A 144,179-nucleotide genomic window follows, 5' to 3' on the forward strand; every position below is an offset into this window, starting at 1 on the left:
TGTAATGTTGTGATTGAGGGTGGATGCAAAAATCCAGTTGTTTTGGCTTGGATTGGGAGGTGAGGTGATGCAGTGCTCGATGGCGTGGAAGAGGTGAATTGGCTGTTAACAACCTACTTGGGAATGAACAGAACAGTTTGTTGTTTAAAACTATTCACGAAGACTCTATCAGGTCTTATCTCGCGGTGATATTGCACACACTCTTCTTCTTCTGAAGTGGATTACCAATCTCAGCAACTTGGTAACAGGGACTGTACACACTAGTATAGGTGCGTAAACGCCAAGCGGGCGTAATTTATCACGTCCGCGAGGATAATTATATGAGATATGGAGCAGCAATATTGGTCTGTGATTGAGTGTGCAAGAATCCAGCTGTTTCAGCTTAGATTGGGAGGTGATGCAGTGGCCGATAGCGCAGAATAGGTGAAATTGGCTGTAAAGAACAGACTTGGAAAGAAATTGCACGGTTATTTTTGACCCCGACGACCCGATTACTCTAGCCATAGATGCAGCCAATCAATTCGCGAGAACAAACACTTCAGACCCCGATACCGACCCTCTAAGACCTCTAAGAGTACACATATATGCGTCATCATCACCAATTTAAGAGCCACGCTCTTGTCGATGTAGCATTTTCCATGCTACTTTTTAGGGACAAATAGAGCAGTGGTTTCTCACTTGCCTTCCGCCCCGCAGTACTCTATCTGTGTGATGTCGCCCAGAATAGTCTATTACATTATGCATACTAAGATCACACTTATTTCCCGTTGGGGTAGGCAGACTCCACGGAGTTCCACTTACTACGATCCTGACCCACCACTTTCGCTAAATACAAGAGTACACATTAAAAAAACATACCTAGTTTACTGAATAACCTTGAGCCCCTGTCGTCGATTTTTCGCATGACCAGACGGGTCAGATTGGGAGTCTATTTACTGTGGCACATTGAATTATTCAACGCTAACCAACAGTCTGTCCAGTGACTTTAAAATAAGTAATTTAGCAATTCAATTAGTTGAGAGTTTTGTACGAAAAATCCTCAGCGTTTAATTCGTTGTTGGGTTACTTCTGCTTTGACGTCGTTTGTGCTAAACAGGGACACTTAAGTATGGCTTGTTGTCGTATACGATCCTCACGACATTATTTACTCTAGCCACAGCCGGCTAATCAGCTCGCGACAACAAACACTTCAGGACCCCGATACCGGCCCTAACGGCGTGGTCGTGTATTTCCCTCATTCAGCGCGTAAAAATCCCACTAGGATCGATTATACTTCTTTCAAATATAATCCTCTTACACGACGCCCTGAGCCGAGGTTCGCACCCAACTGGACACCCTCAGGCCTGTTGTGTCAAATTTAGTACTGGGTGTTATCTCTCAGCGCTCCGCACTTGTCCGGTCAAGTAATTGAATTTAGAGAAGTAGTTGTTACTATTATTTCTGACATGGGAAGCCTTTTTATTTGTCAAGATAAAAAGTTTTTTGTAATTGCAGGTTAATCAAGAACAACTACTGTTAATACGATGCTCTCTCTGCTCTCTGCTCTCTGCCCATCCCATTAGGGATAACGAGCATGAGTTTCGGCACGTATGTATGTATAAAGCTAACTATAATTTAAATGACCTTGAAGGTTGATACCCTTCTCTCATAGTAATTTATCTGCAAAAACAGCTCCTAGCATCAGGAAGGGGTAGAATTTGATTAGGGTTCGCCACAGACTATCCACAATAGATACTGAATAGGTACCAAAAAATAGTTAAGTAAAGAACGCATTACATAACCTACACATTTGAACTACAAATCACCGTTTTACACTTTGAAAAATAAACAGATAATTTAGTTCTTTCTGTTGAAGAGGGAGCAATATACTGCAATACACAATACTTTGTTGCGCAAATATACGACACAGGAACACATTTTTTTACATGAATTAAGACTAACATGTCTATTGCAAGGTTTTTTTTGAAGAAAATCACATCAAAAAGGCGCTTACGTTGTTTTCACTATAAAGCCACTATGTCAGATACGACTACAGACAAAACCGTTAAAATGTATTTACACAAGAGTATTTTTGAGATTCTTTTTTGATTAGATTTTTTTTTATTTTGGGTTTCTTTTTGAGATTTTTTGAGTCGATATAATGTGAATAAAAATTGGATTGAAATTTTTGAACATGACGCTGTATCTATAGGAACTGATCTGTGGAATCAACTAGAGCATCATTAGCATGTAACATTTTCAGTTAACGTAGTGTAAAAAACTTTATAATATTGTCATCCTGTCACAACCAGCACTCTAAAGGCTTCGGCACATCAAAAGCAGGAGCAGGGCGGTTAAAAAGGCCACATTGAGCCAATTCATACAAATAAGGGTACCGTTTTTCCTTTTAAAGTTCGGAACCCTAAAAAGCAAATATTGCTATTTGATATTTATTGATGTCGCGCACTTACTTTTATACGCGCAAGTGTCAAATTGCAATATTGCTTTTTAGATAAATTGTTTCGTGTGGCCTTTTAGAACCCTAGGTCAGATGCAGCGCGGGGCAGTCAAATGCGAGTCCGCGTTACAATCGCGTCCAGGCGGGTTTGCATGACAACCGCGCCGCGCGCGGCGCGAATTATATTGAGCGCTTCGACCAATAGCCGTTTGACGTCCATCTACGTAGATAGCATTCGTATCGTTTATTGATGCAATTTCTCGATATAATTTGCGCCGCCGCGGTTGTCATGCAGACCCGGCTGTTGTCATATTTAATGAGGACAAAAACTATAAACTCAAATGTAGGCGGCAGCACTGTTGAGTGACGAAACTTAACGTTGTTTTACGAAGGGTTTTAAGGTTTATATTTGACGTGTATACATACTTACTGACAGCAAATTTTCAGCCAATTTTATATGAAAATCAAGAAAAAAGTTCAGCCAATTTGATATGAAGATCTAGGATGTGATAAGTGATGAGCCCATCGCCAGTCTATCATGGACCGAGTTCCTTTGTCGGTTTTAACGACATGGCCGGCGCACCGAGACGGGCCGACGCGCTCAGTACAGCATAGAAGCTTTTCTGTTCTAGAAAAAATAAAAAAAAAATGCTCACAAATGTCTCTTTATTCACTTTCACTTTCCTTGCACCGACTGTAATTGGAATACCATTGTATTTAAGTCTATAAATTATGTAATACAAACTGGATTTAAAAAAAAATATCAGGAAAACGTGAAACAGTAGGACTAGCCCTGTGCTGGGAGGTTTTCTGGCCACGTCTTTCCCTCATCGTTACAGATTCCGATGTGGTAGTAGTTTTATAGCTAGTTACATAATATGTAACTTATTTCTTTTTTCACGTTCAAAAAGCGCTAACTTTGTAAGCCAATTTTGAAAAATATTTTTTTTTTTTGCTAAAATGTGTGGAAAATAAAACACACCGTTGATTTTGTCTTTATTTGAAATATTAGAACTTAATCTAAGATACTTTTAACATTCAACAGCTACCGCTCTTACATTTAACTTCGAAGACAGAGTTTGGACAGCGATTCGTTGGCTCCATTTACTTTATATTTTTTGTAGTGTTATAAATTCTCCATGACTTTAAAACATCTCTTGAAGTTAGATCAAGTTATCTATACTTATAATAAATCTGTAGAGAGGTCAATTCTGTACATTAAATATTTTTTCAAAATAACTATCAGGGGGTGATAAGTGGTCGATACTGATGCCAAAAATGCAATCAGTAAAATTTTTGTCTGTCTGTCTGTCTGTCTGTCTGTCTGTCTGTCTGTCTGTCTGTCTGTCTGTATGTTCCTTATAGAAACAAAAACTACTAGACGGATTTTAATGAAACTTGGTACAATTATTCTTCACACTCCTGGACAGGTTATAGTATACCTTTCATCACGCTACAATCAATAGGAGCAGAGTAGTGAAGGGAAATTCTTTTGTATGAAAAATCTAAACCACTCAAGTTAGACGTTTGAAATTTGGCATGCAGGTACCTTAGATACCGTAGAGGTGCACTAAGAAAGGAATTTCCGAAATTCCTACGGGAACGGGAATTAGCGGGAAAATCCTTTTGTATGAAAAATCTAAACCACTCAAGTTAGACGTTTGAAATTTGGCACGCAGGTACCTTAGATACCGTAGAGGTACACTAAGAAAGGAATTCCCGAAATTCTCACGGGAACGGGAATGCGGGAAAATCCTTTTGTATGAAAAATCTAAACCACTCAAGTTAGACGTTTGAAATTTGGCATGCAGATACCTTAGGTACCGTAGAGGTGCACTAAGAAAGGAATTCCCGAAATTCCCACGAGAACGGGAATTAGCGGGAAAATCCTTTTGTATGAAAAATCTAAACCACTCAAGTTAGACGTTTGAAATTTGTCATGCAGGTACCTTAGGTACCGTAAAGGTGCATTAAGAAAGGAATTCCCGAAATTTCCACGAGAACGGGAATTAGCGGGAAAATCCTTTTGTATGAAAAATCTAAACCATTCAAGTTAGATGTTTGAAATTTGTCATGCAGGTACCTTAGATACCGTAGAGGTGTACTAAGAAAGGAATTCCCGAAATTCTCACGGGAACGGGAATTAGCGGGAAAATCCTTTTGTATGAAAAATCTAAACCACTCAAGTTAGACGTTTGAAATTTGGCATGCAGGTACCATAGGTACCGTAGAGGTGCACTAAGAAAGGAATTCCCAAAATTCTCACGGGAACGGGAATTAGCGGGAAAATCCTTTTGTATGAAAAATCTAAACCATTCAAGTTAGATGTTTGAAATTTGTCATGCAGGTACCTTAGATACCGTAGAGGTGTACTAAGAAAGGAATTTCAATTCCCACGGGAACGGGAATTAGCGGGAAAATCCTTTTGTATGAAAAATCTAAACCACTCAAGCTAGACGTTTGAAATTTGGCATGCAGGTACCTTAGATACCGTAGAGGTGTACTAAGAAAGGAATTTCAATTCCCACGGGAACGGGAATTAGCGGGAAAATCCTTTTGTATGAAAAATCTAAACCACTCAAGCTAGACGTTTGAAATTTGGCATGCAGGTACCATAGGTACCGTAGAGGTGCACTAAGAAAGGAATTCCCAAATTTCTCACGGGAACGGGAATTAGCGGGAAAATCCTTTTGTATGAAAAATCTAAACCACTCAAGTTAGACGTTTGAAATTTGGCATGCAGGTACTTTAGTAAACTTAAAGCTTAGTTGCAACAGGATATTACAAAATTCCCACGGGAACGGTAGTTAGCGGGAAAAAACATTTGTATGAAAAAATCGAAACCGCGTAAGATAGAAGATGTTTTCAATTCAATTAAATTAAATTATTTATTGCATTCCATGTAGTACAATGGGGTGTTACATAGGCATAGGAACTAAAACATGGACCCTGTAGGGCACAGCAACGTTGAAGGGAAGAGAGGAAGTGTGTATTAAAATGAAAACTCAATGAACAATCAATTAAAAAAAATCAATTCAATCAATTGATTCAATCTAGCATGCATGCATACCTTAGTAAATATAAAGTTTATTTTTGGCTGTATTTTGAAAAATGGGAGTTATTGGGAAAAAAATTGTACTTATGAAAAAATCTAAACTGCATAAGTATGCACTCCCACACACACAAAGATCTCTCTCTTATATAACACGCCACGCGGACGAAGTCGCGGGCAAAAGCTAGTGAACAAATAATCTGTTATATCTACTAGTATGGAAATATTAAAACAGTCTTAGCTATTCATGACTGTAATTGTCCCTATCGTCGTCGGGTTCCGACTAAGAACTGGGGGGTTAAAAAGGCCATTTCGAAGCAATTCATCTAAAAAACCAATATTGCAAAGTAATTGCGCAATGCAAACAAATGACAAATAGCAATCAATATTGCTGTGTTGGATGAATTGTTTTAATGTGGCCGTTTTAACCCGCGTTTTCATAAAACATTTTTAAACGTGATGTTTTATAAACTACCTACTCCCTTTTACGAAATAGGCAGAAAATCAGAAAGTATTTAATATTTCCATTGTCAAGATAGTATCACCTTAACACAAAAAATTACCTTTTTCAATAGACTACAACACGCTTTAGCCTTTAGCAGTCTTGGCACCCGATACACGGCGATATAAATTCGCCCCCAACTCGTGTGGCGTCACCTTTGTCTATGGAGTTTATCGCTATGGAGCCACGCAGCCAAGAAACGTGTTTGAACCAACACAACAAGCCAAAGTTTGCACATCGATAACAGTCAATAACCACATGTTGTATATAGACAGTCAAATACAACAGTAAAGACGTGTTGCTTTCTAGCAGAATTATAATAATCATTATTTATATTTTATGAAAGCGGAATATCCCTCACTGATTAATCACAAAATCTCAGAAACTACAAATGCTAGGAGTGCCAAATTTTGCATAGTGGTTTCTTTTAGCACGTAAGTGCTCACTAAGTCGGGAATTTGAGAAATTCAACCCCCAAAGGGTTAAAGAAGGGATTCAAAGTTTGTATGAACTTTTTTTTAAAGCAAGAATCATGATGCGGGTGAAGTCGTCGGTAGTCTAGTATTATATATTAATGACTTTACTAAACATGCACAGTTTTGTGATGTAGTTTACTGTAGATTTGGCGCGGATGGAATTCAGCACCTGGGATGTAATTTAGCTTATCGGTAACGGCTCTCCTGGCGCACTGATATAATGCTTGGATCTGTAACGTAAGGTCGTATACAGAAAGAAAGCTGGAAACTTATAAGCGCTTACCGGCGCTTGACAGCGCTGGTCCGTTCTACACAAAGGAGAGCAGGTTTGTCGCAATTGTTTATTAATTTTTCAATGGCAGCGCCCAGCGCTGACCAGCGCGCGAGTTGAAGCTTGTCGGCACCGTTCAGTGCTTATCGGCGCGCATTCATATATTTTCCTGCGCGGGTCACCAGCGCTTGAAAGCGCTGGTAAGAGCTTATAAGTTTCCAGCTTTCTTTCTGCATACGGACTTACATTACAGGCAAATGCTCGCGGTGAGGGAGCACCTTAATACTTAATTAAACAGTGTAATTTCTACTAGAAAGCACACAAGAGTTAATTATACATTATAATGAAGAATATGATTACGACCTACAAGTTACATTAAATCTAACACAGCCATATTTTATGTAATGAAAACTCTTACGTTAATTACTAATTTAAATGGAAGTTCGCGTCTTATTGTTTGAGCTCTGTTCTTGTCAATTTAGGTATACATCCATTATTGTTAGTATCAAACGTAGACATTACGATTAATAAGTATTTATTTTTTTCGTTTAGATCTTCTGAAATCACCTGTCAAATGGGATCAATCAATACATAATAATATTTTAAAACGTTACTATGGTTAAAATTAATCAAAAAGGTGTTACTTAAAAAAAATCTACACCGTGTGCGTTGTTCGAATTTTAATTTCATGTTTAATTAGAAAAAAGGTATAGATAGATAAGTTAATAAAAAAGTCTAAACTAGCCAGCACAGCACCGCTATACAGAGTGCGATAAGTGCGAGAGAAAGAGAAGATACTATTCGTCACACGAAAGAGCGAAACAACACGCTTCTAAATACGAAATGCTTAAAAAGTTGGCACTCAGCGGGATTGTGCTTAGCTAGCAAAGTGGTACTAGAAATTCGAAAACGGATTTCTGAAAACGGGACCAAATAGTTTTTTCTCGATCTTACACACTAAGTTACACTAAAATACAAAATCACAGCCATATTTTGGCTATAATGTGACCAACACTAAACACTAAACTATTTGGCTCATATATCTACCTACATCAAAAGCTGATTTAGCTAATGCAACTTCAAACCTGTTGATATTGTAATAAATAAGATTTATTGAATCTTAACACTAAAGTCTCGGCTATAACACGGTTTTGTGACGTAATCGCAAGAATTATTGATATAATGCAGCTACAAAATATTAAGATAACAAATATTCGACTTGAAATACCACAGACCGAACCTATTCATTCTATTGTTAAACCAGACCAAAATTCTTAAACATCATACGCTCTATATGCTAGCATAAAGTAACAAAACAAAAACAAACCTTCTCTATTCTGTGCCAGTGTTTATAATTCTATATAAAACTGATAATTCTGACAGCGTGTACGGAACTTCTTCTATCGTGTGGGTTGTAAAGTGGAGTACTAACCTCGTCAACCCTGGTGTCAGGGTTACTATTGAGCCGCCAACGGCCCCTGACATGGCTCATGTAACGACTACTTACTTCAATCAGTAAGTAGTAACCGGGAGCAAGGGCTTAATGTGCCTTCCGACGGATAATCTTACTTCCGGACAATCAGGTGATCAGCCTGTAATGTCCTAACCAAACTAGGGACCACAAAGTAATTTTTGTGATATGTCCCCACCGAGAATCGAACCCAGGACCTCCGGATCGTGAGCCCAACGCTCAACCACTGGACCACGCAGCATGTACGGTGCGGAAGCATTTTGATTCACAATTTGAACACATGAAGTAAGTAAATAATTGTTGATAAGTATTAAAGTTATGTTGAAACCAATTTACAATATTTCATCCTTGCTGTAAATGAGAACCTATATAATTTTACACTCCAGTGTCAATGTCTTTACATATTATTGGTAAAGTGAATTATCCATTTTCATTGTATTCTTACCAAAATAAACCTGATATTTTACATCTAGATTCCCGTTAATTAACTGCAGCAACTTTCGACATTTCGACAATATTTAATCAATCAGACATTAAATAAATACAGGTTTAATGCAAACGAATTTTAATTATACGATCAAATTCAATTTTAAATAATTTGCCTATGAAATATAATTGGCAGTTTTACGATAATTTTGACACTTGTTAATTGGGTCAGCCTTAAAAAAATTCATTCCGTTGCTTCCGTTACATGGAACAGACAATTTATTCTCATATCTCAATATATCCTCATATAACCCCCTTTACCTGTATAGGGCTGGTTTTCCTTCGCGGATTGGAGACAGGCAGTCGCTTCTGTAAAAATCCGGACCTGTCATATCTTCAGGTTAGGTAAGCGGATCCCGTGAAAACGATGTACATAATAATCTTGTTTTAGTTTTACGCGGTTATTACCATAATTAAAACACATAACAACGCGTTCTTACCGCGTTTAAATCAGGGATATGACTGTCATCCCGTTCTAAAACTTCATATGCTCAAAACATGTTTATTAAACGTGCTTGTAAATTGTACAACATGAATAAGAAACTTCAAAATGTTGATATATTTTGTAACTCTTTAAACTCAGTAAAAAAAGCCTTCAAGGCCATATAATGCTTTAGGATAGTCTGTACTTGTTTATTTAGTCTATATTACGTTTCTTTTTTATTGTCTTTTTGAATGTTTTTTTTTATTATTATTAATTCTCTTTAAAGGGATGATTCCAACTAATTACAACGATTACTTACGTCAAGATATTCAGTAATCTGCATCTTTAATGTTTATCTTTGACCTTGGAATCATCCATATTGTTTGTTCTTTAATCTTTTGTTATTGAATGTTTATTATTTTTTATTAAAGTAAACTACCCTAGATAAATTAAAATGGAAGTAGTAAGTAATTTAAGTTACAGGCCACATTGTTGTTAATTATAATTAATTAAGGAAACTATAGGTCTAAACTAATTACCATAATGTAATACTTTCATGTAAATGACCGTTTGTTTCTTAATATACATAAAAAAATAAAAATCCGTGATCATGGCACTTGCAACAGTGTCGAAATATCGGGAGTCTCATATCCCTGATTTAAACGCGGTAAGAACCCGTAATTATGTGTTTTAATTATGATGTACATATCCCCAAATATGTATAGTAAAAAACTACTGCAAAATGTATGCTGCCATTCAATCTTAGATCTTTCCTTGGAACAAACAATAAGAAGAAGAGAAGACAATATGAGAAGACAATAAGAATATAAATATAAGATTTGTCCATAGTTTTCACATTGAGAAAATGAATCAAATATCACGATTCGCAAAAAATCGATCGTTGTAAATATCAATATACAGTTATTTTCAATTACCATTTCAAGCACAATTCAGGACTGATCTCCCCATTCAGCTGTTTTCTTCTAATAAAAAAACATTCGAAAAATCTTTCATCCTTGGTGTTACATTATTGCTTATCCATCAGACCATGCCTTACTTTCAAACTTTAGGAATCCCCACTGTCTACAGGCAGGAACTGTTGCTGAGCCACCGAAGACAAAATCATGTCGATAGGTTTAGTGTCGTCATAAAGTGATGGTGCTTCGCAGAGGATGGCGAAAGTGCCAACGATGGAAGCGATGGTGAAGATCCAGAGGAAGAGTCGATCCAGCACCATTGCAACGAAGCCCCAATCTTGATCCTCCTGTTTGAAAAGAAAAAGGGAAATGTTCAGAAGTGACTATCAAAACAACACATAATATAATGTTACCGTAGGGATAGATATGTAAACGGCAACTCTCCGCTCCCCACCAGGGGCTGAGCTAGGTTTACCTCACCCCCTTCGGTCTTACTTTAGTCTTCAATAGCATGAGCGTCAGACGTCACACACACAGATGCGCGTGTACGATAACGTCAAGGATTTTTGTATGAAGTGTTTAGGGTGTGCTGTGGCATTGATTAAACCGACGCGTTACTTACTAGTTTATACTTATACATAAAATGCCTTTTTCCTATTGGGGTAGGCAGAGACCACCAGACCAGAGGTCACAGGTTGCTTTTTCATACAAGTTCCAAAGTAATTACGTTTTGACTTTTGTATAAAGTAACTGATTTAACTAATTGGAAACTAGCATATTCAATTCCAATACCACGTAAAACTTTTCTTACAATACAATACAAAAATTCTTTTCTTTTTTTAAAATTATGGATAACAACATAACAGCAAGCTTTATTCATCATCAAACTTTAAGGTTGTTGTTAGCAATTCGTAATATTTGTCTCATTAAGAGTGCTAAATTGTTAATCAAAATTAGAAGACAATATTTATTCTGCTGGCTTTGCACCTTGGCACGTGAGTAAATATAAGCAAACTCTCAAGTAAAAGTTAATAATATATACATATTTGGATGTGCAAATTAAGCCTTTTCATTTGAAACCCAACTCAATACAATTGACTTTTTTTACTTACGGTATAATTTGTCAAAAAAATAATTTGACATGGTTTCAAAGTGTATACATATTAGTACGCGTCACGGCGTCCGTAGTCCAGTGGTTTGAGCGTTGGGCTTACGATCCGTTCAACTCCCGGTGGGGACATATCAAAAAAGTCTCTTTATGATATCTAGTTTGGTTAGGGCATTAAAGTAAGATGATCCGTGCATCGGAAGGCACGTTAAGCTGTTATTTCTTACTGATGTAAGTAAGTAGTCGTTACGTGAGCCGTACCAGGGCCCTTTGGCGGCTGAATAGTAACCATGACACCAGGGTTGATGGGGTTGGTAATCCACCTTAAAACCCACACGATAGAAGAAGAACCGTACACGCTGTCAGAATTATTAGTTTTATTTAGAATTATAATCAATGGCCCCGATTCCTGCATACACCTCCTAATTTTTACTTTAAGTTGTCCTGTCATTTTCTTATCCGCCGAAAAGGAAAAGGACGGATGATTGACAGCTTTTAATTTTAGGAAGAACGAGTAAATGAATAAATAACCCTGGCGAATTAAATGACCGTACACCATGATATTAAATTCCGAAGTCCGATGTTAATTCGATGTTGAAATTATAAATCAGTATATCGGTTTTTATAATTTAACATAATCAGCGAATGTATGGAAATTACCTGCTTAACTGGATTCAGTAATTAAATAAAGTAACGGCAGCGGTTAGTTGATTGAGCGGTCATGATTACGCTTTTCCGAATTGTGGTATATCTATGATGTTTTTCTGTCATGTCAGATGTCAATCGAATTTTGTTTCTGTATCTCAATAAAGACAGGGAGGAGTGGAAGAAGGGAAGAGAAGCCTTTGCCCTGCAGTGTGGCATTGAGGGCTATTAATAATAATGATCTCAATAAAAATGCAAGATTTCAACTACTCTAAAAACAATGTTTGAGCGTTAGAGACCCGGAGGTCCCGGGCTCGAGTCCCGGTGGGGAATATCACAAAATTACTCTGTGATTTCTGCTTTGATTACGACGTTACAGGCTGATCACCTGATAGTCCGAAAGTAAGATGATCCGTCTTCGGATAGCACGTTAAGCCGTTGGTCTCGGTTACTATTTACTGATGTAAGTTAGTAATCGTTACATGAGTCATGTCAGGGGCCTTTGGCGGCTAACCCTGACACCAGGCTTGATGGGGCTGGTATTCCACCTCACAACCCACACAATAAGAAGAAAAGCTCACGACTATATCCCAATGGGTTGGTCTAAAGTACAACTCATTGAGCTTGAAAATGCGCAAGTTTTAAAGTGTTACACTTTTTACTTACAGCATTAAACTCATCCTGTCTCTGCATGTGGTGTTGAATGAACATGACGTTATGGATCGCCTTCTCCAGCTCGAAGGGATACTTCTTGCGAGGAGCCACGTCGCTGAGAGAGTCATCAAGCCCAGACATGACTGATGGGAGGCCGTTGTAGCCAGCTCCTAAGCTGCCCAAAGCTCCTACCAGACCGCTAAATCTGTTGAAGGAGAACCGGATTGGAGATTCATACACGCAGATACAATGGTGCTAGTGTTAAAAATAGATGTCACAACCTTAGCCTATTTTTAGTTTGGTAGCTCTTAACAGCCTCCGTGGTGTAGTGGCTAGCGCTTTTGGCTCACGATTTGGAAGTCCGGGTTGGTTTCCCGATGGGGACATTGTAGAAACCACATTGTGAGTCTGTCCTTTGTTGGTAAGAACATTGCAGGCATGAATTTCCTAATTGTCCGAAAAAGTAAGATGATTCCTTGCATCGGAGAGTACGTTAAGCCGTTGGTCCCGGCTATTAGCCATTAAAAACACCTTCATCAGCCCGCAGTGGAGCAGCGTGGTGGAGTGTGCTCCGTACTCCTCCAGTTGAAGGAAGCTTGTGCCCAGCAGTGGGACGTATATAGGCTATTTATGTTTATATATAAGATGGTGGTTGCCCGAATCGGCACTATTATGATTATGACACAAACTCACTCCCGAGATATCAAGTGATGGGTAGAACTACAAAGTATTAGAAGAAAACTTGCGTGCCTTGCAGCCACCTTAAGACGCAATACTTTTGCCGACGTTTATGACCTTAGAATGATAATCAGTTTAACGCCTTCTAAAGATCATATTTCTTCTAAAAGTAAGTTCTTAGTAAGTTGTAGATGGTTCGTCAGGAAGCTAAACACGAAAATGAAGTGAAATTGTCTGACAGAGTAGCTTTTTTCTTCTCTTTACCGTACCGAAATCGTCTTTGTAGTCTTTACAGTACGGGCTACTTACCGATTAGTAGCAGTAGTCGAATGCAGTCCGTTACACCCTCCAGGCAAATGATGACGTAAAGAATCAGGGCTCGAAGCATTCGAATTGGTCTGCTCAGCGGCCGCCAACGCATCTTTAAACTTATTCTTGTTCTTCATGCTTCTTCCTGCGATCTTCTGCGCCGCCAAGTCCCTCAGCAAATCCTTCGGAACTCTCATCAGCAACAATTTCGGTAGTTTCGTTATAAAAAACTTCCTCACCCAAGGCGCCATCTTATGCGTACTAGGTTTTCGATAGTGCACGTTTAATATTATGATGGTTATAACTACAGACAGTCCCACAAGTAACATGGTAAATAATAGGTATTTCCCCAAAAGGGGTAATGCTAAGGACGTCGAGGGTATGATTTCAGAAATGAGTAAGAAGAACATGGTCTGTGACAGCAAGATTGAAATGCTCAAAGCAATCTTTTCCCCAGAATCAGCTGGGAGATAAAACACAAGGACTGAGAGATATGATATTCCGACGCAGGGGACGATAAGGTTCACTGTGTAGAACAACGTCTTTCTTCTCAGCGTTATGTTGAAGAAAATGTCTGAAACAAAGGAATACCGTTATAGAAAAAGTGTTAGGGAATTATTGTTTTTAAAAGTATCTAGTGAGACTTTACGATTTTGTTCTTGAACTTAGTGGTTGGCGGTTATTTAAATACTCAACATAGTAATTAAGTTTGATATTTTCGATTACTGTACGTACGGTAGAGGTAGGAGTTCCTTTTTTGAGGATTTATTAGGTGCTAGATAGTCTTAAAGTCTCACTAGTAGGTCAATTCTCATTTTTTATCATTCCAATATTAAAAAGAAAGATATTCTTATAAGATCCTGTGGCTTGTAAGAATCCATTAGTTCCTTTTCTAACTTCTACAATGTCCTTAGGCAGTGAAAGTACTTTTTGTTACAGAAAATTCGGTAACAATAGGCCGACCAAAAATAAAGGGAAGGTACTTTAGTAAAAGAGCCTACACGTGTAAATTAACGATACAACTAATTCATTAGTCCTAAGACACTGCCACTAACTTTTAAAATAAACCGTACATTGTTGTTGTTAGACAAATTAGTTGCCTTTTGAAAAATAACGATAAGACAAGTTTATTTAAAAAAATCTGTGTATCCATGCCGAAAAAAAATAATTAAGAAGTAAACTGTCACTGTCAGTCACATAACCTAAAAACCTTCAAGCTTCAAGTAGTAAACAAAGTCGGCGTATTAATTTACATTAAGTTTAATCTACCTTCTTTAATTTTGATAAAGATAAAATTTATTTCTGCCATTAATTTTGTTATTATGTATTAAATATAGTTTTATTTTGAAAATTTAAGTGTAGTGCTTAAAATTAAATAAGTACGAGTGATTTTACTTATTTTGCAACGGCAAAATGCTTGTGTTGTGTACAATATGCAGTGAAGTGTTGAACCAAGCAGATGTTATCCATGTAACCAAATGTGGACATCTATTTCACGAGAATTGCCTGTCTACATGGACAGCAAGGTAAAAGGCGACTTAAATAAATACACAATACAACATAAACAACCTGTATAATGTGCCCACAAAAACGTACAGTTATGAGCAATAAGTATCATGTTACCGCTTTAGAACCCTGTTGCACTAACATATTTCACATTTAGTATGACTTAGGAATTCAGTCTGTCAAAAAAGTTAATGTGACATGATACCAAAGTGGCTTGTGACCGTATAGACATCCCCTCTATCAAATGGAGTGGTAAATAGTTTTGAATAATATATATGCTATTAAAAGTGTAAAACAAGTTGTCTAAGGATCCAAGGTGCCCTATTTTCCATATAAATTTTTCATATTGGATATATAATCTTCCAGTTGAGCTCTTACATTCTGCACCCTTTCAGATCAAACACATGTCCGCAATGCAGGGACAAAGTAACACCAAAGTCGGTATTCCGTGTTTATCCAGCATCTTCAAACCAACCTATTTCTGGGGACGAAAGTATAGCAAATCTTCAGAGCAAGCTGGATTCTACTATATTACAAGTTCGACAACAAACCATCCAGTTAAAATCAAAGGAACAACAAATAACAGAATTGACGAATAAAGTAAAGGAGAATGAGTAAGTACCTATTTTTATTGCATAGTAAGTTGTTTTAGTGTTTGTTTGTATGTTGTTGATATAAGAAGAAGAATATTGCGTAGTAATTTTCTACCTGCATTGTTCTTGTGAACCTTAGAAACAAGTTTTTATCATTGAGATTTTTTATTCTTCTGTTGTTTCGTAGTCAAATAATGTATGCGTATTTTCTATTTCTTTTATTTATCTTGCTATTGATGTACACACCTATCTTACACTTATCTCTTTTCCGATCTGCTGGAAGAGATTTCTACTAGATACAAGCTGAACTGTTTCTCTGTGTTGTATTAGTTTAATTGTCTGTACATCCTGTTCTGTGTACAATAAAATAAATAAATAAGGTTACATAAAGTTTCATCATCATCAATTTAAGAGCCACACTCTTGTCGGTGTAGCATTAATGCTACTTTTTTAGGGAAAAATAGGGCAGTGGTTTCCCTCTTGCCTTCCGCCCCGCAGTACTCTGTCTGACGCAAGTGGGATGGCGCCCAAAGTAGTCTATTACAAAGCCATACTAGGCCTCCTGTCCTCCACCTCCGAATAGTACTGACACAATGTAAAAACACAGCATACTGACATAAAGTTTAAGAATATTATAAATCGAACTAGAGGCATGTTTATTATGTACACAACATTCATTGTTATGTGGGTGTTATTTGAATACTCATCTCTTTTATATTTATAGGCACTTTATCAGGCTAATTTTTAATACTTTATCAATGTTTTTTTTTTCAGAGAATCTCATAAGAAAGTCCAAAACCAGTTACTTAACAGCTATGCTGTTGTAGACGCACTTAAGGGCAAATTGGAGTATTTTAAGGCTGAAAATAAGGAAGTACAAAAGTTAAAAGAAGAAAATGAAATGTTTAAAAAGAATTTACAGCTGTTGCAAGGGTTGGTACAATAATATAATTTGTAGACTATACTTTTAGGGTTTGTTATTGATAAACAGTAATTGACAGGTTTTATCTTTTATACCTAAAAAGTGGACTAGATTCATATGGACATTTGCTTTGTTATTATTATTGAAGACAACTTAGTTGGAATAGCTAAGATTCAATAACATCTCTTTGGTGCTTGTAGGTATAAAGGCATAAAGGCATTCTTCCTTTGACCATTTTATCTCTCTTATGTACTCTTAATTCATCCCACAATAAAGCTTGCTGTTGGACTTGTAATATTATAACTGTATTTTAGAAAGTATTAAGATTTTTTTATGCAGTTATCAATCTTAATGATCACTTGAGAATGAAGAATTAATTACCTACCTTACGTAGGAAAGATTCCATGGTACAGAAAATAATAGGTTGGTTATTACTTTTTAATTGATTTACTATTGTCAATTGTACTTGATATGATTAGGTAATGTTGTTGGTGAAATTATTCGATGATCAAATTTTATAATAACTTTGCTTTTTGTTTTAATTAGTTTGCAGAAGGTATACAACAGCACAGTGGAAGAGGTTGACAATATGCTGGAAGGATACACTGATGTACGAACAGTAGCCACTTTTGCTGTGGCATTGAAAAAGTAAATCATTTAAATATATATACGAGACACACACACGCACACGCACACGCACACACGCACACACACACACACACACACACATACAAATTACATTTGATTTTATTTATTATGTGGTTCGCCCCTTATTACATGGGACTTAAACATGGCGAGGAAAGGGTCTATTGTATCTTGTATGAACTATACACCCACAGTATACACCTCTGCCTTGCCGCTAAGGCGACACAGGCATGATGCTATGTTATGGTATGTACCTAATGTGTGATTGAAAATGATAATATTTTTTGTATACTTCTTATTGGAATTGTCTGTGGTATAGATAGCGTTCATAGCGTTGGGCTCACGATCCGGACGTCCCGGGTTCAAGTCCCGGTGGGGACACATCACGAAAATCACTTTGTGATCCCTAGTTTGGTTATAGGACATTACAGGCTGATCACTTGATTGTCCGAAAGAAAGATGATCCGTGCTTCGGAAGGCACGTTAAGCCGTTAGTCCCGGTTACTACTTACTGATGTAAGTAAGTACATGTGTAGTCGTTACATGAGCCATGTCAGAAGCCTTTGGCGGCTGAATAGTAACCCTGACACCAGGGTTGATGGGGTTGGTAATCCAGCTCACAACCCACACGATAGAAGAAGCGTTCTTACATTATTTTTTTTAATCTCTATTTCTTTTTTTCAAATAAACTTTCAAAAGGCTTTGTATGCTTTATATGTTCCAGAGCGCTGTATGAAACAGAATCAAAGAAGACTGACCTCCAAAACAGGTTACAGACAGCCAAGCAAGAAATCTCACATGAGAAAAAAAGGAATGTGGAACTACAAGCAAAGTGTTTGTAAGTGATATCTCATCATCACCAATTTACGAGCCACGCTCTTGCCGGTGCAGCATCTTCCATTCCAGTCTATCAAAGGCGTTGGCTTATAGGGAAGTCAAGGAGTTGTCCTTGACTTCCCTATAAGACACGACGTTAACCTTTTCTTTAATCTGTTCCATATAAGCTCTTCTTGGTCTTCCCCTTCCTCTCTTTCCTTCTAGTTTTCCTTCTGTGATGTTTTTAATAAATTCGTCGTGTCTTATTACGTGTCCAATCATCTTGCATCTTCTGTTCTCAATCATTCTTAGCATTTAAGTGATATCTACATAAACATACATAAATAGCCTATATACGTCCCACTGCTGGGCACAGGCCTCCTCTCAATCAACCGGAGAGGGTATGGAGCATACTCCACCACGCTGCTCCACTGCGGGTTGGTGGAGGTGTTTTTACGGCTAATAGCCGGGACCAACGGCTTAACGTGCCCTCCGAAGCACGGAGTGATATCTATACAAGTAAAATATAATATTTTGCCCATATCCCACTCAAAATGGGGTATATTACGCACAATTTCTACTTTACTCACTACATCCACTCTTTCTTTTTACCCGACTGCGGCGAAGCAAAAAGGGGGGTTATGTTTATGACCTATATGATTTATATTATATATTCGACCCTTTCCTTTTCCGCGTTTAAGAAAATTACAGATATAACTTAATATAAAATTAAAAGTAAAAAGTATACTGGAATCAGCACCATTATAATACTGTGCACCTCTGCCTAACCCTTCGGGTATACAGGTGTGAAGCTATATTGCGGTTGTTATGAAAAATAGGCAGAACTGACACTCGGTGCATTTGCCATGTACCTAGTTAAGAGTACATACATACATACATAAACTCACGCCTATTTCCCACCGGGGTAAGCAGAGACTATAGAATTCCATTTGCTTCGATCCTGACACACTTCTCTTGCTTCCTCCACATTCATCAATCGCTTCATACACGCACGCCGGTTCAGAGTAGATCGTATTGAACCTTTTCTAAGGACATCTCCAATTTGGTCATCGTAAGTCCTTCTCGGTCTTCAGTTAAGAGTCTTTTATAATTATTTATTTTTGGTGCAATAAAGTTTTGTATTTGGTGCACGCACATACATACATACGCATAAGCTCTAAAATCTTCATAATCATCAATTTAAGAGTCACGCTCTTGCCGGTGCAGCATTTTCCATGCTACTTTTTTAGGGAAAAATACCTCCCCGTCTTGCCTTCCGCCCCGAAGTACTCTGTCTGACGCGAGTGGGATGGCGCCCAGAGTAGTCTATTACAAAGCCATTGTACATTGTAACGGCCTCCGTGGTCCAGTGGTTGAGCGTTGAGCTCACGATCCGGAGGTCCTGGGTTCGATTCCCGGTGGGGACATATCACAAAAATTACCTTGTGGTCCCTAGTTTGGTTAGGACGTTACAGACTGATCACCTGATTGTCCGAAAGTAAGACGATCCGTGCTTCGGAAGGCACGTTAAGCCGTTGGTCCCGGTTACTACTTACTGATTTAAGTACGTAGTCGTTATATGAGTCAAGTCAGGGGCCTTTGGCGGCTCAATAGTAACCCTGACACCAGGGTTGATGAGGTTGGTAATTCACCTCACAACCCACACGATAGAAGAATAAGAAGACATTGTAATAGTACTGACAGTTACTGCTGCCCTCTGTCAGGTTCCAGGTTAAAGTCCCTGTGACTTGCCCCTTCCGTCCTGCATTGCCGTACCGATGGCTCCCATCTTCGCCATAAGCTTTAATCTTAAACCTTCGATTTTTTTTCAGACAACTAGAAACGGAGATAAGGGATAGGAAAGAATGTGAAGTAGTAATAGAACCACGAGCGTCTACATCAACAGATTGTGGAATGGACGAAGAAATATTCCACCACAGAATAAAAGATGTTGATAAAAGCTTAGTAAGTATCATTTCATTTTATATTATAACTTTTTTTGCTTAGAAATTAAGCGAAAGTTGTGTGTCAGAATCGTAGTAAGAGATCTCTGCCTACCTCAACGGGAAATAGGCTTGATATTATGTGTGTATTGTGTATGTTATGACTCGAGGCCTTTGAAATGTGGTGTTGGAGGAGGATGGAAAGAATAAGTTGGACAGAGAGGGTTACAAATGAGGAAGTGCTAGTAAGAGTAAAGGAAAAGAGACAAATACTGAGAATTATTGAGGACAGAAGAGGCAAGATGATTGGACACCTAATAAGACACGACAAATTTATTAAAAACATCATAGAAGGAAAGCTAGAAGGAAAGAGAGGAAGGGGAAGACCAAGAAGAGCTTACATGGAACAGATTAAAGAAAAGGTTAACGTCGTGTCTTATAGGGAAGTCAAGGAATTGGCCTTTGATAGACTGGAATGGAAAATGCTATACCGACAAGAGCGTGGCTCTTAAATTGATGATGATGATTATGTATGTATGTATGTAGAAATTAAAACCGCCTAAAGCGTATGTGTTTATGTGTTAAGGGGGTGAGGTAAATCTAGCTCGGCGCCCGATACGAATTGGAGCGGGGCGCGGAGTTACCGTTCTATACGTAGTTATTCTTTATTCTATGGTAACGTGGTCCAGTTTGCTTCATATACCCTAGTATAGATAAGCCCGTCCCCAGTAATAGGCCATACCTATATAGGCTGTATATTACCCCGATACCGACCAAGTCCGCGTGGTCGACGACTTCCCACGTTCAGAACTTATCGCTATCGGCTCACTAAGGTCGATTAATTATTTCAAATATAATCCTTTTAGACGGCGTCCTGACCCGACGTTCACGCCCAACTAGACGCTCTCAGGCCTGTTGTGTTAAATTTTGTACCAAAAGTATTAATCCTATTTTATTTTTCAGAACACCATGGTGAAAAATATTGAACATGCAGATTCTCCATATTTGAATTTAAAACAGAGCAATCTAGCATTGGCTACGTTACGAATGAAGGTAGATATTATAGTGTTTAATGTGTGGAAGTAAGGAATGAGGACCTTCGGACACCGTTGGTCCCGTTATCACTTACTGTACCTACACCGCCAGGAATCCGCCAGAATTAGCATTATTGTCTCACTGCTGAGCAAAGGCCTCACACTTAATGATAAAATATTTCCTTCTTTCAGCCGTCAGAATACGCCATGTTGAAAACAGCAAAACACGACCCGAAGATGAGTCAGAGATCAAACGGCGGCTTAGGCATTATAATCCCTCCGGAAAAGCCAAAGATGGAGACAAAATCAATATTAGATATTTCATATGACGGTCTGGGAGGACATTCGAAATTAGACTCTTTTCCTGTGTCTATAGGAGACTGGAAAAGTAAGAGTATACCGAAATTAACACATAAACACAAATTAAAACGACCCAATCCAACTGGGAATCACAATATTGGAGAAATGTTTAAGAAAGCTCGTAACACATAATGAAAAGTAAGTAGGTAATCTAATATGCAATTTACCGATTATTTAAATTATATTCTCATCAAAAAATCGAAGCACTTCTGAATTTTTGTTATTCAAAACACGAGTGTAATTTAATTTAAAATTAGAATTTGGAACATCAACATTGAGAAAATAAAAACCCTTACTTACTTATAATATTATAAAAAAAACTGTAAATTTAATTATTTAATCCTAAAATTCGTATTATTTTTCTTTCGAAAGAAATTATTTTTCTTTTTCATGAGAAATAATTATGATATAAACTCAACAAAAATATAGTCATTTTCATAATATGACATAATATTATTATGTCACATTATGTCGTCATTATATTATATTTATGAACTACCCACCTCAAATCTATACCTACTAAGACACGCAGAGCGTAATATATCTACTATTTTGTAAATCGATCTCAGTATTATAATGTAATGTACTTCTGTGTGTATTTATATTTCACTTTGCATGGTAAAGGAACTGTAGAAATGTATTGCTGTAAATTTTTTTTCGTTGTAAGTATTGAAATATTGTAAAGCATCCACAAATAATTATAATCATAATTAAACCACATGATAACGGGTTCTTACCGCGTTTAAAGTAGGGATGTGAGACTCCCGATATTTCGACACTGTTGCAAGTGCCATGATCACGGGATGGCGGGATGGGATGAATATATAATCTACTTTAAACGCGATAAGAACCCGTTTTTATGTGTTTAAAATAATTATAAGTTGAACTCACTGGTCTAAGCTGGGTCTTAGGTCATTGCAAATAAGAGTCATCTTATGATAAGTATCAATTCGAAAAAGAACGAAGTAATTTTATGTTACTATTAAATAAATTATTAATCAGCTCAAGCGTTTTATTACATATACACGTATAGCCATACCTACGAACATAATAACATAATATTTTTATACAGGTATTACATACAGGGTATTGTGACATTCGTAACGAAAACTTTGAGGGATGATTCAGATCATGATTCTGAGTTGACATCAAGTGGAATTTAACGTTGCAAAAATATGGAACTGAAAATAATTTTAAAAACACTAAAATTTAAACCACTTGATATCAACTCAGAATTATGGTCAGAATCATTCCCCTCAGTATTCGTTACGATATCACCTGTATGGCCATACCTGCTTATGCTTAAATGTTTGTAGTGATTGCTTCCGTGGTCCAGTGGTTGAGCGATGGTCTCACGATCCGGAGGTCTCGGGTTCGAATCCCGGTGAGGGCATACCACATTTTTTTTTATATGTCTAATTATTGTTTATATTGGAAGTTTCACGGCGCATTGGCGCTTCTGCACTGTAAAGTCGTGAAATGTAAATAATGAATAAATAAATAAAAATCACTCTGTGATCCCTTGTTTGGTTAACACCTTGCAGGGTGACCACCCGACAGTTCGAAAGTGACATGCTCCGTGCTTCGGAGGGCACGTTAAACAGGCAGTCCTGGCCTTTAAGTACTATTTACTTTAATTACTATGTTGTTACATGAGCCACGTCAGGCGTCTTTCGCGGCTCAATAGTAACCCTAACATCAGGGTTGTTGATAGATAGTCATCGAGCTCAAAACCCTCAGGAAAGAAGAAAAATACTTACCTTCGTAAGTACCTACCTATTCTGTCATTGTGGTTTTATCTAGATGAAGTAATGTTCTGTCGGACAAATTGTTACTCGCATACCTTACTGGGCTATTAGGGCAGGGTATGCCACCGAACTGTAACACTTATATGAGAATGGATTCTATTACTCTCTTAGCAGGATAAGATACCTAATCGTTTATTTGCGAGAATACATGATATAAATTAGATATTAGTAACATGGTCCAGTACGGCTTACAAGCAAGCATGCAAATGTAATTTTTTAAAATCTTTAGCGTCTAAGTAATATTATTAATACATTTTATGTCATTACTAACTTGAGGAGCTCGGTGGCGCAGCGGTAAACGCGCTCGGTCTGCGATATTCGCAAAGGCCGGTCATAGGATGGGTGACCACAAAAAAAAGTTTTCATCTCGAGCTCCTCCGTGCTTCGGAAGGCACGTTAAACCGTTGGTCCTGGCTGCATTAGCAGTCGTTAATAACCATCAATCCGCACTGGGCCCGCGTGGTGGTTTAAGGCCCGATCTCCCTATCCATCCATAGGGAAGGCCCGTGCCCCAGCAGTGGGGACGTTAATGGGCTGATGATGATGATGACATTACTAACATTAATAAAAGTTAAAAATTACAATTTCTAATAATTACGGTCAATCAGTCAATATTTTAAATGTCATGAATTTACATTTTTCCATTGCATGTATTCCTTAATGCTATAGGAAGAAAAGTTATAAGTAATATTTTTTCCTCTAGGCATAGAACAGTAGGTACATAGTTATGTCATAGAATAAGGAATAATAATAAATAAATAATACTACGTATAGAACGGCAACTCTCCGCTCCCCACCAGCGTTTGAGTTTTACCTCACCCCCTCTTAGACATAGTCTAGACTTGAATCGTATGGCGTCAGACGTCACACACACAGACGCGCATGTAAGTAAGAGGTTGTTTGTATGAAGTATCCGGGGTGTGGTTATATACCTATAGAACGGTAACTCCGCTCCGTACCAATGGGTTTCGGGCGCCGATCTAACCCCTCAGAGCACTGACTTGGTCCTCTGGTCTTACTTAAATCTAAACCCTCACGTGCGCGCGCGGCCTGTATAGGTTAATACAGTTTGGCTCACCCATGCCCCATGTCTTGAATGAAAGAACCGACTTTTTGCATTGTGTTGATCGTGTTAAGTCCGCAAAAAGTGAAGGGGAGAGTATGAAGTATGGAGTGACCCGGGTTGCGTAATTAGGAATGCTAGTTCACCGTTCACCATCTGGCTCGTAAAGGAGTAGGGTTTACGGGCGTTTTTTGATCGGAAATCCTACTTCAGTTCATCTTGACCGGCGGGAAGGTGTTGAAATAGCATTTCTAATTGCGCGTCCGGCGTTGTGCTGTAGGTACTTAGACAAAACAGTCGGGTCATTTTTCTCGATTTCTAAGATCAATAATAAAAATAATATAATAATAGGTAAAACAAACCTTAATAAACAGAATGAAACAGTCTTAACTTTTTATGCAAGAATTATAAACGTAATATCGTCACTGGAAAGGCAAAATTACGTAAGCGCCAAAAGGCCATTTCGAGAAAAAGCCGTTTAAAGTTTCATTTTTTCGTTTTTTTATCATAACTTTTTACCCAATTATCCAATTTAGATGATGTCAAGGTAAGGTTACATTGTTTTTTAATTTTCTATGTCCAGCAATACATATTATAACTGTTGGATTGCTATTTTAGGATATAGTGGCGCTTACGTAAAAATGACTTCAGTTTACAGTAAAGCAAATTTACTTAACCGCCATCTGGTTAAAATATTATTTGGAAGCAAAATTACTTACAGCTCTTAAGACAATGCATACGAGAACGACAATATTTCTTTAAATATAATAATACTGTAATGTTAGCGGAGTAAAAGTTACTGTAACGACTTTTACACATCTGCTCTCATTATGTAAAAATTGCCTAAAAAGTGATCGATTGATTATGTCAGTTCACCAAAAATTCTTTAAAGTAAGTTTTTGTAATATCTTACATGGGTAAAAAGACGTAAGAGACAAATAATTATTCTTAATACCTCCTTAAACTACTTATTACTTCAATTGATTTATAAAAATGGCTATTAAAATACTGAAGTGCCAGAAATAAAGTTTCATAAAATATAAATAATAGCGTACAACCCGTTATCTGTTTGTAAAAGTTTCTTTTTAACACTTTCAAAGACAGAACGTACGTTCCGATTCCAAGGTGCCATACTACCTATTATGAACCACCAATGACCCATGGTCTCTGTCCGTGAAAGGGTTAAACGGTTTTATTTAGCTAAACCCGTACGGTATATTTGTATCAAAATTAGATATTGCAATTTAAGTACCTTCCTGTTGTCAGATTGATCTGAAATTTGGTACGCACCTTTAATTCCGATGTCAATACAATATAATAAAATCAATAACATTTTATATCTAAGATGGCAGCCGGTACATAATGGGGGATTACATATTTTTCCAAACCCCCTCAATATGGGTATCAAATGAAATAGCTACACAAGTAGAATACTGTGATTATGTCAAAATTTAAAATCCAAGATGGCCGCCGTTCCAAAATAGCGGACTAGGTACATATTTTTCCACAACCCCCTCAATATGGGTATCAAAGATAGGACTACACTAGTAGAATACTGTCATTATGTCAAAATTTCAAATCCAAGATGGACGATATTACAAAATGACTGAAAGAAGGATGTTGCCCTTAATTTTGTCATTGTCATCCACCGTCCATAATATGCAGGGCAGCACAGTGGATCGCTGGGTGGGGTCGCTCCGCGAAGCCTGTGAAATCCCCAGGAGGCTTCTGAGCTTCTGGAAGGAGATAGGTTGGCTTACGTAGTCAACAATTACACGCATAATGGGCCACCTTAGAGTCTAAATGCGGAAAACAGAGCCCACTAACATAACATAACATATATATTTGGGCTCAAAATTGTTTGAATTAGGACAAGCATACGTGGCTCTAAGTCGAGTCAAGTCTCTGGAAGGGTCAAGTCTTTTTAATTCCTCAATAATTCCCCTTATTGTTTTTAAGAGTATTTACCACGAAGTTTAATACACTTTTCCATTCGCTCGAACCAGGTGTTATTTAACATTATTCCACTCCAAAGTAGAAGTGTTCAAAATGGCTGACTTGAAAGCGTTGGCCGCTTCTTCACCGCACTGGAACCTTTGACCGCGAAGAGTTTCTTTTTTAATTTTAGGAAATGTAAAGAAATCATTGGAGCTTAGGTCAGGACTGTATGGAGGATGGTCAAGAATTTCTACGTTTTCCTGCTTCAAATAATCGTTTGACGAGCGGTGTGTGAGCTTGCGTTGTCATGGTGCAGCATCCTGCACTCCTGCGCATCATCATGCGTCGCTTTGGGTTAGATTTTCGAAGTTCGGCGATGACTTGTGGTATACCAATCTGCATTAACCGTCCTACGATCTTCAAGTGCAATTGTCGCAACATGACCGATTTTCTCCACGAAGGTAGCCACCATCTTCTCTGAAGTGCTTCGAGAGCGAACAACTTTGACTCGTTTTGGAAGACCCAAACTGTGGATTGTTGTTTGGAATCAGGATAATAGCATAAATCCAAGATTCATCACCACTGATGATGTCGTACACGTGATTTGACTCTCCTCGGTTGAACCTCTGAAGAGTTTTCTTACACCATCTGACGCGGGCTACCTTATGATCGTCAGAAAATGCGGGATGCAACGGCAAACTAGTTTTCTCACACCAAGTGCCTCATTCAATATCGTTTAAATGGTTGTCCCTGAAATGCCTAATAACGCCTCTATTCTCGGTATGTCACATGACGATTTTTGAGGATTAGTTATCTCACAGCAACGATATTATCTTCAGTGAATGCGGATGTCCACGCTCGAATTCTAAATACCACCGTTCGATGGCTCGCAGACATGGCACTTCATCGTGGAATAGAGATTTTAACTGTTTGAAACACTGAAGTCGCAGTAGGCCTCTTCGAAAGTTATAGAAAATTTTTCTTTGTAAGATTCATTTTCGGACGTGACCTGACAGATTCAAACCAACGCTGTGACTAAACAATTGCATTAATCATAATGCTTTCAATTGTTTTGATATTCGAAATTCCAACAAATTTGAATTTTGAGTTCTCAATTCAAAATTGGCGCTAAATATGCAAACGACAGAACTTAAAAAGTATAACAAAGTCGCTTTTTCTGTCCCTATATCCCTATGTACGCTTAAATATTTAAAATTACGCAACGGATTTTGATGCAATTTTCTTTAGTAGATAGAGTGATTCAAGAGGAAAGTTTATAGGTATGTATAATAACATCCAATAAATAGTGTAGAAATACTGTTATTTTTGAGGATTTTAATGTGATGTCGTAAATAATTTCATTTTTCCTCAGCATTGCATCCGAGCGAAGCCGGGTCGCTAATAAATTATAAAATCAATTCTAAAATAGTTTTACTTTTAGATCTATTGTTAAAAAATAACTTCCTGGGAAACTTACTGCTAGCCCACAAACTTGCTTAATAACAGCATAAAAATGCGAAGCCGAATTTACGTACACGCCTTACTTATTCTAAATACTGTAAGTCAAAATTACTTATACGCCATTCACTGCATAAACATGCTAAGACATTTTTTTCTTATACGCCTTACTTATTTTAAAAGCTGTAAATAAAAATGACTTATACATAGTCTATTTTTTATTTTCAGTAGTCCAAAATTACTAATAAAATTATACTTTTCAAACTATAGAATGCCAAATTTACTTAAAGTTAATATGTAGTTATTATATAGGACCACAATATTACTTATACACCAGTCACGAAAAAAACACCAAAATCTTGTCGTTTAAGAAACTGGAATTGAAAAAAGTCAACTATTTTCAAATTTACGTAAGCGCCAAAAAAGTGCTCGTATCGCAATGCTACCCAGACAGATCGACGCAGAATGAAACGCTGATTCCGAATATATAAAAAACCCAAAATACCTATTTTGGCGCTTACGTAATTTTGCCTTTCCAGTGACGATATATTGTATCACGGTCGCTTGTATGTTGAAGAAGAATGTGCCAGAAACAGGGTGGTACAATTGGAATTCCGCGGTCTCTGCCTATCTCAATGGGAAACAGGGATAATGTTACATAAACAAAACAGCCTATATACGTCCCACTGCTGGGCACGGGCCTCCCCTTAATCAACCGGAGGGGGTAAGGAGCATACTCCACCACGCATAATCTTATGTATAGATAAACTAGTATAACACTTCGGTGTAATCGCGGCCACGGCAACATTACAGATAAATTACGGCTGCGTTCAGGAGGCATCTACCGCACTTGAGGTTCCAGTGTGAAGTGTGTGAAGTACCGACAATTTTGGCTCGAGCACTAATGCCAGCGATACGTGCAAATACTTCACGCGACAAATATAACGTGAACCCTCCCATTAGTTTACTTTCTTCACTTCACCTGTATATACAGGGCGTTAGTGACGCTGTAACGAAATATTTTACAATATTTTTTTCCCGACTGTTTTGTCTATAATACCACAGATCATATAATACTAACGTACAGATGCCTCACGTCATACAACGAAACTGTGCCGTTCTAACTCGGGCAATTCTTCGGGCTATTTTTAGTTCTAATAAATGACCACTAGATGCCGCTAAAACGCCCCTTTTTTAGCGGCATCTAGTGGTCATTTATTGATGGGATCGAACGAATCGAGCGACATCTAGTGAAATTTCAGCTTACTGAGTGCAAGTTATTGCAAGCACAATATATTTACTTAGAGTTAGAGTAAAATTAAGATAATAGATGGCGCAAACGGATTTTTTTTCTCAACGTTGACATGTTAGTATTATAATCTGTGACAATGATCTGTGACATTGTCAAGGTGACAGTTGTTAGTTGACATACGATTATATCAGATATCTGATGTTTGGTGGGCAAAGAATACAAGGTCTTTGTTTGGTGGGGTTTATTGATTACGTCTTCATTTTGTATTGGCAAAAATATATCTCCAACTCCTGTAAGTATCTAATTAGTTACTAAAACTGGAAGATAATTAAAAACATAGCTAAGGTCCTACCTAGAACGCAATCGTCCCTTATCATCCCGGGCGTGTCGTAAACCCGACTGAGGAGAACCTTTATGAAAGACAAGTCTTTTCTAGCATGATGAAACATTACATTGGACCACCGGTTAAGCACCTGAGGACTTTGTATAAAGTGCTTCCAAATTGGTCTCTGCTTACTCGTGGCTCTGCCCAGCCTAATCGGGATTACAGGCGTGAGTATAAGTATGTATGTAGTAGATACTTTTTTGTGTAGCTGTCACCTATCTATGGTACAAATCATAATATACTGTTTGTTGAAAAAAAGTTAAATAAGTCTAGTTAGGCAGTGAGCGTGTTGTGAATTTAAGCCTGTAATTTATTTCAGATCTCTAAAGACGATGATAACCATTATGAAGAATGACATGCAAAGGCTATTTGAACCACATATCAACAATTTTCTGACCATGACCAAGTGATGAATATGATACAAGTCTACCTCATGAAAGCCACACTACTTTTCAAAGAAAAATATTTTCTTTGGAGTTGTAGGTATTATAGTGAAAACTTAATCCTGACTTCTGTTCTGCATAAATGAGAATCGCACTATGCCAGGTATGTATGCTTAAATTATTATCCCATTAACCCATTTCTTTGAGCCCGAATATCTAAATGTTCAATAAAGTAGATAAATTTCAAACTCATCGGATTACATGCGTAATAGGTCATCCATGTGTCTGGCTCCTTCTCAGGGCGGACAGAGCAGTTTTGGCACACAAGTTTTGTCATACATTGCAATATACCTACTATTATTATATAGTCACTATTACTCTAATATAAAATAGGTCATAATGGTAGACTTGTTTGCATCTCAAACGATGAACCCGGTTCAAACCCTGGTACCGGACTTGCATTAATTTAATTTAAACAGTTCACATCTAGCACACTTGGCCTGACCATTATAGGTAGCGATACAGCCTATCGTTAGCCTAACGGAAAGCTCGTGAGGTGCGTGTGCTTAGTTCATCTTGTGATGAATGTTACTTTGACTACCTCAATGAGATGCAAGATCTTGCTTATGTTATGTTATTATATTATCTGTGATACATAGATAAACTAATGCCTATAATACCTAATGGGTGGTAGAAATGTTTTGTTCTGAATATCATTGCCGATCAAAATTAATGTGCTCTTTTAATAACTATTATATTTTCATTTGTAGGTAACATAATATAGCGAGTACCCTGGTTGAGTCAAGATAATATAAAATAAGTGGAAAGATAATGTGGCCCAAGTAGTAAAGGAAAGGATGTGCAAACAGCCGAATGTGAATCTGGCAATAATGTGCCTGTTTAAATGAGTTTTAGTTGAGTACCAAATAGTTACCTAGGTTTTCCTGGGAAAAACACTGATCCAGCTTTTCTGATTCAACTGAGTTTGTGTATGGTTTTGAATAAATAACTAAACAATAGAAATGTGTCTTTTTTATTTTACTATCCCCTTTCCATTACATAGATAGATATCATTTAAAGTAACTATAAATAATTAATTGTTCATTACAATTTATATAAAAGTAGTATTAGTATATTATAATTAAGATACCTACTTGATTATTAAAATTAACAAATTTAATGAAGTTGGATTTTTTTTTTAATGACTAGAATGAAAATACAATAAATATTCAATTAAACTACTTCTTTAATTCAAAAGGTATTACATTTTGTTATTGTTAGATACAATACTAATTTCTTTTTTAACACTTTGCATTTTGGCGTGTCTTCAGTAATTGACAACCGTCTTCTCTTCGGCGTGTTGCACTGGTATGCTACTGCTGGCGGCTCCACGAGCTCTTCAAGTTCGCAGTCGCGAAGCCGTTTATTTTTGTACACCTTTTTCGGTGTCAGTACTTTAAAAGTACCTGATGAACCTAAAACGAAAAATAGTATGTATTAAATAATGTCGTGAATCTTATCTTCTTATCGTGGGTGGAATACCAGCCTCATCAACCCTAGTGTCAGGGTTATGATTGAGTCGCCAAAGGCCCCAAAAGATGAATGTAAAGCAAAGTTGTTGGAGATAACAATACCTAACATAAAGGAAGAAAAGGGCAATTATAACATTCATTAAAGTAGGTAGGTAACTAACGTATTAACGTAGCCATTTTATAAATATTAAAATGTGTATGATAAGTGATTCCTAAAAGATAGACATAGGTAGGTACTTATAAAAAACCACAATACATTGTTTTGTTATATCTCAAAACCATTAGGCAGCTTTTTCGATGAAAGCTCCCACTAGTCTTTATTTTTTTCGGACATAGATTGAACATCAGCGCTCAAAAAGTGGGACGCAAAGTTACTGTTAATATAGCGACGTGACAGTATTTCTCCGCGGTGCGCGATTAGGCGCCGAACTGGCAACATGTGAAGTGCGTGGTAAAAAGTTGCAAATATAGAAGCTCAAAGAAAAAAATATGTAACACTTCTTGTAAGTCATGACATTGGTGCTAATTCCTGTAAACACATCTAACTTTATTTTAAGTTATATCTGTCATTATTATTTTTTTCTTTTGAGATAGCCGCCAACAAACAGACGAGCGAATGGCGTGGGAGCTTTGTTTTATAATATTATTATAATGACAGATAGAATAAAAAAATAATAATGACAGATCTCTCAATGCGTCTTATCGGGGCTTCGGGGGATGCTAGGGCTGGTAGTTATTTCTGTCAGAGAATTAGCCTGGCGATTCAGAGGGGTAATGCTGCCAGCCTGTTGGGCACCTTGGCTCGATGTGACGCATTGGAGGAGGTGTTTTATTTATAGGGTGTGTTTGTTTTGTTTTTGTTTGAATAAATTGATTTTAATTATAATGACAGATATAACTTAAAATAAAATAAATAAAAATAATGATTAGATTACTGACGTGTTAAAGGCAACCAGACGAGATATAGAATGTAAACAAAGTTTCAGAGGTTCAAAACATTTATATTTGAATAAATTATCATAAAGTTCGAATTTTAATCGCTGTCGTCTGTACTAGACAAAGATGATTCGTCCGAAGAGTCCGAGTCAGCTGTGTTTATGATAAAACTATCTATCGTATTATCAATCATGTTGTCAATACTGTGTTTAAATCAACAACTACTCATAATACCAGCAAAAATCAAAAATAAAAGTAACAGAAACGGAATAATAAGAACAAAAATCTAAGTAGGTAAATACGGGGACGAAAAAATATGTATCACTTCGAACGCAATCCAAACAGAAATGAACATGTTCATAAAATGGCGGTCCAAATGTTGACAGCTGCAGTACCGACTGCTTTCCTGTACCTACCACGAAACACAACGACAGCTGTCGTTGACCAACTGACGCCATAACTGCGCGTACGAGTGATAAGGACAGAGATGATAATCCCTGGTTATCGCAATGTAACTCAGTAATGGTCCGTTTGTTTACCTTTTTGTATCTCGTCTGGTTGGCCTTACTTTACGTACCTATATGATTTTAGGTAGCTACGCTGCGGTATAGGTTTTGCGTGAAAGAGCCACAAACATAGTAGGTACCTACCTACTTAAGTAAGTGGAATGATAAGGCTTTATTACCTACATTAACTCGATTCATCTGCCACACACGATGCGTCAGGTCATCGTGTGTACCAATGTAACCTACCTACCTATAAAATGTATGACGAAATCGTGGGTCGCCCACCAATGAACTGTTTATTATAACACTGCCCGATCCTGATGCCCGAGCCCGCGATCTCGACGCATCGCGTTTGGGTAGTTTAATAACCGCTATAATATATACCTATAAGCCCTGTAAGCGCGGTGCACTGTTTTGTACAAGATTGTAAACAACTACGTCTCAATTCCGTGTGTCGAGCAACTATAGACTTTATGTCATTATAAAGATAAGATCCATTCTAGCTTGTTGCGTTGCGCGAGGTCACGTGTTATTACGATTGTAGGTAAGTAGGTAGGCAGGTACCTACCTACTGCCTGAGTCGCGCAAACGCAAATGATAGGTACGTACGATGCGATGCGATGCGTAGTAGGTACCTAGGTATGTAGGTAAATCTGCCTGTATGTTTGTTACCCCTTCAGGCTTAAACAACTGGTTACGTTATGGTAGGTTACATTACCTACCCATCTACGACAATCGCCGTCTGCGTAAAGTTGAAAGCGAAAAGCTACTTTTCTACCTATAGCTACCTAACTTACCTAGGTAGATACTTACCTATTAAGGTATTATAAACTGCTTATATACGTCCCACTGCTGGGCACAGGCCTCCCCTCAATCAACCGGAGGGGGTATGGAGCATATTCCACCACGTTGCTCCACTGCGGGTTGGTGGAGGTGTTTTTACGGCTAATAGCCGGGACCAACGGCTTAACGTGCCTTCCGAAGCACGGAATCATCTTACTTTTTCGAACAATCACACCTGATTACTTGAATCACCATTCAAGCCTGAAAAGTCCTTACCAAACAAAGGACAGTCTCACAAAGTGATTTCGACAATGTCCCCATCGGGAATCGAACCCGGACCTCCAGATCTTGAGCCTATCGCTCTAACCACTAGACCATGGAGGCTGTCAATTTGTCATTAAGGTATTAAGTAGGTATTATAGATAGTAGGTAGGTATCTTGGTATAGGTACAATAAAGTAATATTTTACGTCTTTAATTATTTTAAACCCTACAATTTATGTTAATACGGCTTTATTATAGTTTAGTTAGTGAAAATGGTTCGGAATCGAGACGTCTATAGGCACCTATCGAACCTATCTATCATCACAGCCCGGACACTTCATACAAACAACCTATCCCCTACTTTAAACATTTAACTAGGTAGGTAGGTACCTACATTAACTTGTCTACATCTAAGTAGTAGGTAAGTTGTAATTAGCTAGGTACCTAACATTTCAAAAAAACTCAAGGTCGGTAGGTATCATTCATGTAGGTAATAACTCACTATCACTATACTAAAACCCAATATTATGTAGATATTCAAGCAATAGGTAGGTACCTAACCTACAATAAAAATTTGATTGTATTTGTATTAATTCAGTGGTAGGTAAGTACCTACCTACCCAATTGTAGGTAATAACTTGACAAATTAATTGTGCTTACCTGGTGAGGAAGTGCTTGAGCGATTTTGAACGTCTTGAGTCTGATATGGTTCTGGAACTGCACTTCTCTGGAGTCTTTTTCTATGACCAGTCTCATTTCGTACATACTTGATATTGAAATGGTCAATGCATAAATACCTTGACCGCAAAATTTCTGCAGGCAAGTGGGCAATGTTCATATTACCTACAAGAAAAGAATATAATTTTCAATAAAACATAAATAGCCTATAGATGTTCCACTGCTGGATCGTCTCTACCCTCTACCCTCAAATAACAGGAGGTAATCGTTTTGGTGGTAGCCCGGACCAACTATATAATTTCTGAAGCAAAGCTTACTCTTACTTTTTCGGACAATTAAGTGACTTAGTCCGCAATGTCATAACTAAACAAAGATTAATGGTTGGATCATGGTAGTGGTTCCCTGGAAGAAATTGCTTAAACAGGCCTCCCATGTGTACTGTAGTAGGTATGTTGCATAAATTTTTGTATGTTCTAACTGTTTGTGATCATTAAAAATATTTGATTTGTGATGAATAATCTCACAAAGTAATTTTGATAATATCAGAAACAGTACCCGGACCTCCAGATCATAAGCCTAATGTTCTAATCAATAATACACAGAGGCAGAATCTACTAAAACAGCAACTTTTGACATGTCTTATTAAGTTCTTGTAGGTACCTACCTATACATAATGTATGTATAGATTGTTACCTGCTGGTATATATAGGTGTGAGCGAGACCAAGATACTAGGTATACCTCATTTGGGTTCCTGGCTTCTGTACACAGTCCCGATGTGTGAAATTGGTACAAAACTGTAGGTTTGGTAGATAGTAGTTTATCTTAGGTATCTATTAAGACTGTATAAGAAGAAATAAATAAATGTTTTATTTTTATTTATTTTCATCTTAAATTAAAAGTAAATGTGTAAGTAGATATCTGGGGGGCCAAAATGGCTACATCAAAGCAATTCATCTAAGAAAGCAATATTGCTATTTGACATTTGTTTGCATCGCACACTTACTTTTATATGCACAAATGTGAAACTGCAATATTGCTTTCTTAGATGAATTGCTTCGATGTGGCTATTTTAACCGCCCTGGTCTATAAAATGTTCAATAAAACAGTCCAAAATTCAGCAATAATTATGTACTTGATTGACTTTTTTTAACTTTTGTCCCTTTTATTCCACAGTTCACTTGGAAATATAAATCCATCGCATACAGTATTGGTATTTAGTAGGTACTTTACAAGTTTTTGACTATTCCAGTGCTTTAGTAGTTATAGCAATTGGTTCAGAATCTGGAGGCCCTGAGTTCCCAGTAAGAATATGTTAAAAATCACTAATTATGATTTTCAAGTTTGATTAGTATATCTATATGCCATGCTAAATTACCCAATTGTACAAAAGTTAATTTAATAATTCCAAATTGACATTGAGCACAATACCTAATTATATTATGTTCTTCAGACAGAAAAAACTGTTCTACTACTCTAAACTGTTGATCTCAGCTTGAGTTTAAGTATTACATTAATTATGGTAAACTAAATGATAAATGGTGACAAATGATAAACCGATTAGGTACCAAAATAATAGTCTAGCAAGTAGGGGGAGTGGCAATAACTTTCCCACCATGTTAATTAGGTATTTCTTTTTATTTTATTCCAGTTTTGATTGTCATTGATTCTATCAAATTGTTTGTTTGATAACTTTTTGCAGTTTAATATTAAAAATAAATAAAAGTAAACATTTAACTACTTACCGCAATTCTCAAGCCATACTTTTAGGCGGTTGACGTCATCCCACGGAAAACGGAACATTGACTTCTGTTCCGAAGAATTTGTACAATTATAATAAGAACAAATTGTGTGCAGACATTTTTTATAACCACTGTTCCTGTGCCGCTACGTGAAAGCAGGTTTCATGAAGCCAAATCAAAGTCCGATTTCAGTCCAGGGTTAGTTTGTAAACCACAATACACAAAACGTAGAAGGCGCGTTCGACTCGTAATTCAAACGAAAACAAACATTTTCAAACATAGGTAGGTTACTAACCTACCTACGTTATTTGAAAGTTGCGTTTTTTTTTTGTTCTCAAATTTAGTTTTAAATGATATTTATACAGGTTATATTTTTTTTTTAAATTTGATATTGTATCTCCCATAATTTATGAGAATTACAACTAAACATTTAATTAATTCAATAAAATGTATTTTGCAAATAAACACAATCTTTTAAAAACGCAATATTTTATTATCTGTGGCAAAGCTAGATCGATGTTGCAATAATTAACGATAGATGGCGCAACTTTAAGCGAGCTTCTTATACATAATTATAGATGGCGTTAATAAAAACGAGAACGTTCAACCCCTCAACAAGCTCCATACTCGACGTAGTTCCGACGTAAATCCGCTAGAGTAACCACTAAATTTAAAAATATAAAAATCTCCATTAAATGCCAATATCTTTGATTAACTTTTGGTTGGAGTATAACTTTTAAATTATAAAACATAATTTTAGTGCCTATTTATCGATTATTGGCTTTTAAAGAAACTTTAATTACAAATCGGTACTATTAGCGTCATCTATTGAAATTTTTTTGAACAATGTTTCCTAATGTTCGCGATGAGAACCCATGATAATACCTACAGCACAACGTCGGCCGCTTAATTCGAAATGCCTTCATTGATACACATTTCTATCTTTAGTTAAAAAAATAGGGCGCCTCATCTCAAAATTGTCAAGCTCAATTTAAATTGGTGTGCAATGTCGTAAATGCTAACTTTTTTAGAATAGACCTTATTTAACTCAGGTGAGAATTATGTAAAACTAGCTTGTTTTAATTTGCGTTTGAATTTCAAAACAACATAAGTAATAACTCACGCCTGTGTCCCTAAAGGGGGTGGGTAGAAACACAATTGACTGAAAGACAGCAGAAAACATGCCACTTATAATATTCATTCTTCTTTTTTATTTTGCCGTAACTTATTGTACATTTGCCGCATATGGTGTTAACTGCTTTGCAAATGAGGAGCGCTGAGGACTTTCATCCGGTGATATTCGTTCCAAAATAGATATAAATTACATAAATATGATGAATCGTGAAGCAACAGGTTACCAAAGGCCATCGCACAAATGCCTTATAGTGAATACCATGTAAGCGTATTTGAAAAATAACAATCGGAAATGTTGTTTTTAATTCAGATAAAATTTATCTAATTTTTTACCCGGATTGAAATTAGGTAACTGAAAGTAATCCCCCCTGAATGCAATTTTCTAAAAAGGCCCTTTAGTGGTTTTTACTTTAAGGCGACTTCTTCCGGATTACCGACGTGGAATACCAACCCCATCAACCCTGGCAGGGTTACTATTGAGTCGCCAAAGGCCCCTGACATAGCTCTTGTAACGACTACTTACTTACATCAGTAAGTAGTAACCGGGACCAACAACGAAGCACGGATCATCTTACTTTCGGACAATCAAATGATCAGCCTGTAATGTCCTAAGCAAACTAGGGATCACAAAGTGATTTTTGTGATATGTCCCCACCGGGATTCGAACCCGGGACCTCCGGATCGTGAGCCCAACGCTCAAACCACTGGACCACAGAGGCCGCAAATACGACAATATCTCGTTATATAAGTAGGTAAACTTTATACCTAAATATCAAGAAAACGATGTAGCATGAATTGAATCCATCATCCCCAAACTATATCCCGAAAACTAGTTAAACAAAGTTTGAGAAACTATTGAAGGACTTCTAGCAGTCCTGATTGATCACATCTAACAAGGAAAACCACTCGAATTAACATTAGTACAAGTGCGGAGTCATTACAAACACCAATAGACCTGCTAAGTTTCTCTTATTAGTAGAAATTGTCATTCCCTTCGCACTTGAACGACTTCAGTTGCAAAACTTGTCAAATTACTATTGGCTATAGGTAGAGTAGGCAAGTTATCTTACGGGACTAACTGGTGCTAATTCCTGTAAACATCATCTAATTCTATTTTAAGTTATATCTGTCATTTTCTTATCCGCCGAAAACGAAAGGGATGGGTAATCGACAAGCATAAAATTTATGGAACACACGTCAATTTTAAGCACAAATCTAAAACAACCGTCTAAAAATTTTGCATTCTTCCTAAAATTATGAGCTGTCAGTCATCCGTCCCTTTCCTTTTCGGGGAATAAGAAAACGATAGGTATAACTTAAAGTAAAATTAGGGAGGTGTCTGCAGGAATCGGGGCCTGTACCTAAGTACGTACGTAATAGAGATTCATTTAAGTTATAAGAGGCCTTAGCGATGTTTGGAAATGATTGCAACTAAAAAGTAAGTAAGTAATTGGTTACTTCACAGTTTTAACTTCTTCCTATCGTGTGAGAGGTGAATGAGCAACCTCATCAACCCTGGTATCAGGATTATTATTGAGTCGCCAAAGGCCCCTGACGTGACTCAAGTAATGACTACGTACTTAAATCAGTAGTAGTATTACAGTTTTAACAATAAAATATGTTGGATATGGTAGTTCAGAATTTAATTAGGTATAATTAGTTTTTTTTTCCCTAAAATCCAATTTTTTATCTGTTTATTACAAGATCCGAAACACGGGCGGCCATGATTGAGCTTCGTTAGTCGTCACATAATATATCACAAACAAAAACTATCTACCAGGTTTCAAATTATAATGTTTGACAGGTTCTTTGTTTATTGAATTGTGACGTCACTGGGAAAAATTACACGTGGCCTAATTGTCATTGGTACTTGAGAGCGTGCCTATAACATTATTTTCTAAATAAGTACATCACAATAAAATTACAATTGACACGATTTTACACGCACGCCAACCCTATCTTAATTATCACCCTTTGACCAACAACTCGAAACGGCACACCTATTTAAACAAAAACACATCACTGCTATAAAAGGATAAAAACCATAAACATATTACATTAACAAAAAGTTGGAAACCTCGGGAGGCCCGTAGAGTGAAATGAAAGGGGTGCTACATAAAAGGCATCATTATAAACTCAAAATGTGTTTATCTAAACGTGAAATATACGTCCGTTTTTGTAACGACGCGTACGCGTACGTTATACGACGCAAAATTAAGTACGACCCAAAATGTGTCCAGAAAGCTGAAAACGTTCGGCTTTTGTTAAAGCAATTTCGTACGTGATTCGCATTCTTGCGTATTTATCGTGTTCACTTTTCAAATTTTTGCTTTCTGCGCAATTTGTCTTCTGCGTAATTATCGCTGGTTTAACATGTTCCTATCACGTTGGTCTAGCAGAAAGTTGGTTGATCTTGCTATGGATGTACGGTCACGAGCAGTAATATGTATTATACACTTTGGTACCATATCACATTAACTTTTTTGACAAGTTGAACTGTAAGTCCCACTAAATGTCAAATATGTTAGTGCGACAGAGTGCTAAAGTGGGTACGTTATATTGCTCATGAATACCCCAATTATTAGGATATAGTTGTGAGCTAAACTTAAGTTAACATGTTCCAGATACAAACAGGAGCCACCTTCGTCTACTTCAAGTTCCCAATAGCTCCATCGGAGACGATATGAAGGCTTTGGTAAGTACACCAAAAGCAGTTTGATCTGCTCATGGTATAAGAAGACCAGGTATGCTCAAGCCTATGACAAGCCGCCTTAGCTAGCTCATAATGACGGAAGTGTTACCATTAAATTGGTATCTCCAACATTCCAAGGACGTACATTTTATTACTGATTGATTTACTGACTAATGTAATAATTACTTTTATTTTATTTAATGTTTTATTATTATATAAGCTGTTGGTGTACCTTTTTTATCAATAAGATAAAATATGTAAAAAGTCATTAAAACTGTACTTAAATCTTTTACAAAAAGTTCAAAATTTCCTTGTAAAGTAAATTAACAACATTATCGTAATCTAAACAATTTGATGTATACGGATTTACAACACGGATCGACGCTTTTTTAGAAAAACTCCTTGGCGAATGTGAGTTTCTTTGTTTATAGGATGTCAATGATGAAACTGTATAAAAGTGCGTCACACCAAAAGCAGGCGCAGCGCACGCAAAACAAATGAAAGTAAAACAAAAGACGGCAAGGAAACATGTTCGATTGTTGTGGAACAGTTTGTACCAAAATCGTTTCTTGTTTCGCATTTTTTGATTTAACAAAGATGAATGTAAATATCGCTTGAAATATTCTGTGCAAAGCAAATTCAATCAAAGTTTGAAACACTCAGACAACAGGATTCTCTTGTTGTAAAGTTTGATTAAGTAATATGTATTCTATAACTTGGTGACGAGTTTGAGAATGGATGAACAGTTTTTGTTATTTGAGAAAGTAGATCTTCTTCTTATCGTGTAGTGTAACACTTTATAACTTGCGCACTTTCAAGCTCGATGAGCTGTACCACCCCATTGGGATATAGTCGTGAGCTCTTCTTCTTATTGTGTGGGTTGTGAGATGGAATACCAACCTCATCAACCCTGGTGTCAGGGTTATGATTGAGCCGCCAAAGGCCCCTAACATTAACATTCTGTATAACTAATAAGTGGGCCTACGTTGCCTAATTATGGTAAATACAAATAAAAAACAAATAAATAAATAAATAAATTACTCATGTAACGATTACTCGCTTACATCAGTAAATAGTAACCGGGACCAACAGTTTAACGTGCCTTCCGAAGCACGGATCGTCTTAGAAAGTAGATATGCATTGGGGATTTAGGTATAGTTGCTTTTTCAATTTTAGATGTTAATTATTGTCTGATTAAAAGTGTAAGTAAGTTATGAGTCTATATGTCTTGTACGCTAATCCGCATTACATAAAATCCGCCTTGTATTAATTAATATAGGTAAGCAGGTACATAAAACCGTCGTCTTGCAGTAAAAACCAAGTAAGCGTTTTTTTGAGGAATCGCCTTCTGATGTGCTTTTCTTCAACTAAACGTCGATCTCTTCCGAGTAAAAATTGAGACCACATTTTTTCACCTGGCTTGAAAGTAACTTGTCTATGGCGAGGTTCTGTTAACATTTACATCCAAATGTGATTTTTCTTTCTTTATTTTGGGAAAACAGAAGGATAGAGAGGAAGGGGAAGATCAAGAAGAGCAATTTGTTCCATGTAAACAAATTAAAGAGAAGGCCAACGTCGTTTCTTATAAGGAAGTCAAACTATTGACCTTTGATAGACAAGATTGGAGAATGCTACAGTGACAAGAGCGTGGCTCTTCAATTGATGATGATGATTTTTAAAAAGGCGCATACTTACATAGTATTCATAGTATTCTACAGACATAGGTATAAGTAGTTAGAGGAGAAATAATACATAACGTGTCTTAAGATAAACACTCGCAATCAGGCATTCCATCCTCGCACTCTGACATTCTCTGTTCGTAACCCAAAACAAGCGTTTAACCTGTTAAGTTGGCAGTAAAACTCTTACTTAGCATAGATAAGCGCTCTGCGGTGTAATTTATAACCCAGAGATTACCGTACTGTGATTCGGAAGGATTGTTTCGAAAAAGTACTTGAAGGTGATTTTGGAGTAATGTTTATTGCGTACGTTTATTTGATTTTATGGGTTGTAATTTTGCGGTTTGCTTGGATGGTTCTAAGAAGAGATTTTTTTAAGGGAGATAGGTAAACTTTTGGCCACAATCTCACCTTGTTCAGGCTAACGTGAATGCCTCAATGAAACACCGATGGCAACACCGACCTTCCGGTATCGACGGCGGTCTACTTCTACTTTTGTCTATGGATTAACAAGATAGGTATTTACCCACACATGTTTATTGGCATCGGTCAGGCCGGAAAATGCAGTCGACTCGCTCCGGTCTAAGTAATCGCATATACCCGGGTGCCTTACTAATGTGATACAGGTGGCCCTACCGCTAAGTTTTGCTCTTCCTGTTCACCCTAGATCACAAGCTTCTGGTCGCACAGCTAGCCTTGATCAATATCTGGCACCCGCCGGACAGGGTACCTTTGGTCCCCCGAGAACCTCCACCTTCTATGGCAACACAATTTGTACCTATTGGAGGTAGGTTGTAAACGTAAATTTCTGTAGGAACAGATCAAATCTCCCTGAGAACCCAAAAAAACCCACACACCCACAACAGAGATGTTATTGATTGTTGTTTTTCGGAATAGGTGATTACGTTAATATAAATATTTTTACATCAAAGTGGATCCTAGAAAAAGGCCGGAAAAACGCTAAATAGAAGGTTTTTTTTATAAATGTGTAAACTTACCTGGATAAGGCTCTTGACAGCAAGGGTAGTACCTCTCGTGTCTCTCCGCTGGTACCCCAAGGATGTCCCACTCCACCGATGGGTAGTACTCTCGAAGGTCAATGCCCACTTCGACCATGTCGTCTTTCTTCTGGTTTATGTGTTTCAAGTCAATCTGCGATAAAGGGCATTGAGTTAAAACATATTACCGTTTTTTGTAATTGGACACAGACATAAATAACAATAACTAAGCGACCAGGATGAGATAATTTTATAAAAAAAATGTCTGACTGGATGGGATTTAAACCCGCAGCCCTTTTCAAGACAGGACGAGCATCTTAACCATTACACCACTGAGTCCTCGTGCTGGCCATGCAAAATGTTCGATTTACATCGTCATGATTAGAGATCAAAAGACAACGTACAAAGGTGAGGTTCGTTTAGTTAATAACTCTTACCTAATGGCACCTTTAATTAGTCGCGTTGCTGCAGCACGGCTGTCGCGCGACATCCACGCGACTAATTTGATGGCGCCCTTAGGCATACTTGATTTCATTAGGATTATAAAAACCGAAGGTAAAATACGATTCCGACGACCCGATTACTCTAGCCATAGAAGCGGCCAATCAGCTCGCGACAACAAATACTTCAGAACCCCGATACCGACCCCGTCGGCGTGGTCGACGGTTTCCCTCATTCAGCGACGATTTCCCATTGGGGTCGAATAATTCTTTTCAATATTTTACTCTCAGACGACACTCTTAGCCGAGGTTCTCGCCCAACTGGGCACCCTCAGGCCTGTTGTCTTAAATTTTGTACCAGGTAAGAGCCCTCAGCGCTCCCCATTTGTCCGGCCAAGTAGTTAATGGCATCTGCGGCAAATCTACAATAAGTCACGTCAAAAAAAGAATTGTAAAATCCTATGTCATAGTGGACTTTAACGGCTTGTATCTCTGCCCATTCCATTCGATTATTGGCGTGATCCTTAGTACGCTTACGAAAACACTCTTAACGTAGTCGTCTTACGACCGTTGGGTAATGACGTCTTCACCGCAAGTCATCGCCTAAAACTGTCTATAAAAAAAAAACAAAAAAAAAAAAGAAAACCCGTTAGAAATCATTCTTACTAACATCCTGGGTCCAAGTTACCCGTAATATATATTTTTTATAAGCGCACTTACCTGGTCACCATCATAGCTCCAAGACCCGAACTTCAAGAAGCAAGTCTGCTGGTCAAACGGGAAGTAGCGCACGTCGATCTCACAGGAAGACTTGAAGATGGCAGGTGGAGTCCACAGCACCTTGCCAGTATGATGCAGTACGGCTTTTGTCATTGTCGTTACTACGTACTCTCCATCCGCGCTGAGGAAGGAAGAGTGGATTAAATTCTGTTTGCAGAATTGCTGAAAAGAAGGAAATAGCATACAGACACGGGACAGAGTTTATATAGCTATTTTGTTCATAGCTGTGTAAGCCAACCTAATTGTATGGCTACCTGTACGGTCACGAGTAAGTACTAATATGTATACACTTTGAAACCATGTCGCATTAACTTTTTTGACAAATTAAACCGTAAGTCTCATTACATGTCAAATATGATAGTACGACAGCGTTCTAAAGTGAGTACATGATATTGCTCATGACTGTACACTCGTTTAGGGTGTAAGTGACATCGTAACGAATATTGAGGGGAATGATTTAGCGCCTTATTCTGAGTCAATATCAAGAGGAATTTTCCATCACAAAAGTATAAAATCGAAAATAAAAAAGAAAAAATATTATGGTCAATGAAGGATGCCGCTGGGGTTGATTAGCAACCTCACAACCCACTCGATAGAAAAAGAGGGAGGGAAAAATAAGGATTACTTACAAAATTTGCCATCATTATTTAGAGTCAGTCCTATTAACCTTAACATATTCATACCCTACTCTATATGCATCCGCCCGTCGCCGTCTATACTCTATATGCTCTATATTATCCTATCTTACTGTTGAAGGACAAAATAATATTTAAGCAAATCTTAAACTGTAGTACGAAAACGCGACAACGGCAATGACCCTAGAGTGTATTCAGCCATAACATGCAGCCGCATATAACGTTAGCCACGCTGACGCAGCTCCAAACCGCTCCAGTGCCTCCAATACTGATCTTCCCGTTTATGACAGCCACCATAAACCCGTCAAAAGACAACTCATACGAGAAGGGACGGACGTACGGTCTGCAGGTCGTGTGGTGCGAGTCACAGGCTTATGCTTGGATGACGAGTTTTATTCAGAGGCCAAATCGTGTACCTCTTGTTTCCATATTCATCTCCCTAGCTTTCTTTTGACGTGAATTATTGTTGATTTGCCGCAAATGGCATTAAATGGTACAATATTTAAGACAACAGGCCTGAGGGTGCCCAGTTGTTGGATGCGCGAACCTTGGCTCTGGCTTGGCTTGGTTTCTAGTTTCCGGTTTCAAGAACACCCCGCCAGATCTGTTTAAGTACCTACTTATACATAGACTGAACTGTTTCTAATATAGATATAGGCATTTTGGGGTTTGTGGACACTTTCAATTAAACCATAACATAGGTGAAGTGAGAGTGTCCAGGGTGAGCCCCTGGTCCACTCGTCTCGTCAATCGTGTGGGTTAAGAGGTAGATTACCAACCTCAGCAACCCTGACGTCAGGGTTATTATTGAGCCGCCAAAGTCCCCTGACATGGCTCGTGTAACGTCCTCGTTCTTACATCAGTAAGTAGTAACCGGGACCAACGGCTTAACATGCCCTCCGAAGGACGGATCACCTTACTTTAGACAATCAGGTGATCAGCCTGTAATGTCCTTACCAAACTAGGGATCAGAAGGTAATTTTTGTGATATGTCCCCACAGGGACCCACTCAACCCGGCCCGCTGTTTAAACATGACACAGACCAAGTACAGGCTCGACACAGCGTAAGATTAGTCGCACGTGCGTCGCCCTCTCATTCTACAGCAATGATTAATCGCCAGCCGGCCTGTTTTGACACGCCATGATGTATCATTCCCGAACGCTTTCTTGTCGATATTCGACGCAATCAATTAACTTTTGCGATATGATGCCTATACATCGCGTAACTAAATATCAGAGGCCACGTGAATATCGGCACAATTTTGCGTCGAATTTTTGCGGGTTTTTTGAGTAGGGTTAGTGGGAGTTAAAGCGTTCAATCTTGCTAAGTCTACAAGATGGAAAGTATGATATTTTTGGAAGGATACAATATACTTACTTACTTACGGGGGAATAGGTAGATATTAGTGTCACACCTGTATATCCGAAGAGCTAAGCAGGCAGTAAGTATATATATACCCACTCCTAGCCAGTACTGTTTAAACATAGAATAAAGAATAATACGTATAGAACGACAACTCTCCGCTTCCCACTAGAGTCTGAGCTTGGTTTACCTCACCCCCCCTCGAACACAGTTTAGACTTAAATTGTATGGCGTCAGACGTCATACACACAGATGCGCATGTACGATAACGTCTATGTGTGGTGTCTGTGTAAAACGAGGTTGTATGAAGTGTCCGGGGTGTGGTTTGAGTTTAGACTATTGCCGTTAACTAGGCAGAAATACTGAAAACCACGTGATATTAATCATACATGAATTCAAACTCATAAAGGCAAATGCTAGGAGAGCCTTATAGAGTATATAAGTCTACAGAAGAAAAGAAGAAGAAATGGAGTAGAGTCCTGGCCGTTTGAATCTATGACACTACGAATCTAAATGTTCGAATGAATTCTAGATCTTCACGAAAGTAATAATATAAGTTTAGCATCCAGTCAAATAACGATTGGGGTGAAATTACAGACTCACCTCACGCTCCTAACTCCTAACGTATCTATCCTAGATCAACAACTTAAGAAGTCAAGACGGATGAAACCTCATAAGGGGGAAGGTTACCAGCCCATCTACAATATACCTAAATATAAACAGCCCATAGACATACATACATTAGACTCACGCTTATTTCCCATCAGGGTAAGCAGAGAAAAGTCTCTGGAATTCCATTTGCTTCGATTCTGACACACTTCTCTTGCTTCCTCCACATTCATTCATTCATTTATTCATCAATCGTTTCATACACGCACGCCGGTCAGCTCACATCTCCAACTTGGTCAATCTAGTCAGCCCATATAATTGGTGAGGAATTCTTATCTTATCTTATTTAGCCTATTTGATCCCACTGCTGGGCAAAGGCCTCCCCTTGTTTTTTTCCACTCCTCTCGACTTTGCGCGATCTCCGGCCAATCCCTCCGATAAGCATTGAGGTCGTCACACCATCTTTTACGCGGTATTCTTCGATTTCTATGCCCGCCCTGAGGTATCCAGTGAGTAACGACCCGTGCCCATCGCTCCGGATGCATCCGACGAACGTGTCCGGCCCAGTCCCACTTCAGTTTGGCGGACTTTTTCCCTACATCAGTGATACCCGTTTTGGAGCGCAGTGTAGTGTTTCGCACACGCCCAAGGTTTAATGAAAAATAAACTATTATATAACTAGCTTTTGCCCGCGACTTCGTCCGCGTGGCGTGTTATATAAGAGAGAGATCTTTGTGTGTGTGGGAGTGCATATCAAATTTCAAGCATCTAACTTATGCAGTTTAGATATTTTCATACAATTTTTTTCCCAATAACTCCCATTTTTCAAAATACAGCCAAAAATAAACTTTATATTTACTAAGGTATGCATGCATGCTAGATTGAATCAATTGATTGAATTGATTTTTTTTTAATTGATTGTTCATTGAGTTTTAATTTTAATACACACTTCCTCTCTTCCCTTCAACGTTGCTGCAATGTGCCCTACAGGGTCCATGTTTTAGTTCCTATGCCTATGTAACACCCCATTGTACTACATGGAATGCAATAAATAATTTAATTGAATTGAATTGAAAACATCTATCTTACGCGGTTTCGATTTTTTCATACAAATGTTTTTTTTCCCGCTAACTCCCGTTTCCGTGGGAATTTTGCAATATCCTGTTGCAACTAAGGTTTAAGTTAACTAAGGTACCTGCATGCCAAATTTCAAGCGTCTAACTTAAGCGGTTTAGATTTTTCATACAAAAGGATTTTCCCGCTAATTTCCGTTCCCGTGGGAATTCCGGGAATTCCTTTCTTAGTGCACCTCTACGGTACCTAAGCTATGTCCCTTCCAAATTTCAAATGCCTACATTTAGCCGTTCAGGCTATGCGTTGATATGTCAGTCACTGAGTCAGTCAGTTTCTCCTTTTATTTAGATTTGATTTTTTCATACAAATGTTTTTTCCCGCTAACTACTTTATAACGGAATTTTGTAATATCCTGTTGCAACTAAGCTTTAAGTTTACTAAAGTACCTGCATGCCAAATTTCAAACGTCTAACTTGAGTGGTTTAGATTTTTCATACAAAAGGATTTTCCCGCTAATTCCCGTTTTTCGGGAATTTCGGGAATTCCTTTCTTAGTACACCTCTACGGTGTCTAAGGTACCTGCGTGCCAAATTTTAAACATCTTACTTGAATGGTTTAGATTTTTCATACAAAAGGATTTTCCCGTTAATTCCAGTTCCCGTGGGAATTTCGGGAATTCCTTTCTTAGTGCACCTCCACGGTACCTAAGGTACCTGCATGACAAATTTCAAACGTCTAACTTGAGTGGCTTAGATTTTTCATACAAAAGGATTTTCCCGCTAATTCCCGTTCTCGTGAGAATTTCGGGAATTCCTTTCTTAGTGCACCTCCACGGTACCTAAGGTATCTGCATGCTAAATTTCAAACGTCTAACTTGAGTGGTTTAGATTTTTCATACAAAAGGTATTTCCCGCTAATTCCCGTTCCCGTGAGAATTTTGGGAATTCCTTTCTTAGTGCACCTCTACGGTATCTAAGGTACCTGCATGCCAAATTTCAAACGTCTAACTTGAGTGGTTTAGATTTTTCATACAAAAGGATTTTCCCGCTAATTCCCGTTCCCGTGGGAATTTCGGGAATTCCTTTCTTAGTACACCTCTACGGTATCTAAGGTACCTGCATGACAAATTTCAAACATCTAACTTGAATGGTTTAGATTTTTCATACAAAAGGATTTTTCCGCTAATTCCCGTTCCCGTGGGAATTTCGGGAATTCCTTTCTTAGTGCACCTCTACGGTATCTAACGTACCTGCATGCCAAATTTCAAACGTCTAACTTGAGTGGTTTAGATTTTTCATACAAAAGGATTTCCCTTCACTACTCTGCTCCTATTGATTGTAGCGTGATGAAAAGTATACTATAACCTGCCCAGGAGTGTGAAGAATAATTGTACCAAGTTTCATTAAAATCCGTCCAGTAGTTTTTGTTTCTATAAGGAACATACAGACAGACAGACAGACAGACAGACAGACAGACAGACAGACAGACAGACAAAAATTTAACTGATTGCATTTTTGGCATCAGTATCGATCACTTATCACCCCCTGATAGTTATTTTGAAAAAATATTTAATGTACAGAATTGACCTCTCTACAGATTTATTATAAGTATAGATATGGGTTTCCTCACGATGTTTTCCTTCACCGTTGAGCACGTGATAATTATTTATGATCCAAACATGAATTCGAAAACTCATTCGACAATCATTGGTTTAGGCCTGTGCTAGATTTGAAACTGCGACCTCAAAGTGACAGGCAAGCGTTCTACAAACTGGGCTCTAGGCTATCACCGCACGGGCTGGAAATAAATTTAATAGTAGGTAATGTCTAGCCATAGAGTGAATTTTAGGTCAAGGCTATCCCTGAAAATTCCTAGAAGCTAATGTTTCTACATCGGTAATGTATAGTGTATTATACATATAGGGTTTCCTTTGTTCTACGTAGCTTGTGGACGGCAAGGCATCTCAAGGGAACTGTAAATTGCGCCGGGATGAAAAATAGCCCATATCTACGTGGGGTAATACAAAGTATAATAAAGAAAAGGTTAACAAAGTTTGCTGTGAAATTGACGAAAGGAAAATATTGAGAAAATTTTATTTAGTTTGAGTAAGGAACGCACAAGATTTGATAAGCAGCTTTTACAAGAAGACTTTTAACGTGCCATATACTTAATAAAAAATAAAAACAAAATCGCTATTTAAAATTACAGATTAAGTGAATTAAATTCATGTATATTATTGGGGTTATGACATGCAGGTACTCGATTTTACATAATACCAGGCGATATTTATTGAATATATGAGGTAGCACTATGGGTCTCGTGAGGAGGCTCGGTGTCGCTCAGCGGGCAATGGAGAGAGCTATGCTCGGTATTTCCCTGCTCGATCGAATCAGAAATGAGGAGATCCGCAGGAGAACTAAAGTCACCGATATAGCTCGGAGAATTGCAAAGCTGAAGTGGCCGTGGGCAGTAACATAGCGAGGAGAACCGATGGCCGATGGGGCGGAAAGGTTCTAGAATGGCGACCACGTGTCGGACGACGCTCAGTGGGTAGGCCCGCTACAAGGTGGACCGACGATCTGGTGAAGGTCGCGGGAAGCCGCTGGATGCGGGCAGCGCAGGACCGATCGTCGTGGAGATCCTTGGGGGACGCCTATGCCCAGCAGTGGGCGTCATACGGCTGATGATGATGATGAGGTAGAGGTGTGGGTACTTTGTACCCAGTAGTATGTTCCTCTCAGCCCCCTAGCATTATCACGTTTTTCACAGGGTCCGCTTACCATTCAGTTTAGGTATAACCTGAAGATTTGACAGGTCCGGTTTTTTACAGAAGCGAATGCCTGGCTGACCTTCCAACCAGCGAAAACCAACCCAATAAAGGTTAGGTCACATACCTCCGAAAATGCATTTCTCGGGAATATGGGTTTCCTTCACCGCTGAGAACGTGAAAATCATATTATCCAAACATGAATTCGAAAACAAATTCGACAATTATTGGTTTAGGCCTGTGCTGGATTCGAACCCGCGACCTGAAAGTGAGAGGCAAGCGTTCTACCAACTGTGCTACCACGTCTTTTGGAGTACATCTACCTCTGACTGTCCCAATTGGGATATAGTCATGAGCTTATGTTACAAAATACAAATTGATTTATTTGTGAAACACAGGTAGAGTAGGTTGTTATACATATACATTATTTTTTTACATTATTAAAGATATAAATTTATTATTAATAATTGTCACAATAATATAAAAGTTAAAGTATAAAAGATTAAGTCAGTTCATTTCAGGACAAAAAATTCGTCAACTGAATAGATGGTGTTGTTTACCAGAAACGTAAATAGTTCCTTTTTAAATGTCAAATCACATGTTATGTCTCTAATTGATTTTGGAACCTGATTATAAATTCTAGGAGCCATGGAGAGAACGCCTTTTCTGTACAGTGCTGTTTTTGTTTTTGTTATGTGTTTTCATCTTCAAACTTCCCTTGTTTATGTTCTGTCCATTGATATGCAAACGACTCCTAAAACACTAAATATCTCCTCCATCATTTACTGCACATCAATAATGTTTTGATACATGCTTCCACACAAGTTGCCTCTGTGATGTATGTTGCGTCTTACACTATTGAACGGAGACTTATGAGGTCTCGTGTATCATGTCTCGGATGCGGATATTGCCTAACTACTGAGTCCAACGAGCATCCGTCTAGTGAACCGAGGCAGGAACCAAGCACTCGAGACTAGATTCGACTTAGGCTGGGATCACAATACGTAATAGTACAACGGGATTGAAATCGTGCAGTGTGCTTGTTGTATTGCAGCTGCACAATGAATTGAATAAACCATTTATTGCACACACAAACACAGAAATGGTATAAGGAAATACTAAAAGTACACTCACACCCAAATTCTCACACACACCCATACTCATCCGTACACACACACACATCCGTACACACACACACACACACACACACACACACGCGCGCGCGCACACGCGCACGCGCGCACAATGTGTTTCATGCCTGTCGATTACCCGTCTCTTTCCTTTTCGGCATGTATCCGATTTAAATAAACAAAATAAAAAATAATAACCCTGACCAGGAATGGTGAGATCAGACATCGACTTTGAAACCCAAACGAAAAAAGTGGGCCGTATACAAGATGTTTAACTAAATTGCCAATGTTCATTATTTAGAACTGCACATGTAACATCATCATCTCCCTAACATCATCCCGTTTTTCACAGGGTCCGCTTACCTAACCTGAAGATTTGACAGGTCTGTTTTTTTACAGAAGCCAGCCAGCCAGCTAGAAGGGATAACCAGCCCAATACAAGTTAGGTCACATACCTCCGAAAATGCATTTCTCTGGAATATCGGTTTCCTTACGATGTTTTCCATCACTGCTGAGCATGATAATCTTTTATGATCCGAATTTGGAATTCTAAAACAAATTAGACAATCATTGGTTTAGGCCTGTGCTGGATCAACTGCACATGTAACGATAGAGTAATTTACGGGACACCATGTTGTGTCAAGCACATAAACGCAAGGAATAAAGACACTTTGGGCCTCTGCCAAAATGGCCGGTCCTGAACACTCGCGAAATCTGGTGTTAGGATTGACTATGATGATGTAAGGAGATTACTGTAACTACAGGGGGTCGAGCTCATATACCTAAGCTACTGACAGTAAATAATTTTCACCTTGAATAACGATGTTGGTTATATCCTCCTGCGGCCCAAATTTCTGGATAACTAATACTGAAAGAATTTATTTTGGATTTAATAAGGATTTTGGGTAGTCCCATCCTCACTCACTGGATGTACATGCATGTGACATCCAATGAAAATTATATACTAACTTAGATATAATCTTCTATTACTAACAAAATATGGATAAATATCTGAAATAAATATTTCATTCATTCATTCATTCATTCATTTTCATTCTTAAGACCAAAACACAATAAAAACAGCTTCTCTCTATTACACCAGAGTGGGTATGGAACATACTCCCATGATGCTCCATTGCTGGTTGGCGGAATTTTTTGGGCTGCCTGCAATGTCCTGGCCAAACTAGGGACAGTCTCACAAAGTGTTTTTTTATATGTGTCCCGGGAATCGAACCCAAGTTCTCCTCGTGGCCTCAACCACAGACACAAGCCCTAAAATTCCAAAAATAGAATCGAAGTTTTCTCTGCATAGATACAATTATTTTTAGCAAATTCACTTTCCTAGTGCTGACTTGGCTCAGTTATATAACGTGAAAGGATCAAAGGTCCTTTGTAGTAAGAATTTCACTATCTCTCAAGCAACTTGTGGAAAATTAAATTGTTATGGTACTCACTACGTTTTGGTGATAAAATCATATTTTTTTAGTAATAAGTGACGTTACTTGAAAGGGAATGATTAATTATTAGTAAGTAATAAGATTTTAAAGTATTTTTTGGTGCGCTAGGCGTACAGTCATGAGCAATATAATGTACCCACTTTAGAACTCTGTCGCACTAACATATTCGACATTTAGTGCGACTTATGACGTTTATTTATAATATATATTATGACGTTTATTTAATTATCGCACTCACATCACATGCACCATAGCTACACACTGCTTTCACTATTCACTTATAGATCCTTCTTTTAGTGTAATATTTCTTTCTTTTATTGATTGTTTCTGCTTTCCATGTTCCATGTGTGTCTAAGTCGTTTATTCGTTTAGTCGTTTAGTCGCATCCTGGCTGTAATAGCTGATAGGTGGGACAGCAGCTTTACGTATAAAGCACTGGACCCATCAGCATTTAAGCGTGTGCCATTATGGTGTTTTATAGCTTTTAAGTATTTTTTTCTTGTATTTTAGGTTAGTACATATGGATGTAAATTTGTCCGAAATAAAGTATATTTTTTTTTTATTATTAATGCTCGTGACCGTACACGCCGCGATCAACATGAAGTTTTAAAGAACGACCAGTAAAGCTAACATGCGCAACGTTACAAAATTTTATCACGGTCATTTTATCGGATCTGACGATATAATTATGTCGTTTTGTCGATTGGTGCTAATATGTGAACCCAAATAAGTATATGTCGTTTTGTCCATATACGAACAAAATCACGTGACACCTGTAGAACCAACCTCACTTCACATTCGCCAATATTAAGGATCTGTGACAAGTACAACTTATTAAAAAATAAAGGATATTAGACATTTTCCATGATTCCATTCACACACTGAAAGCTAACGTTTCGGACCCACGATACCCCTGGCGATGGCGGTGGTATTGTGGGTCTTTTAAAATCAAACGATACCCTTGAAATATCTTTCAAATTCTATACTTTTTGATTTAAGCACTAGATGTACGAATAGGTAATTTAAGTGAAATTATAGTCGTAAATAGGTTATTTTTTATTATTTTAGTGTAAAAGTTACAAAAGAATGTCATTCAGAGAAAAAGTCCGCTGACTGGAGGTTTCATTGCAGCTTGATTGTAGCTGAAGTAAGGATGTCAGAAGTATTTTTTTTTGTTTTGATGAACAGAATAAATACAGATCTAAAAGTTAATACCATTTTATACTTCATCAGACTTAACTTTGGTAAATATCCCGCTAGCTGGAGGTCGGTTAGAAAACTTTGTATTTCCGTTTTTTCAACGGAACAAATTCTGTTTTCAGCATAATTCAGTAGAACAAATCCAGATCTAATTCTCTGCATCACTCTTATGTCTCCCAAACAGGAGATCCCGCTGAGTGTAGACACATCCGCTCAATGACCTGAACGACCAAGGCTGAAATCCTACTGTAACCAATCTAACTTTCTACAATTACACGAAATCCCAAGTACCTAGCTTCTAAACAATATTTTACCATCAAAACTAAGTCCCGTAATGCAGACTGGGTAGTAATTATCGTACAGCCAGAATAAGTTTGGGGATTTAACAATGCAATTTGGTTATACCAACGTTGTACGAAGCAACTTCGCCTAATGTTCACGTACTAATTAATTTGGTCATTACACCGCTCGATATTAGATATACCGTGGTATAATGTATTGTTTATTACATTAACCAGTGTAAGCATAAATGGTGGTTTGCTGTATCTCAAGATATAGGTCCCCTAGAGACAGGGTTACCTTCTGCTTTTAAATAGCCACCTTCAAAAATATATAAACTGTCAATGTTATTGTCAATTATATGTAAATTGTTGTGTGTGGAAATAAAAAAAAATATTTATTTATTATTTATTCTTCAGGACCCCAATCTTCCAAATTGAGCACCTTTAACAACGTTAGAAAGTAGCAGCTACATTGTATGAGAATGACAAATTTTCCTTCAAATCTGTCTGTCTTGCAATCTTTGAGGGCTAATTACTTAGTTTTTTGCCTATATTAAGGGTACTTTTTTTTAATGTTTCTAAAAGCCTATGAAATGGAGCAGTTTTTAGAAATACTTTCAGGGTCCATGACAATCTCATGTGTTTATTATTCTTCGGCGAAGTTTTAACAACTGTAACAATTTTGGTCGAATTCTCACTTTGACTTCCGATAACTTTTTTTTTATCTTTGATTTCACTTTGATTTATATTTGATTGAGCGGTACACAGACTTAGGCATAGTTGTGAAATAAAATAAATTAATTATTACGAAAGGGATAGCGACAAAATGATTATTTCTGAAGTAAGGTAGAAAATCTAGAAAAAGGTACAAAATGGGTCATATCTCCTAAACCGTAAATAATTGCTGAACATACATGGGGGTGTTTCTGGTAGCTAATGAGCCCCTCTTTCTAATTTTTCATTTTGAACCTGAACTTCTGGGCCACCCTGTATATTAGACTGTGATGTATATTATTATGTAATAATTTTGTAAGTGTATAATAATTTTGTTACCTTTAACTTGTTTAATTCATTATTAACTATGTTACTTACTAATATTGTTATCATGAAGCTGCTGTCACCTCTTACGTTGCTGTGCCCTTGCAGGGCGTCACATGTACCTAATACCATGTATGTAACACCTAACTGCTTGTGACTTTGCAATGAATAAATGAATATGAATATGAATAAAACAAACTTATCGATTTCGATAATTTTATCAAGGTGCGCATGTTAGCCCCGGAGAACAGCATAGAAGCAGCATATACTTACTTGTTATAAAGAACAATGTCAGGAAGCCAGATGTGTTCAGAAGGGACATAGAGTTCCTTTTGACCCCCGTACTCCAGTGGGTCCCATTTGAATTTGTGGTCTTCCCATTCCTGAGAAAATAGAGTGTCCATTAGTTATAGAGGTCGGAGGACATGTTCCTCTTTTTTGTCTTTCATATGGGTTGTTGTATTCGGAAGGGACATAGAGTTCTTTTTGATCCCCGTACTCCAGTGGGTCTCATTTGAATTTGTGGTCTTCCCATTCCTGAGGAAATAGAGTGTCCATTAGTTATAGAGGTCGGAGGACATGTTCCTCTTTTTTGTCTTTCATATGGGTTGTTGTATTCGGAAGGGACATAGAGTTCTTTTTGATCCCCGTACTCCAGTGGGTCTCCCATTCCTGAGGAAATAGAGAGTCCATTAGTTACAGAGGTCAGACACAAAGACTTCTCTTTCTTCTCTCGTGTAGGTTATGAGATCAATGACTGATCTCATCAGACTTTTTCAATATTCTGGTATTGCACCGACAAAGGCCCAACGCCCAAGTAGCAACCGATTGTCTTAAAAGAGAATTGTAGATATCTTGAAGGCAAGTAGACTAAATCAAACCCTTGTCTTGGATAAGTCTTATAGGTCTCCAAGATATCCCTCAAGATATCTTGAAGATACAGTTTAGTAAAAGTGGGCACATACTTTAACTCTTATACAAGACAGACTTAAGACAACGCTAAGTCAGACTTAAACCCTACTTTAGACAATGTTCTTGCATATTCTAAACTTAGAATTCTTGTAGTATCACTTAATACCAAGAATGTATACTTGAAGATATCTACAATACTTAGTTAAGACTATAGGATTGAATTGCACTGAGTCAATTGTAACTTAACGAAGTAAAACTTCAGGTCATACTAAAACGATTTTTACTTCACGGGTCTTTATTTTAGAATATAATGGCGAACATTTATATTAACACAAGAAATGAAGTCTGTAAGAAAATGGCGTCTAAAATATTTGTTAAGTTGTTTTAACAAAAGGTTATTCTGCCGTTTCACATACAGGAAATTATAAACGCATGATTGTTTCTCGTGTAAAATCGATAGAAAGTGTTAAAAAACAGAAGGGCCTTTAATATACCAGAAAAATAATAATAAAATTTGGATTGATTATTCAGCAAATAAAATAAATGGTGACATATAGTATAGAGAAATTCATTTTCTATTAATATGTGACAGCTGAACGCAGTAATTGTTACTACAACAGAAATATATATTAATTTACTTCAGTTTTTGACGATAATATTGTCAAAAAAATATTACATGTTTTCTTCCTGTAAGTGCAAAATGGCGTTAAGTAATTTTTTTCTAAATGAAGTAAGACTTTAGAAACAATTGATTTCGTAAGAATCAGTTTAGAAAAGTAAAGTCAAGTTGCACTTCATCAAGTACTAGTTAAGATAAATTTTACTTCAATTGTCTAGGAGTATACCAACTTAAGACAAAAAGTATTTAGTGAATTCCTACTTAAAACTCTTATATCTAAAGTGATCCTCTATTTTGATTTAGTAAAGTAATGTCGTAAAATCATGTTTGTTTATTCTGTGCCAGAATCATCTATGTAACAAGTAACAATTAAAATCGAACAAGCTTAAAACCTATGGAAAGTATGTTTGTTTGAGAGGTAAGTTTTTCGACTCGTGGAAGATAAAAAATATTGTTATGCTGAGTTCTTACTTGGATAGGAATGTGATTTACTCAATTATTTAATATTTATCACAATTGGAACTAACAAACATAAACTCAATTTGCTAATGAGTCTCCGCGCATACATTCTCATAGGTACCTACATGGTTCGCTGACGCAAAGTAGGTACGATCACCGCGCTTCTAATTGCCAATGGAAACAATGTGATTATTGTAAAAATTAACGAGTATCCGTTGAATATTGTATATACGAAGAACCCTTGCAATTTGATTAACGTCGTGTGTGTGCGCGGTAGTTTCTAATCCCACCTAAAACATTATTGTTAAAAAAGGCGGCCAAATTCCCAATGTCTTTATCAAGCTAAAAAAATAAAGGAATCGAATCTAATGCCCAATTTAAATGCATTTAACCATACACAAAACTTAAAATAGATATGTTTTGTTTATGATTGTGTATAAAGCTTAGTTAAAAATAGGTACATTTTTAAAATTATTAAAAGAAAGAATGAAAGAAGAAAGAAAAGTATCTAGACACGCGGTAGCATGTCAAGCCAAGTTCAAGAAATAGAACTGGCGAGCCGCACCGTGTGTATTATTACACGAACCATTTGGAGCCACTTTTGACCTCCTCATAAATCAAAAACTATTTCACATAAACGTATCAAATTTGGCTCATATATTGAGACTTGTGAGATACATATAAGTGTTCTAAATTTCATAAGCTTATCTCAAACCATAATCCTCATTTTTATCATTGACTGACTGACTGACTCATTTTTATCAAAACTCTAACCCAGTTCCGGATGACCTAGAGAGTTAAAATTTGGTATGCAGATAGGTAATTAGATGAAAATAAAGGAAAAAATAAAAAAAACTGGCAACTTTTTAATAATTAGATTCTATCATGAACGCTTAACATAAATACCTAATTAGTGCCTGTACCTAACTATAGATGTAAGAATCAGTAAGTAATCAAAACTCATGACAGCCGGTCTTTTTGTGGTAGGTATGTAGATTAACTTAACATAACATACAATCACGCCTATATAGGGGTAGGCAGAGCACTAAGTGATCATAAAACTACTTGATGCCACATTCGACAAGTACTTTAAGGGTAGGTAAGCAAGTTGGAACATGTGATTAGCGGTGATAGGTTGTCAGCTTTTCGCCCACGATACAACACAACTCTCATCCATTTTACTGGCATATTATTTTTTTTTAACTTAACGTGAACCTTAAACGAGTTTAATAGGTATTTAAAATGTTTTATACCTATAAAGTCGACTTTTAGAGTTTTGAATTTGTCCTTTTACAAGGACCCACGCGTTACGAAGATATGTACTTACCTACAATAAGACAGACCTTAGGCTACAATATATTATCTTATGTTATAAGAAGATATGATATGTTATACTGTTACTTATAAATACATTTCAGGACTAAATAACAATAGTATTCAATAGTATTGTTAATTAAATCAAGTAGTTACTATTGTTATATTGCTTATTGTTACTTGAAGTCTTATGTACTGCTTAAACTATTTTTGCATGGTTTGTAAGTGTTTATTTTGCAAAATAAATGATTTGATTTGACTGACCATTGAACTTGGCACCCATTTAGATCTCACTTCTTTTGTCGTTGAAGTCAACAACCAAAGCATTGCATAATATTGAGCTTGGCTCTCATTTCACATTTATGTTTTTGATTGGATTTATTTATTATTAGACTAATAGGTACCTAATTTTATATTTGAACTTAGCAGGTTTTAATATAAAACTCGATTTTTCATGGTGTAATGTTGCCGTGCGCTTAGACTAGGTTAGACTAGCTTAGTCATTTTTGAGAAGATTTGTGCGAGACGTAGGTACCTGGGCTGCCACACGCTGGATCGGATTTGAAAAACAGGAACTTACTTACGTTTTTTTTGCCAAAATTAAATGATTGTGTTATACCAATCGATATAAAAAAAATTATGGCAATGAAGAAGATATCGCCTCGCTAACAAAAACAGTGGGATGTGCATTATCACAGGTTAATTTTCTGTATTTAATATTCTGCCTTCGAAAACCACCAGATCCTTTTATTATTTGGACTTCATCCATCTTTCTGCTTGCTTCTATTTCGATTTTATCGTCCATTGAATAGACTTTTCTTATGTTTTACTTATTGTAGTCAAAAACGAATAAAACAGTCTTGTATAGGAGCAACAAATAATAAAAATTGCCTTAAGTATATCTAGGCAATCAATTTTTACTTTACAAGACTAAACTGATACTTCACTAAATCAATTTAGTGTTAAGTGAGCCTTTAAATAATCTGAGTAAAGTAAAATAATACTTGTAGACTTAACAGTAGGCTGAGATAAGACTAAATAGTTTTGTGAATACTTAACTTGGTTTTGTGTATTCTAAATTATCTAAAGTAGGATTTGTTGAAAACTATATAGTATTAAAGAAGAAAATGAATTTATGAAGTCCTAATAAGTCCTATTTGATTTGGATAAATCTCACTTTAGCTAAAGTTTAGACATATATGACTTAATCACAATTCTTGATTGCTACTTGGGCGACTTGGCACTTAAAAATAAATAGTAGCTGGACCTAGACTGGACCCGGACTGGAGTGCTTAACGTACCCTCCTAAGCACAGATTCATCATGTTTTTTTCAGAAAAAGAGGTGATTTCAACTGGCCATGTTTTAACCAAACCAGGGACAGTCTCCCAAAGTGTGTTTTGTTAGACGAGTACCCACCGGAATTCGACACTATAAGAAGACCGGAATTCGAACCCAGGACCTCCGAATCGTGAGCCGCTCAACCACTGGACCACGGAGGCCGTTCACATATTCATAAGGATTTACAAATTATTTAAAGATAACTATAACATTACAAAGTAGCATAGAGAATGTTACACCGACAAGAGTGTGATGAACTATAATATGATCACTTCGACACTGGCAGAATGGTCGTACTCCTAAGCAACCCATTGCCATAACTTAAGAAAAAGAAAAAAAAAATACTATAACATTAGCTTTGGTACTTACATGTTCCAGCCATACGTTTGTGGTTAGAATCTGATCCTTTAGATTCTGAAACAAAAGTAAAAACAAATAAAATATCTGTTTAATAATAATCTTTTGTCTTTCTTAAAGAGTTTGAAATTACGAGGAGTCAAATTAAAGAGGAGGAGGAGTTAAATAAGTAAAGTAGGGTAGTAGTAGTTAGTTAAGTTTTTGTTGAGGAGTTAAATTGGGAATAAGTGCCTCAAAACTGTGATTATGTAATTATTTTTAACTATAAGTACCTACATGTGGGTCTAATCGTATCCTATCCTCCAAGTAAAAGACGCAAAGAGGCTTCAAGTCTTCGGTCAATCGATTGGCTATACTTGGCTCTGATCCAAGGTTCCAACCAACCCGGATCATCAAAACATTCAAAATAGTGTTGCCCGAAAAACGACTGTTTATCGATTAATAAACGTCGATTTTCTAAGTCGCTATATACTCTAAATATGCCTTACGATACTATCGATTGGATCGATGCGGAAAATTTTACAATTACCTATATGGATTATAATCGATTAAATGCTTAAAGAAGTCAGCCCATTATGCAACGACAGTAAAGGTACTAAAATAAGGTCAAGGGACCAAAACGTTGATATAATGGATTATTATCGCAATATATCGGTTTAATAATATGTAACAATTATTAGATAAATTTCCGAATATTTATTTTTAAGTTTATTTTTATAAAAAAACATAAATAAAGATAAAAAAAAAACACAATACAATTTGTCAAATCATCAGAAACATGTCACTATTATTAGATTATAATCGATAATAATGAATGTATATAATAATTGTAGAATTTTCAACATCGATAGTATCCATATAATCGATAGTATCGATATCTAGATTATTTTAGGGCTCCATAATCGATTATTCGCCAACACTAATTCAAAACGAATGTGCTATACAGAATGGTGACAGTAGGCACGTACCGACATCAAAACCCCACAACGACCCATCCAGTCTTCCCTGATTCATTTATATAGGATTATAAGGTTTTATAGTGTGATTATTGAAGCCTTTTTCTTTTCGATTGGGGATGGAAGTGAAAAGTTTCGGTCGTGACTTGAGGGGAATGTTCTGAGGTTCTCTATGGCATCTTTTTTTCTAAGGAGTTTTATCTTAAGGAAAGATAATGTGACTACAAATTAACTCTTACAATGTAAATTCATTGTCTTCTGTGTAGGCCCAACATTACAATTTTGTATAGCGGCTAGGTAGTACTTGTGTTCAGCAGAGGGTCATGTATAGGTTGTAGTCGATAGTATTCTTTTTTTTTATTAGCGGGCGTGAGTATGTGTATGTACGGTCACGAGCATTAATATGTATACACTTTGGTACCATGTCACATTAACTTTTTTGACAAATTGAACTGTAAGTCCCACTAAATGTCAAATATGTTAGTGCGACAGAGTCCTAAAGTGGGTACATGTAATACTATAAAATCCCAACAACGTAACAATTTTGTCTCAACAGAATCTTCATCAGAATTCTGAAGCAGAATTCATGTTGAAAATGCATTCCTTGTTACGCCAAGAGTGACGTCACGACGTCATACATGATTCGTGTCACAATATCAACCCAACGAGTTGTCGAATATTCAACAGACATTCCCGTTGATTGAGATTACTTATGAGACCATATACTCGAAGCTCGTGCATTTTGATTCATATTTATGCAATGATTAAGTCTTAACTGGTTCGTACACTTGAACGATGATATTTGATTGGTTATTATCGTAAAAAGAGAGTTTGTATTCAAGAAATATTTGTTGGTGTCTATTTATTTTAAGTAAAGCCAAGTAGCTCTACCACTTTCTTGTATGTACAGGGTTGGGTTGGGGGCTTTTAAGCTACTGTAAAATGAAACCAATAAAAACCGGCCAAGGGCGATTCTTACGTATCACGGATTACGTATTTAATGGAGGCTATTAAATATTAATTTAATTATTTATTTTTAAAAGCAATATAATAACAAAATATTGGTGACAGATGTACGGACGTACAGCGGAGTCTTAATAGGGCCCTGTTTTATACCCTTTGGTTACGGAACCACGTGTAAATCACGCGATTACGCATTAAAAGAATGAGTTATACATAAAAATATAATATCGTCTCCCTAGCGTTAACCCGAATATTTGACAGTTCCGGCTTTTTACAGACGCGACTGCCTGTCTGACTTTCAAACCCGCGAAGGAACTTAAGTACTTAAATACATCCAACCAGCGTGGTGGTTCACGCCGCGACTTGTGCCGAGTGAGGCCCTTTTATCTCAGGATGTCCACCACCACCTTATGATCATTTCGACGAACATCCGTTTTGCTTTTTTTGTAATTCTAATCTAATCTAGCTTACAAGATCCCACTGCTGGGCAAAGACCTCCCCTTCCTCTTTTCATTTTTTGCGGTCCTCCGGCAAGTCCCTCCGGCAAGCGTTCAAGTCGTCACGCCATCACATTCGAGGTCTACCACCACGCCTGTAACGTCATGAGGCACCCAATGCGTGACGATCCGTGCCCACCTCTCAGGGTGCATGCGACAAACATGTCCGGCCCAATCCTTTTAAGCTTTTGTACTTAATTGTTTTGTGAAAATTTTAAATGATATTATTGTCTTCTTTTTGTGTGTGGCGTTCTTATATAATAAACTATTTTATTCTTTTTTAAATATAAATATTCAATTATTATTCCTTTAAGCTAATTCTTTTCCCTGGTATACATACCGAATCGCTGAACACTGAAACCAATGAAGTTCCCAACTGCTTCGACTGGCAGAATGTTCAGAACGACACGAAATAGCCAACGATGCAACCGCATTGCAATTAAAATATCCTAACACTGAACCCGATTTGAGTTTATTATAATAGTCTATAACTTCCTAAGGTTTTACAAAATTCAATTGATGTTACAAGAACAGAGGATAATCTAGTCAAATGCTACGGATACTTTTTACGAAACGTCGTCAACGTGGTCTACCTTCGTACTTTTTGTAATGTAATTCTTAATTAAAACACGTAAATCAGTCAAAAAGAACAATAAGATTCTATTTCTAGATTAGCATTGTATAATTTGTCTCTGACTTAATTAAATACTCAATTTTATAATATAACATAGCATCACACCTGTACGCCTGCAGGGTTAGGCAGAGCTGTATAGTATGTACGCCTATTCCTTGCCCACATCTCGTACACTCCTGCTATGTAAATAGAATAGAATAAGGAATAATACTACGTATAGAACGGTAACTCTCCGCTCCCCACCAGCGTCGGAGCTAGGTTTACCTCACCTCCCCCTCGAACACAGTTTAGACTTGAATCGTATGGCGTCAGACGTCACACACACAGATGCGTGTGTACGATAACGTCAATGTGTGGTGTCAGTGCATATCGAGGTTATTTGTATGATGTGTCTGGGGTGTGGTTTAAGTCTAAGTAACTGATGAGCCTATAGCCCATTTAAAAACTACTTAAAATTATCGACAAAGCTGTTTTTTAGCCTAAAACAAAAGAAAACCAATACATTAATTCAGTTATTCTAAACACACGTACCATCTAACTCCGCGCCAACTTTAAACCAGATTTTACTTCCCATTAACTGCGGTCCCGTCACAAAATCGTCACAAAACTAACACTTGAGAGGTTTAAAAATGGCACTGAACCCGGCGTTTTATGAACGCATAACGCTAACGTAAACGACTGAGCACTTCGTAATTGAAATGAAATAGACATTTACAACTTTCAGGTCTTTTAATTGCTGCAGCTAAACGTACCACGTCGTTTACAACATTTCGAGCGTTTGCAGTTTCAGTCAGTAGAATTTACAACATTTTTACAACTCGATGATATGACTCTCGTTTGTATAGCACTGGTTTATGTACCCCAGTTTGAATTTACGTTTAATTGGATAGAAAGTTGGGTTCATATAAAATTGACATGGATTTTAGAATTTGAATTTATTAACGACTGGTGTAGATTTTTGTGCTGTATGTACATAATGATCTTTGCGACAGTCTAAGGTCACACTGAAGAAATTAATCTAGAAAAGCAATTCGACATTTGCGCATATATAAATTACAAATGTCGCAATGTAGATAAATGTCAATTAGTAATAATGCTTTTTAACCCTTTCACGGGCAGAAACCATGGAACATTGATGGTTCATAATAGGTAGTACGACACCTTGGAATTAGAACGTCATTAGACGTTCTGTCCTTGAAAGTGTTAAGATGAATTACTTCATTGACTGGGTCAAAGACAAAAATAAATCAAAAATTCTTTTGCATCCGTATTACAAGTCGGTCAGCCTTAACCGCGCGCGATTTGAGTCTTTGAAAGTCAGAGAATCGCTTCCGATAATTCTTTGTTTTTATTTTACTCATACCACCTTACAAATAAAAAAATAAACCAGGGATGAACGTGGGTTTAAGTATTTGATAGCCAAGCAAAATTGAATCCAATTTTTATACAATTCGACTGAACTTCAACCCACGTTCATCCCTGGTTTATTTTTTATTTGTAAGGTATTCAATGTTTTGTCTATAATAAAGTGATTCTGCATTGAATTAAAAACTTGCTTTTTTAAAAAAAGACTGATACCAGCCGCCCCCTAACAGTACGAAACTTTGTCTTAATACATCCCCAATTTGGTCAATGTACGTCCTTCAAAGTCTTCCTCTTTTTCTAGATCTTGGATAAAAAGTAATAAACAAAACAAATTCTTTAAACGGCTTTTTCTCGAAATAGCCTTTTGGTGTTTACATAATTTTGCCTTTCTAGTAACGATATCAAAATTGACTGCAAGTTGATTATTAGATTACGGGCTTGAGTTTATGCAAGACACTAATCTAGAACATTCTATCAGACGATGCATGGCATATTACGTGCTGTATTCGTGTTAATTGTATATTAAGTCGCCCTACTGCCTTCTCTGTAGCTATTCGACCGAGATGGCCAGCGTGAATAGGTATTCACTAGATAAGCGTGTTCCGTTGTGGACCAGTAAGCCCCTTGCCTTCAGGTGAGATTGTCGGTAAGCTGTAATCCAAAACTGAATACATACGCCCCCGCCCTATTGTTAGGTAGAAATTCCTCCACCGTTAACTAAAAAATGATTAGGGCCTTTATATAAAAACGCCGGCCTATTGCGAGTCAGCCTGGCGTACTGAAAGTCCCGTACCCAGAAAAGTACACAATTGCGTATAGTACGCGACTTACTGACTATCGAGTAGTGCCCTCGACCCGGAGGTATCTGGTTCCGTTCCCGGTGGGGACGTGTCTAACATGTCATTCAGATTTTACCTTTACAATACAACAATACAATAAAAACACACTTTATTGCACCAAAATAAAAAGAAATAATTACAAAAAGACTCTTTACTAAGTACATGGCAAATGGCGGCCTTATCACTTAAAGCGATTACCTTTAAAGTTTTAAAACAATAATTAAACAGAAACTTTGTAAAGAAGGTTAAGTAAGGTTAATGAATATTTAGAAGATATGAATGCATGGCAGTTAAATAACTAAATTGTATAACAATATTTTATGTTTTTTTTTTAAAGTACGTCTAGGGCCCTGTGCCTTAGTTTTTCTTGCAGCTTCTTTTCACCGGCTATACAGCTGGTTGTGAGAAGCTGCATTAGTTTTAGACGGGTGAGACGTCCGTAATGTAAAAATTACGATTCAAAGTGTAACTATAAATTTAAATTAAAAAATAATAAAGATTGTTTTGAATTTGAATTTAAAAAATCACTTTGTGAGACCGAAAAACATTAATATTAGTGTATGTCTAGCTATATCTCTCTCCCTAGCGTTATACCGTGTTCACGGGATCCGCTTACCTAACCTGACAGTTTGACAGGTCCGGTTTTTTAATAATATACCTAAAGTTTTAAAAGATAATATTTTACCGCTAAATTGAACATTCGTACCTATATTCCAATCAGCATCCATTGAGCGTAGGCTAGCTAAATTAATTGTGGTCAATCAACAGGCATTGTATTGAATATAAACAAACATGGCGTGAAATGGTGCCGAAAATATTTAACGAAATAAAATTGTTAAGAGAGGATCCTAAATTAAGTGTAGGAATGTTAAAGTCAAGGCTAAGGGACACACTGCTTAGCGGAGAACTTCTCTAATTTAGTACCTAACGTTCTTGTTGGGTTATGTTCGAACTATGTAGAACGGCATCTAAGCTGAGCGATGGGTTTCTTGGACCTTATATATTGTAAGTTAAGTACCTTGTTTTATTATTTATCTAGGTGAGTAGAAATTTATGTTTATTAGATAAGCGCATCTCGCCATCAAACGTAACAGTTTGGCGGGTTAATATTGTAAGAAATAAAATTGTTCTTACCAATTTAACAATAAAAAAAAAAGAACGCTTGCCTCTCACTTTGAGGCCGCAGGTTCGAATCCAGCACAGGCCTAAACCAATGATTGTCGAATTTGTTGTCGAATTCATGTTTGGATCATAAATGATTGCGTGTTCAGCGGTGAAAGAAAATATCGTGAGGAAACCCATATTATATAATAGTTTATTTGTCATTAATTCCTCACTGTGTGCGAAACACTACACTGCGCTCCAAAACAGGTATCACTGATGTAGGGAAAAAGTCCGCCAAACTGAAGTGGGACTGGGCCGGACACGTTTGTCGGATGCATCCGGAGCTATGGGCACGGGTCGTTACTCACTGGATATGGGTTTACTGTTAAATTTTAATATTTACTGTGTAAGTTATCTTATTTATACTATTTCAAGTTTTGTAACTGTGAGTTTTATCTATCAATTTACTTCAGCACGCCTGTAGCTATTAGGTTAATTTTTGTATTTCTCTTTGTAAGTAAATTGTAGTTCTTTTGCAAAGTAAATTCTTTGAAGATTATTATTTAATTTTTTTTTGACGTTACTTTTTGAAGCAAATTGAGTTCTATAGCATCTGCTTACCCCGGTACTACTAACCCCGGTTACTACTTACTGATATAAGTATGTAGTCGTTACAGGAGCCATGTCAAAGGTCTTTGGCGGCTCAGTAATAACCCTGACAGGTTGATGAGGTTGGTATTCCACCTCACAACCCACATGATAAGAAGAAGAAGCTTACCCCGGTGGGAAAAAGACGTGAGTATAATGTATATAAGTATTTAAAATCAAGTCTACAAAGTACTTATATAAAAATGTCTGTGTAAACACGCAGTTCTTTAAAACTAAACTGCTTCCGTCAAAAATACCCGTATGCTCTTATTAAACCATAAATAACATAACATAAATTGCTGTATACGTTCCATTGCTAGGCAAAGGCCTTCCCTCATTCAACCGGAGAGGGCATACTCCACCTCGCTGCTCCAGTGCGGTTTGGTGGAGGAGTTTGACGGCTAATAGCCGGGACCAAACGGCTTAACGTGCCTTCGGACGGAAACAGCTTACTTTTTCGGCCAATCAGGTGATTCAAGCATAGTCTTTAACAAAGAACAGTCTAACAAAGTGATTTCGACAATGTCCTCATCGGAAATCGAACCTGCTCCAGATCAGACTGACAGCCTCCGTGGTTAGAGCGTTGGGCTTTAGGGACAATAAATGTGAAATAGGCCGAATGCGTGGAGTAAACAGGACAGTTACAAAAGGGGTTGCTTCCGGTTGCGCACAAATATTTTAGTAGATAATGTGTCGTTATGGAGTTTATAAGGCGGCAACAGCCTCCGTGGTCTAGTGGTTAAACTATTGGGCTCGCGATCTGGAGTTCCATGTTCGATTCCCGATAGGGACACCGTCGAAAATCACTTTGTGAGATTGTCTTTTGTTTGACTAGGACTTTGTTAGGCTGTATCACCTGCTTGTAAGATAAAAGAGAACCCACACAATAGAAGAACTAAGGGCTACTTACTGAATAAAACTGTTTGTAGATGGGATTGATCAGACATCAGAATCATTTCTTAAACGTAATTATCATAGATAAATCTACGAATATACGTCATTTCGCAAAGTTTTATAGCTGAGGAGAAGAAATGACAAGAAACTACAACATCAGTACATTTTTTAAATACATTTCAAGTTTTCGATAACTAGAGGAACGCATTTAATCATTTAGGTAATCATTAATCTTATAACAAGCGTTTTACATAAAGTAAGATTCACATGAGCTTTAATTTTATTTTCTTTAAAATGTATACATAACCCCAAAAAATATGGATTTAATTTACTTATGATCTCTGGTTCTGCTGAGGCGAGTTGCATGAAAGACTTAAACCTCGTTGTTTCCGTTTAAACCACTATTCGCACGTCAATTTGTCTTGGAAACAGCACTCTGAACGTGGCCGTGTGTCTCAGTGGGGGTTACCTGTAGGTGACCCCCTAGGTGACTACCATAGGTGGAGGGTGAAACAAAGGGTGAGAGAGGTAAATAAATGTAAAATGTAATCGTCTACGAGTGCCGTAACTCCTGTGGCTTACGAACGTCGTGGTTTTTATTTATTAGCTCGCTTTTAGATTTAATTGCTAGACCGCCACTTAATGACCCTAGCTCTTTTTAGTCCGACAGACATCTGTCCTTTTAAAGGCGATCAAGCGAGCGAGATCTGTTTGTAAATTTATTTAAAAAGAGAACCAGAATTTGTATTTAGAACAAACATGACTGGCGAGAATGATGAATATATTACTGTAAGGTTTTATTTATTTTTATAATAATTGTGGGAAATTATTAACCTTTTTACTGGCAACACTAATCGGTAGAGGGAGAACTTGGCAGGGTGCAAGCGCTCGGAAGACAGTCTTGTCTGGACGATCGAAGTGATCGGACGTAAAAGATTCAGTTGGTGTTGTAAACAGTTTATATTAGTTACTAATTGGAGGATAAATAATTTATACAAGTGTACATTGTGGTTTATTTATTTATTTATTTATTTATTTATTTTTGTGTTTGCTTTACTAAGATATCCTATAGTATGTATAGTACCTCTCCGCGTGTGTCTACCTCTTCAGCGATGCAGTTGTGAGCCTGCTACTGTTACTATAACTCTTTTTGTTTTTGGCGTGACTTATTGTAGATTTGCCGCAGATGGCATTAACTACTTGGCCGGACAAATGGGGAGCGCTGAGAGCTTTCACCCAGTACAAAATTTAAGACAACAGGCCTGAGAGTGCCCAGTTGGACGCGAACCTCAGCTCTGGGCGTCGTATCGGCTCAGGGCGTCGTGCTGTAAATCTATGCTAGTCTAGCAGCGAATAAAAAACTACAATACGTTCAGCAGTTCACCTACCCGGTCGGTCTTAAAAACCTAAAGAGGGATTAAGTGATTTCTAACATGATGGATCATTATTATGGATGATGGCTTGATCATCTGACCACTTGTTCTGCTTAGTCCATTATTTTGTTGATGGCGAGACCATGGTTGCTGTACCGCGGTGTCCTAGAAAGATAGAGCTCTGCGCTACCATGGTGTCCTAGACAGATAGAGTGATTACGGGCGAGACTTTATTCAGAACTTACCTTTGAACAATATAAAGACAGTGATTAAACAGAAACTTTGTAAAGAAGGTTATTATAAGGTTAGTGATTTAGAAGATATGAATTCGTGGAAACTGATATTAGGCAGCCAAATTACTAAATTGTATACCAATTTTCTCAGCCTCCGTGGTCTAGTGGTTAGAGCGTTAGGCTCACGATCTGGAGGTCCGGTTCGATTCCCGATGGGGACATTGTCGAAATCACTTTGTAAGACTGTCCTTTGTTTGGTAAGGACTTTTCAGGCTTGAATCACCTGATTGTCCGAAAAAGTAAGATGATTCCGTGCTTCGGAGGGCACGTTAAGCCGTTTGTCCCGGCTATTAGCCGAAAAAACACCTCCACCAACCCGCAGTGGAGCAGCGTGGTGGAGTATGCTCTATACCCCCTCCGGTTGATTGAGGGGAGGCCTGTGCCCAGCAGTGGGACGTATATAGGCAGTTTATTATATACCAATTTTCTATGCTTTTTTAAAGAACAAAGAGGTTTTTTTTGCAATTTCTTTTCCTCGGCGATAAAGGTTGTGGGAAGCTGCAGTAGTTTTAGGCGGATGAGACGTTCGTTATGTAAAAAATGACGATTCAAAGTGTAACTATGTTACCTATTGAATAAAGATATTTTTTGAATTTTAATTTGAATACGTAATGTGTACCTATAGAGAAGTTCCAAGTAGGTTAAGAATTTCAGATAGATCAACTTGCAAATTTTCCGTTTCTTACTTTGATTAGTCTGGAGTAGATACTCGATACTTTAATCTACTTTACAAATAGGCCCGATTTGAATGGATAGAATTGCTTTTCTGATAGACTGTGCCAAGATTAGTTAGGAAATTTCAGGATGAATTCACATTTATAATAATTTAAAAACTAATTTCAAAATATATTTGAATTTGGAAATAGAACGTCACCATCGCCGGCAATTGTTTTTAACCTGGCACGCGATTTGCCAATGTCTTGGAGTGAAGAGTACAACAAAATAAGCTATGCTCAATCCTATGAAAAGCCGCCGTTGCTAGCCGTTTGATGACGTAAGTGTTACATGAGTGTTACCATTAAATTGGTATCTTCAACATTCCAAGGACTTAAATTTTATTATTGAAAATTAAGAGAATTATTTATTAACGTACTTATTTACTATCACTTGTCACATATAAAAAAATCACTAAAACTGTAAGTAACTCTCTACTAAAAGTTCAAAATTGGCTTGCTAAGTAAATTAAAAACATTCGTCGTGGGTAATGTATTTTTGACAAAATGTCAACACAGAGCTTGAACCTTGAAATGTTAGCTGTCACTTTTGAGCATACCTTGGTTTATTATACTACGGCTGTCACTTTTGAGCATACCTTGTTTTTTATACCATGGCTGTCACTTTTGAGCATACCTTGTTTTTTATACCATGGCTGTCACTTTTTAGCATACCTTGTTTTTTATACCATGGCTGTCATATTTGGGCATACCTTGTTTTTTATACCATGGCTGTCACTTTTGAGCATACCTTGTTTTTTATACCATGGCTGTCACTTTTTAGCATACCTTGTTTTTTATACCATGGCTGTCATATTTGGGCATACCTTGTTTTTTATACCACAGTTGTTACTTTTGAGCGTACCTTGTTTTGTTGTACCATGGTATGATGACTCCGTGTTGGCTTACTTGTTGAAGTAAGTAAGTGCACAGCTGTTACATACGCCATATCAAAAGCCTTTGTATGCTGAATAATTGTGTTGGTGCGATCAGTCACCTTTAACTCATGAAGAAACATGAAGATGTTTTTTTATAAAGAAAATCTCGCTACCCGCTTACAGTGAGCTAAGAGTTTAATGACCTCAGTTCTTTGTCTGTAGTCGGATGGACGACTAAGTATTGCGTAATAAAGACTGGATACACCGTAAAACGAAACGAAACGGCCTTAAATTCTATTAATTTGGACTTATTTATGGAAATTGAGTATTATAGAGCGCTATAAATGTAACTCGTAATTAAGTTTACTTTTTATCGTAAAATTATTTGTGACCTTTCGAGGGATTTACTTTTAATAGTGAATTTGTTTTTTGCCCGACTGTCAAAGGAGGGTAATGTTTTTTGAGTGTGTCTACGTATGTCTGTTTCTTTGTGGCTTTCTGTGGCCTAAACGGTTTGATGAATTTTGATGTATGAGGTATTGTTATTATGTTAGGTATTGTTACATTCTCTTTGATCGTGGGAGTGACATAGGTAGGATACATTTCTATCATTAATTTAAGAGCCACTCTCTTGTCAGTGTAGCATTCTCTCAACCCCTTCAAAGAGGGGGTGAAATTTTATATGGGACTTTTCGCAGTTTTCAATTGGTACATTAGGGGAACCGTGTTACGCCGAATTTGGCAGCCATGGGCACAGGCTTGTAAGGGTTATAAAATCAGCACTTTTGTCAAGTATCAACTAGATTTCCGGAGTCTTGGCTCGACGCTACAACGTTCGTTAGCCGGTCAAACACAAATAAACCTAGTCTGATTAACGTCTCCCTAAAGCCAATAGCGTCGAGGGAATCTGGATAGCGAGAATTTGCTACACACTCCGTAGGGATTCAAAACTTATTATAATAAATTCTTTATTACAATACATTAGTTTAAGTTATTTAAAATTCACTCCCGCTCTTTATACTTACTTTATTTTCTGTAAATATTTTTTTTTATTTTAATTTTTTTATTCATTTATTACTATTAGCTAAAAACATCATCATTACAGGTTTCACTTAACCTAATGCGATAATGGTAGCGATATTAGAAAGAAAGAACGACATCAAAAACAATCACAACAACAAAAAACAATCACAATCTTACTTGCGACATAGTAGTTCAAAGGCTACTCTCTGCAACTCAGTCAATGAGCATGTGAACAGATCTAGATTATGTCATCATCAATTTAAGAGCCACGCTCTTGTCGGTGTAGCATTTTCCATTCCAGTCTATCAAAGGCCAATTCCTTGACTTCCCTATAAGACACGACGTTAACCTTTTCTTTAATCTGTTCCATATAAGCTCTTCTTGGTCTTCCCCTTCCTCTCTTTCCTTCTAGCTTTCCTTCTATGATGTTTTTAATGAATTCGTCGTGTCTTATTAGGTGTCCAATCATCTTGCCTCTTCTGTCCTCAATAATTCTCAGTATTTGTCTCTTTTCCCTTACTCTTACTAGCACTTCCTCATTTGTAACCCTTTCTGTCCAACTTATTCTTTCCATCCTCCTCCAACACCACATTTCAAAGGCCTCGAGTCTCTCTCTCCTAGATTATGTAATTAAAAATAAATTTACCATGAGGGACTTTCCATGTTACGTTCACCAAAAACAATGTAGGTAGATGGCGTTGTACAGTTTTAACGTGATAATTACCTATTTTCTCATTACTCTGTTACATAATCATTCCTAAATACAATGTAATGACAGAAGCATGAATAAAAATAATTGTTGCTTGATTTTTGGAGCACATTATGTATAGAATTATGTTGCTGCCTATATTGCTTGTCTTTATTTTGATCAGAATAATAATGTAACTGAGAAATGGTACATACATACATAAACTCACGCCTATTTCCCACCGGGGTAAACAGAGACTATAGAATTAAATTTGCTTCGATCCTGACACACTTCTCTTGCTTCCTCCACATTCATCAATCGCTTCATACACGCACGCCGGTTCAGAGTAGATCGTATTAAACCTTTTCTAAGGACATCTCCAATTTGGTCATCGTAAGTCCTTCTCGGTCTTCCTCTGCCAGCCCTACCATCAACTTTTTTTGAGAAATGGTCATCATTTATAATCTAAAAACAAAGCTAAAAGATGCATATGATGTTGTTGTTTTTTTTTTGTCTGTGGCGTCCTTTCATAATAAACTATTTCTATTCTATTCTATTCTACTCTACTCTACTCTACTCTACTCTACTCTACTCTACTCTACTCTATTCTATTCTATTCTATTCATATTAATGTTATCCATGAAATCAGAGAATTAAACAAAGGAAAATTTGTACAGCGCCATCTGTATTGTTTTTGAGAAACGTAGCCTGGAAAGTCGCTCATTTCTTAAAATCATAACCGTCCAAAGATAAAGATTTTTAATGTGTATAGATTTAGGTAAAGTTACCCAGACCTACGGGGTATAACGTAGAACCCTTGCCCAGGGATACGAGTGAAGAACTCAACGGTTGCAGAGGCGAAGATGGGAGTCATCGGTACGGCAATGCAGGACGGAAGGGGCAAGTCACAGGCACTGTAACCTGGAACCTGACAGAGGGCAGCAGTAACTGTCAGTACTATACAGAGGTGGAGGACAGGAGTCCTAGTATAGCTTTGTAATAAGACTACTCTGGGCGTCATCCCACTTGCGTCAGACAGAGTACTGCGGGGCGGAAGGCAAAAGGGAAACCACTGCCCTATTTTTCCCTAAAAAAGTAGCATGAAAAATGCTGCACCGACAAGAGCGTGGCTCTTAAATTGATGATGATGATAAATAAAATGGAGGGCTATGTGAATGGAAAATAACATATCTCGCTCTAGCATAATAACGGTTTTGAGTGACAGAAAAGGATAGAGGCAGAGAAAAGGGCGCAGTGCTGACGTCAAATGTAGTTCAATCCTTAGGCTATATCCTATAATACTTCACTTTTAAAAATGGCTGCATTGTTTAGAAACGATGATTCTGCCAACGTCAAGGTATCGAAGAAAAATACAGTAAAAATATATATATAAAAAATTGTCGGTTTAAATTATATTGAAGATTGTTCGGTGGGAATCCTATAATACTATCACTTACCTACGCTTTGGAACGTGTTATGCCCGAGGTGAATGTAGGTACACCTACAATTCAGACACAATTGATATTTGTATATATTTTAATAAAAATGTGATCTTTGTATTCAGGACGCTACCTAAACCGGCTTTCAACATTAGGTTTTTTGTCGGTATTTTTGTACATCTTTTTGTTGCCAATGTGCCTGTCGCATCCTAAAGTAATAAAATGTTTATGTTACCTACTGGATAAAGATACAATTACAAAAATACTTTATTGCATACAGTATTATTGCACATAACATACAAAACAAGTTTTACACACATGGACGAAAGAGACAGTACAATCTGGTGGCCTTACTTCTGAGCAGCAAAAGAAACAAAGAAAGAAACATTTATTACTTCCGGACACCGACAGACAGGTACATTACATTCAACACAAGACAGAAACCACACGGAAATCAATAAGTACACAGAAAAACAAAATCCAAAACAAAAAGAAAAACAAACGAAAATCATAAAAACAATAATAATAAAAGTAAGCATCCTAAATGCAACGTACTGACGGCCCGATAATCTGCGGTGGAGTCCGGAATAAAAGGACCTCGCTCAGCATAACTCGCGGCGTGGGCTAATTTCTTCCAGGCAAGCAGTAAAGATATTTTTGATTATTGATTTTTGTCATTCTATCTCAGATAGTACAGTGGCATATCAAAAAAGTTTTATTTCTGATTTTATTATCACTAATTTAAGAGTCACGCTCTTGTCTGAGAAGTATTCTCCATTCTACTCTTTAGGGCAAATATGGCAGTGGTTTCTCTCTTGCCGAAAAACTATAAGTGTAAGTGTAATATTTATAATTAGACCTTTTTTTTATTCCTGTTACATGGAATGTACAAAGCTAGTGAGGAGTCGGAACTCCTTGAACAGGGAACATGGGGTTTTAAAAGCCACTGCCTGTCTGACCTTCCAACCCGCGAAGGGAAATCCAGTCCAATACAGGTTAGGTCACATACCTCCGAAAATGCATTTCTCGGAAATGTGCGTTTTCTTACGATGTTTTTCTTCACCGCTGAGAACGTGATAATCATTTATGATCCAAACATGAATTCGAAAACAAATTCGTCAATCACTGGTTTAGGCCTGCGCTGGATTCGAACCTGCTACCTCAAAGTGAGTGAGTGAAGCTAAAGTTGAATGACGATGAGAATTAGACCTACTGTTGGTTCTGTGAAGTTTTTGTTTGCATTCAAGCCTACACAAGTTTATTTAAACATAAGGAATTATCTTTACGTTCTTAAATCCAATAACCCTCAAAATTAACATACGAATATGAATATTAATATACCCAGTTGGTCCTATTTACGTGTGCAAATCCGAAGTGAATATACGTTTAAAATACTTGTAGAGTTAAATCCTTGTTCAAATGTTTGGCCGAGGTACTTGGAAGGCTTATAGCGGTTCCGAAGTATCGGATGTCCTTATAATCCTACACTTCGTGACAAGATAAGGCAGGAAGTTGTCGTGAAAATTTTAATCTATAGTTGAGATATGAGAATTTGTCGGATAAAAACTTTTCTAGAAGGTAAGTGCAAATACAATGCACTCTTTCGTCTTCTTCCCGCGCGTGGATCAGACCTCATCAAGCTTTGTGTCAGGGTTAGAAGGTCCTGACATGGTACATGTAACGACTACATACTTAAAGTAAATAGTAGCCGCGACCGACTGCTTAACGTACCTTCTGAGGCACGGTTCTTCTTACTTTCTAAAAAATCATGTGATCAGTCTGCAATGTCTCAATGTAACTAGAGATCTCAAAAATATTTTTGTGATATACGACCCTAACGGGATTTGTACCCATTTTTCTCTCTTCTCTCACACGTGTGTACACACACACTACACTCTGATGATTAGGTACCTTGATAACCAAACCTGGGGGTTTTATTAATGGTTCGGACAATAAATAAGATACAAAAACAATTAACAAACAAAAAAAATTACCTACTTTTATTCCGGTAAATAATTACTATTAAAATTAAGTACTACTACATAAACTAATACTTGCTTCTTATGGGAAATCTTAAAAAAATATTTTGCACAAAACACAGTAACAATATTTGTAAAATATCATTATATTACAATCCCGTAGTACTGCTACGAATCGCGTAGTCGCGTAGTCTCGATGTTTATTATGAACATTAAACACAAATCAATGACTGAATTTCTACAAAAATAACGCTTATTATTATAAAAATACGTAATGAATATAGAAGTACTTACCAAGTCAATCAGTTGAGAAAGTCTCAAGCCAAGTTTGACCAGCACGGTGTTATTGTTTTTGTCAACAGGTCGGATCAGTCTATTATAATTACTCAGTAAATCATCGTACAGTCTCTTAGCGTCCGGATTACCCATGCAAACCCCACAAACGGCGAGAAACACAAACAATAATACACGGGACATTTTGTTTTGGCACAAAAAGAATCGTCTTCACACAGTTCCAATCAGAAAGTGAGGTTAGGATATATTTTCTTAAAAACCTGGCCTACACAAAGAACTAAATTTCAAAATAATGAAACATAAATTAACATTCGATTTTCGAATTCAAGAATTTAAAAAGTATTCGTAGGAAATTATTTTTCTAAATATAGAATTTTGACAACTACGCCCGCTAGCTGTAGCGATTGTGGCGCCTCTACTGGCGGGAAAATGTCGTAAAGATGTCGGCATTGCGCCGACTCCGAATGGAATATTATTTGTGGAAGCAATAAAATATTCGTGTCATTGCCAAGTAATTGTATAGACGCTCCATTGATGTTTGTTTTGAAGAATCTCTGGAAATTATTTTCCATAATCTTACATATTTAGCGATAAAAGTTTCCCTAATATCTTTCTTTATTAGTATTATTATCGTAACGTTTCAGAAGTCCCTTGCTTTATTTTTTTTTATAAATTGCTCCAAGCAAGCAGTGCTTCAAAATGAACGTAATTCTTTATTTTTTCTCACCACAGACTATAAAATAATGTCGGCGAATTTTTTTTCAGACAGAATACATTATTTACATGCCGGCATCGGATCGATGCATAGTACGCCTGCGTGGTCCCATTCATGGGATGTTGCGTACATTTGGTACGAGTAAAGTTGCAGATAATAGGTGGCGCTAGGGTCGCCTCAGGCAATTAATTTAACTTGTTTGTTCTGGATGTGGGTTTACTTGTCCACTGGAAATTACTGTAGCCTCGCAGACTTGGAATTCGAAATTGTGTACACTGAAAGATTACTTGTTGAGGAATTGTTTCGTCGACTTTGTCGGGAAATTTAATTAATTTGACACTATTTTAAGAATCAAATTGCTAACTTAGAATACATAAATTATTTATTGACTGTGAGAGGGGATGGATTATATTTAGACTATTAGTTTATACATAATATCCTTAGGAAAGGTTCAGCACGATTTACTCTGAACCGGCATGCGTGTTTGAAATTATTGATAAATAAATGTGGAGGAGTGTGTCAGGATTGAAGCAAATAGAATTCCATAGTCTCTGCTTACCCCGCTGGGAAATAGGCGTGACCATATTACATATAGTGGTAGGCAGAGACTTCTTATGATCCTGACACGCTACTTGTACTTTTTATACTTTCATTATTATTTAAACCTTTATAAACTACATTTTCACTGGTTTAGACTGCCGTAACAGATAGTCTAAGATCCCACTATACCACCATAAAACGACCTTCACGGAGCCGGTTAATGGGTGAAAAATATTTTCAACTCTGGACTGAAATTTTTTAAGCAACCCACTTGCAATATTGAATATAAAATACAGTCATAGTCACAGTACAAGTTTTGTCTCATATTTTCTTTTTAAAGAAAAAAAAAAAAAAGTTTTTTTTTTAAATATGACCATTTCAAGAAATGATCGAGCACATCATGAAATGATCAATTCTAAGATCTGGCCACGACAAATACATAATAGTGATAGTCAAGAGAAGAGACTGGAAATAACAAGAGAAGTATGTCAGGATCGAATGAAAAGACTAGATTAGTTAGGACGTTACATGACAGGCTCAAAATTACCTGATTGTTCCTAAAAATAAAACGATTCTGTGCATTGAAGGGCTCGGTCAATGCTCGGCAATAAGGGTTTTGTTCCGGCTACTATAAGTATGTTGAACAGCCTCCGTGGTCTAGTGGTTAGAGCGTTAGGCTCACGATCTGGAAGACCGGGTTCGATTCCCGATGGAGACATTGTCGAAATCACTGAGACTGCCCTTTGTTTAGTAAGGACTTTACAGGCTTGAGTCACCTGATTGTGTGAAAAAATAAGATGATTCCGTGCTTCGGAGGGCACGTTAACCCGCAGTAGAGCAGCGTGTTGGAGTATGCTCCATACCCCCTCCGGTTGATTGAGGCCAGGCCTGTGCCTAGCAGTGGGACGTATATAGGCTGTGTATGTATGTACCTACTATAAGTATGTAGTCGTTACATGAGCCATGTCTGAGGCCTTTAGCGGCTCATTGATAACCCGGAGGGTTGATGAGGTCTAAAGAAGAAAAAATATAACAACAACAGGATGCAAAAAATACAGCTATCTCAACTAAAGACTTGCGTATTTTATCTTTTTGTTACATACGGCGTATTTTGGTGCAAATGCGAAAAGTCTCACGCAGATTAGTGGATCCTTTTACCTTTATTTGTGTAAAATATAGTAAGTACCTATAGTATAGGAGTATTATTCCTTAACGGCCTCCGTGGTCCAGTGTTTGAGCGTTAGACTCACGATCCGGAGGTCCAGGGTTCGAATCGGAATCGGACGATGGGGACATATCACAAAAATCACTTTGTGATCCCAAGTTTGGTTAGGACATTACAGGCTGATCACCTGATTGTCCAAAAAGTAACATGATTCGTGATTCGGAAGGCACGATATGCCGTTGGTCACGGTTACCACTTGCTGATGTAAGTAAGTAGTCGTTACATGAGTCATGTCAGGGGCTTTTGGCGGCTCAATTATAACCCTGACACCAGGGTTATTGGTTTTTGAATTTTTGAATGATTTGGTACGTATATTGCGTAATAAATACATTAGAATCATTTATGCAACGTTATTACCATGGATAAACTTGTTGAAGGTCAATTTAAATCGATTGTGTTTTTCTTAAATCATCTTGAATCACGTGGGCACAAAGTTTTTTTTTGTTATTATTACTTGTTGTTGTCTTAGTTCTGTGCAATAAAGTATATTTGATTTGATTTAATTTTGATTTGATTTGTAACAATTTCAGAGATGTCAATGTTGTGTATTGTTAATCATAAATTATAATTTGCACAGTCTATTGTTTTACAATACAATACAATACAAATACACTTTATTGCACCAAAATAAAAAGAAATAATTACAAAAAGTCTCTTAACTAAGTACAGTTTTTATCGTATTCACATACAAAAACTCACGCCTATTTCTCACCGGGGTAAAATAGAGTAGTGGTTTCTCTCTTGCCGTACTCGTGACGTGAATGGGTTGGCGCCCAGAGTAGTCTATTTCAAAGCCGTACTAGAACTCCTGTCCGCCGCCTCTGAATAGTACTGACAGTTACTGCTGCCCTCTGTCAGGTTCCAGGTTGCACTCCCTGTAACTTGCCCCTTCCGTCCTGCATTGCCGTACCGATGCGATGGCGACCACCTCCGTTTTTGCAACCGTTGAAGCCTTCAGCCGTATCCCTGGGCATCACTTCGGCCTACTGAAGTAAAAGGCGGCCATCCCCGCGGCAAGGACACGCCGAACAGGAATTGCACCAGTGGAGGACAGAGAAGATGACTCAGTCCCCCCCGGGGCCGAGTTAATGGTGTTGTATGAAACCAAAACCAAAGGTATAAAGGTGAGGTTGCATATCCTAAATGACACAATTGTTTTTGCATAGCAACACTTGTAATGAGATTTTAGAACTTTGGTATGCTTACAATATTGTGTAATATTGTGCAGAAGTACATTTTCAATACAATTACGGAAATACATTGTTTTAAGTTTACGGGGTTATTATCATAATTAAAGCACATAATAACGGGTTCTTACCGCGTTTAAATGGGTTTAAATTATGGATCTACCTACTCCACTCCAATTTCATCAGTCATCCCGTGATCATGGCAACAGTGTCGAAATATCGGGAGTCTCATATCCCCATTTAAACGCGGTGAGAACCCGTTATTATGTGCTTTAATTACGGAAATAGTCTTGTCCCAATAAGGGGTTTAGCAGCTTCCTAGCTTGACCTTACCATATTATATCGATAAGTGAAGTCACTATCCCATAAAAAATCGATTAAACATGACAAAGATAACGATCCGGAACCCAACGAAGCAGTCAGCCTCAAAATTAGAAATTTTATAGTTCATAGCCACAGATCGTTTCAGATATACTTTAACGGGAATCGTATTCAATGTTTTTATAATACATTATATTATAATTATATCCGTCCTGGGGGAGACGTGGTAGCCCAGTTGGTAGAACGCTTGCCTCTAACTTTGAAGTTGTTGGTTCGAATCCAGCACAGGCCTAAACCAGTGTTTGTCGAATTTGTTTTCGAATTCATGTTTTATTCGCTCTCAGTCTCACAAAGAAGCGACTATTAATATTTGTATGTGACTAATATTTGAAAAGATCTATGCTCTCGCAAACATAGTTACTTTCAGTTCACGACTTGGGTCGTTTGTACCCGATCAAAGGACCAAAAGGTTTGACGGTAATGTGAACATAAAAAGCTGGGGTTTCCGAACGTAAACGCGTAAGTTTTCACATTTTTCAAATGCGGAATAGGATATTACGTTCCAATCTTATCGAGTGTTGATAGACTTTTTGTGAATGTTGATTATGTTCTTATATTACGTTGTTATTGTTAGTTATAAATAGATTTTTATTTTTATTCAAGTGCACTAATTCCAAAACACCCCATCTAATTTTATTTTAAGTTATACCTGTCATTTTCTTATTCGCCAAAAACAAAAGAGACGAGTAATCGACAGGCATAAAATTTATGGAACACACGTCCATTTAAGGCAGAAAATGCAACCTTCTCAAAATTTTACAATGGCTAGTTAAGAAACAAGAATTAAGTTGACAGCACACGTCAAACGGGTTGCATGTCAGCGAGATGTCTATCTGATTCACCCGAGTTATCCCTATACTTTGTGATTCCTAGTTTGGTTAAGACATTACAGGCTGATCACCTGATTGTCCAAAAAGTGATATGATCCTGGCTTCCCAAGGCACGTTAAGCCTTTGGTCCTGGTTACTACTTACTGATGTAAGAAAGTAGTCGTTACATGAGCCATGTCAGGGACCTTTGGCGGCTCAGTAATAACCCTGACACCAGGTTTGATGAGGTTGGTAATCCACTTCACAACCAACACGATAGAAGAAGAGAAGAAACCCGGGTTAATTCATTCATTGGTTTACGCCCGTGGTTGGATCCGAACCTGTGAGTTTCCAGCTGGTCTACCACGGCTCCATATTATATATTACGTGTCTAAAATGAAAGTAACTTTTCCTTCACGTTAATGTCCCATACCGCTTCCAATTAAAGTAGAAACTGAAACTCACGAATAAAACGACAAAACTTTCCATGCGGCTGTACGCTCCGTGAAAAAAAAAGGAAATATAAGTACCCTAATAAAATACGAACAAAACCCCTCAAAAGTGAAGTTTCGAGGTACCCGCATTTGCACAGTGAGACTTGGCCGTGTCTTTAATTATCGCTTATTTGCTTGTTGGAAGGTTGAAATGAAACATTTTAAAGGATTGGAATGGATTTTTGTCGTTTGATTTTAAATCAATATTATTTAACTACCAGACTGAGTAAAAAGCGAAGAAAACTTAACCAGATTTTGGCGTGTGCGCCAAAATCTGGTTAAGTTTTCTTCCTGAACTGAACTGTGTGCAGTTCATTATGCAAACAAAGACTCGCTCTAGGGACGGATGGTGGCAACAACACTCATTTCTCTACATTTGCTAAATAAACTTCTGCCACTAGTAAGCCTTAGTGCAAGAGCTAAAACCTAAAAGTCACAATTTAGGTTTATATTTAGTTTTAAAGAATGGAGACAGAAAACATTTTATTCAAACATTAACGCCGTACACCGGGCTCTTCATACAATACACCTCGTTTTACACAGACACTACACATTGACGTTATCGTGCGCGCGCAAATGTGTGTGTGATGTCTGACGCCCATACGAGTGAAGACTAAACGACGACGACAACGGGGGTGAGGTAAACTTAGCTCAGACGCTGGTGGGGAGCGGAGAGTTGCTGTTCTATACGTCTATCGACAACGTTACGGCTCACCACGTATCACGTTGGTCTAAAAGAAAGCTCGGTGAGGTGTGGGTACTTCATCTTTCGATGGATGTACTTCTGGATGTACTTCCGAAATGAGTACGAACGGATATATTCGTTAGCTGCTGTTTTTTTTCGACGTGGCCTATTGTAGGTTAGCCTCAGATGGCATTATTTACTTGGCCGGACAAATGTGGAGCGCTAAAGGCTCTCACCCGGTACAAAAAATTAAGGCTGAGAGTGCATAGTTGGGCGGGAACTTCGGCTCAGTGCATCGTCTGAAGGATTGTATTTGAAATAGTTAATCGACCCTATATCACACCCCGGACACTTCATACAAAACACCTCGTTTTATACAGACACTACACATCATACGCGCGCATATGTTGAACGGGAGGTGAGGTAAACTTAGTTCAGCCGCTGGTGGGGAGTGGAGAGTTGCCGTTCTATACCCGATTGTTTAAAAGTAAGATGATCCGTGCTTCGGAAGTCATGTTAAGCCGTTGGTCCCGGTTACTACTTACTAATGTAAGTATGTAGTTACATGATCCATGTCAGGGCCTTTGACTCAATAATAACCCTGAGACCAGGGTTGATGAGGTTGGTGCGAGTAATTAACCTCACAACCCACACGATAGAAGAAGACCAAGTATTTATGTAGGAAAGTGAGACTACTATGGAAGGATAATGAATGGGAATTTGATTGTTTATGGTATGAAAGGAGGATGGAGTTTAAAAAGTAAGAAAGGCGTCGATGGTGCGATGTCGGTCGGGTTAGAGGATTTTGTTAAAATATAAGGAGTAAAGATATTTAAAATATCCCGTGTTATTTCTATATCCCACATTGATAATTATATTATATTAATTTATTATTAATAATTATTTAAATTAATTATATTAATTTATTATTATTAATAATATTATATTATTTTATTATTATTGCTTTTGTGTTTATAGGGTCTGTATTTACTCGCTCGTCTTCGAGCAAAAATAGTTATCAGTAACAATGAGACGTTTCACAAGTCGGAAACATAAGGAAAAACTATAATGTTGCTATTTATCATTCCAGACGTGCCATGGAAGTCCACTTCCTTAAATATATAGGGAGCATAGCAGCATATCATTTCTCAACATTTGCTCCAACTAGTACGAGAGTCGAGCAATAAATTCTACTTTTTGCACGTCAAAAAATAACTTTACTAGGTATTCTTTTAGGGCATACGTTGGCTTGGCAGTCTTTTCGTGTTATTTTTGTTGTAAATTTGCTTTCAAATAAGTACTTGTATATAAAATTCTAAATATTTGAATTTCAAATATTTTAAATTTGATTCCATTTCAATGAAGGACTTTCCAGGCTACATTTCTTCAAAAATATAACCACATAATTTGTTCCTTGCTATACCTAAGGTACCTATCTAGAGATATCTAATTATATATAAAAGAAGAAACTGTCTGACTGACATATCAACGCACAGTCTAAACGGCTAAACGTAGGCACTTGAAATTTGGAAGGGACGTAGCTTAGGTACCGTAGAGGTGCACTAAGAAAGGAATTCCTTGAATTCCCACGGGAACGGCAATTAGCGGGAAAATCCATTTGTATGAAAAATCTAAACCGCTTAAGTTAGACGCTTGGAATTTGGCATGCAGGTACCTTAGTTAACTTGAAGCTTAGTTGCAACAGGATATTGCAAAATTCCCAGGGAAACGGAAAATAGCGGGAAGAAACATTTGTATGAAAAAATCTAAACTGCATAAGTTAGATGCTTGAAATTTGATATGCACTCCCACACACACAAAGATCTGTCTTTTATAACACGCCACGCGGACGAAGTCGCGGGCAAAAGCTAGTGTAAGTATGTATATGATTCCACTTTCTAAGTTTATTTTAAATTATAGCTGTCATTTTCTTATCGACCGAAAACGAAAGCGACGGATGATTAACAGTTGTTAATTTTAAAATGAATGAGTGAATTAATGAATAGCCCGGGCGAATCAAATAGGCATCTCGCTGTCTGTATCTATTCCGTTTGACGCGCTATCAACTTAATTTGGTCGGGTTATAAGGCAATGTAAAATGTTGAGAAGGTTGTTTAAATTTCTGCATAAAATTGACGCGTGTTCAACAAACATGCCTGATTCCCAGTCCCTTTCATTTTCTGCGGATAAGAAAATGACAGGTATAACATACAATAAAATAAGATGGTAAGTACAGTCATGAGCAATATAATGTACCCACTTAAGGACTCTGTCGCACTAACATATTTGACATTTAGTGAGCCTTACAGTTCAATTTGTGAAAAAAAAGGTAATATGATATGGTACCAATGTGTATAGATATTAATGCTCGTGACCGTACTGGAATTAGCACTAACGCCTGACTATTTAATCGCAGAACAAATTAAACTAAAGAGAAAATTACAACTCATTTACGAACTCCCTTTATGGCTACTCATTTACCAACTTTCCCACCACTTGAAGCCATCATAAAATTTAATCACACACTAAACAAATCCGATTACGACCGTATCTTATGAGGAAGACAAAATGGCGTGCAAATGGGGTCTTTACAGGTGTGAAGCACTTCTCCTGGGAAGTTCAAAAGGTTACCTACATTTATACATAATATAAACAGTTTATACACGTCCCACTGCTGGACACATGCCTCCCCTCAAGAGAGGGAGTATGGAGCATGCTCCACCAAGCTTCTCCACTGCGAGTTACGGCTAACCAGGACCAACGGCTTAACCTGCCACTTTTTCTTTTTCAGACAATCAGGTGATTCAAGACTGCAATGCCCTTATCAAACAAAGGACAGTCTTACAAAGTAATTTCGACAATGTCCCCATCGGAAATCAAACCCGGAACTCCAGATAGTGACTCTAACGTTCTAACCACTAGATATTCTCTACATTGACATTATGAGTCAATTTTATCTAAAAAGGCAATGTTGCTATTTGTCATAGCGCACTTTTATAAGCGCAGAGTTTAATGTCAAATAGCAATATTGCTTTACATGTGTGAAGTACTTCACCTGTATAGTTAAAAAGGCTACATTAATACATAACATAAAAAGCTTATACACGTCCCACTGCTGGACACACGCCTCCCCTCAAGGGAGAGAGTATGGAGCATGCTCCACCACGCTGCTCCACTGCGAGTTGCAGCTAAAAGCCAGGACCAACGGCTTAACATGCCCTCTTTCATTTTCGGACGATCAGGTGATTCAAGCCTGCAATGCCCTTATCAAACAAAGGACAGTCTCACAAAGTAATTTCGACAATGTCCCCATCGGAAATCAAACCCGGAACTCCAGATAGTGACTCTAACGTACTAACCACTAGATATTCTCTACATTGACATTATGAGTCAATTTTATCTAAAAAGGCAATGTTGCTATTTGTCACAGCGCACTTACTTTTATAAGCGCAGATTTCAATGTCAAATAGCAATATTGCTTTTTAGATGAATTGCTTCAATGTAGCCTTTTTAACAACCCTGTTTTCCTACTAGTCGTTTTCTGTAAATAAATAAACTAAAATCGTAAACCTGACTCCTGGACCACATACGATATTCTTGTTCTGTATACATAATTCAAAATGTACGTAGGGGCATGCTAGCCGCAATGCAGACGGCACTAGGTAAGTACTTACTTGGTGTTTGTACTAGGTTTTTACGTAACCTAGGACTTACGATTACATTCCTAGTGTGGCAAATATCCTATGCAAAATGATGAACTATGTATTTGGGGCAGATACCCACGAGGCTGTCAAATGGTCAAGTTTTGGGCTCACGATCTGGAGGTCCTGTGTTTTCCTGTAAGGATACGTCTAACAAAAAACTCACTTTATGAGACTGTCCGTAGTCTGATCAGGAAATTGCAGGCTTTATCACCCAATTCCCCAAAAAATAAGATGATTTCATGCTTCAGTGTGCTGAATAGAATTATCATTGACGTCTCTGTAGTACATGACAGAAACTTTAGGACAATATTGCAATTCAATATGACAACTGAAATTGTAATTTGACCCGAACCTCCCTCCTTCTGCTCTTGTTTTGGTGTGTCGTAGGCGCACAAAGACCCTAGAGCGAGAAATATATCACAAACTACTCTTAAGCAACTATTTTTGTATTATATTTTTGTATATATACATGGTTATCTACATAGTTATTGAGAGATTGGTCGGTGTACTGCGGAACGGAAGGCGATTGGAGCAACCACCGTTCTACACGCCCTATCTATGGAGTAATGAAAATGGAGGCGATTACTCCACCGACAAGAGCGTAGGTCTTAAATAAAGAGAGATTCATAGTTATTTAAGATTAAACATTAATCATCCCATCATTATCACCACCATTAGTTAGCCTGGATTGTCCAACTGCTGGGTAAAGGCTTCCCCCTGAGCTTCCATTTCAGCCTGTCCTGAGCGAACTCTCTCCAATCCGTCAGACACGCGTCCAGGTCGTTTCTCCATCGCTTTCTGGGTCACCATCACCTTTAGTATAAAAGGAAATCTATCTGTATGTCTGTCCTCTGGGAAAAGAAGTAGGTACCCAAGTGAAGCCGGTTCCATACGCTAATTAATCATAAAATACCAACATTAATTAATCAGGTCAACAGCCTCCGTGGTCTAGTGGTTAGAGCGTTAGGCTCACGATCTGGAGGTCCGGGTTCGATTCCCGATGGGGACATTTTCGAAATCACTTTGTGAGACTGTCCTTTGTTTGGTAAGGACTTTTCAGGCTTGAATCACCTGATTGTTCGAAAAAGTAAGATGATTCCGTGCTTCGGAGGGCACGTTAAGCCGTTGTTCCCGGCTATTAGCCGTAAAAACACCTCCACCAACCCGCAGTGGAGCAGCGTGGTGGAGTATGCTCCATACCTCCTCCGGTTGATTTAGGGGAGGCTTGTGCCCAGCTGTGGGACGTATATAGGCTGTTTATGTATGTATGTAATTAATCAGGTAATAAAAACATGGTGTTCTCTATTCTAGGTCTAGACGTATAATGGCCGTAAATATTTAACGTCTGGAGCATATTTAGGTACCTCGTAATCAAATGAATAAAGGGAAAGGATCACCTAATTTGTTTACCAAAATACCCATAAAAACTGCCCAGAGCAGAGATAACTGATATCTTCGCTTGTTATCTGAAAAGGGCTTTTAGGGGCGAAAGCAATTACTTTCCTTTAGTGCGAAAGGGATGGCCTGTCTTTTATCACCCTCTTCTTCTCTCATGGGAGAAATAAAAATAACAATCCAGTTGCAATTATAACGTTGGTATTTGAATATAAGATCGAGTTTATTCCGTTTTATCGGAGTGTTAAAAAGGGCTTTTTTGAGAAGGATATGAATACCCGTTCACCGTGGTCGATTGGGAATGGAAAGTTGAATTAATATTCATCACACGTATTGGGTTTTAATTCATTAAGTGTGTACCTTTCGTTTCGTTTAAAGGATATTGTTTTGTAAATACGATACGAATTTGAATGGAACCTGAATTTTGTAGTAGTGTTAAGTTTAGCATACCAAATAGTTTGATCTTTTGAGAGTTTAATCCAATATTATTTCATAAAGGAAGGAATAAATGAATATAAGCTCACTCATCTCCCTAGAGATATCACGTTTTGACAGGGTACGCTTACCTAACCTGAAGATTTGACAGGTCCAATTTTTTACAGAAGCCACTGCCTGTCTGACCTTTCTAAACAGCTAAGTGAAAACCATATACCTCCAAAACGCATTTCTCGGGAATGGAGGTTTTCTCACCATGTTTTCCTTCACCGCTGATCCAAACATGAATTCGATAACAAATTCGAAATTCGTTGTTTTAAGCCTAAGCTGGGATTCGAAGCTGTGACTTAAAATTGAGAGTCAAGCGTAGTACCAACTGGGCTACCACGGTTCTCCCACACAACATAAGCTCACTACTATATCGTAATTTGGTAGACGAGTTAGATGAACTAAGTACGCACACATCACCGAGCTTTCTGTTAGACCAATGTGATAGGTGGTGAGCTGTATCGCCGGCACTGTTTTTTTTTTAAAGAATTACGAGAATAAGTTTTTATAAGTATTACGTACAGTTACGTCAAAAAGTGTGTATATTTACGTCAGCAAGTCTGAGTCAGACTTATACGATATATATTTCTCTTTGTACATTTCCCTACACATAGATGGGTGCTTTTAGAATAATATTCATATATGTATAGAACTCGATAGGAGGAGCTCGGTGGCGCAGCGGTAAACGCGCTCGGTCTGCGATTGTTGAAGTTAAGCCACTTTCGCAAAGGCCGGTCATAGGATGGGTGACCACAAAAAAAAGGTTTTCATTTCGAGCTCCTCCGTGCTTCGGAAGGCACGTTAAACCGTTGGTCCCGGCTGCATTAGCAGTCGTTAATAACCATCAATCCGCACTGGGCCCGCGTGATGGTGTAAGGCCCGATCTCCCTATTCATCCATAGGGAAGGCCCGTGCCCCAGCAGTAGGGACGTTTATGGGCTGATGACGATGACGATGTATAGAATTGGCCACAAATAATGTTATACCACAACAAAATAAAGTTACATTCCTTCAAAAAAACTCGCAGAGTTTGACATACAGAAAGTAAAAGCAATCTCCATAAGTCTGTTACAAGTTACAAGTTTATTGTACGTCGCAAACAACGAGAGACCGTGACAATATTTTTATTTATGTTCTCACATACCTAGCTGCCAAGTGGCGTGGTTATATATTATTCAACCTTTAATCTTCCTTGACAATAGTTTCCGAGATGATACCTAGGGTCGTGGAGCTAAAAATACGGTTGAAGAGCTATTTGTTTAGCTCTTCGCCTTTTATTTTCCTTGTGAAGTATCGTTTTCGTTTTTAGACGAGGTGAAATATGATTTGAGTGTTTTTCTTGAATAAAAATCTATGTTTGCAGCATTGTGTTCAAACAAAGAATAAGACGTGTTAACCCTTTCACGGACACTGGCCAGGAGGAGGAAGAATGACTAGACATTGACCTTTCACTCATAATATGACTCTTTTCCCTGACGTAACTCATCGTAGATATGCCGCAAATGGTATATTATCTACTTGCCCGGGCATATGGGGACGGAAACAATACCTGAAATCGGGAGCATCGTGTGTAAGTAGACGTTGTCATTAAAAAAAGTTGATTAGGTAGGTAAAAAGATATATTTAATGTCAATAGGAATCTTATTGTGAAAATCGTTTGCTAAGTTGATCCGAGACCACTCTCAGAGACATCTTCAAGGCAGCTGGTCATTATCAGCTCTGTGATAATTACTACATTTGATTATACAAAAAAAGGTATCTGTTGTAATTGGGGCAATTCAATCCAATTCCTGATCGACGCGTCCTTGCCGCGGGCGCCTCTTACTTCAGTAGGCCGGAGTGAGTACGGGGTATAACGTAGAACCCTTGTCCGGGGATACGGGTGAAGACCTCAACGGTAGTAAAAGCGGAGATGGGAGTCATCGATACAGCAATGCTGAAGAGATGTAAGGGGCAAGTCACAGAGATTGTAACCTGGAACCTGACAGAGGGCAGCAGTAACTGTCAAATTCAAATTCAAAAATATCTTTATTCAATAGCTAACATAGTTACACTTTGAATCGTCAATTTTAAATAACGAACGTCTCATCCGCCTAAAACTACTGCAGCTTCTCACAACCTGTATAGCCGGGGAAAAGAAGCTGAAAAAAAAAAAATATTGGTATACAATTGAGTAATTTAGCTGCCTAATATCAGTTCTCAGACATGCATTCATATCTTCTTAATAATCACTAACTTTATAATAACCTTTTTTTTTCAGTACTATTCAGAGGCGGAAGACAGGAGTCCTAGCACGGCTTTGGAATGAGCGCCATCCCACTCGCGTCAGAGTACTGCGGGGTAGAAGGCAGGATGGAAACCTCTGCCATATTTTTCCCTAAAAAGTAGCATGGGGAATGCTACACCGACAAGAGCGTGGATCTTAAATTTGTGATGATCTGTTGCAGGTATACCATGCCATATCCATATAAGAGCACCTTATGTTCCAAACCCCACGCGCCTCGCATAGTCTGACAAGGGTTAGCTATTTATCATAATATCACAGGATACTGTCAAGGTGTCGACTAACTCTTATTAGTTTTTGGACCCCTGTTTTATGCATGAACGAATCAGGTAATAAACGAGCCTAGTATCGATGAGTTGAGAGTTTGAACAAGTTTTGGTTTTAATTTGTTGAGAAATTGGCCCCGATTCCTGACATCTCCTAATTTTATTTTAAGTTATACCCGTCATTTTCTTATCCGCCGAAAAGGAAAGGGACGGATGAATGTCAATAAATAATTTTAAAATGAATGAATAACCCGTGCGAATAAAATAGGCGTATCGCTGGTATGCAATCCGTTTGACTTAATTCTGATGAGTTATTGTTTTAGGTTTCTGCTTAAAATTGTCGTGTATTCCATAAATTTGTCATGTCTGTCGATTACCCGTCCCATTTTTTTTTCAACGGATAAGAAAATGACAGGTATAACTATGTATTTGATATATTGCTTGGCATACGCCATTTACTTACTACATGGCTAAAATAGAAAAAAAAAAACAAAAATCGAATAAATATATTATAAAGTATTGAACGGTAACTTTTCGCCCCGCGGGCACTGACCTCACCCCTTTGAGTCTTACTTTGGTCATAAAAGGCCGTAAGCCTAGCTTATGTTTTTAATAAACAAATATATTGCCTTTTCCACAAATACAAGTGAAACAACAACAAAGGGAAAATTCAATCGAAAAAAATCTTAGTCGGACGGGAGTTGAACCCGCAGCACTTGTCAAGCCGGGACGAGCGTATTAACCATTACACACCAATGCAATGACACAATTATACTTAATTGTTTTTTTTTATAATTGGTGTATTCTTTTTTGCCTGTGTGTAATGTAATTATGTTGTCTGTGTGTAACTTTTTATGGGCATCGCCTGAAATAAATGCTTTTTATTTTTATTACACCAACGGGTCCTTCTCCTGTCCATGCGAAATCCTTCGATCATATCGTCACTAAGTCGACGCCATGAGTTTCCCTAAGCACGAGTTGGTGCTATAAAAAGAAAAAATCCTTTAAATAATACCAAATTAATTCATTTTACTCGCTATACTTATACCAACAGAATGTAATTAATTACAGTCACAATATTAGAGTAATTATTCAAAATGACTTTTATGTTTATTTAGCGAAGCATTGTTCTAATTTAACGTTTGCTTGCTATCATTAATTTCGCGCCACTGGCAAACTATTAGAGTGGCCCTGTCATACAACTTTCATACTAGCGACGTGTTGGGATCGTTTCCCTAACGATTGTTGTTCTGTTAAGTTTAATTTAGAATATTGTAAAAACTGTTGGGATTTAGGGCTCGAAGAACAGATTTGCACTCCTCGCGATATTTTGCAGCCTCTGTAGCTTGCTCCCATGAAATTGTTACCTGCCACTGGAAACGGCTCCCACTGGCACTTGTTAACTACCTCCGTGGTCCAGTGGTTCGAGCGTTGGGCTCACGATCCGGAGGTCCCGGGTTCAAATCCCGGTCACATCACGAAAATCACTTTGTGATCCCTAGTTTGGTTATAGAACATTACAGGCTCATCACCTAATTGTCCGAACGAAAGATGATCCGTGCTTCGGAAGGCACGTTAAGATGTTGGTCCCGTTTACTACTTACTGATGTAAGTTAGAAGTCGTTACATGAGCCATGTCAGGGGCCTTTGGCGGCTCAATAGTAACCCTGACACCAGAAGAAGAAGAATAGAAGAAGAAGTTACCTGCCTTAGCACAAATAAGAAAATATAATACCTACTTAGAAAATCTTGTAGCACGACGAGAGAGCAGCTGCGCCGGAACTCCTGGAAGCAACTGAGACGTCGCAATACAAGGAAAATTATTCTTACCTTGATTAAGAGAGAATTACTCGCTAAATTTCCAGTTACATAGTTTTGATTAAAAGATTCAGTTTCACCCAGGCACAATAATATTCAAATGTCGCGTTTTTTTTCTTGCTGGACTTTATGAGAATAAATATTGTCGTAAAAAGTGAGGGATTGTCTCTTTTCTAAAACGATGTTCTTTTATTATAATGGGCTGATCACTTTTAATGTTATCTCAACTCGTATGGAATTATTTTTTTATTTATTTGAGGAATATTATAAATTCAATGCATTTTCGGAGGTACAATATAGGTAGAAACTATAGATCAACGTCGACTAATCCATTGTACCATCGACCGATTGGTCTAGTAACAACACCCTTACCTACCAAATGAGACTATTAGTTTCTTACGATTTGTTTTCTTTGAAATTATCGGGTGTGATTGCATCCGAACGTAAACCTGAAAAAAGAAGCTCTCTTGTACAAATAAAACATATATTTACTCTGTATCTAGAACATAGTATACTCAATTATAAGTAAAAGAAAACTGGTTTCCTAAACAATTTCCAACTAAAGCACTTGATCCCCAATGGAATAAAAAAGTAATACCAGTGCTTGGTAAAATAATCTAGGTCGAATAGAAAACAATTTCGCGTAACTATTGCAGAAGCAATTGATGCGAGGTCCCAGAATCAATAAAATTAAAAGCCCCTGATAAAGTATCAGTACAAACTCAGCATTGCGATTCCGATATCCAGTATTAATATGACTGAGCTTCCCATTAAACTGATTGGAACGATTTCATACCCTCAGGCATACAGTTCTGCTTTCCATGAAATTACAATGAAACGAGAAAATGTGCTGTTAAAATAAACTGTTATTTCTTGTTCTTAGACGCGCGCGAACGTTTTGGTAATTGATAATGGCTTTGAATACGGCTTAGATTGTATTAACGCGTACGTGCTAGGATAAGAACGGTTAAGAAGTTGGATTTTTAAAAGAAATTCGGTTTTATATTTAGAATGTTAATTGCCATAACATATAACATAAACAGCCAATATCTGTCCCACTGCGGAGCACAGGGAGGGGGGTATGGAGCATATTCCACCACGCTAAAATAACTAATTCAATACTAGAAATAAATTTTGATTCCGCGATAGTCCTGAAGTCCTATAGTCCTATAGGTAAGTACGTTGAAAGCATATTTCTAGTGAAAGGCACTAAGCAGCACTATTAGGGAAGCAATAATTGAGCATTATTTCAAGTTTAAACATGACTGGTGATCGGCCATTCTGAAGCTCACCATTTTGATGCGTTGATTTTTAAAGATAAAAATAACTTCGTAAACTTTCACAAACAGCAACAAATTCCAAATTTAAAAACTTCAGTTCGACTTTTTGCCCCCAAACTTTTGAGCCGGGCCGATTAGTTTACGAACTTCCCATGTCCGTATAATAGTTCCGATCCGCGTGCCAAATACTCGTAAACTAATTTGGAAATGGCGATAAATCTAGTTCAGATTCTGGCATTGTTTTAAGTAAAGGAATGCACCGCAATGCAGGCCGGCTTGAAATTGCATAACGTAACGCCATAGACTAAGGTATAATACTGCTTATAGAACGGCAACTCTCCACTCCCCACCAGCGGCTAAGCTAGGTTTACCTCATCCACCCTCGGTCTCACTTTAGTTTTCAATCGTATGGACGACGTCAATGTGTAGCGCCTGCGTAAAAGGAGGTGTTTTGTATGAAGTGTCCGGGGTGTGGTAACGCGTCAAGAGAATGCAACTTGTAGCGCATGAGTCGGGAGAACTGTGAAGTACTTAGATGGAATTTTATAGTGGTATTTAATTAAAATATATATCCGAATTAAGAAAAAACTTCAGTTTCTGATTTGAGAGCCACGCTCTTGTCGGTGTAGCATTCTCCATTCTTGTCTATCAAAGGCCAATTCCTTCACTTCCTTATAAAACACAACGTTCGCGTTCTCTTTAATCTGTTCCATCTAAGCTCTTCTTGGTCTTCCCCTTCCTCTCTTTCCTTGTAGCTTCCCTGTTCTTTAATAAATTCGCCGTGTCTTATTAAGTGTCCAATCATCTTGCCTCTTCTGTCCTCAATAACTCTCAAGTTCACTTTACATTTCATTAAAAAATACCTAAGTTAACTTCTCTGTAGATGCCGTTCATCATGTCCATCTTAGGGTTTCGTATTTGAAGTGGCTGCAAGTTGTCTTCTGACTACTTCTGGATCTGCCCAGCCTATTAGGATTACATGTATGCAGTTGACACCCATATGGTGTTTAGTTGGTTGCGCAACCAACATGACACCAGAGGGGATTAAAATGGCCGCATTGGAACAATTTATCTAAAATGCAAAGGCCGGTCATAGGATGGGTGACCACAAAAAAAAAAGTTTTCATCTCGAGCTCCTCCGTGCTTCGGAAGGCACGTTAAGCCGTTGGTCCCGGCTGCATTAGCAGTCGTTAATAACCATCAATCCGCACTGGGCCCGTGTGATGGTTTAAGGCCCGATCTCCCTATCCAACCATAGGGAAGGCCCGTGCCCCAGCAGTGGGGACGTTAATGGGCTGATGATGATGATCTAAAATGCATTACCATATTATTATTTTATATGCGCAAGACAAACTGCAATATTGTTTTTAGATTAAATACTTTAATGTAGCCTTTAGAGACCCTCAGGTATCAACATTTTGTTGGTGGTACGACAGAGGTGACGCCACTTGTAGTTTCTGCATGTCTACATTTATACATTTACAATTTCACACACTGACCTTCTAGTGGGCTCTATACACGCTACATTTTGAAATTATTTACCGCGGCTACCGGCTTTTTAATTCCGTTCCTGCAACTGAATTTAACATCGTTACATATGCACTCGTCCGCAGTGATTGTGTATTGTTTTACTGTCTGGCTTACATCGAGCTCGTCGGGAACAACAAGTGCAGAGTACACGAGAAATTAACGGCTTCTGTGGTTGGGGTCTTTATCTGGAGGCCCCGAGTTCGTAGGTAAATCAAAAATCACTTGTGATTCATCATTTAATTACGACTTTGCAGGTTGATCTTCCGATAGTTCGAAAGTATAAGACGACCCGTGTTACGGAGGGTACGTTAAGCAGTCTCTCCAGCTTATATTTATATACAATATAATATGTGTAAAAAACATAATATGACTTAAATTCGTAAATAATTTTAAAAAATCATAGATATTCGATCATATTCGATTAGGACTGCGTGTGTTTATTTTGATTTTGAAATAATTTTGGAATAATCGTTTTCTAGAAAGATTATAGACAAAATTTCTTTAATAATCAGGAATATTATAATACTGGCTTCTATTTGTAGGCTAGCGTTTTATATTTTATCTTTTACCATGTTCCTGATTATTGGGGAAAGTTTGTCTATATTTTTCGTAGAAAACGTTTATTCCGAAATTATTTCAAAATCATAATAAACACACGTAGTCCTATTTGAATTCCAAATCCGTTTCTTATAACCATTATCCAAGATTTACGTTCGAATCTTAACAGCCTTGTTTTAAGCCTAATTATAATTATAAGTGGTACGGAACCCAACCCAAATAAACTTAACACGAACTTAAGTACATTCGCGTGCAAAACTTCCACCAATTACCAACTTGTAATTTCGAAAACTCAATTTCTGTGACGTGTAGATCGAACTCTTTGGCGTAATTAGGCGAAACTGAAATTTTCTCAAGGAAACTCGGGAGCCCAAAGTGTAGTTACATAGTCACGCTGATGATACGCGCAGGTGGTCGGCGGCGCGGGTCGCGGGTTCGAAGCTACACACTTCAGCGTGAGTTGTGAGTTCGAATAACCGACCTTTTTAAGCGACATCAACCTTTTTTTTTGACGTGACATATTGTAGATTTCCTGCAATTGGTGTTAACTACTTTACCGGACAAATGGGGAGACCTGAGAGCGCCCAAATGGGCGCGATCCTCGGCACAGGGCGTCGGCGCCGCCTGAAACCTCATCAATCCAACATTAATGTTAATAAAGATAACCCATTTATTCAAAACAACTTAAAAAGTAAACCACTTACGTTGGACACACTTTGTACCGCGTTGGTGCTACATGGTAGCTGAAACAACAATATACCAAGTCTTTCGCTCAGAAATTTGGATTTATACAGAAACTTTTGCCTTTCGGACCTTCCAACCCGCTATGGGAAAACCAGCCTGATACAGGTTAGGTCACGAACCTCCGAAACGCATTTCTCGGAAATATAGGTTTCCTAACGATGTTTTTCGTCGCCGCTGAGCACGTGATAATAATGTATGATCCATACTAAACTAACCTACATTGGGCTGGTTTTCCGTTCGCGGTTCGGAAAGCCAGAAAGGCAGTCAGTTCTGTAAAAAGCCGGACCTGTCAAATCTTCAGGTTAGGTAAGCGGACCCTGTGAAAAACGGGATAATGCTAGGGAGATGATGACACTGTCGCGCGGTTAATCAGCGTGCTTACGATCAGTGTGGCTATGGACTACTCAATAGCCAGGTGCGGGCTATGTGCCCAAGTTTTTACTTTTTCGAAGCAAGTAATTTTATTTACACCTGCTCGAAGTGTATTAGGGCACTGTATAATTGCTCTAAGTTTGCCTTCGTTGTTTGATCGGTTTACTTTTGTAGTACATAAAGTTTTATTGCCCTAACGGATAAAGTATGTTTCTCTAGAGGTTTTGTTATTTTTTATGTTCAGTTACAAAACTTTTTCAAGCACTAAACTTTAAAAAAGTATATATGTCGCAGGGATATGATAAAACGGGGATTTGATCAATTCCCTAAGGGATTTGATCAAATCACGGAGGATGTTAAAATAACAACACGATTTTATCCTTTCCCTAAACAAATCTAGTGAATTGAACAAATCCCTAAATCGGTTCAGAGAAATGACAAAAATAATTTTGCTTTGGTATTTTAAAGGTTTAATCCCTTAGGGAATTGATCAAATCCCCGTTTTTATCATATCCCTGCGACATATATAAGAAACTAAGTATAAGACTTGAAGTAAGTATATAAGAAAAAAATGTGAAGAATTGACCTTTCATGGATCTCAACGGATTACATGATCCACTGAGAATAACCCATAATTAATTTGAGTTGCGAACGCTACAAAAACCTACATAAAATTACGCTTATTTTCTTTTTGGAGTAGACACAGACAACGGAATCCAATACAAAAAGTACGTAGCCAATTACATAAAGATGATTTACAAACACGTACATAAACAATCATTATTATAATTATCTAGACCGATTGAAAGTTGTTTTTGTTCAAATTAGAGATGTCCTTAGAAAAGGTTCAGTACGATCTACTCTGAACCGGCGAGCGTATATGAAGCGATCGATGAATGCGGAGGAAGCAAGAGAAGTGTGTCAGGATCGAAGCAAATGGAATTCCATAGTCTCTGCTTACCCCGGTGGGAAATAGGCGTGAGTTTATGTATGTATTGAAAGTCGATATCGTATTAATTGTCGCTCTATCCGTTCTATTAGTCGGAGGAAAAACATCACAGTATTTTCCCAAAGCGAAAACACAAAGTCATCAAGAAAAGTATCTGGTGCATGCAAATACGGACAGACAGATGTATAGGCCGTAGATGGGCAGTGACATTTCTCAAGATGGTAGATTATGTCGCGACACCGTAGCCTTACAGGGGGTTAGCCAAGATAAATTACACTACGATATGTAGATATATATACGTATATGTGTATATTTGTGGGCGTAAGTTGACAGCGTTTATATTGAATTTTGTTCGACGTGACGCATTGGAGGTGTTATATTTATAAGTACTTACAATACAATACAAATACACTTTATTGCACCAAAATAAAAAGAAATAATTACAAAAAGACTCTTAACTAAGTAAACTACTACTACTACTAGTACTTAATGTATTTGTGTTGATTTTAAAATGTATTATTTTTTAGGTTTTAGTTATTTTGTGAATAAATATTGACTATGTTTTATGTATATTTTTTAAAAAATAAAAAAGAAGTGTATTTGTGAGGAAGTCGCTGTTTTTTTACCGGGTGAGAGCCTTCAGCGCTCCCCATTTGTCCGGCCAAGTAGTTAATGCCATCTGCGGCAAATCTACAATAAGTCACGTCAAAAAAAAGCTGTTTTTTAAATCTTCTTTATTTTACTCTTTCTCTATCTCTCTCTGTATGTGGTGTGTAGTTTTATTCGATGTCTGGCAGTTGAATAACACAAACCGATGTTCGTTGTGGGAAATTTTGCAAGAGCATAACATAAGATCATGACTACATCCCAATTAGGGTAGTCAGAGTACCAAGCAATCATACCTCGACTAGACACTACATGATTGGTAGTGAGCCGTCTGACTGTCTGTAATGGTCCACCCAACTGTGTATTGAAAGAATTATGCAACCGAATAAATATTTTTTTTTTAAATAAATGAACACCCCACAGAAAAACTACGCCCTATTGTATACAGGGATTATATAAAAAAAAAACAATGAATAAACACTGAAAACTCAACCTTATGAAATCGCAATACCTAGCTACTCTGCAAAAGGCATTGCAACTTATATTCAATTTCAAATGCATTCCAATTTTAGTTCAACACAAAGTATTCGTAAGCTCTTCCAAACTAATGAAATTTCATTAAAATCGGATCAATTTGCAACTAAAATTTTATATAAAATGTTTGCCTGACACTTATTGAGAGGGATTTTCACAGAGTCGTATTTAGGGCAACGCATTTGGGTCCCAAACGTCTCTGGGGCCCCATTGGATCTCTTTATGTGTAAGTACTTATTCAACCAGGGTTTAAGTGAGAGTAATAAATTAAAAGGTTTTATGGCTAAGTCTCTTCAGGTACTACTTAACAACTGACAACTCTGAATGTTTGCAAAGGAGATAAATTGTTTTTTTTGCTAATGCGCTCGTTTATCTAAATAGGAGATTTTGAAATGTTATATTTTTGATGCATTAAGGTAGTGCTTAGCGTAACATAGTGCGTGAGTCATTGCCTCTTATACTCCGATTAATCAGCTAAGACAGCAGGACGGATGTTGAATGAAGTCTCTTTCGACGAGCGCCTGCATGCAAGTACGCAGAGAACTGGCCACCAGCGCGAAGAAGTCAAGTTTGAATACAGAAGAAGGATGGCTGCATGCGCAAGCCTCATTCCATCAAGAACGAAGAAGAAGTGTATTTATTTTTATACATACAAGAATTCCCATGCTGCACTATCCCGCTATCTCCTATACTTAAAGGTTGCCTGGAAGAGATTGCTACTTAGCAATAAGGCCGCCTATTGTACTCATTCTATTTCTCTTTTGTTTTGTATTTTGTTTTTTTCCTGTTTGTGCAATAAAGTATTTGTTATGTTATGTTACGTTAAGAACAGTTGTACCGTCTTTACTTAAAACCATGAATAATACTAAAGCGCAAATAAACAATAATTTGAGAACGGAAACAGAGCATAGCAAAAAATATTGTTCTCACTGTGTAAAATGTATCTACCTAAGTAAGTATTTAACTTAAAAGAGCTTGTTTATAAATATTTCTTTAATATTTGTATATAAATATTGTGATATGTCCCCACCGGCAATCGAACCCGGGTCCTCCGTATCGTAAGCCCAACGCTCAACCACTGGACCACAGAGGTCGAGGTTAAGATGATTCTTATTTGTTGACCGTGGTATGAGCAATAAAATTGTATTGCTCATAACAATAAAATACATTAATACATTTTGATTTAGTACAGTCGAAAATTTGATCAAAACTGGTCCTTATTCCTGCACTGGCTACCTTTCTGTTATATACTATTCGTGTTAGTGGTCATAGCCGGAGATTACCTTCAAATCTGACTGCATATTCGTGTATTATTTATGTTGTTGCCAACAGCACAATATTCGCTAAATACAATTTATATTATCTGATATTTGCACGTTTGAAATACAATCGTGCCAATTTCATACTATCAATACGAATTACAAAATAAACATAGCTAACTTGTTTACGTAACCTGAATATTTTACTAATTGACATTTACTTACTTATAATGCAGATGTTTTGATTTTGCATATTAGTTAGTGAAATCCCTGTGTGATTAAATTGAGGTACAATCTGCTTATCATCTAGAGTAATACTTATTTAGTAACGGTCAACAAAGCAACATGGCCGAGAAATAATAGCTTACGTTATAATTTCGATTTTAATATTATAAATATCAAATCGTGATATTCAATTATCATTAATAATAAATTAAATAAGATTCCACGATAAATTGACGCAACGCCGTCAATCAAAATTGATGGTTGTCAACACTTCTAAACAGTAATTATTCAAAATTAGAATCTTATACGATTCTGTATATTTTGTTAATAATATTTCCGTAACAAAATAAAGTACAATAATATGTGCAAATAATAATATGTACTTTCACAACAAAACAAAAACCTTGACCAATTCACGACAGTCTGTTGAAAACATAAAAAGATGCTCACATTAACAGCCCGAAATCGTTGGATCTTCATACATAAAACATGCGGGCTGTGAACCCAATAATATTGTGTATTGTTTGACAGGAGCCCTATATCGCTCCAAATTATGATAAAAGGGACCTTTGCAGACCCGAGTGGAATTCGAATAGTGGCGAATGGACATCGTGTGGTGATTATGAAATCATCCTGATGTAGCACGGTTAATGTGGTGGTCTGTATGTTTGTAGCGTTCAGGTGAGATCAGGAAGTTCAAGATCGGGATCGACGTTTTAAATCAAATGAACTCGTGTCGCCTAGCTTAAGTACAATTTTTACATCCGCAACTAGCGGGATGTGCGTGCATTAACTAAGCTTGATGGGCTCTTTGAATAGTAGCGCTGTCTCGCTTCAGTAGCGCTGTCTCACTCACGCACGGCGTCCGCAATCAGTTAGTATTGGGGCTCGGGGTACTTATGTCATATTTCAGTTTACAGTCTTCTATGTCTGGAATATTGTTCCTGTAGAGAGATGGATAGGTCTAATCCTCAGCGTAGTTGAATAAAAATGGCGGTCGTGAGAGATCACCGACCTTATTAGCCCTAGTGTCAGGGTTACTATTGAGACGCCATCGGCCTACATACTTATAACGACTACATACTTACTTAAGTAAATAAGGAACGACTGGTGCACGGATCATCTTACTTTCGGACGATCGGGTGATCAGCCAGCAGTGTCCTAACCAAACTAGGGATCAGAAAGTGATTTTTGTGATATGTCCCATCGGGATTCGAGCCTGGGACCTCTGGATCGTGAGCCCATAGTTCAATCACTTGCCCAAAGAGGCCGTTAGAGTCTAAAGAGGAATGTCATCATACGATTCTATGTTGTTTTCTTTAAGTTTTTTTTTCTCCCAGATCACCAGAAAAGTTTGTTCTTTATTCCAAACAAAAAAGAGTACATTTTGTTTGAAAGAGAATGCTGAAACAATAAATTACAAGATCAAGAACAATAATTTAAACAGCCATAAAAACTCAATACAGCACCGTTCAAATACAGGCAAAAGCAAAAATATCAATCTGCCGGTGGTAAAAAAGTTTTCCACCCCATATTAATCTAAAAGCAAATCAGATTCATGCCCCAAGACGCAGAGCCCCATCTGGCCAGTTAAAAGTTGCCCGCGCATTGCTATGAATACACCAACTAACTTTGTTAACAATGGGAACTAAGTTATATGAAACAAGCGGATGTTATGTTGGTGTGCCGAAGGACGTAATATACGATCCTGACGACCCGATTACTCTAGCCATAGAGGCAGCCAATCAGCTCGCGACACCAAACACTTTAGGGCCCCGATACAGACCCCGCCAGCGTGGTCGACGATTTCCCTCATTCAGCGCTTATCGCTATCAACCCGCTAGGGTCGATTAATTCTTTCAAATATTTTTCCTCTCAGACGACGCCCTGAGCCGAGGTTCGCGCCCCACTCCCCATTTGTCCGGCCAAGTAGTTAATGCCATCTGCGGCAAATCTACAATAAGTCACGTCAAAAAAAAATAATAATAATTTTGGTATGTGAGTTAATAAAATTATTTAATTATTGACTTCACTTAAAAAGTTAACGCTATTCAAAGCGTATTGCCCGTCCTTTTACACTTGCAGCCCATGGGTGGCTTACAGCGGCTTTGAGCTTACGTAGCGGACATATTTATAGCGATCTGCGCGTTTAATACAACAACGCGTTCCGGGCGTTGATGGGGCTGCCGCGCTACTGTAGCGCCTCCGGAATGTTCGCGGAGGCGTGGACGGATGGGTTTGCCGACATCATGCGCAAGCGCTGCACCACCATGTTGTGCCGCACGCGCGACAGCTCCAACACCATCTTGTGCGCGTTGGCGAACCGGTGGGACTCACGGTTGCTGGGCCGATGGATACGACTGCATGCAGTCAAATAAACATAGTCTGCCGTCATCGCGGGTCCTACCGGCCTCGCTTACTTTTAACCGTTTTTTGTGATACCTCTGTTATTAAAACTAGATCTAAGTTTGTAATATTACTAACAAATATGGATATTTTTGTAAGTCTGAAATAAACTTTTTATTATTATTATTATTAAATAGTACACTTACAATCAATCAAACCAAAAAAATGAGGGATATTTTCTTTTTTCCTAGCTGTTGACAATGGCCCAGTAATGTAGTTAGTTGGTTAAGCGCCATCTGTCGAGTTATTGAGAACTATTTTTATTTTTTAATTCTAATAAGGAAAATCTCCCATTAAAATCTTTTCCAAGGCAACCACACCGAGGCATCGTTCCCTGAAGGCTGGCAATTTTGTAAAAAAAAACACACTGTCAGTTCATGACTTGCACCGTTTTTACATGTAAAAGTGTCTGAGACTTTCTACTTTGCGCTGGTGGCTTCATGTTGTTAGTGCGGGCAAAATATGAAAATATCATGTTATTATAAAGTTAGTTAGGTTACTTTTAAGCATGAAATATCGCAGGCCCGAGGCGAGACCCAATTTTGAATTTTCTGCACTACTTTGAATAGTGGAGCCTGTTCTATTTTGAAGATATATTTTTAATTTTTAGCCGTGCTGTTTTGTTGTTACGTAGTACCTACTCGTATGTTTTTATATAACTTTCATGCAAGCAAAGGAAATGAAGAAAATTATAAACGAAGTAGTTGTTTTTTTTTAAACAAAATTAATTTATTTTCAGGGAACTAAGATCATAGATTGTTAGTAACGTCAGTGTAGTCAACTTAATTCTGTCGGGTTATTGATCAATGTAAAAAAATTAAAAGGGTTGTTTTAGATTTCTGCCTAAAATTGCCGTATGTGTAAATATGCCTGATTACTCGTCCCTTTCTTTTTCGTATATGCTACAATTTTCTACTCTATCAGAAAATCTCGCGCTCACTTCACCTTCGCTTTGCTATCCTCACTTTATAGGTAAGTACTTGTGTCAAACTAAAAGCAGTGAGTTGGACTTTGTATCTAAGTTACTTTAGGCCTAAACATTTCATTCATATCTCTCAACTTGGCTGTATAGAAGCGATCAAAAATGATAATGTGCCTCCTCTTAACCGACTTCTAAATACTTATGTGTTACATGACTTCCTTGGAACTTTCTCATAAGGCCCCGTTCACACTGGAGCCAGTTGACGAAAAGCATCTCGCTTGCATGTGTCTTATTATTCTCTCTCTCTCTCAGATTCTTCATTACATCACTAATTTAAGAGCCACGCTCTTGTCAGTGTAGCATTTTCCATGCTACTTTTTAGGAAAAAATGGGCTTGTTTCCCTCTTGCCTTCCACCCCGCAGTACTCTGTCTGACGCGAGTGTGATGGCGCCAAGAGTAGTTTATTTCAAAGCCATACTAGGACTCATCTGAATAGTACTGACAGTTATTGCTGCCCTCTGTCAGGTTCCAGATTCTCGACTCTTACTCGGTACAAAATTTTAAATAGCAGCCCTGAGGCTTCTCAGGGGCATTAACCAAGTTGGAAACTATTATGATAAGGTATTTATTTAAATTCGAAATTATACATAAATTGACTTAAAGGTCGCCAAACCGCAGTGAAGTTTTTTGGTGACTTATGTACTCAATTTTGACATTACACACTCTAATTTGACAAGGATGTATAAGTACCTAGATATGACTTATGATACATCAGGGTACTTATAATGTGTGTGTGTGTTTATAACGCTTTTATTCGCTAATAAGTAACTTCTTATTAACAATTCAAGGACCAAGTTGTTCGAAGTAAATGATTTATTTTTGTGTGTAAGAAAACCGGCTGATAGCATTATGCGTTGAAAGAGAGTACAATGTCCACCAAGCCGGCGGGGTCGGTTTCGGGGTCCTGAAGTTTTCTAACTCAATAGTGGCTGATAGCAAGAGTGATCGTCAGAATTCGATAAGAGTATCTGTTATTATCTGTTTTGCCGCGGCTTATGCTGCATGAGGCCTTTTACAAAGGACACCACCACCATTGATGACCAGTCCATACACTCAATTACAATTTGCCTGAATATTTACTGTCAATTTATTTATTTGTACTTTCTTGTGTAAGTAGATTTTATAACATGTTTTGATTATAACTTATGTGTTATTCCGTGTTTTGTTTTACATAATTTGTTACTGTGGTGTCCCTTTATAATAAAGGTTTATTTCTTTCTCTATTGTAGAAACTATCTATTATCTAGTTTAAACATTTATTATTGGCTTTTACATATTCATACATTGTTTAGTTAAAAAAAAATATTTTTGAGAAAATAAATATAATATAATAAAAAATACAGCCTCCGTGGTCTAGTGGTAAGAGCGTTAGGCTCACGATCTGGAGGTCCGGGTTCGATTCCCGATGGGGACATTGTCGAAATCACTTTGTGAGACCGTCCTTTGTTTGGTAAGGACTTTTCAGGCTTGAATCACCTGATTGTCCGAAAAAGTAAGTTGATTCCGTGCTTCGGAGGGCACGTTAAGCCGTTGGTCCCGGCTATTAGCCGTAAAAACACCTCCACCAACCCGCAGTGGAGCAGCGTGGTGGAGTATGCTCCATACCCTCTCCGGTTGATTGAGAGGAGGCCTGTGCCCAGCAGTGGGACGTATATAGGCTATTTATGTTATGTTATAATAAAAAATAAAATAAAAACATAAATATATTTTGTTGGTACTACGACTAGCTCGCTCTACCGACGTTTTCATATGATCAGGGCCTAAGAAGTAATCAAAGTTGCTAACTTCCGAATATGTGTCAGTGCGTAACATTCAAATTTTATGCTAAACAGCTAAATACGAACGGAATTAACCATAAATGCATAATTCATAGAGTTCAAGGAGTATTTGAAATTGGAACGTGGTTGTCAAAAGTTGTTTAGATGTGTTTCTGATGACGTCATTAGAAAAATTTGGCGCGTAAAACCGGAATTTTTCAAATTAACAAAACTTAAAGACAAATCTGAGCGACATAAGGGCTTATTACACCTACCTGTCCGACAGGCTAGATGCGTCAAGGTCACGGTAGTTGCCATGGTTACTCCCCAACACCCGGTTACCGATCAAATCTAGTAGCAAAGTAGTCTAATAGCAAATCGGCCGGTCGTATGTAACCGTGGAAACCACGATCTCGAGCGAGTTGGTAAGTAACCATGAGAACCACCCGTGACGTATCTAACCTGTCGGACAGGTAGGTGTAATAAGCCCTATAGCCAGTGGTGACCATAGAGCAACACAGGCCACCCCGCAGACCGGGTAGTGACTAAACCCTTTAACACATTCAAGGACAGAACGTCTACAGACGTTCCGATTTCAAGGTGTCATACTACCTATTATGAACCACCAATGACCCATGGTCTCTGTCCGTGAAAGGGTTAAATAAAGTTTTGATAAAAGAAACATAAGTCAGCCTTTTTTAGAACTTTTCTTAAGTGTAATTTTCACTTAAATGTGTTTTTTCACTTAAGTATAATATTATGTTTCGACCATAAACGGAAAACAGAAAACTCAGATCATCTAACGATGATTACGTGTTTCTGGCCATGGCAATGCAGTCCTGAGCTTACATTGCGTAGATATTATTTCTTCAGTAACTTAATATTTAATAATGAAAACGCTCAAAAGCCTTAAAAGCATAGCTACATTAAGGTTATTAAAGTAATTATGCCTTCAAGAAGTTTAATGAATGATAATAGAGCCTTATTTTGGATAAATTGCCTTCCAACAGAGTTTTAATTTTGAATTTTTTAATAATTTTAAAAGTATCATAGAAAGTTGAAAAAAAATCACGTCGGAATATCGGGTTACTCAATATGGGACTGCCCAGACCGTTAGCACAGATTAAAGACTTTTATTGTGTATTATACCGGTAACAGACTGATCTGGCTGGCTGGTCACGATCTGGAGATCCGGGTTCGCTTTCCGATAGGGACATTGTCGAAATCACTTTGTGAGTCTGTTGTTTAGTAAGGACTTTTCGGGCTTGAATCAGCTGATTGTCTGAAAGTGTAATATAATTCCGTGCTTCGGAGGACATGTTAAGGCGTTGGTCCAGGCTATTAGCCGTAAAATCCCCTCCACTAACCCGCAGTGAAGCAGCGTGGTGGAGTATGCTCCATACCCCTTCCAGTTGATTGAGGGGAGGCCTGTGCCCGGCAGTGGGACGTACGTATTTGGGTCGTTCTTCTTTTTTATCGACAATAAAAAGACATTTTCTCGATTTATCGGATTTAACATCTTTAAAATTATAACGGCAATAAATATTTTAAAACATCATATAAAGATGTGTCTGTAGAGGACTATTTAGTGGTTCTCTTTATTTTGGTAACATACTTTTCTTTGCAGGCGCATTCCAAAAAATATTGTGACAGAGTGGCCCTTTTCATCGGAGACAGCATTTCAATTTACCACTCTGTCACATAATTTTGGGAAAACGATCAAGCTACGTTAATAACTAATTGAGGAACCGATTAGTATTTTGCTTGTATTTTGAGTATAATAAGATAAATATATTTTTGGACAATCAAAACATGAAATAAAATTCTAAAACATAACTTATCAGAAGCAGAACGAAGGACAGATCATTGTCGATAAAAAAGAAGAACAACCCATTTACGCTGTTTATGATTTTATGATGATATAACGGTAACTCTCCGCCCCGCACCAATTAGTATCAGACGCCGAGTGATTTACCTCACCCCCTCTGGGTTTAGTCTAAATGGCCGTAATCCGCTAAACAGTAAGGTCACTGACCGTTTGTCTCGCTCGCACTTACGCGTCAAGGCAGCAGGCAGCAAGGTGTTTTTATATGGAGTCCGGGTTGAGCCCATAGCTATAATACATAGATACATACATAAACTCACACCCGTATTCCCCGAAGGGGTGGGCAGAACTACAAATAATCAAGAAACTAGTTGCAGCCACTTTTGATACATAGTCCTAAGGTGGATAATGATAAACCGTATGATGATAGGTGATCAGCCTATCGCTCTTACAGATGATCCATCATGTTCGACAGGACGCTGTCCCTTTGTCGCCTTTTACGACATGCACGTGAAGATAGGCAGCTGAATGCATTCCATATTTTCTTTACTCCTAGTCCAGCAGAGGAGTTTGACTTTGAAGAGTATGACTATAAATGTTATGTGAGAATATTTAACATACGACGAATTTACAAACACACACATAAAAATACAGCATCACGTCTGTATTCCCGAGAGGGTCTGTATAGTATATAGGGTGTTAGAGAGATCCTAACGAAAACTTTGCGGGAGGATTGAGGAATGTTCTTTTAAATTATTTTCAGTTCCATACTTTTGTGACGGTAAATTCCACTTGATATTAACTCAGAATGATGGTCTGAATCATCCCCCTCAGTATTCTTTACGATGTCACTAACACCCTTACCTACTATGTTTTAAGTCCCACTGAATGGGGGCGAGCCTATTGCCATTAACCGGGCATAAATTCTGGATACCACGTGTAATCAGTTATCTACCGAATTATAATACCTATTGTTTAGTATTGTAACTAAATTTCTAAACGTAAATGTCAATGTCATGTATTGCCGTCTTGCTTTCCGTCTCACTCTCTCTCATCCGATCTTCTCACGCACAAGGTTTCACTAACTGTTAATTTGATATTTTGGTAAATATAGTTCATATCGAAGTAATTTGAGTTTCAGTTAATAATACAATCCAATCTTTATTAATATTATATAAAAAACATAACACCTATATCTCTAAAACTTGTCATTATTTTTCTTTGCGTCTTTACACTTCTCATTATCATGTTGCTTACATCACGAATAAACTCACGCCTTTTCCCTACTAAGCATTATAGATATATTTACCTAAAGTGTCAGCCAAATCGACTTAAAAGACATTTTTGTCCAACATTTTGTCGTGTGAAAAAGTAACTTATGTACGCGTCAGTACCGAGAATAAATTAAAGCACACTTACATGTCTTTATCCAACACGCCTTCGTACTGTCATCGCTTAAGCCACAAACAAGAGCTTCGAAAGAAACATTGCTATGGATGGAGTGATTAAAAAAAAACGAATTACAATAAGAGGAAAAACACACGCGTCTCGCAAGACATTATTCAAATATATCGCCGTTTTTATTTAAAAGAAACTTGAGATAAAATTACTATAGGATTACATACGTTCAGTTACTGAACGGATAGTTAAATATACCTATTGGAACACAGGGTTACAAAGTTACAATACAATAACTCATCATTGGTAACAAACGATTGGAGCAAAACGCTGCCTTGTTACATTTGATACGAAATCATGAAGTATTTTAAATAATGTAGGCTTGCGTTTATTGTGTTTACCCAGCTATGGTAGCCCAGTTGGTAGAACGCTTGCCTGTCACTTTGAGGTCGCAGTTTCGAATCCAGCACAAGGCTAAACCAATGATTGTTGAATATTTGTTTCAGAATTTATGTTTGGATCATAAATGATTATCACATGCTCAGCGGTGAAGGAAAAACATCACGAGGAAACCCACATCCCCGAGAAATGCATTTTCGGAGGTATGTGACCTAACCTGCATTGGGCTGGTTTTTCGTTCGCGGGTTGGAAGGTCAGACAGGCAGTTGCTTCTGTAAAAAACCGGATCTGTCAAATCTTCAGGTTAGTTAAGCGGACCGTAAAAACCGAGATAATGCTAGGGAGATGATGATAGGCTTGCGTTTGACCACAATCTCACCTGATGGTAAGTGACGATGTGGTCTAAGGTGGATCACACTTACCTAGCAAACGCCTATTCGCACTAGCCTTGAAGACTCCCAGATTATAAAGAGTTGGAAAAATAGACGACGGCAGATAGTTCCAGTCCTTTGCTGTTCGCATCAAAAAGGAAGAGGCAAATCGTGCATGTAAGCGTTTATATATATAGTATTTATATACTTACGTACCTATAGAGAAGCACACGTCTCCCAAAATACATCACCGTTCGTATTTTTCAAAAGTCGACACGAACGCCCAGAGATTAACAAATGAGTTCCGTGAAAAAAGTTCTCGCAATAAATTCAAAGAAACTCGCAAAATTCGACAATGACACGTTAAATTTTATTACCGCCTCGGGTTTGCGTTACGTGGCTATTAAACTTGGGATATTATTGAAATGATCTCAGCCGACGGTTGTGATTGCTCGGAAATCTAAATGGAGGTAGATTTTCCTTTGAAAACAAAATGGCGTCTGCTTTACACATTTTGTAAAAAGAAAGATTTCTTTATTAAAAGTATCCGTTCCTCTTGACGTCGTCTGTGTAAACCTTGGTTAAAACTAAGAAGACACAGTGCATTGATAAATTGCAGATGTTGATCGAGTTTCTTATATAAGACACAGCACTACTTACATCAAAAGAATATACTAGTTTCGAACTAGTCAAATCAGTTACTTTTTACTAAACGTCAAAACACGAAGTTATGGAATTTTTATGAAAAAGCACAATGTGACGTCATAGAAAACGTGATAAAATGAGTTATTTTTACGTTTTTCTTGACTAAAACTCGTAAATAAATTAAATAGAAGAAAGTAAGTCCTTAATAATAAACTTGATACCAGTTACATAAGAATGTAGTTACTAGGTACCTAATTGAATAATCCAAATAGGTAAGTAAGTATAAAAAAACGTTCGAATTCACACTTTTAAAAAACAAAAAAGACAATACAACATCAATCACTGCAAAAAGTTCACGTGTGTTTCATATTTCATATTTTACACGAGGCTTTTCAATATTGAATTCAAAGCGTTCTCCCAATGATTTGTTGACGGCCAATCGGATTATGAAAATATCACGGTGGTTCAATATTGCTGATTGCCTCTTATCCACGGAATTAAATATGCTTTAAAATTGGCTTTACGGTTTTTATGTTCATTGTACAGGAAGTTATTATCCTCTGATTTTGTTCACAAATATAATGATAATAATTATTATTATGCACGTGGCTGCCCAGTTGGAAGAAAGCTCGACTCTCACTATGAGGTCCCGGTGGGGACATATCAACGAAAATCACTTTGTGATCCCTAGTTTGGTTAGGACATATTTGTATGGAGCGAACAGACTAAGTTCGCACTTTGCCAAGGCAGTTAACACTTTCAAGGACAGATCGGCTATACAGGTTGTGAGAAGCTGCAGTAGTTTTAGGCGGATGAGACGTTCGTTATGTAAAAATTGACGATTCAAAGTGTAACTATGTTACCTACTGAATAGAGATATTTTTGAATTTGAATTTGAACGTCTACGGACGTTCCGATTCCACGGTGTCATACTACCTATTATGAACCACCAATGACCCATGGTCTCTGTCCGTGAAAGGGTTAAGCAGGCGAACATTATTTAATATTCTAAACATTTTCTCCCAAGCCAGCGCCCGCGACACGGGCAAATTATACCGAGCCCTTCGGCCAATAGCCGCTTGACGTTTATTTTTTTTTAACGTGACTTATTGTAGTAACGCCATAGAAGGGAAGCTACAATGAAAGAGAGGAAGGGGAAGACCAAGAAGCTCTTACATGGAAGAGATTAAAGAGAAGACGAACGTCGTGTCTTATAAGGAAGTGAAGGAATAGTTATTTGATAGACAAGAATGGAGAATGCTACACCGACAAGAGCGTGGCTCTTAAATTCGTTACGAGATGACTTATTGTAGATTTGTTGGCCGGAATGACGTTTATCCAAGTGGACAGTATTCACTGATACTATACGTATAGTTAGCCCTCGATATAAAACGGACAGTTCGGCGTGGCACCGAAAAGCAGTTTGTATGCCTTTTAAATTTAAAATTTAAATTATTTTGATTATTTAAAACATTTGTTTTTAAACCTGTGAATATGCGACGCCTTGAACGACTCTACTTGCACCATAAACTTTAGTTTTATTGTCTTACGACACTTAATCCCATTTACTGCCACATAAACTTGAACAGGGAGCCACCCAAGTTATTTGAGCGAAGCATTTGGGCGACTAAATTATTACATTGTACGTCTAATTGAGTTACCTACAAATGGTCGCCACTTACTCAAGGCAATGCCTAATAAGAGCCTTTAATCAGTTTTCTTAATATAATTTCCATTTTCGATGAAAGCTTACCTACGCAAGGAAAGCTACAAAGTTGTTAAGATCTCTCCCAAAGACACCATGGTGGCCCCGCCACCACAGTTCCGCTAAATGTATGCAGTTGAGACCTGGGACTGAGGGGGGGGGAGGGGGGGGGACTTGTTGTCCTTCGGCGATCACGCATTCATCAAACTATGCGCCAACCTTACATGTAAGTACCCTGTTTTTTACGGTTTCCCAAGATACACGCTCCGCCTAGTTTGGGAACCTCTGTTCATTTGGTCATATTTATAATCATCTCCGGCCTTTACATCTTTATCAGATGATTCAAACAGCGTTTCTGTGGCAGCTTTTAAATGTACCCACTCTATTTCATGTGCCTTCATTATTGTATTATTTCTGATAAATACACATATTTTTTGTTAATTTATCAGTCGTTGGTTTGTAGAGATTTCGCGAAAAAAATTCTATGTCTATATTAAAATTTGTTTGTATCGTTTGAATTCCAAACAAAAAATAATAAGATAAAAGCGCTGTATATTATACTATGTAAATGGATCTACAAAAGAGCACGAGTTTATGTCTACTAAATAGAAATACTTAAACACGCTAACACAATACACTAAGTACATATCTCGTAAAAAAGCAAAGAACAGAAACACAGAAACGATTCACCAAAATCGCCGTGCCAGTAAGAGGTTTACCGCCACTTTCTCACAAAATTGGGGATCCGTTCGTTTTATTTGCAAGCAATTCGGCCGATTTTTGAATGCACCAGCTGCAAAGGAAATACCAATTATTCGACCGGTCGGTCTCTGCTGCACTAGCCCGGCTTGGAGCGATTTTAAATTGAATCTCACAGAATTACGACGACAATTTTCGGTATGGGCGAAAAGTTACGGGCGGAACTTGTGCTAGTACACGCCGAGGAAGCTTTATTAAAAAGACCCTGGTTTTATTTTTTAACATAACATAAACTCACGCTCATACCCCAATTGGGGTACATTGTACGTTATTTTATTAGGTTTTTTTAAGTAGATATTAAATTTATTTCTTCAGTGAGCTAAGAATAACAGATAAAGCTAATGATAATGTTACAACTAATCTCTCTTTTTATATATTAATAAAATCGTAAAATTTTTAAGCAAAAAAAAATTTTTTTTTAAGCGAGAGAAGTGTGTCAGGGTCGAAGCAAATGGAATTCTATAGTCTCTGCTTACCCCGGTGAGAAATAGGCGTGAGTTTCTGTATGTATGTATGTATCGTAAAATTTTCTTAAAAGACTCTCTTATCTGGTGTGAATTTTGACACCATTCACAGTAAATATTATTTTAACCTCTTGCAAAAGTTTACAAAATCAAAGCGTTTGGATACACATTATCTATCTGTATATTTCAACGCTCAACAGCCTCAATTTTCGGAGAAATCAGCGTTGAGAAATTACTCTCCGATTGTGCAGTTTATTTGGACATACCTATCTTTGGGTCCTATACACAGTCTGAGAATGAAAAAAGGTTACTTTATTTACTGGACTACAGGCTACTTGACATCCTAGTCAAATGAGATAGTGCGCAGTGGAAGCGTGCTGAGCCCTAATGAAAATAAATATTAAAGTTAACAAGTAGATCTATTTGGAGATAAACTTTCTCGCTTACAGTACGATTTAATGCGCAAAAACAACAACAAAGTCAGCTGACAGTGACAAAAGTGTTTTGTAACATGTTCCTTCCGGGATTCGAACCTGAGACCTCCGAATTAAAAGCTCAATGCTCAACCACTGGACCACAGAGACCGTTGCGCTGATTACCTATAACCATACAGTTCACTAACGTGCATCGCGCAATTGCATTGTCGCATCTGCGTGAATGGTCACGAGCATTAATATGTATACACTAACTTTTTTGACAAATTGAACTATAAGTCTCACTAAATGTCAAATATGTTAGTGCGACAGACTCCTATAGTATTGCTCATGACTGAACACTCCTAAACATTCCCATATGTTTGAATTTACTGCATAACGCTTACTCAACACCCGCACGACACGCTTTGTTCAGGATGAAAAAAAAATCCACCTAATGATTATTGCAGTACAATACTGCAACAGGTAATAAATATTCCTCCACTACGTTTAGAGTTACTAATGCGAGACGGTGTTGCATGGGTAGCCCGTAATGAATATTGCAAGAAGTTAAGGCGGCAGTCTTCACTTCTTCTTCTATCGTGTGGGTTGTGAGGTGTCAACCTCATCAACCCTGGTGTCAGGGTTACTATTGAGCCGCCAAAGGCCTCTGACATGGCTCATGTAACGACTACTTACTTACATCAGTAAGTAGTAACCGGGACCAACGGCTTAATGTGCCTTCCGAAGCACGGATCATCTCACTTTTTGGACAATCAGGTAATCAGCCTGTAATGTCCTAACCAAACTAGGGATCACAAAGTGATTTTTTTGATATGTCCCCACCGGGATTCGAACCCGGGACCTCCGGATCGTGAGCCTAACGCTCAACCACTGGACCACGGAGGCCGTTAGTCTTCACTAAAATCGAAGTTTCCTTTTTCAAACATTCATAGAACCTCTTACATCCTATTTATGGGCACACCTCGGACACTATATATAAAAATGTCATTGTTACCGTAGCTACCTTATGCGTAAGTGCGAGCGAGACAGAGAATCCGCGCGTTCCCCTCGTTAGCAGCTTACGGCCGTTTAAGACTAAAGTAAGAACAGGGGGGGGGGGGGTTAGGTCAGCGCCCGATACGAATTGGTGCGGGGCAGAGAGTAGTATTATTCTTTATTGTATAGAATAGAAATGCTTTATTTGCTTGGATACATGGTTGTTACAAGATGGTCACAATTTTATGTATAAGGATCTCATGATCCACCAAGTGTATGGCATGCAAAGACTTACAAGAAATGAGATAATCATAAATTATGACAATAATTATAACAATGAAAGACATAATTAACAAAATAATGTCAAAGAAATTAATATACAATATTACTTAAGTTGATAACATTTCAATGTCAATTATTACGGAATGTCAACGTGATTAAAAATAAATATAACAATAAAAAAAAAAAAAAAAAAAAGAAAAAAAAAAAAAAAAAAAAAAAATATAACAATTAATTATTATATTATTACATTTATAGTCTTCATCATTTATAGAAGATATCTAAACATACAAAATATTTATCTGGAGTAGTCAGAGGTACATCCATACAGGGACATCGAAGTACCAACACCTCACGGATCTTTCTCTGATAGGTGGCTTCTATAATGGTCGAGTCAGCTGTGTTAGTGAAAACTGCACTTAAGATAAATTTTCATTTAAGTTCGGTACTGGGGTTCGAACCGACGCTCCCAGGTTGAGAAGCAAGCCGGTGTACCACATGACCACAGTCACTAACATTCTGACGTTATAACATTTCACCATCTCCTTAACAAGATCGGTACGTCTCAGATCGAAAGGTTTAATATCAAGATATTCACCTCCAGTTTCAAAGGAAATATTTCAATATTTGCTACTTGTATAACGGGTATTTAAATAAATATTCAAGATCTTCTGGCCTAAAACTATTACAAAAGCTGAACGGTGGAGATTGACTGGGCGAAATACTGTGGAGGCTGATACCCGCACATGGAAATTAAACATTTTGTATTTTATTATTTTTTCTGTGCTTTTTACGTTTCTGTTATTGTTTTTTATACATCGTGTTAGTTTTTTTTCCTACCGCTTTTATATTTTTACTGTGGCGTCCGCTAATAATAAATACTTTTTTCTTTCTATCTTTCTTTCTTTTTGTCTAAATGGTGGTAGATTGGTCATGTCATTAGAAGACCTGTGGAACACCCTTTCCGACGAGCTATGACCTGGTGTGCGCGTGGAAAACGCAAAAGGGGCCTCAAATAGACCTGGCGACGCACTGGTGATCGGGAATTAACAACTCTTGGCATGCCATGTGAGCAAGCTACAGAGACTGAAAAAGATCGCGAATCTGTTATTTGAGCCCCACATCCTAATAGGAGATAAAAGGATTAGAAGAAGAAGATAACGGGTACAAGTATTTGCCTTCCAACGTAAATTATATGTGGAGGAATCTAACAACCTTTTTTGTGATTCAGGGTTCCGTCTCTAGTTTAACTAAACGCTTCACACTGACATAAGCTGAATTTAAACTAAAATTAATATTGTGCTATGTATATTTCTGAATTCTCGTAAATCTCCCTATCCATCCATAAGGAAGGCCCGTGCCCCAGCAGTGGGGACGTTAATGGGCTGATGTGTGTGTGTATATTTCGAATAATCTTGAGAACTGCTGAATATTTTTTATAAATAGTCTGATGATTAGATTTCAAGGTGAACATTGTACGTAGACGTAGTGGCTAATTTTATTATCGATTGATTTTCCAACGTCATGTAATGACCTAAGTACATAGTGTTGATGATTAAATTTCTACCTAACCTTCAGGTATGTCGCGCGTGTTTTAATAAACACAAAACATGCGGAATCATCTCTCATAAAATTGAATTCGCTCATGTTTTTATTTGCAGTGGAATTGTAAACGATTCAGTCGTTTTATATTGGATTTTTCAGTGTGAAAAAATTGGGGGCGAAATATTAAATTTGGATTGGATTTGAATACACACGCGACGAAATGTAGCTTCTATTTTTGTGCACTTTTATTATTTTGGGATTCAGTTTTTTTATAACATATAGACGCGCCTGAAGCGTCATTGGGATATCAAGAGTAGGTATGTTATTAGTATCGAGTGTTCAGAAAACAACTTGATACGATTTCGTTTGATGGATAATAATATGATTAATCATATATGGTGACAGGTTGAGCCTATAATATAGCTCCGATTACTACAGACACCTCCTAATTTTATTTTAAGATATACCCGTCATTTTCTTATCCGCCGATAAGGAAAGGGAAGGATGATAGCCAATTGTTAATTCTTAAATTAATGAATAATCGAGGGAATAAAATTTGCTGTTTGACAAGCGCTGTCAACTTAATTCTGTCGGGTTATTTTGGGAGGATTTTTTAAAATTGTTTTATGACAATGTTTGTTTTGAGTGTGCACAGTTTTTGGTTTTGTATTGCATAAACATTTTTCCCAGTTCAACGAAGTAGCACTTACCCTATTCTAAAAATCTTTTACCATATTCCTAAATGCAAAATGCACCGCTGCTATGCAAAACTGCAAGTCACATAGCCAAGCACCTTCTAAATATACTTTTACTTAAACATAAAGTTCCGATATACAGTTTAGCGACAAGCCAGAAACGTTACTCGCAAATTGTGTTAGTCTTCGTCTGGAGGGCTTGTAAGACGGAAATTCGATAGGTACCATGCATGCTGGAACGATTTTCTAGACGAATTTTCGGTCAAACTTGCCGGAGAAAGAGAATTTAAGGAGATATTTTTACTTATTATGTATAGCCAAAGCGTCGTCATAGCTATATTAAACACATGCTTTTTTGGAATTCAAATTCGAATCATCATCACCAATTTGAGCGCCTCGCTCTTTTCGGTGTAGGATTCTCCATGCTACTTTTTAAGACGAAAATAGAGCAGTGGCTTCCCTCTTGCTTACCGCTCCGCAGTACTCTGTCTGACGCGAGTGTTGGCGCCAAGAGTTGTCTATTTCAAAGGCGTACTAGGACTCCTCTAGTCTCCGCCTCTGAATAGTACTGACAGTTACTGCTGCCCTCTGTCAGGTTCCAGGGTACAGTTCCCGTGACTTGCCCCTTCCGTCCTGCACTGCTGTACCGATGGCTCCCATGTCCGCCTCTGCAACCGTTGAGGTCTTCACCCGTATCCCTGGGCAAGGGTTTTACGTTAGGTATTCCCCGTAGGACTGGGTCCCTATTCGAACTCAGCAACCTTCTCACTCCGGCCTACAAAAACAATCCGGAAAATTCTGACATACGATAAAATTTAATAATTTATAAACATGGAAATTACCATTCGTTTGTAATCACTTGATAAAAAACGACCTTATGGCCTGCAAGCCGCATTTTATGTCTTGCTCTCTAGCTAGACTATCAGTAAACCTATTTTTGAATCATTCATTTTCGATTTGCGTTCGAAACTATATACCCATTTCACGTTGCACATCAGATATAGTCATTTGCAAAATGAGACAGGTATATATTTTCGCACGTGAGTTGGAGGAGACGAACGATTCAAAAATACGAGCCCAGAGCTTCTAGAACTATCATAAACTATCATAAGTACATATAAGTAACGGTCCAGTACCAGGACTCTGTGGTCCAGTGGTTGAGCATTGGACTCACGATCCGGAGGCCCCGGATTCGAATCCCGGTGCGGACATATCACAAAAATCACTTTGTGATCCCTAGTTTGGTTAGGACAATACAGGCTGATCACCAGATTGTCTGAAAGTAAGATAATCCATGCTTAGGTAAGGCACGTTAAGCTGTTGGTCCCAGTTACTATTTACTGATGTAAGTGAGTAATCGTAACATGAGCCATGTCAGAGGCCTTTGGCGGCTCAATCATAACCCTGACACCAGGGTTGATGAGGTTGGTATTCCACTTGGACACACGATAAGAAGAAGACATATAAGTAATATAATAAAATTTTAAAAAGTAGTCGTTACAGGAAGTCTGCAAGGTTGGCAACTAGCCAACAACCGCGGGTTTGCTTGCCAACCTCTCTGTGTAATGCGGACCTACGAGTACTCTGACGAACGGATTGAGTGCTCAAATTAATTTAAGTACGGATTTTATTTTGGTTTGAAAGTAAAAATATCAGACTTACTTGCGTTCACCCGCCGTGGTAGCCCAGTTGGTAGAACTTCGAATCAAGCACAGGCTTACACCGATGATTGTCGAATGTGTTTTCGAATTCATGTTTGGATCACAAATGATTATCACGTGTTCAGTGGCGAAGGAAAACATCGCGAGGAAACCAACATTCCCGAGAAATGCATTTGAGGTATGTGATCTAACCTGTATTAGGCTGGTTTTTTCTTCGCGGGTTGGAACGTCAGACTGGCAGTCGCTTCTGTAAAAAACTGAACCTGTCAAATCTTCAGGTTAAGTAAACGGACCATGTGAAAAACGGGATAATGCTAGGGAGATAATGACTAGCTTTTCACCCGCGTCTGCGTGGTCTCACGCCTATAATGTCGGTGTATGTCTTGCCCGGGAAGATAAGCAACTGAACGTGTCCTATAATTTTCATTAACTGCACAGAAGCATAACTACCACAACACTATTTTAAAGCACCTCCCCTTTAAACATGATGTCTTCTACCTCCGCGATCACACTTAAATTTTATGCGCTCCAGCATCTCAGTAAGCAACATTCCGTGCCGAAAATAGCTTTCATAGTTAGTACCCTATTGTAGTGACATTATCAAAGCCTAAAGGTTTCAGTACACTAAAAGTAGGAGCAGCATAGGCGCGACGTGGCCCATGTTGTAATACAAGATATTATTTACTGTATGAACTGTAAGGATAGCTACACACATAATCGGGCGGGCATGAATCGCCACAGCCGGGCGGTAAAAATCGAATATAATGTAGATGCATGTTGGAGAAAAAGCCGTTCGGCTTTCACTAGGCGGGCCGGCAAAGCAGGCTTGTAGTTGCTTCGGGTCGGCTTTGTCGTTCCACAAGTACTGCTGAATCGTATGATTGTCAACCCGAATGAACTGCCATTACAAGTGCAAGCCGAACAAGTGCAGTAATTACATCGGGTCGGCTTTGTTGTTCGGCTAATACTGCCGAACCGACTATGCAGGCCCGACTATGTGTGTAGCTACCCTAACATTATCATTAGTCATTGTGGCTTTGTGGTTCTTAATTCATCTTAAGTGCAGATTTTACTTACACAGTTGGCTCAACCGTAGGGGCGATACGGTTCACCACCTATCACGTTGGTCTAAAAGTAAGCTCGGCTTGGCGTGGGTATGGATGTACCTCTGACTACCCCAATTGAGATACAGTCGTGAGCATCTGTGTTAAATGCATCATACCAAAAGTAGAAAAAAAGGTGCATCATTGTGCGTCTAAATTTACAAAAAAAAAAACCTAATTAGTGCGTAAAAAAAAATATTTACTTATATAAGATTTCACAGAGAAATATTACAGACACAACGTTATGGGAAAATTAAATATGGCGGTTGAAACTGCCGCGCGCTGCTTCCTACCTGCTCTTGCTTTTGGTGTGCCAAAGCCTTTAGATAAACTGATTACCACTGTCTTGTCGTTAGAAATACTTGGAACAGCTAGTTTGTGGTGGTAAGGAGCATAGTAAACTCAAAGACGTTGTTTATAGGAGGCGCGCCGCGCGGTAAATTCAAACATATAGCGATGTATTAGAGTGTCTATAACGGTCGCTGTGGTCCAGTGGTTGAACGTTGTGCTCACGATCCAGAGGTCCTGGATTCGAATCACGGTGGTAATTACTTAATCAAGTACGTACTCGTAGCCGTAGCATACGGGTATGTATGAGTGTTAGTGAAACTGTAATGAATACTGAGGGGGATGATTCAGAAAATGATTGATGTCAAGTAAAATTTTCTGTCGGAAAATTCATGCAAATTTTAGTGTTTATTTATTTATTTTATTTTGTTTGGGGAGCTTACAGCTTAACTATTTTCAGTTCCATACTTTTGCCACGGAAAATTCTACTTGATATCATCTCAGAATTATGGTTGGAATCATCCCTCAAAATTTTCGTTACCATGTAAGTCTTCTTCTATCGTGTGGGTTGTGAGGTGGATTACCAACCCCATCAGCCCTGGTGCCAGGGTTACTATTGAGCCGACAAAGGCCCCCATGGCTTATATAACGTCTACTAACTTACATCAGTGCCTTTCGAAGCACGGATCATCTTACTTTCGGACAATCAGGTGATCAGCCTGTAATTTCCTAACCAAACTAGGGATCGCAAAATGTTTTTTTGTGATTTGTTCCCACCGGGATCGGAAGTTCCGATCCGGGACCTCCAGATCGCGAGCACAATGCTTAAACCACTGGACCACGAGGCCGTTACGATGTCAGTAACATTCTGTATAAACTTGAGTTCCCCATTTGTCTGGCCAAGTTATTTTTTCTGTTTTATTTATCTGAAATCAGTCGCAAAACTTTAATCACATTTGATGCATTATTATTCATATATTACGAGTTGTTTCCAAATTATTATTCCCTTCCCTGGCTGTTTATTATTTTTTTTGAGTATTTTTTTATAATTTATGTAATGGTAACACTTCTACAGATTGTTTTGCTGTGTGAACTTGGCGTGAATTGAACGTTACTTTACCTAATTTTTGAATAATATGTCAAATGAAAAAAATGAAGTAATACAATCAATTAATGACAGCCTTAAAAGGCCACTAGGCCAGAGCCGTTAAACACTTTCCAAAAAAAAAAAACAACAAAAAATGACAATTGACAGTTTGATGACTTTGTTAGAAATATGAAATTATATGGAGGTAGTTAGAGATTTATGTGACGCGAGGTGAAGTAAGCGTGTTTCTAATTTCACTGATATGGGCAAATAACAATTTCACAGTGGAAATGGATATTTAAGATCACTTTAGTAAAGTTCAAAATACTTAGTATCTCACACGAAGACACAGCAGCAGATCTGCGCGTGATCACAGTTGACATGCGTGTTGCAAATGTAAGTACAATAAATCACTTTAATAACAAAATAGTCAAGAGTTTAGGAGATCAAAAATCAAAGATCAAAGGTCGCGCGCTTTAGTCCATTTTAGCTGTAAGTGGTAAAGTACTGGAGAATAATACCTTTTCCAGGCAAGTAGGTAGTTATGCCATCTGCGGCAAATCTACAATAAGTCACATCAAAAAAAAAAATAGAGGAGACTACACGTGGACTGTCTATCTCGCTCCCACGCAGGAGGTAAAACCGGCACAACGCGAGAATGAGTTTTTAAATAAATGTTAAATATACTGCGGAAATGGAATTCCATAGTCTCTGCTTACTCCGGTAGGAAATAGACGTGAGTTTATATAATACGTATGTACGTCCGGCCTGAGCCTATCTTCAGCCAATCAGCTCGCGACACCAGACACAAAGGACCCCGATACCGACCCCGCCGGCATGGTCGACGATTTCTCTCAAACAGCGCTTATCGCTATCAACCCATCAGGGTCGATTAATTCTTTCAAAATTTTTCGTCTCAGACGACGCCCTGAGCCGAAGTTCGCGCCCAACTGGGCACCCTCAGGCCTGTTGTCTTAAACGTTGTACCGGGTGAGAGCCTTCAGCACTCCCCATTTGTCCGGCCAAGTAGTTAATGCAATCTGCGGCAAATCTACAATAAGCCACGTCAAAAAAAAGATACGCAACGCAGATTTACTTTTTAGCGGGAAAGTGGAACTTCACAATTTCTCATTTAAATTATAACAAACAGTGAACACTTACTACGCAACCTCGTGCGTCTTGAAAACTTTATAATAAGTAATCATTTTCAGATCTTGAAACGAAACAGAATGCATCCGCTAAGTGCATTTCCAAGAAACGGAATGAGCTAAGTTATAACGTATTCGGCTGGCTAAGTTATCGTGTTACGTTGCTTAACATTAAAAGCTTGTCACGGCTCGTAATATTCCGAGTATTTTTTAAGTGAGTGGTGTAAATTTTCTTTAGAGGAAGTAAGGTTAAGGACGCGAAAAGAGGCTTGAAAAGTTGTTGGTTTATTTTTAAAGACGTACCTTTATTTAGCTACCTATTTCGTATTTTTAAGAACTTAAGAAAAAGTAAGAAGACCCACGTTCCTGAGAAATGCATTTTCAGAGGTATGTGACCTAACCTGTATAGGGCTGGATTTCCCTACGTGGGTTGGAAGATCAGACAGGCAGGTGCTTCTGTAAAAAACCGGACCTGTCAAATCTTCAGGTAAGCGGACCCTGTGAAAATCGAAACAATAGAGAGATGATGAAAAAAAAGTAAGAAGACTCTTTGTCTTTTTCTCATGACGTAATATTTAATTTGCAGAAGCAAGATGCAGTAGAAATTACATGGTATGTCCAGCTAGCTTGATTTTCCGTTTCATTAATAGCCTAGCCTTTTTACTAAACGGCGCCGATCAATTTTCAGTCATTTAATCAAATAGCTGGGCATAAGCCTTGGATCGACCACATTTTTCAATTTAGAGCAAATACTGACTCTCTGATTAGTAAAACGTAATATATAGGTGGCATTATACACTAAAAAGTAAAGTTATACTTCTAGACGTAGTTTTTAACGATGTGATAATAATGTATTCTGAATAATTATTCAGATAATGGAAAACAAAGAAAGCTCGGTGTAGTGTGGGTACCTAGTAAATCTACTCCCAAAATTGAAATGTCACCAAAGCCAACTATAATCCTTGCTATCGCCACTTTTTCACACGACCACTCAAATTGAATAACAATAATAATGTCCTCAGAATGTCCTTCTCACAAATCGCTATTTCTATTACTCTGAACGTTCGCTAACGAAATATTGGACAGAATCAAACTCGATTGCCTTTTAGTACCGTATCGCCGGATACGCCGCAGATATTATATTTATTACTTTTTAGAAAACCGCCTCCGGTCGGACGGGAATTAAGAAATTTAGTTACAACTCTGATTCCGATGTTTGAGATTTATCGGGCGTTTGGTCCGCCATTTTTGTTTCATGTGTTATAAAATTCGAGCGGTAATTGTTCATTCGATTTTCAAATAAAAACGTTACACTTATCATTCGATCAGAGGGGTTAAAAGTAATTCACCAACAAAAGCAAAATTGCTATTTGACATTTGTTTACATTGCAATACTGCTTTTTAGATGAATTGCTTTGATGAGGCCTTTTTAAACCCCAGTAATTACTGATTGGTTGTTTATCTAGGTCAAAGATAAATTATAAAATGCTTTGTTTTAAGTTTACGCGGTTATTATCATAATTAAAACACATAATAACGGGTTCTTACCGCGTTCACAGATCATATAATACTAACGTACAGATGCCTCACGTCATACAACGAAACTGTGCCGTTCTAACTCGGGCAATTCTTCGGGCTATTTTTAGTTCTAATAAATGACCACTAGATGCCGCTAAAACGCCCCTTTTTTAGCGGCATCTAGTGGTCATTTATTGATGGGATCGAACGAATCGAGCGACATCTAGTGAAATTTCAGCTTACTGAGTGCAAGTTATTGCAAGCACAATATATTTACTTAGAGTTAGAGTAAAATTAAGATAATAGATGGCGCAAACGGATTTTTTTTCTCAACGTTGACATGTTAGTATTATAATCTGTGACAATGATCTGTGACATTGTCAAGGTGACAGTTGTTAGTTGACATACGATTATATCAGATATCTGATGTTTGGTGGGCAAAGAATACAAGGTCTTTGTTTGGTGGGGTTTATTGATTACGTCTTCATTTTGTATTGGCAAAAATATATCTCCAACTCCTGTAAGTATCTAATTAGTTACTAAAACTGGAAGATAATTAAAAACATAGCTAAGGTCCTACCTAGAACGCAATCGTCCCTTATCATCCCGGGCGTGTCGTAAACCCGACTGAGGAGAACCTTTATGAAAGACAAGTCTTTTCTAGCATGATGAAACATTACATTGGACCACCGGTTAAGCACCTGAGGACTTTGTATAAAGTGCTTCCAAATTGGTCTCTGCTTACTCGTGGCTCTGCCCAGCCTAATCGGGATTACAGGCGTGAGTATAAGTATGTATGTAGTAGATACTTTTTTGTGTAGCTGTCACCTATCTATGGTACAAATCATAATATACTGTTTGTTGAAAAAAAGTTAAATAAGTCTAGTTAGGCAGTGAGCGTGTTGTGAATTTAAGCCTGTAATTTATTTCAGATCTCTAAAGACGATGATAACCATTATGAAGAATGACATGCAAAGGCTATTTGAACCACATATCAACAATTTTCTGACCATGACCAAGTGATGAATATGATACAAGTCTACCTCATGAAAGCCACACTACTTTTCAAAGAAAAATATTTTCTTTGGAGTTGTAGGTATTATAGTGAAAACTTAATCCTGACTTCTGTTCTGCATAAATGAGAATCGCACTATGCCAGGTATGTATGCTTAAATTATTATCCCATTAACCCATTTCTTTGAGCCCGAATATCTAAATGTTCAATAAAGTAGATAAATTTCAAACTCATCGGATTACATGCGTAATAGGTCATCCATGTGTCTGGCTCCTTCTCAGGGCGGACAGAGCAGTTTTGGCACACAAGTTTTGTCATACATTGCAATATACCTACTATTATTATATAGTCACTATTACTCTAATATAAAATAGGTCATAATGGTAGACTTGTTTGCATCTCAAACGATGAACCCGGTTCAAACCCTGGTACCGGACTTGCATTAATTTAATTTAAACAGTTCACATCTAGCACACTTGGCCTGACCATTATAGGTAGCGATACAGCCTATCGTTAGCCTAACGGAAAGCTCGTGAGGTGCGTGTGCTTAGTTCATCTTGTGATGAATGTTACTTTGACTACCTCAATGAGATGCAAGATCTTGCTTATGTTATGTTATTATATTATCTGTGATACATAGATAAACTAATGCCTATAATACCTAATGGGTGGTAGAAATGTTTTGTTCTGAATATCATTGCCGATCAAAATTAATGTGCTCTTTTAATAACTATTATATTTTCATTTGTAGGTAACATAATATAGCGAGTACCCTGGTTGAGTCAAGATAATATAAAATAAGTGGAAAGATAATGTGGCCCAAGTAGTAAAGGAAAGGATGTGCAAACAGCCGAATGTGAATCTGGCAATAATGTGCCTGTTTAAATGAGTTTTAGTTGAGTACCAAATAGTTACCTAGGTTTTCCTGGGAAAAACACTGATCCAGCTTTTCTGATTCAACTGAGTTTGTGTATGGTTTTGAATAAATAACTAAACAATAGAAATGTGTCTTTTTTATTTTACTATCCCCTTTCCATTACATAGATAGATATCATTTAAAGTAACTATAAATAATTAATTGTTCATTACAATTTATATAAAAGTAGTATTAGTATATTATAATTAAGATACCTACTTGATTATTAAAATTAACAAATTTAATGAAGTTGGATTTTTTTTTTAATGACTAGAATGAAAATACAATAAATATTCAATTAAACTACTTCTTTAATTCAAAAGGTATTACATTTTGTTATTGTTAGATACAATACTAATTTCTTTTTTAACACTTTGCATTTTGGCGTGTCTTCAGTAATTGACAACCGTCTTCTCTTCGGCGTGTTGCACTGGTATGCTACTGCTGGCGGCTCCACGAGCTCTTCAAGTTCGCAGTCGCGAAGCCGTTTATTTTTGTACACCTTTTTCGGTGTCAGTACTTTAAAAGTACCTGATGAACCTAAAACGAAAAATAGTATGTATTAAATAATGTCGTGAATCTTATCTTCTTATCGTGGGTGGAATACCAGCCTCATCAACCCTAGTGTCAGGGTTATGATTGAGTCGCCAAAGGCCCCAAAAGATGAATGTAAAGCAAAGTTGTTGGAGATAACAATACCTAACATAAAGGAAGAAAAGGGCAATTATAACATTCATTAAAGTAGGTAGGTAACTAACGTATTAACGTAGCCATTTTATAAATATTAAAATGTGTATGATAAGTGATTCCTAAAAGATAGACATAGGTAGGTACTTATAAAAAACCACAATACATTGTTTTGTTATATCTCAAAACCATTAGGCAGCTTTTTCGATGAAAGCTCCCACTAGTCTTTATTTTTTTCGGACATAGATTGAACATCAGCGCTCAAAAAGTGGGACGCAAAGTTACTGTTAATATAGCGACGTGACAGTATTTCTCCGCGGTGCGCGATTAGGCGCCGAACTGGCAACATGTGAAGTGCGTGGTAAAAAGTTGCAAATATAGAAGCTCAAAGAAAAAAATATGTAACACTTCTTGTAAGTCATGACATTGGTGCTAATTCCTGTAAACACATCTAACTTTATTTTAAGTTATATCTGTCATTATTATTTTTTTCTTTTGAGATAGCCGCCAACAAACAGACGAGCGAATGGCGTGGGAGCTTTGTTTTATAATATTATTATAATGACAGATAGAATAAAAAAATAATAATGACAGATCTCTCAATGCGTCTTATCGGGGCTTCGGGGGATGCTAGGGCTGGTAGTTATTTCTGTCAGAGAATTAGCCTGGCGATTCAGAGGGGTAATGCTGCCAGCCTGTTGGGCACCTTGGCTCGATGTGACGCATTGGAGGAGGTGTTTTATTTATAGGGTGTGTTTGTTTTGTTTTTGTTTGAATAAATTGATTTTAATTATAATGACAGATATAACTTAAAATAAAATAAATAAAAATAATGATTAGATTACTGACGTGTTAAAGGCAACCAGACGAGATATAGAATGTAAACAAAGTTTCAGAGGTTCAAAACATTTATATTTGAATAAATTATCATAAAGTTCGAATTTTAATCGCTGTCGTCTGTACTAGACAAAGATGATTCGTCCGAAGAGTCCGAGTCAGCTGTGTTTATGATAAAACTATCTATCGTATTATCAATCATGTTGTCAATACTGTGTTTAAATCAACAACTACTCATAATACCAGCAAAAATCAAAAATAAAAGTAACAGAAACGGAATAATAAGAACAAAAATCTAAGTAGGTAAATACGGGGACGAAAAAATATGTATCACTTCGAACGCAATCCAAACAGAAATGAACATGTTCATAAAATGGCGGTCCAAATGTTGACAGCTGCAGTACCGACTGCTTTCCTGTACCTACCACGAAACACAACGACAGCTGTCGTTGACCAACTGACGCCATAACTGCGCGTACGAGTGATAAGGACAGAGATGATAATCCCTGGTTATCGCAATGTAACTCAGTAATGGTCCGTTTGTTTACCTTTTTGTATCTCGTCTGGTTGGCCTTACTTTACGTACCTATATGATTTTAGGTAGCTACGCTGCGGTATAGGTTTTGCGTGAAAGAGCCACAAACATAGTAGGTACCTACCTACTTAAGTAAGTGGAATGATAAGGCTTTATTACCTACATTAACTCGATTCATCTGCCACACACGATGCGTCAGGTCATCGTGTGTACCAATGTAACCTACCTACCTATAAAATGTATGACGAAATCGTGGGTCGCCCACCAATGAACTGTTTATTATAACACTGCCCGATCCTGATGCCCGAGCCCGCGATCTCGACGCATCGCGTTTGGGTAGTTTAATAACCGCTATAATATATACCTATAAGCCCTGTAAGCGCGGTGCACTGTTTTGTACAAGATTGTAAACAACTACGTCTCAATTCCGTGTGTCGAGCAACTATAGACTTTATGTCATTATAAAGATAAGATCCATTCTAGCTTGTTGCGTTGCGCGAGGTCACGTGTTATTACGATTGTAGGTAAGTAGGTAGGCAGGTACCTACTTACTGCCTGAGTCGCGCAAACGCAAATGATAGGTACGTACGATGCGATGCGATGCGTAGTAGGTACCTAGGTATGTAGGTAAATCTGCCTGTATGTTTGTTACCCCTTCAGGCTTAAACAACTGGTTACGTTATGGTAGGTTACATTACCTACCCATCTACGACAATCGCCGTCTGCGTAAAGTTGAAAGCGAAAAGCTACTTTTCTACCTATAGCTACCTAACTTACCTAGGTAGATACTTACCTATTAAGGTATTATAAACTGCTTATATACGTCCCACTGCTGGGCACAGGCCTCCCCTCAATCAACCGGAGGGGGTATGGAGCATATTCCACCACGTTGCTCCACTGCGGGTTGGTGGAGGTGTTTTTACGGCTAATAGCCGGGACCAACGGCTTAACGTGCCTTCCGAAGCACGGAATCATCTTACTTTTTCGAACAATCACACCTGATTACTTGAATCACCATTCAAGCCTGAAAAGTCCTTACCAAACAAAGGACAGTCTCACAAAGTGATTTCGACAATGTCCCCATCGGGAATCGAACCCGGACCTCCAGATCTTGAGCCTATCGCTCTAACCACTAGACCATGGAGGCTGTCAATTTGTCATTAAGGTATTAAGTAGGTATTATAGATAGTAGGTAGGTATCTTGGTATAGGTACAATAAAGTAATATTTTACGTCTTTAATTATTTTAAACCCTACAATTTATGTTAATACGGCTTTATTATAGTTTAGTTAGTGAAAATGGTTCGGAATCGAGACGTCTATAGGCACCTATCGAACCTATCTATCATCACAGCCCGGACACTTCATACAAACAACCTATCCCCTACTTTAAACATTTAACTAGGTAGGTAGGTACCTACATTAACTTGTCTACATCTAAGTAGTAGGTAAGTTGTAATTAGCTAGGTACCTAACATTTCAAAAAAACTCAAGGTCGGTAGGTATCATTCATGTAGGTAATAACTCACTATCACTATACTAAAACCCAATATTATGTAGATATTCAAGCAATAGGTAGGTACCTAACCTACAATAAAAATTTGATTGTATTTGTATTAATTCAGTGGTAGGTAAGTACCTACCTACCCAATTGTAGGTAATAACTTGACAAATTAATTGTGCTTACCTGGTGAGGAAGTGCTTGAGCGATTTTGAACGTCTTGAGTCTGATATGGTTCTGGAACTGCACTTCTCTGGAGTCTTTTTCTATGACCAGTCTCATTTCGTACATACTTGATATTGAAATGGTCAATGCATAAATACCTTGACCGCAAAATTTCTGCAGGCAAGTGGGCAATGTTCATATTACCTACAAGAAAAGAATATAATTTTCAATAAAACATAAATAGCCTATAGATGTTCCACTGCTGGATCGTCTCTACCCTCTACCCTCAAATAACAGGAGGTAATCGTTTTGGTGGTAGCCCGGACCAACTATATAATTTCTGAAGCAAAGCTTACTCTTACTTTTTCGGACAATTAAGTGACTTAGTCCGCAATGTCATAACTAAACAAAGATTAATGGTTGGATCATGGTAGTGGTTCCCTGGAAGAAATTGCTTAAACAGGCCTCCCATGTGTACTGTAGTAGGTATGTTGCATAAATTTTTGTATGTTCTAACTGTTTGTGATCATTAAAAATATTTGATTTGTGATGAATAATCTCACAAAGTAATTTTGATAATATCAGAAACAGTACCCGGACCTCCAGATCATAAGCCTAATGTTCTAATCAATAATACACAGAGGCAGAATCTACTAAAACAGCAACTTTTGACATGTCTTATTAAGTTCTTGTAGGTACCTACCTATACATAATGTATGTATAGATTGTTACCTGCTGGTATATATAGGTGTGAGCGAGACCAAGATACTAGGTATACCTCATTTGGGTTCCTGGCTTCTGTACACAGTCCCGATGTGTGAAATTGGTACAAAACTGTAGGTTTGGTAGATAGTAGTTTATCTTAGGTATCTATTAAGACTGTATAAGAAGAAATAAATAAATGTTTTATTTTTATTTATTTTCATCTTAAATTAAAAGTAAATGTGTAAGTAGATATCTGGGGGGCCAAAATGGCTACATCAAAGCAATTCATCTAAGAAAGCAATATTGCTATTTGACATTTGTTTGCATCGCACACTTACTTTTATATGCACAAATGTGAAACTGCAATATTGCTTTCTTAGATGAATTGCTTCGATGTGGCTATTTTAACCGCCCTGGTCTATAAAATGTTCAATAAAACAGTCCAAAATTCAGCAATAATTATGTACTTGATTGACTTTTTTTAACTTTTGTCCCTTTTATTCCACAGTTCACTTGGAAATATAAATCCATCGCATACAGTATTGGTATTTAGTAGGTACTTTACAAGTTTTTGACTATTCCAGTGCTTTAGTAGTTATAGCAATTGGTTCAGAATCTGGAGGCCCTGAGTTCCCAGTAAGAATATGTTAAAAATCACTAATTATGATTTTCAAGTTTGATTAGTATATCTATATGCCATGCTAAATTACCCAATTGTACAAAAGTTAATTTAATAATTCCAAATTGACATTGAGCACAATACCTAATTATATTATGTTCTTCAGACAGAAAAAACTGTTCTACTACTCTAAACTGTTGATCTCAGCTTGAGTTTAAGTATTACATTAATTATGGTAAACTAAATGATAAATGGTGACAAATGATAAACCGATTAGGTACCAAAATAATAGTCTAGCAAGTAGGGGGAGTGGCAATAACTTTCCCACCATGTTAATTAGGTATTTCTTTTTATTTTATTCCAGTTTTGATTGTCATTGATTCTATCAAATTGTTTGTTTGATAACTTTTTGCAGTTTAATATTAAAAATAAATAAAAGTAAACATTTAACTACTTACCGCAATTCTCAAGCCATACTTTTAGGCGGTTGACGTCATCCCACGGAAAACGGAACATTGACTTCTGTTCCGAAGAATTTGTACAATTATAATAAGAACAAATTGTGTGCAGACATTTTTTATAACCACTGTTCCTGTGCCGCTACGTGAAAGCAGGTTTCATGAAGCCAAATCAAAGTCCGATTTCAGTCCAGGGTTAGTTTGTAAACCACAATACACAAAACGTAGAAGGCGCGTTCGACTCGTAATTCAAACGAAAACAAACATTTTCAAACATAGGTAGGTTACTAACCTACCTACGTTATTTGAAAGTTGCGTTTTTTTTTTGTTCTCAAATTTAGTTTTAAATGATATTTATACAGGTTATATTTTTTTTTTAAATTTGATATTGTATCTCCCATAATTTATGAGAATTACAACTAAACATTTAATTAATTCAATAAAATGTATTTTGCAAATAAACACAATCTTTTAAAAACGCAATATTTTATTATCTGTGGCAAAGCTAGATCGATGTTGCAATAATTAACGATAGATGGCGCAACTTTAAGCGAGCTTCTTATACATAATTATAGATGGCGTTAATAAAAACGAGAACGTTCAACCCCTCAACAAGCTCCATACTCGACGTAGTTCCGACGTAAATCCGCTAGAGTAACCACTAAATTTAAAAATATAAAAATCTCCATTAAATGCCAATATCTTTGATTAACTTTTGGTTGGAGTATAACTTTTAAATTATAAAACATAATTTTAGTGCCTATTTATCGATTATTGGCTTTTAAAGAAACTTTAATTACAAATCGGTACTATTAGCGTCATCTATTGAAATTTTTTTGAACAATGTTTCCTAATGTTCGCGATGAGAACCCATGCCGCGTTTAAATGGGGATATGAGACTCCCGATATTTCGACACTGTTGCAAGTGCCATGATCACGGGATGATCGGGAGTCTCATATCCCCATTTAAACGCGGTAAGAACCCGTTATTGTGTGTTTTAATTATTATAAAATGCTAATTAAAAAGTCAAATTCATAAGTAATAACGAATGCGACGTTTGACCGCTTTTATAGATGACGTCATACCACAGCATTACCTTACCATATAAATTCCAGGGAAGATTTTCGTTTTTGCGTTCCTTAAAAAGTATCTTATTTGACTAAGTTGTTGTAATAATTGGGTAGTTTCCAAGGTCAAAGATAAATTATGAAATTCTGATTACTAAATAACGACAGATCTAAAGGTGACAAAAAACGTTTTCTTTATTTTAATTAACTTGCCGAAGGTTGTCTGGAAGAGATCGCTCTTAGCGATAAGGACGCCTTTGCCCACCTTAGAATAAGTTTATGCTGTAAATGTTTTGTGAATTTGTGTGCAATAAAGTGTTTTATTATTATTATTATTAACTTATTTATGAATTTTAATAAATAAATAATATATATAATAAGTGCGATATTTTGACAAGTTTTTCTGTGACGCCACAGGTTGCTTTTTTATACAAATTCCATAGTAATTTCGTGTTTTGACTTTTAGTAAAAAGTAACTGATTTGACTAGTTGCATCGACCCATTACAAAAAAATATTTTTTATTCATTAATCATGAAATTTGTAGTAGGTTTAACAGATAAGCGAATAGCAAAGGCGGACTAGTAAAGTTAAACCAGCATCACTTAAACAAGTTCACTAGGAACACAGGAATGCAGTAAATCTAACTCACAACTATATCTGTGAGGACTTTGTGAGGAAAAAGATAAGGATTTTAGTGCTACGAAACGACGAGAGAAGTTTGTCAAAGACTCAGTGAGTCAGTGCGACCAAGCAGTAACCTACCATCTTAGAGCTAAAGATAAAAAAAAGCCTTTTACAGTAATGATAAATCATATCGATACCTGGGCGCTGGAAAAATCTAACTGCGACTGGTAATAGAAATATTAGGTTACCGTTGCAAGGGAGACGAATTGATTTCGCAAATCGAATAACCGGCAACTGTAGGGGTGTCACGAACGGTGTAGCAATGGTTTTAGTGCCGATAATATTGTAAAAGAATCGATACATTTTACTTCTCTGCTTCATCGTCTATCGTGTGAATTGCGAGTACTATTTATTTATTTATACACATTTATTGCACTGACAGTTATACACCAAAATAGTTGTTGTTTACCACCATTGTTTTAGTGGAAATTTGATATGATGTTGTTGTTTGTTGTTGTTTAGTATTATTGATTGATTGATTGATTGATTGTTTTTTTTTTGTGTGACGTCCTTTTATAATAAACTATTTCTATTCTATTCTATTCAACGTACAATAAAGACAATATTAGACAAAACACAATTACAATTAGACAATTATAGGTAACTTAAAAATACAATATAACATTCAATAAAACATTTAAAACTAGTAAAAAGAATATCTACTACTGGTATTAACAAAGCAAAGAGTTGAGCAGAGTGCATGCGTTGTGGGCGCACCCCGCGCAGTGTACGTTCGCGCCACCGGCACGGCCAGCAGCCGCACGGAGCGCAAGCGCGCAGCGCGCACGTGCGCGAACAGCCGCCATCTATCTAGCTAGGGCATCTGACCATGACCGACCATACCAACTTGAGGCCGTAGCCAAGTTGCAAACGATTATGAAAAACGACAGTGTAATTGAATAAAAATTATAGGATTGACGTAAGGTTATATGTCCGTATTGATTACAATCTTATACATACATAAATTCACGCCTATTTCCCACCGGGTTAAGCAGAGACTATGGAATTCCATTTGCTCCGATCCTGACACACTTCTCTTGCTTCCTTCACAATAATGTAATCATCCCACAAAGTTTTCGTACAGAGCATTAGTGACATCGTAACAAAAACTTTAAGGGATGATTCAGACTATTACTTTTAGTTGATATCAAGTGGATTTTTCCATCGCAAAATTCATAATTTTTATACTTTTCGACAGAAAATTTCACTTTCATCGTAACAAAAACTTTAAGGGATGATTCAGACTATTACTTTGAGTTGATATCAAGTGGATTTTTCCATCGCAAAATTCATAATTTTTATACTTTTCGACAGAAAATTTCACTTGAAATTAACACAGAATAATCCCCTCAGTATTCATTACTATGTCACTAGCAACCTATATGTATATAATATACAGTATAGCCTAGCCCAAGGACAATGTTCCAGAAAATACTTCTTCAGTAGAGCTTTAAAGGCAACGATTGAGGATGCCTGCCGCACAGTGTCAGGCAGCAAATTCCAGCGTCGAGCAGACATGACCGCAAACAATTTGTCATACGACCTGGAGATATGTGTTACGACGTGGTTGGTTATTTCATGCTGGATAGCACTTTAAATCCGGCTTGTAGTAGTTAATGCTGCGTCCAAGTAGTAAATCTACAATAAGTCACAAGAAAAAAGTTTTTTACCACAAGACTTATTAAAACTTCACTCAGGCATTAACCGTTCGAAACAGTTTATCGCAAACACACACTGTATTCGAGCTGAGTTTTCATCAAAGAGTTTTTATGCAAGCTGACAGGCACATCAAAGGCTTTGCTCTTCAGTGGATTTGGCTAAAAGCTGTCAATATCGCAACGTCACGTCGCTAACTATTACAGTTTTGAGGTTTCCTGAACAAGAAACTATGCTAAAAGCTCGGTGGTTGACACAATCCAATCTGCGAGTACGCCTGTTAGTGGTAGGGTGGCCATGTTCGTTCGGAAGATACTTTGATGTGGACATTACGTTGTTTTGTTGGTGTTCAACAGTTAATGGAAACAAAACACTACAATAAAAAAGAGAACTGATAAAATTCCTGATTTTGTTTTTTTTTTTGATGCTGCACTATCCCGCTATATTACATAATATTAAATATCTCCTATACTTGAAGGTTGCCTGGAAGAGATTGCTACTTAGCAATAAGGCCGCCTATTGTACTCATTCTATTTCTCTTTTGTTTTGTAGTTTGTTTTTTCCTGTTTGTGCAATAAAGTATTTGTTATGTTATGTTATTATTAGATTATTTTGTGTTGGTAAGTCGACCCCTCTACAAAGTGATAACGCTAGGTAATTAATGATGATGAACTTTGTATATCTATTAAAATTAACTAAAATTACTAGCTATACTTTCAAGATGAAATAAGATGAGGTGTGCGCCGCGCACACGTCGCCGAGCTTACCGTTAGACCAACGTGGTAGGTGAGCCGTATCGCCGTCTATAATTGTCGACGCAACTTAGTGAAAACTGCGCTTTATCACTAGCACATTAACGTCCCCACTGCTGGGGCACGGGCCTTCCCTATGGATGGATCACGCGGGCCCAGTGCGGATTGATGGTTATTAACGACTGCTAATGCAGCCGGGACCAACGGCTTAACGTGCCTTCCGAAGCACGGAGGAGCTCGAGATGAAAACTTTTTTTTGTGGTCACCCATCCTATGACCGACCTTTGCGAAAGTTGCTTAACTTCAACAATCGCAGACCGAGCGCGTTTACCGCTGCGCCACCGAGCTCCTCCTAAAACTGCGTTTATGATAAATAAATAACAATCCAAAATACTTGGGCCAAATCGATTCGCCAGTTACATTAAAAATGTTCACTTCACAAAACTCAGTGGTTCACACAATATTGAGGACTGAGAATCCCGCGGATGCGTATTTGAACTGAAATTCAGTTTTGTTTTTGTGTGTTACAGTTCTCTGTACTTACCGTTAAAAACACTTGTGAACACATCTAACGTGAAATTGGGTTTGCCGTCGGGAAGCATTGAATCTCAAGTCTACACAATTTTGCTTGAGGGTCTCAAACTACCTTCTGTTTCTGACTGTTAGCTGGCGAGTAGCGATAAACGATAAATAATTGTATATGCGACTTGAAGAAAACGAAAGCGGGTCGCAATATTTTTAATCATCTTCTATCGGGTGGGTTGTGAGGTGGTTTACCATCGGACGACACGGCGCTGGGAGGAATTGCGTCCATAAATTTGAGTTTAAAATTTTATCACGGTAAGTTTATCGATTCTGACGATATAATTAAATCGTTTTGTCGTTTGGTGCTAATATGTACACCTAAATAGTTTATTTCCATGTCGTTCTGTCAAAATACAAACTTATCGATTTCGACAAAATTTATTGAATCGATCGATAATATTGTTTCGTTGCGCATGTTAGCGCTGTAGACTGGATCTTGGTCAAACGCACTTAAACCTCAAAAAAAGCTTTTTTTTTGACGTGACTTATTGTAGATTTGCCGCAGGTGGCATTAACTACTTGGCCGGACAAATGGGGAGCACTGAAGGCTCTCACCCGGTACAACGTTTAAGACAACAGGCCTGAGGGTGCCCAGTTGGGCGCGAACCTCGGCTCTGGGCGTCGTCTGAGAGGAATAATATCTACTGGGTCGATAGCGATAAGCGCTGAATGAGGGAAATCGTCGACCACGCCGGCGGGGTCGGTATCGGGGCTCAAAAAAAAAGCTTACGTAAGATCTATTTACACAATCATAAACATTTAAACTAACAAGATACTTAATAAATTTGACTGAGGTACTTAAATAGTGAATAAAACTATTTATGAAATTTATCTTTCGGCTTTTAATCGTAGGTATATCTTCACAGAATCAATCACTGTTTTTGTGTACATACGGTCACGAGCATTAATATGTATACACTTTGGTACCATGTCACATTAACTTTTTTGCCAAATTGAACTGTAAGTCTCACTAAATGTCAAATATGTTAGTGCGACAGAGTCCTAAAGTGGGTACATTATATTGCTCATGACTGTACATAAGACCATGCTTCATTCCCGTTGAGGTAGGCAGAGATTAGGGAATTCCAGTTACTACAACCTTGACATAACACCCTCGCTCCCGCTCTCATCAAAGACTTTTTGTTTTGAGAGTGTATCATTTATCGACCTGACTTATTGTATATTTTCCGCAATTGGAATTAACTACTTGGTCGGTTCTTCTTCTTCTATCGTGTGGGTTGTGAGGTGAATTACCAACCCCATTGACCCTGGTGTCATGGTTATTTTTTTTTTTTTTTTTTATTTTAAAATGTCTTTATTGATAAAATTATAAGTGAAAAATTATTACAAAAGATCTTATTCTAATGTAAACTATCATATTATGTAAACGTTATACAAGTTAATTAACCTTTCTAAACTTATAAGATGTGTAAATAAAAGTGGGTATGTAATGAAAAATATATGTGGTTCCTATACCAGGAAAAAACTAAAACGTGTCTTGGTTTGCAGGACTAGACACTTACAAAACAACAAAAGTACCTTTAAACATAAACACAAACATAATAGCGCTTGTAATAACATAAACACAAATATAATTCCGTGTTCCGAAACAAATGAAATAGAATGACTAATCGCATTCGAGCAAAAATCAAGTTAAATCGGCGAAGCGGCGCGATGGCCAAACCGGTTGCCGTAGTTTATGCACCTACTGCTACTCCGTCAGGAAATAGTGATGTGGTAGTTTGTACCTGTTATATGTCTTGGCGTATTTGAGATTATTTATTCTGGACCTACCAATAGAGGAAATAAGTTGATTTGGACTTTTCGGATTATTAATGAGGTAGAATTTGCGTGATAGTTTATAGACGTAGTGCTTTAAAGGGAGTAGATTTATTATTTTATGTAAATTGTTTAAGTTGGATTTTAAAGGGGTGTTATATGCAATTTTAACTGCTTTATTTTGTAAGACCTGAAGCTTACGATAGTGCGTATCTGCCATGCCACTCCATACGGGAGCAGCATACGTAATGCAGGGCCTTATAAGTGTGGTGTAGATGCGAATTTTAGTACTTGGACTTAATTTAGCTTTACGGTTCATGATCGGGGTCAGAGCACCAAAGGCTTTAGATCCTTTCAAAAGGAGTTGGTTGCAGTTTATTGACCAGTTAAGTTTTGTGTCAAGGTGTGTACCCAGGTATTTAACTGATTTTGACCACGGTACTGCATAGTTGTTAATTTTTACTAAACGAATAGGTATAGAACGACTCCTTGTAAATAGGATAGCTTCAGTTTTTGAAAAATTTAGTTTTAGTTTCCAAGTGGAGAAATATTCACAAAGCAGGTCTAGTGATAATTGTAGTCGAGATATAACAATGTCAATATCATCCGAAGTTGTAAAAGTAGCGGTATCATCCGCATAAATAGCCAAGTGAGTGTGGGGCTGCCTTGGAATATCGTGCATATAAAGGATGAAAAGGTAGGGGCCAAGAATAGAACCTTGAGGTACACCTGCCGGAATATCTTTAGGAGAGGAACGTGTATTGCCAATATGAACAGCAAATTGTCTGTTTAGTAGATAAGATTGGATTAATTTCACTAGCGACATGGAGACCTGATTTAATAGTAATTTATGTAGCAAGCCAGAGTGCCAAACAGTATCGAAGGCCTTTTCAATATCCAAAAGTACCATACCGGTTGATTTCCGTTCGTTGAGACCGTGGGACACATGTTCAGAGATACGAGCAAGCTGTTGGACTGTAGAATGTTTTTTTCGAAAACCAAACTGTTCGGGTGACAGGCGTGGTTCTATTACTTTTGCCAGACGTGCAAGTATTATAGATTCAAGTACCTTACCCAGACCAGGGAGCAAACTTATAGGGCGGTAACTAGTCGGGACAGTGGGATCTTTATTGGGCTTCATGATTGGGATTATTTTAGCATATTTCCAACAGACGGGAAAGTAAGAGAGACGCAGACAGTCATTAAATATTTTTGTAAGAAAGACCAGACCTTTTTGAGAGATATTTTTTAGGAGAATATTATGAAGGCCGTCGACACCCGGAGACTTTCTGGCCTTAAGATTGTTGAGAAGCCTTCTTAATTCCATTGGTCTAATTATGTCAGAGAGACTACCGTTGGTGTAATTGGATATCATGGAGATCGAATCTTGAACTTGCGCTTCGACAATTGGGTCGGATATCCATGATGCTGTTAAATTTAAATTATCAAGAAAGGCTTGAGCCAAAACATCACACTGTTCTTCCGTATTCCGTGTCGGTAAACCGTCGACGGGTGTTTTTAATGGCGGAATGATAGTATCTTTGTGGTTTAGAGAACTGGTAATGCGCCAGATATCATGGCCAGGATTATCCGCCTTCGCAAGCTTGTGGTCCCATTTATCATCATTATGAGATTCAATTAGTATATTAATTTTATTGCGTAATTGGTTAACCTGACTTGATAGTGCCTTTTTACAGTAGGAGTTAGTTGTCTTATTTACCTGCCTACGAAGATTGTTTTTTAGTTTAATTAAGCTTTTTATGCGCCGGGGAAGTTTAGTGTAGGATGTAGCGACTTTTAAAGGTATAGCCATGTTCCGAGCATAGGAAATCGCTTCTGATAGTTGGGTTACAGCGGCATCAATTTCATTTTCGGAGTTAAATGTGGATTTTGTGAGAATAATTTTCTGATCCAGTAGAGATCTGAAACGAGGCCAGTCAGCCTTACTGAGATTAAGAGCACTGTGTTGCTTACGCACAAGATCTCCTGCAATTGTAAATAACACCGGTAGATGATTAGAAGAGAGACGTGTGAGGGTGACAGGGTTGCTGACGGAGTGAATATTACGAAGCAAAACAATATCAGGTGTGGAGGGAGTTTTAGACAGGTCATAGTGCACCAATGTTGGATTAGAGGGTGCAACAATTTCATATACATTGTTTAGCATATGGTCAAAGACGCATTCGCCGTGACGATTAGAAATTGGGCAATTCCAATATGGATGTTTTGCGTTTAAATCTCCCATCACTATCGATTTACTAGTGAGATTGAGTACGGAATCTAAGTCAGTTTTTAGGAAAGGTAAGTTAGGAGACTGGTACGCGGAGGCAAGTAGAACATTTTGTCCAGATAGCATGACTTGCACAGCTATGCATTCCAGATTACGCGTAGTGGAAATTTTAACCAGTGTGTGAGGTATGTCTGATTTTACCAAGATGGCCACACCTTGTCCACGGTTTGAGGCTATTTTATCTTGCCTATAGCAATGAAAACCAGGTGTAACAAGTTTACATTTCTCAGATATTCTAGTCTCTGACAACGCAATTATGTCAATTTTTAACTCGCAGACAAGTTCGAGTAACTCATGGATTTTTGCACGAATGCCATCAGCATTCCAGTAAAGAACACGTAATGCGGAGTTAGACATATGGTTATTATTGAGCCGCCAAAGGCCCCTGACATGGCTCATGTAACGGCTACTTACTTACATCAGTAAGTAGTAACCGGGACCAACGGCTTAATGTGCCTTTCGAAGCATGGATCATCTTACTTTTTGGACAATAAGGTGATCAGCATGTAATGTCCTAACCAAACTAGGGACCCGTGACCTCCGGATCGTGAGCCCAACTCTCTACCACTGGACCACGAAGGTCGGTTTATCAGGCAAGTTTTGTCCAATCACTTCCGAAACTTCAGCTCACCCTCATAAACCTGTTAGTGTTTGTCGATGCCACGTTGACAGTGACAAGATTTGGCTACCACGATATATTGGAAATGCAAGCCAGCCGCGGCTTTAGCAGTTTATTATTATATTATTATAATACGTCATGTTGAAATGCTCTGAATGAATGATGAATGTGATGTCTTTAGAAAAAGTTTAGTACGATCTACTCTGAACCGACGTGTGTGTATGAAGCGATTGATGAATGTGGAGGAAGCAAGAGAAGTCTGTCAGGATCGAAGGAAATATAATTCTATTCTAAGATGATCTGTACTTCGGAAAGAATGTTTAGTCGTTAGTGTCCGATTAATACTTCCTGATGTAGGCCTTTGGCGGCTCAATAATAATCCTGACACCAGGGTTGTGGACGTTGGTAATCTCATATCCCACACGATAGAAGAAAAGAAACCACGTAAGCGCTTGTTTGAAAAATTACATTCGGATCTACGGAAAATCACACAACAGACAAGCTACTTTCAAAATGACAATGTATAAGCTAAAATACCCTACCCTAGTCTACCCCACCTTACCCTAGCCACTATCTCCTACCCTACCCTACCCTAGTAAGCATATAACCTGATGTTTTACATTTAGGCGAGTTTTTCTACAACATAATATATTATAAACATGTAAATATAACACCGCCTAAATTGAAATTTCAAATCGTGTCACGTAAACGCTATGTTCGTAGCAAACATCTCCGGCGTAGCTGTATGTAAATATGAATTTAATCTCAAAGTTTCTCTCGATTCTCTACTTACGATTATTACATATTAATGTTAAGTATATACAAATGTAATAATGTTAAGTGTATTGACTGTACCAGTTCTGAAACACTATTATTAGTCACAGATTTGAATCCCGCTTCGTGCTCAAAAGCACTAAATTCGACTTATTGAGTTCCGGCCAAGTAGTTAATGCCATCTGCGGCAAATCTACAATAAGTCACGTCAAAAAAAAAAAAAAAAAGACTTATTGAGTTTAAATTCAAGTTTCGATAATTGAAATGAAATGAAAATTTCTTGTCATAAATGTGGTAGGTATATAGATGGAAGTGATGCTTATAGCGCTTAGCACATTTAGTCATGTTGTGACATACAATAATAATTATATAAAGTACTGACAAACACTTAATTACAAAAATACTTATCTATTTAAAAATAAGAGAAAAAAAACCTATTTATAGACTGAAAAACTCACTTAAGCTGTAAAACTGCTTTCCCTTTAACAAGTTTTTGAGTTGGGATCGAAACTTTAGATGGGGTAGCTTATATGTTATATGTTCTCACACACATTGAATGCCAATTTTTATAATTACGATTGAAGTCATTGACGTAATTGAAGTCACGTGGCCTTCATTTATGGCAATAAATTCACCCCCTATTACAAGAGACGTAAACATGGCAGGTGAGCAGAGGGTGTATACACAACTCTACCTATGCCTATGTTATATAATTGTCTACTTGTATATTATATATCCAGACGCAACATTTAAACAATGTAGCGTAAATTTTGAAGACCTTTGAACTATAAGCCCTTTTTCTTCTTTTGAGTCAATGAAATTAAAGTCGTTTTGTCGATCGGTGCTAACATGTGAACCCAAATAAGCCATGTCGTTCTGTTAAAATACGAACAAAATCACGTGCCACGCATGTTAGAAAAAAAACAAACTTATCGATTTCGACAAAATTTATTGAATCCGAGCCCTGCAGCAGGTCAGAGCTCGTCGGGATGTGTGTTCCACAGGTTATAAATAATACTTTCCTGTAATTTATGCTCCATTAATTATATTTACTGTTAGAAATAAAATCATTTAAACATACTTTGTTATCGTCATGCAAAATTCAATCGTAATTTAATCAGGAATTCGAAACAATAAGAGCTATGGGGATGCCTCGAGACCAATTCACTTAGTTCTGTAAAGCTGTGCGTGTTAGTCACTGGTATTTTTAGCAGCTGTTACTATGATAATAGTTACTTTTTCCGCCTTCTTCTGTCGTGTGGGTTGTGAGGTGTATTACCAACCCCTTCAACCAACAACCTGACACTAGGTCAGGGTTATTATTGAGCCGCCATAGGCCCCTGACATGACTCTTGTAACGACTACGTACTTACATCAGTAAGTAATAATCGGGACCAACGGCTTAACGTGCCTTCCGAAGCACGGATTATCTTACTTTCAGACAATCGGGTGCTCAGCCTGTAATGTCCTAACCAAACTAGGGATCAAAAATTATTTTTGTGATTTGTCCCCACCGGGATTCGTACCCGGGACCTCCGGATCGTGAGCGCAACGTTCAACCACTGGTAATTGTAATTTACTTTATGACATATATTAATATATTTATATATGTGAGGTAGATTACCCTAAGGTTGCCTGGCAGAAATTGCTGTTTAGCAATAAGGCCGCCTATTGTGCTTATGTTTTATTTGTATGTTTATGTCCTTTATATTATGTTGTTGTGCAATAAAGTATTATTGATTGATTGATTACCTACCTCATCAGTCCTGATGTCAGAGTAAAGTATTAGACGCATGAATACAAGGAGGTATAAGGAGGAAGAAGATATAATAGAGGAGGAAGTACCTAGTAGTATGGTCTGTGTATTTATAGGAGTATACCGTTGCACTAAATGAATACATATATAAAATTGGATTAAATAGTGATCACGAGATTCTATTTAATAAGTTCCTATGTACATAAGCTCACGCCTAATTCCCACCGAGGTAAACAGGGACTATGGATTCGCTTCATGCAGTGTCATCAAAATTCATCATGATTTGAAGATATTACTAGTACTTGTTACGCACCTGTTACAAATAACACCCAACCGTATCCCTAATCCTCTAAAGAAATAATAATTTAAAGTCGAGAGGGCTCTTGCCGATGACAATTTGATTCCCAATTAAGTTTGTATCGCAGCATCATTCGATAATAGGACACTTCATCGGA

The 144,179-nt window shown here is 37.6% G+C and overlaps 2 protein-coding genes across 2 annotated transcripts; one reads left to right on the forward strand and one right to left on the reverse strand.

Moving 5' to 3' along the window:
- Positions 1-8,925: 8,925 nt before the first annotated feature.
- On the reverse strand, positions 8,926-77,224 carry LOC126370679 (acetylcholine receptor subunit alpha-like 2). The gene is made up of 9 exons (XM_050015675.1): positions 76,833-77,224; positions 60,265-60,309; positions 55,525-55,634; positions 43,638-43,818; positions 42,478-42,631; positions 13,431-14,004; positions 12,456-12,648; positions 10,177-10,383; positions 8,926-9,004 (listed from the first exon to the last, which is right to left on the reverse strand). Exons 1-8 carry the CDS (start codon positions 77,013-77,015, stop codon positions 10,186-10,188), a joined length of 1,638 nt encoding a protein of 545 aa, XP_049871632.1. The 5' UTR covers positions 77,016-77,224; the 3' UTR covers positions 8,926-9,004; positions 10,177-10,185.
- LOC126370693 (E3 ubiquitin-protein ligase TRAIP-like) lies at positions 14,653-22,251 on the forward strand. Its single transcript, XM_050015704.1, has 8 exons — positions 14,653-14,956; positions 15,332-15,550; positions 16,304-16,462; positions 16,998-17,099; positions 17,821-17,934; positions 19,745-19,877; positions 20,819-20,908; positions 21,082-22,251. Exons 1-8 carry the CDS (start codon positions 14,844-14,846, stop codon positions 21,379-21,381), a joined length of 1,230 nt encoding a protein of 409 aa, XP_049871661.1. The 5' UTR covers positions 14,653-14,843; the 3' UTR covers positions 21,382-22,251.
- Positions 77,225-144,179: the final 66,955 nt, after the last annotated feature.

Source organism: Pectinophora gossypiella, chromosome 11 (genome assembly GCF_024362695.1).
Source record: "Pectinophora gossypiella chromosome 11, ilPecGoss1.1, whole genome shotgun sequence".
Lineage (NCBI taxonomy): Eukaryota > Metazoa > Arthropoda > Insecta > Lepidoptera > Gelechiidae > Pectinophora > Pectinophora gossypiella.

Coding starts and splice junctions, on each gene's coding strand:
- LOC126370693 (XM_050015704.1), top strand. CDS start 14,844: ATGCTTGTGTTGTGTACAATATGCAGTGAAGTGTTGAACCAAGCAGAT. Junction 15,551..16,303: donor AATAAAGTAAAGGAGAATGA/GTAAGTACCTAT, acceptor TTTTTTTTTCAG/AGAATCTCATAAGAAAGTCC. Junction 19,878..20,818: donor AAGATGTTGATAAAAGCTTA/GTAAGTATCATT, acceptor TTTATTTTTCAG/AACACCATGGTGAAAAATAT.
- LOC126370679 (XM_050015675.1), bottom strand. CDS start 77,015: ATGTCCCGTGTATTATTGTTTGTGTTTCTCGCCGTTTGTGGGGTTTGC. Junction 60,310..76,832: donor TTTCTCAACTGATTGACTTG/GTAAGTACTTCT, acceptor CTTTTGTTTCAG/AATCTAAAGGATCAGATTCT. Junction 12,649..13,430: donor TCGACTACTGCTACTAATCG/GTAAGTAGCCCG, acceptor CTCCTTCAACAG/ATTTAGCGGTCTGGTAGGAG.